This window comes from Dipodomys merriami, unplaced genomic scaffold (genome assembly GCF_024711535.1).
Source record: "Dipodomys merriami isolate MVZ:Mamm:240054 unplaced genomic scaffold, mDipMer1.0.p SCAF_2, whole genome shotgun sequence".
Lineage (NCBI taxonomy): Eukaryota > Metazoa > Chordata > Mammalia > Rodentia > Heteromyidae > Dipodomys > Dipodomys merriami.
Window position 1 is genome coordinate 50655468 of NW_027203381.1, and position 143248 is coordinate 50798715.

Genomic DNA, 143248 nt, shown 5'->3' on the forward strand with positions numbered 1-143248 from the left:
CCAGAAACAACAGTACAAACTATGAGCTCCCTGTATATAAACACAGCATTAGGATTCTTACAGATAAACTACACACAATAGTAAAACCATTTAATAATAGTAAAAAAAATTCCAGCTAACCTTGCAAACACATTTTAAGACTGAAATTCAGGATGTGCTGTTGTGTTTAGATATTTGTAGGTCTCTCCTGCCATCTAATGGATAAGTACATGCATCACAGTTCCCATAAGCTTGGTAAATTGTTTTTAATGTTTACCACAAAATTGTTCTGCCAGGAAATTACCCTGTGGTAAATCTATGTCACACACACACAGACACACTCACACACTCACACACAAAAGCTTTAAAGTTACTGGGTTGATGCCGGGCCCTGGTGGCTCACGCCTGTAATCCTAGCTATTCAGGAGGCTGAGATCTGAGGATCGCGGTTCAAAGCCAGCCGGGGCAGGAGAGACCATGAGACTCCTATCTCCAATAAACCACCAGAAAACCGGAAGTGGTGCTGTAGCTCAAGTGGTAGAGTGCTCACCTTGAGCTGAAGAGCTGAGGGACAGCGCCCAGGCCCAGAGTTCAAGCCCCACGGCCGACAAAAAAAAAAAAAAAAAAAAAAAAAAAAGTTACTGGGTTGATGGTAATGTTCAAGTCTTGTATACACTAGTGTTTTTTGTTTTTTGTTTGTTTTTTTTTTGGTCCATGTGTATATGTGTGCTGTTCCTGGAGATTGAACTCAGGGCCTAGCTCCTGTACCTGAGCTTTTTTTGCTTAAGGCTAGGGCTCGACAACTTGAGCCATACCTCCACTTCCAACTTTTTAGTGGTTAATTGGAGATGAGAGTTTCACAGACTTTTCTGCCCAGGCTGGCTTCAAACATGATTCTTATAGCTCAGCCTTCTGAGTAGCTAGCAGTAGCATAAGCATGAGCCACCAGCCCCTGATTCCTGGTGGCATTTTGATGGTGTTCTTCCACTTTTTTCATGTGTGCATGTGTGTATACATGAAGATATTTCTGATGCTCCCCCCTACCTTTTTCAGTCTGGAGTTTGAACTCAGGGTCTTACTCTTTTTTTTTGGGGGGGTCGGTCATGGGGTCTGAACTCTGGGCCTGGGCGCTGTCCCTCAGCTCTTCAGCTCAAGGCGAGCGCTCTACCACTTGAGCCACAGCGCCACTTCCGGCTTTTTTCTTTTTGCTTATGTGGTGCTGAAGAATCGAACCCAGGGCCTCATGCATGCAAGGCAAGCGCTCTACCACTGAGCCACCTTCCTAGCCCAGGGTCTTATTCTTGATAGCCAGACTCTACTACTTAAGCCAGGAACACACGCCTTTTTTGCCCCTTCAGTTTATCTTAAAAGGTCGTACGTTTTTGCATGGCTGGCACCAGCAACCTTCCTAATTATGCCTCCCACTTAGCTGAGGTTATAGAAGTGAGTCACCACATCCAGCTTATTTATTGAGATGAGGTCTTGCTAACTTCCTGCCCAAGCTGGGCTATACCACCTTTTCATCCTTTCTCAGCTTTACTTTTCCCATTCCTCTGCATTACTATTTTATCACACATACAGAGGGAGTGGATAGTGGGCTGGGATTCTAAGTCCCTTTTCTTTCCAGTTGGTCAGCAGTCCTGTATGCTAAATGGCTTTGTAGAGCGCCAGCCTTTGAGTAAAAGCATCAGACTCCCAAGTTCTAGTTTTGGAAAAAAACGAACCCTAAATAGTTTTGTGGCTTCCATAACCTGGAGGCCTCATTCTGTGAATCCTTTTTCTTTGAAGCATTTCCTAATGGCCGAATAGAGGTCATCGTCCCAACACATACATCACTAGTTGACTGCTTTGGGATGCTTTGCTTTTCCTTCCTTTAGAGCATGTTGTGGTGGTTCATGTCGGTAGTCCTAGCACTTGGGAGGCTGAGGCAGGAGGATTATGAGTCATGGGTCTGGGTTTAGCCTGGTCCACACAGCCTCGGACGAATGGATAGGGAGATGCTGCCTCAAACAAACAACAAAAATCCTGCTGCGTCCTGCCATCTGCACAGCCTGCCACCACATCCATCGGTGAAAGCGAAAAGGTGAATGAAAGACAACAGGTTTGGTCCTTTGGCCTCAAGTTTCAGGCCCCGCCCTCACCTACTCGACCCCCTCATGAGGCCCCACCCCTTCCTGGCCCTGCCCACCCCAGCACTCCATTAAGACCCTCCTGCGGGCCCGCCTTCCGCTCCGTCCAGCACGTTCTTCTTGCCCCGCCCCTCCAGTCCGGCCGAGGGCGTGGCCGGCCTCTGAGAGGGGAGCGTCGACGTCATCACGCTGGGGCCACGCCCCTTGAGAGGAGACGCACGCGTGGGGACCGTGGGCTCGCCGGTGAGCCGGGGCTCCCTGCGCCGCTGGCGCGTCGTTGTGCCTGTAACCGAGCCAGCTTCCTGGGACTGCCGGTCACCACCCACCCGTAGCCGCAGCCACGCCTGCCCGCGGAGCGCGAGCGGAGTAGGCCGCGCCGGCGGCCATGGCGCACCGCTGCCTGCTGCTGTGGGGCCGAGGCGGCTGCTGGCCCCGCGGCCTCCCGCCGCTCCTCGTGCCGGGTCCCGGGCTGGGCCCCAGCGGGCGGCCCTGCCTCCGGACGGTGAGTTCCCGGCGCCGAACCCCCTTGCCCCGGCCTGGGACCCGCTTCCGGCTTGGGGAGCGGGCGTCAAGGTCACCGGCCCCTAGCGCGCTCGCCGCGCGGCCCGAATCGCCGGCCGGCCCTTGCGGGACGAGCCTGGGCCGAGGTCGCGCTCGTGCAGGCGGGCCGGAGGTGTGAAGTGAGGCGGTCCTCGCGCCCCCGCGGCCGCCGGAACCTGAAAGGTCACACCACAGCTCGGTCCCTGCCTCCCGGTGTGTGTAAGAGTCGGTGGCGCCGACTTGATGCAGTGGGAAATTCGAACAGGGCCATTGCTGATGCTTGCAAACAGCCTTGTAATAGCTAGCAGTAAATGCTTTCATGTCCCAAATGTCACCTCTTGTGGGGAGGTTGTCACCGATGGTAGTAACTGCTTTATGTAGGCCCACACGAGGGTCTGATAACCCCCTCCCTTCCACCTCGTTAGGATGGCGTTTTTGCAGAGCCATGGCAGTAATCTCTATGGTATCAGCTATTTCCGGCCCAGTTTAACACTGTCAGCTGGAGGCCAGTCCTCCAATGGTTTTACCCAGAGGTGAGCAGCATGCTTGGTGGGTGAGGCCCTGAGATCAGTCACAGGACCCTGGCTTGATCCATAATTGGGCAGATGACCAGAAGGAAGTTAGCTCAGCCTTTCCACTTAAGTGGGTCACAGTAATAGTACAGTGGTCTCAATATCCCCAGGGGATTAGTTCCAAGACCCCCTTTGGACACCAAAATCAGGGAGAATGCTGGGAGTATTCACATATAATCTGCAATCCATTGTGTTGTGTTTTGTTCTTTGGAGGGGAGGAGAAGGGGCAGCCCTGGAATTTCAACTCAGGATTGCATGCCTGTGATGCTCTTACTTTTTGAGCCACATGCTAGCCCTTTTTGCTGGTGGGACCTGGCTTCTACTTAAACCGATCTTTTTACACAAGTGGCCTTGAACTCCATCTCCACCTCTGCTTCTTGAGTACCCAGGATTATATGTATGAACCACTAGACCTGGTGTTTTTATTTTTTGAGGCAGGGTCTCCCTATGTAGACCAGGTAGGTCTACCTGTCTTAGCTCCCTAAAGAGTAGCTCCCTAAGTTCTGGGACTATAGGCTTGTACCACCATGCTGTATATTTGAAATAATCTCTACGAAATAGTTGTTATACCATAGAATTTAGGGAATAATGGCAAGAAAGAGTTGTTCATTAGAAACAGATTTTTCCTGAGTATTGTCAGTGTTTGATGTAGTCTGAGACTTTGGAACCCATGGATAAGGAAAGTTGAAGGCATGTGCACTTAAGATTTTTACTTTGAATGTCCCTCCCCCACAGTATAACCCCTGCTTTCACTATATTTGATGTCAGTATAACTTGTGGAGGAGATGGGGAAAAACCAGTTGTTTAAGGATACAGGTGGACCTGTTGCAACAATGAGAAGTACAAGTTGTCATGTCCAAAACGAGCTTTACAACGTCGGTGGGGGGGGGGGGGGAAGGAGAACGATTGGGATGGGGGGGAGGGGGGAGGCTGGGAAGGGATGTGAAGGGTAAACAAAGGAGGAGGCTGCAATGCTTGGTAAGAAATGTACGCATTATCCTGCCCATGTAATTGTAACTCCTCTGTACAGTATGTTCACAAATAAAATAAAATTAAATAAAAAAAAAGATTTTTACTTTGAAGCTCTCTTGCCAGTTTTACATGCACTCTTTAGGTTCATGCTATGACTGGTAAGGATCAGACAGAAGCACTGTCCTCAGTTGAGGTCCCTGGGAAATAGGTTGGCTGTACTGATATACAAGGTCTCTGGTAGGATGCATAAAAACTAAGATTGATGATGTAGTGACTGAGAAGTTCCCATATTGTCAAGTATACATGCTAATCCTCTAGATGAGGTGCTGTAAGCTTTAGTGTTGTGAATTGATATCTCAGTATTCTTTGAGCATAAACTTCCAGGACTTGGACTAAATAGGAAGAAAAAGGTTTCATTAGTGACTTTTTTTAGACAGCAACCTCCATAAAAAAATGCTGTCACAGGATTATTATTGTTACTAACAGTATTCCAGGGCAACTCAGATTGAAAACAGAGCCCAAAGAAGGGTGTTTTAAGGAAACAAAATGTTGTGTATGTTGTATGTGTAGTTATGTACCAAACTGTGGTATTTTAAAGAAGTATTTATATTACCTCTATGCCACTCCTTGTCTGTATACAGTTGGCACCATATCTGTGGGTTTTCTTAGGGCAAATATTTGAAAAAAATCACATCTATGCCAAACACATTAGTTTTCCCCTAGATTGTACATATAGTAGTATAATAACTATACCTAACATTTACATTGTATTAGGTATAATCAATAGTAGAGATGACATATCGTGGAGGAGATATGCACGTTCTGTGTACATAGCTATATCATTTTATATCATGTACTTGAGTGTCTACACATTTGATACCCAGGACTCCTAGATCCAATCCCTGTAGAAATTGAGGGATTAATGTGTTGTAGTTGCTGTTAGTTATTGTAACAGATGTGTTCCAGGACTTCTTTGTCCTTCTGGATTTCTTAGAGAGAGAGAGAGAGAGAGGGTGTGTGTGTGTGTGTGTGTGTGTGTGTGTGTGTGTGTGTGTGTGTGTGTGTGTGTGTGTGTGTGTGTGTGTGTGTGTGTGTGTGTGTGTGTGTGTGTGTGTGTGTGTGTGTGTGTGTGTGTGCGCAGGTACTGGGCTTTGAACTTAGGGCATTGTATTCTCTTGTCTTTCTTGCTCATAAGCACTACTCTACCACTTGAGCCAAGTCTCCATTCCTTGGGGGAGGGAGCAATGGGCTTAGGGATTTTCTGATTCCCCTTGTTGACTTACCTAGCTTGAGTGACTTTTTTTTTTCTTTTTGTCAGTCGTGGGGCTTGAACTTTGGGCCTGGGCGCTGTCCCTCAGCTCTTCAGCTCGAGGCTAACACTTCTGGTTTTCTGGTGGTTTATTGGAGATAAGAGTCTCATGAACTTTCTGCCAGGGCTGGCTTTAAACCACAATCCTCAGATCTCAGCCTCCTGAGTAAGTAGGATTACAGGTGTGAGTCACGGACACCTAGCTATGCCTGGCTTTTTTGTTGATTTTTCTTTTTCTTTGTCTTCCTAACTTTTTGTCTGGGCTGGTCTTGAACTTGAATCTCCACTTAGTAAGAAGCTGGGATTACAAGCCTGACTGACCACCATACCTAGCTACAGAGAACCTTTTTTGGCATTACTAAGGGTTTGAACTCAGGCCCTTGGCTTGCTAGGTAAGTACCTAAGATATACCCCAGCCCTTTTTATGTTGCTGCAATCAAACCCCAGGCTTCAGGCATGCCACTAAACTATATCCCTGCCTTCAAAAAAACCTCTGTGGCAACATATGTTCTATAAAGCAGAGAGATGTGTCTTCATGGGACTTATATGTTTCTCATCAGATGACAGATCTATCAAATAGTTGTAGCACTTGTTGCTAGAATATATATCAATGATGTTTGGCCTTAACTTTGTCATTAAATTGATAAAGTTAGTATGTTTGCAAGCAGTACTGGTCTGTAATTTCAGACAAACACCTTGAAGTATTATAGACTGTAAAAATGAGTCAGCGTGAAACAGCAGCTTTTCCTGTCAAGTTAGTCTTTTGAATTCTGAAAATTAGTACAGATTGCCAAAGTGAATGTGCTGTTGGGTAATTATAATGTGGATATAATTCTAAATTCTGCTCGAGTAAAGTATTCTTATCTTCTGGGTGATAGAGTGTCTCCTGATTCTGTGGCTAATATATGTGGCATAGTGCCATCTGACCTTGGTTCTTTCTCAAAGTAGTCATCTTGTGCTAGTTTCTAATCATTTGTAGGACAGAGAAACATCTTGTTCACTTTGTGATATTAGGAAATAAAACGCTTTTTGCATCTTTTTCTCCATGTGGTCCTCATGCTTATATCTTTGTCCTGTTGCAGCTTTATCGGTATGCTACCTCTCAAGCAACAAGCAGCAGAAACTCTGTTCTGACAGATGTAATTGCTGCTTATAAAAGATTCTGTTCTCGACCTCCCAAAGGTAAGTGCTTAGGTGTGACCATAATGTCTTGTGTTCTTGTTAAAGAGATATATCCCCTGCAGGTGTTTGCTAAGTAGGCGCATGTTTTAGTTTCTGGAGATGACTCTTAAACTTGTGTCTCCCCTGTTCCCGCTCCCTGACATCCAACTACTCTTGGATTATAGTCATGAAAATACATGGAATGTTTTTATACATGATGAAATTGGTTTAGAGGAATCTTTTGTCTTTAGCACTTTCAAACTGTGAATGTATTATTTAGATTTTGATTACTTTTCTACAAGCAATTTTCTCAAACTTTCAGCTAACTGGCTTTATAGTGGCTTGTCAGTATTATAGAAAACAGCATATATACAAAACATGGTGAGGGCTGGGAAGGTGGCTCAGTGGTACAGAGCTTGCCTTGCATGCCTGAGGCCCTGAGTTCGATTCCTCAGCACCACATAAGCAAAAAGAAAAAAGCCGGAAGTGGCGCTGTGGCTCAAGTGGTAGAGCGCTAGCCTTGAGCTGAAGAGCTGAGGGACAGCGCCCAGGCCCAGAGTTCAGGCCCCATGACCGGACCCAAAAACAAAAACAAAACATGGTGAATTTTAATTTGAGGATTTTTTTTTCTCCTTAACAGGATTTGAAAAATACTTTCCTAATGGGAAAAATGGAAAAACTGCTACAGAACCCAAAGAAACTGCGGGAGACAAAAAAGGTACCCGCTAAAAAGATAGTATTAGAGTTTATTGTTTTTCCTAATAAATGATGATGACCACTAACAGTCAGCACTGACATTAGTGGTTATCCATACATAAAGTTTCATAGGTTCTAGATTTCAGTTTACTTTCATTTTCTGTACATATTTTCCCATCCTTGTGCAAATTGAAGATATTTAGACCTTAGAGTCATTAAAGACCTTAAAGAAGATTGACTAAGACTAGTAGATAAATCTGACATATACTTTAAGCTATTGAGAAGCTCTTATGTGACATGTTGTGATACTGCGTAGTGCTGTGAAAACCACATGAACCTTAACTGGGCCTTGTCTTAGGAATTCAGACAGCATTGCTTAGGCCTGGGAGGGTGGAGGTATGTGTGTGTGAGCTTTCAGCTTCCTAACCCCATCTCATAAGTGCCATACTATTTAGCACAGTGCCTGACATCTGTTGCATTCAATTGGCTTCCTTTCTGTTTAGGGAAACATAAGGAAAAATATAAATTAGCTATTGGGTATTTTTGTTCACAGTGGTAATTAATTCTGGAGATTGAACCAAGGATCTCCCAAATGCTGAGTAGATGCTCTGCCACTGAGCTACATCCTTAGCCTAGCACTTTGTTGTTTTTGTTGGTTATAGGGCCTAGGTGCTATCTCTGAGTTCTTTCCCTCAAGTTAGTGCTCTTCACTTGGAGCCACAGCTCCATTTCCAGTTTTGTGGTGGTATTTAATTGGAGATAAAGAGTCTCATGAACTTTCCTGCCTGGTTGGCTTCGAGACACGATTCTCAGATCTCTGCCTCCTGAGTATCTAGGATTACAGGTGTTAGCCACCAGCACCCAGTTTTTCTTTTTTTCTTTTCTTTTCTTTTCTTTTCTTTTTTTTTTTTTTTTAAGTTTTAACAAGGATTTGTTTTAGTGTGACAGGATTAAAGTAGGAGAAATAGAGAAAGAGAAATATTTCCTGCTCTCCATATAAGAAATGGGAGTCAAAGTCTTAATACCCCCTCATTTTTTTCTTTTCTTTTTTTACACAGATACTGAGGCTTAAACTCGGGGTCTGTCTCTTTTCCACTCAAAGCTGGCACTCTATTTCTGGCCTTTTGGTGGTTAATTGGAGATAATCCGGACTGGCTTTGAACCATGATCCTCAGTTCTTAGCCTCCTGAGTAGTTAGGATCATGGGCATGAGCCAGTGGTACCTGGCTCAAGCCTTTGCTTTAAAATGAACTTACCATCTAGTTAGAGGAACAAATGTACACTCAGAATGCAAAGAATGAGCTCAGGGCTGGCCGTTTTCATGGTGCTATAGCCAGCCAGTGGGCATATTATACTTTGAACCAAGGCCTTTGTGGACCCATGAGCCTGGAAGCCTTGCTGTCAGCTAGAAACCACTGCAATGCTGCTGTGTGTCCTCTTTGTTTCCTGATAGAGACAAAGCCAGCTGCTACCCCACGCTCTTCTGGAGGGGCAGGAGGTGGTGGAGGAAAACGCCGAGGCAAGAAAGATGATTCTCACTGGTGGTCCAGGTTCCAGAAGGTTTGATTTTAAACTATGTTGATTTTGAGCTTGCAAATGTGGCCCAGGGAAGGTTGTAAGAGACTTGTGTCTCATATTGCATAGATGATATTATGCAATTTTGTTTTATAGAAACTCTCCCTTTTTGTCTAGGGTGACTTCCCATGGGATGACAAGGATTTCAGGTTGTATTTTCTCTGGACTGCTCTGTTTTGGGGTGGAGTCACGCTCTACATCATGTTCAAGAACTCCGGAAGAGAAATCACTTGGAAGGATTTTGTCAATAACTATCTTTCTAAAGGAGTAGTAAGTATTGTATGGGGTTGATGGCTGCCATGATTCACAAGGTGATATTCAGTAGATTAGACCAAGAGTGATAAACAGTCACTGAGTTAGCTGAATTTGTTGATCATAAAGTTACTATTTTCTACTATAATCAAGAATCTGTTTGTTTTGAAACAGCAGCCACAGATTTTACTACAGGGCTCTTTCATGTCACTTCAGAATAGAGCCTGGTTTGGGAAGCAGTGTGTCTCATCAGGACCTAGTGATCCTTTATTTCTTTTGTCTTTCTCACATTGACTTCTCTTGCCTCTTCCTGTATCTTCTGCCTTTGGTGGCCTCTTGGCTCTACTTGTCCTCACTGCTTTTTTACTCCTGTGGGCTTGCTGGCCAACCAGAGCTGTGCGCACTAAGAGCAACCAGTCTTCTAGTATGGTCCACCTAGGCTATTGTTCTGTCTGTTGGGAAGCCTGTGTTGTTACCACCTGGGTCTTTGCCAAGAGTATTTAAGATGTTGCTGACTATAAGGTACATTATATGTATTACTAAGAAAAAGTTAATAAGCTTCCAGTAACAGTATGACATGCCATCAATTATAAAATGGATCCTAATTCTAAGACTTTAAAGTAGGAAACATGGACATCTTGGAAATTTCTGCATATAATGTTAGTAAGAACATGCATTAGGCCTGCTAAAGAACATTAGGGAAATTATTTAGCCTCTTGATGATAGGGTTTTTGCTAATGAGTTGGATAAGATAAAAATATTAGTGTTTACTAAGGTAGTATGAAGAATGTAACGTATGTCTACAAGTTGTACAGGAGGTGAGTATAGAAGTGAAAATAGCCATCTGCACAGATGTGTTGCAGACCCAAGATACATCGTCAAGTAATTTCTGCTGTGGATGAAACTGTTAAGATCAGATAACTAAGTAAAAGATGAGAGCTCAAGGCTAGATTGGCTATATAGGAAACCCCTGTCTTAAACAAGCAAGTAAAAAAAAAAAACCTACCTTTTGAACTACTTCAGTGTCTGAGTTCAAGAGAAAAAAAAAGGGAGGAATCAAGTAAATATATAATAAAAGGTAAATAATACTATTTTGTGTATTGGTTGGTCAGAAGTCACAAGAAGAATGGAATAATGGTTATAAATGGTGATTTGCTCTTGATTTTAAACTTACTAGCATTTCACTTTTGTGACAAGTGGCTGTCCTTCCAAATAATTAATGCTTATTATAAGTACGTTGAGGAAGTATATGTCACCTTTTTTTTTTGGTCAGTCATGGGCCTGGAACTTGGACTTGAGCTGTCCCTGAGTTTGTTTTTTTTTTTTGCTCAAGACTAGTACTTTACCTCTTTGAGCCACAGCTCCACTTCTGTTTTTTTTTTTTTTTTGTCGGTCGTGGGGCTTGAACTCTGGGCCTGGGCGCAGCTCTTCAGCTCAAGGCGAGCGCTCTACCACTTGAGCTACAGCGCCACTTCCCCACTTCTGGTTTTTAGATGGTTAATTGGATATCAAAGTCTTACAGACTTTTCTTGCCTGGGCTGGCTTTGAACTGTGATCCTCGTATCTCAGCCTCCTGAGTAGATAGGATTACAGATGTGAGCCACTAGCACTCAACTGCTTGTCACTCTTTTAAGGTGACTTGGAACAGATTTTTTTTCCTTTGTTTTACCATCTGTTGAAGTAATTTTACCTTTTTATGGGTAACATGCATAATTCATTAATAACATTCTCATTTTAAATTATTTTCACTAGTATTTTCTTAAGTGAAGTTAGAATGAAGTTAATCTTTTCATCCTTATCTTTTCTTTCTCCCCAGTTTTTCATTTGGTAAAATACAAACAACAATTTTTAAATGTATACAATTAGTTTTAAATGTATATATACAGTTATACTAAATCCATCCATAAGTACAATCATCCCTGTTATGCATCTCTAAAATGTTTATCTTAAACAAGTGAAACTACCCATTAAACAGTGGTACTCATTCTCTCCTTCTTAAGGCCCCTACCAGGCAACTATGTTCTACTTTTTCCTCTGTGATTCTGACTAGAGATACCTCATATTAATAGAGTCGTAGATATTTGTCTTTCCTGGTTGGTTGTCAGAATGTCTTCCATTTTAAAGGTGCATAATCTGTTGTGTGTGCATATGTATATATACACATGTACACCTGTACACATAAATACATTCCATGTTTTGTTTACCTGTTTATCATTGATGGACACTGTGGAGATCTTCCATATTTTAACTATTGTGAATAATGCTGCTTTGAACATTGTATATACATAGGCCTTTTTGAGATTCTGTTTTCAATTCTTTTGAATAAATACAAAGTTGCATCATAAAATTCTAGGCAGGTATACTACCAGTCATGCCCTCAGGACTCTTTTTTTTTTTTTTTAATCTAGTCTTTTCAATAAAGTCTTAGATTTTTTTTTTCTCCCTAGAGATGGACCCAGCCTGTAGTCTTTTACTTGTGCTTCTTGAGTAGTGGGGATGATAAGTGTGCATCATTATACCTGGCTTGATTGAAATGAAGTACTAGCTTTTTTTAATTAGACTGGCTTTGAACCTTGATCCTCCCAATCTTTACCTCTTGAGTAGTTGGGTGTATGCACCACCACACCCAGCCAATAGTACTTTGTTATATTCCTTTTTATTTCTTTATTCAGTGTTAATATACACACACTTTCAGTTCTGGTTTTAGTGATTTGAATCTTCTTTCTTTTTTTCTTAGTTCATCTAGCAATAAGTGTCAGTTTTGATGATCTTTTCCAATGAGCCAACTTTTGGTTTCATTGGTTTTTTGGGGGTTTTTTTTGGGTCCAGTCGTGGGGCCTGAACTCTGGGCCTGGGCACTGTCCCTCCTCAGCTCTTCAACTCAAGGCTAGCACTCTACCACTTGAGCCACAGTGCCACTTCCGGCTTTTTTTCTTTTTGCTTATGTGGTGCTGAGGAATCGAACCCAGGGCCTCATGCATGCAAGGCAAGCGCTCTACCACTGAGCCACCTTCCCAGCCCCTCATTGGTTTTTTTTCTTTTGTATTCCTTTTCATTATTGGAGTCTGAACTCTGAGCCTTGTGCTTAAAAGCAATTTACCATGTGAGTTAGACCTCTCTACCCCTCTATTTTTCCTCACTCTTTCATCTTTTCTCTATTTTAATCTTTATGTTTTATCATTTCCTTCCTTCTGCTTATTATAGGTTTAGTTTTTTCTTTCTCTGGAACTAGTTCTGCTATTGCTGTGTCCTGTAGGTTTGGATATACTGTGGATTTGTTTTCATTGATCTCTAAGTATTTTCCATTCTCTTTTGTGATTTCTTCCTTGACCTATTGATTGTCTAAGTGTGTTAGTTCTTCAGATTTGTGCATTTTTAGTTTTCATCCTGTTTTGAATTTCTAATTTCATTCTATTGTGATTAGACTGTCTTGGAAAATCTTACATTTGCTTGGAAATCAAGAATGTGTATGCTGTTGTTGGGTGGAGTATTTTGTATATAGATTAGACACAGTTGTTTTATTATGCGTATATCCTCTATTTCCTGTCGGTCTTAAATCTATTTTCTCCATTACTGAGAAGGAAGTACTGAAGTACTTCCATGGGCATAGTAGGGAGAAGGTTTCCTTTTGTACATGGACTCTCAGTCCCCCTCTCCTGTACTATCTACTGTAATAATCTCAATCCACCATAGGTAGGTCTTCCCATATAAACTCTAGGTGTTGGGCTTTGTGGTCTCTTTGTTATGGATAAATCCACTCTGATCCTCTGCCCGTTGAGCTCCTTCTCATTGGCATGTTCTTTGGTCTCTTTGGTGTCATGTATGCTTTCAAAATACAGGAAGGCTAATCCTCCGGAATGCCTGGACTGTTGGTTGTACACCATGGACACATTGGCAATGGTGGAACACTTCCCTTAGATCTCTCTCAGTGGTGTACAAAGCCTATGATACCAAGTCAACAGTGGGGTCAGGATCTTCCCGATTCCCACCATGGTGCCTCTGATAGGAAGGTGAGGGACAGTGGCTCGGACTGCACTCTGAGGTATCACCTGTAGTTCTTGCTGCCTTTTACAAGTGACCAACACAGTGAAATTAGTAGGGAAATAACTACTTTTGGTGGAGGGGAAGGGTTCTTTTCATTCTGAATTTGTGTACTATGCTTCTTGCTTTGTTCAAAGTTTAGTGTTCTCAGGAAAGTATGGTTTGCATGTTTTTTGGTGCTGTGGCTCAACTAGTAGAGCACCAGCTTTGAGCGGAAAAAGCTAAAGGAGAGCATGAGACGTGGAGTTCAAGCCCCAGAACTGGTGCAGACAAACTTAGTTTTTGGTTTTTTAATCTTAATTTTTTTTTTTTTTTTGCCAGTCCTGGGGCTTGAACTCTGGGATTGGGATTGTCCCTGAGCTTCTTTTACTCAAGGCTAGCACTCTACCATTTGAGCCATAGCACAACTTCCAGCTTTTTTTGTTTATGTGGTACTGAGGAATCAGGGCTTCATGCATGCTAGGCAAGTACCACTAAGTCACATTCCCAGCCCCCGCATATATGTGTTTAAAATATTCTCTAGCTTTTTTTTTTTTCTCTGTGACTCTGTACTGCTAGTATTGGAACTAAAAATCTTTTTGATTAAAAAAAAATACAGTGTTTTTATCTCTTGTAACCTTTCCTACTTGAAGTCAGTGTTTCTGATACATGTATACTCCTGTTCCTTTGGTTACAATTTAATGGGACTATGGGACATCATTTTCCATCCTCTCACTTCAGTCTTTTTGTTTCTTTAGACCTCCAGTGAGTCTTTAACATTATGTGGATTATATTTTTTATATTCATTCTCCTACTCTTAAGGGACTTCTGTCATTTTACTATTGTTTTGTGTGTGTGCCAGTACTGGAGCTTGAGTTTGGGCCCTGGGTGCTATCCCTGAACTTTTTGCTCAAAGCAAGCAGTTGTGGGTTTTTTTTTGTTTTTTTGTTTTTCTTTTGGTGATTAATTGGAGGTAAAAATATCACAGATTTTTCCTGCCCTGGCTGGTTTAGAACCACAATCCTCAGATCTCAGCTTCCTGAGTAGCTAGAATAATAGATGTGAACCACCTGGCTGATTTCATGTTTGTTTTAAAGTTTTTGTACCTCATTTCATACATTAGTCCTTTGTGTTTAGTTGATTGGTTTGAACTGAAACATTTAAGTGTTTTTCTTATAGTCTATAGTTACTTCCTTTGTGGTTACCATGGAGGTTATTTTCCTGTACCCTACCCTTTTTGGTTATTGGAATGTCACCAAATTATATCTTCATATTTTGTGTGCCCCAAAACACAGTGTAGCAGTTCTTTTAAGTGTACTTACACACATACCATAAATTATGTACAAAACAAAGTATGGGAGTACAAATGAAAGAAAAGTAATACCAGCTTTTATAATGTTTCTGTATTTGCCATTATGGTCTCTTTAGTTCTTCATTTGACTTTTGGTTATCATTTGTGATTTTCCTATATTTTGCTTTGCAGGAATTCCTGAAGCTCTGTGTGTGTGTCTGTGTGCCTGTGTGCCTCTCTGTGTCTGTGTATGTGTGCATGTATCTGTGTCTGTGTATGCTGATACTCTCTCTTGGCTTTTCCACTCAAGGCCAGTGCTTTACCAATTGAGCCATACCTCCACTTCTGGCTTTTTGGTGATTAATTAGTGATAAGAGTCTCAAGGATTTGTCTGCCTCAGATCTTAGTCTCCTGAGTAGCTAGGATTACAGGTATGAGCCACTGATACCTGCCTCCTTAAACATTTCTTGTAGGACAAGACCATTGGTGATCAAACCATTCAGCTTTTCATTATCTGGAAAATATCTTCAATTATCCCCTACTTTGTTTTTTATTTTATTTTATCTTGTTTTGTTTTTACCTGTAAGTAGTTTTATAAAGGATCTGCCATTCAACAAAGTAGTAATGAATGCAGTGAATCTTGATCAATGTCACTCTTTGATCATTTTCCCCCATTCTTCCCAACCCATCTCCCCTACTTTTTTTTTTTTTTGGGGGGGGGGTCTGGTTGTGGGGCCTGAACTCTGGGCCTGGACGCTGTCCCTCAGCTCTTCAGCTCAAGGCTTGTGTTCTACCACTTGAGCCACAGCGCCACTTCCGGCTTTTTTCTTTTTGCTTATGTGGTGCTGAGGAATCAAACCCAGGGCCTCATGCATTGCAAGGCAAGAGCTCTACCACTGAGCCACCTTCCCAGCCCCATCTCCCCTACTTTTGAAGAAGTGTTTTCCTAGGTATATCACTCTTGGCTGACAAATTTGTTTTTTGGTTCTTTATATTACTATTTTGATTATTGTACTACTACTTGTACCTTCTAAGTTCCTGAAAAGAAGTTATCTCATAAGCTGGGTGTCAGTTGCTCAGCTTGCAATGCTAGCTACTCAGGAAGTTGAGCTCTGAAGATCATGGTTCAAAGCCAGACTAGGCAGACAAGTCCATGAGACTCTAATCTCTAGTTAACCACCAAAAAGCCAGAAGTGGAGCTATGGCTCAAGTGGTAGAGTACTAGACTTGAGCAAAAGAGCTCAGGGACAATACCCAGGCCCTGAGTTCAAGGCTTAGGACTGGCACTAAAATTAAAAGAAAAAGAAAGTATCTCAGTCTTATTCAGGATCTCTTGTATGTGATGAAATGCTTCTCTTGCTATGCTTATTATTATTTTGTTTTTGGAAAGTTTTTTATTTTATTTTATTTGTGAACATACTATACAGAGGGGTTACAATTACATGGGCAGGATAATGCATACATTTCTTACCAAGCATTGCAGCCTCCTCCTTTGTTTACCCTTCACCTCTCTTCCCAGCCTCCCCCCTCCCCCCCACCCAATCCTTCCCCCCCTCTCCCCCACCGACATTGTAAAGCTCGTTTTTTGACATGACAATTTGTACTTCTCATTGTTGCAACAGGAAAATTTTTTTTTTTTTGGGTCCGGTCGCGGGGCCTGAACTCTGGGCCTGGGCGCTGTCCCTCAGCTCTTCAGTTCAAGACTAGCACTCTACCACTTGAGCCACAGCGCCACTTCCGGCTTTTTTCTTATGTGGTGCTGAGGAATCGAACCCAGGGCCTTGAGCATGCAAGGCAAGTGCTCTACCACTGGGCCACCTTCCCAGCCCTGTTTTTGGAAAGTTTTTTAATGAGAGTTTTCTTTTTTGAGTTCATTGAGATTGGGTGTTACTATTCTTGTTTTTCCCTAAATTTGAGAAGTTTTCAACCACTTTTAAAAAATTAATTATTTTTTATTATGAAAGTACTGTACAGAGGGGTTACAGTTACATGGGCAAGGTAATGAATACATTTCTTATCAAAAATTGTTGCCTCTTCCTTTGTTTTTCCCCTACCATCCCTTCCCTCCCATCGCCACAACTACAGTTTCCCCCTTTTCCCTTCTTCCCCCCCTCTCCCCTGCCTAAATTGTTAAGTTCATTTTTCAACATAGCGTCTTGTACATCTTGTACATCTCATTGTTGCAGTGGGTCCACCTGTATCCCTATTTAAACCATTTGTTTTTTCCCTTCCCCTCCCCAAATTATACCAACATCAAATACAGTGAAAACGGGTTATACCGTGGGGGAGAGACATACAAAGAAACAAATAAATCATCTTATAAATATGCTAGAAACAATCGCAAGAAAGAAAAAACATTTGAGTCCTTATTTTAGGCTTCATTTCGCCTAACATCAATTTGTCTGATCGTTTCTGCTTGTCTCAGATATATACTAGTTATCGCAAATAAAGGAAACCATGGGACCTATGTTTCTTTGGGCATGGCTTATTTCACTTAATATAATTTTTTCCAAATCTTTCCATTTCCTAACAAATGGGGTTCAACCATTTTTTAAAAAATACTCTTTTTTTCCTTTTCTATGACTTGTACAATGTGTAAATTGGTCCACTTGGTGGGTTCCCTTAAGTTAAATTCTCTTCATTTTTCTTTCTGTTCCTCAAATTTGTTAATTTTTCTTTTCTTTTCTTTTCTTTTTTGTTGGTCGTGGGGCTTGAACTCTGGGCCTGGGCGCTGTCCCTCAGCTCTTCAGCTCAGGGCTACTGCTCTACCACTTGAGCCACAGTACCATTTCCAAATTTGTTCTTATTGTTTCCTATTTTGAAGGGTAGTACTGGAGTTTGAATTCTGGGCTTTGTGCTGAGACTTACTTTATTTTTTAGATAGGGTTTTTTGTTGGGAGCTGGATTTATACCTCAGTCTTCCTGTTTAGAAGTAGCTGGGTAAATTATAGGTGTACCACACCACACTCAACTTTTCTGGGGTCTTGCTAACATTGCTCAGGCATCTCTAGTAGCTGGAGGTGAGAACCACAGTACCAGGAACAAACTTGGTAATGTCAGTGCAGGGAATAAAGAAAAATGAAAAGGACCAAGAGTGCTGGCCCTGTAGGTCCCTGGAAGTCCCTTCATTCTCAGGAGGAAGAGACAGTAAGGACTACTTCTGACTTTAGAACATAGAGCTACTCTTTGAGGACAGGTCCTTTTAGCCTGTCCTGGTGATTGCAATTTATATACCAGCTGTTCTAGGAGCTGCCAGCCCTGGAGCAGAGCCAGGATAGAGCTAGGATGGGTGGCTGCTAGCGGTAAGTGCTGAAATGGACTTCTTCTACAGGTTATAAGCCTTTAACAGACTCCTGAGTTCCTAGATAGTTACACCAGACACATGAGGTTGTATATATGGCTGGATAGATTTCTGATGCTTCCTACTCAACCATCTTCCCATGATTGTCTTACCTGCTCAGATTGTGTGTGTGTGTGTGTGCGCGCGCGTGCGCGTGCGCACGCGCGCACAGGTACACTCTGTCCTATGTGTGCTGTGAATTAAACCCACAGCCTTACAGCACATTGAGCCACATCTTAGCCTTTTCTTTATTCATTTGTTTTGAGAATCTTTGCTGGTTTTATACAATCCTTCAGCCTTCTTGGTGATGCTGGGGATGTAACCCAGTGTCTTGCATATAGTAGAAGTAGGCAAGTGTTTATACTGAGCCATACCTGCCTTCCTCTCAGAAGCAATTGTTGTTTACCTCTTGAAAGGGAGGCTCTCAAAGGTCTGAATCTCAACTTCAGAAGCTAAGAACTTGCTTTGTTACAGTGTAACTCTGGTGTGCAAGGATGGGCCTGCAACAGAGTTCCCAGATATGTTAGCAGTTGCTCCAAGATAGTTGCTACCTGGTCCTGATCAATTGGCCCCCACAGTCTTTCCTTTTCAACCCAAGAGCCGTGACTCCTCTGTTCTAACTTCTCTGCTACTGTTCTGGACTCTTACTTTGTCATTCAAACCTTTCAGACTTGCTGACAGGATCATGAGAAATAAGCATGTCTTAAGGAGCTCCTGCTGACAGTAACAGTCCTTAGGATGAGAAGTTTAAACATGCTGTTAAGAACTTGGTATAATTAGGGAGAAAAACACAAACAAGTTTAGCTAAGCTCAGGTGGCTTACAACCATAACCCTAGGGGGCTGAGGATTGAGGCTCAAAACCAGCCCAAGAAGAACAGTTTCTGAAACTTCATCTCTAATTAACTAGCAAAAAGCCAGGCTAATGGTGTGGCTCAAGTGGAAGAGTGCCACTGAGAGAGAACAAATAACCCTGTATTCAAGCCATGGTACTGGCACCAGAAGAAAAGGGAAAAGAAAAGTACTTGAAAACATACTGTACTTATGGAGTGGTAAAGTCTTATAATACCAAATGTGGTGGAGATTTAGACCAGTAAGAATATTAGGCTGACAGTATAATAGGAACACACTTTGGTAATAGTAAAGGTAAAGGTAAAGTATGTATACCCTCCAACCCAGCCTTAGTGTCTATAGGTTCATCACTGTGTACAGAAGTGGTCATAGGAGCAGTAAGAACAAGTTGAAATAGCCTATCTTTTAATAGGGAATGGATGCAAATTAGTGTGCTCATCAAGCAGAAGAGCCCACAGACCAAAATGCCAGCAAGTATAAAGTTGGAAGGAAAAGAAAAATGTAGAAGAACAAATACAAAGCAGTTTAAAAATAGGCCAAATTAAATGGGCATCATTTGGGATTCCTTCTAGTGTGTAGTGTCAATATAAGGGGGTGTTCTGTGGGTGGTGAGAGGTACAAATCTGTGGGATCCTTCTCTGATCTTTGTGTTTTTTTTTGTTTTGTTTTGTTTTGTTGGTCCCGTCATGGGGCCTGAACTCTGGGCCTGGGCGCTGTCCCTCAGCTCTTCAGCTCAAGGCTAGTGCTCTACCACTTGAGCCACAGTGCCACTTCCGGCTTTTTTCTTTTTGCTTATGTGGTGCTGAGGAATCGAACCCAGGGCCTCAGGCATGCAAGGCAAGCGCTCTACCACTGAGCCACCTTCCCAGCCCCTGATCTTTGTTTTTATTGGTAGGTTTGGCATGCCTTTCTGCACATTTATGCTTGAATATTTACCTTTCTACATTTTAGGTGGACAGACTGGAAGTTGTCAATAAACGTTTTGTTCGAGTGACTTTTACACCAGGGAAATCTCCAGTTGATGGGGTAAGTACATTTTATTAGTTGATACAAATTGTAATTGTAATGAAGTGAAAACAACCCTTCCATCGCAGTAGGTGTATGTATTAGAGACATCAGCATGGCCATGCAGCAGGGGGAAGAACGCTTCAGGGCCTGGGTCATCATCCCTGAGCTGGACAACTATGAAACAGTGAGCAAGATCCCACTTCAGTGTTCTACAATAGTCTGAATCTCAATACTAAGAGACAGTTGTTTGGTTAGAGAAAAACAAACAAACAACAATGTTAAAACCTGAATTGCTTATACTTCTAGAGATCTTCTTTCTTTTTCTTTTGTTTTTTTTTTTTTTTTTTGGTCGGTCATAGGGCCTGAACTCTGGGCCTGGGCACTGACCCTCAGCTCTTCAACTCAAGGCTAGCTCTCTACCACTTGAGCCACAGTGCCACTTCTGGCTTTTTCTGCTTACGTGGTGCTGAGGAATCAAACCCAGGGCCTCATACATGCAAGGCAAGCACTGTACCACTGAGCCACCTTACCAGTCTCCAGAGATCTTCTTTCAAATCAGTTTAGGACATTTAACAACTGTTTCTCTCCCAGCTCTTTTGGGATACTATTCTTTTCAAATTTCCATTTGTTTTACTAATTTTTATTGTTACTTAAAATAATTTGGAAGTGATGCTATGGCTCAAGAGGCTTGAGCTGAAGAATCGAGGGACAGTGCCTAGGCCCTGAGTTCAAGCTTCACGACCGACAATAATAATAATAATAATAATAATTAATAGATCCTGTCCAGCTAGTTTGGACTGTCCTGGAGACAAACCAGAGGCATTGAGTGCGTCGGGAGGATTGTTGGGAACTAGAGAGGATACTTGGATGTGCTGGCTGACCTGTTCTGACCCAGTCCCCGTCCCTGGTGTCCCGAGTGTCCTGAGTGTTGCAAGTGTTTCTGCCAGGCTTCTCCCTTAGGACAGCTTGGGGTTTTTACATTAAAAAAAATTGTTATTATAAAGATGATATACAGAGAGGTTACTGTGGCATAAGCAAAGTAATAAGTACATTTCTTTTTAAAAACTTTCACACACACACACACACACACACACACACATACATGTATGTATATGGTACACACGTGTACACATGACTGTACACATTTTATATAATCCAAATTATAGTTTGTCTTCCTTATTGTTTTATTTATTTATTTTTGCCATTCCTGGGGTTTGAACTCAGGGCTTGGGCACTATCCCTGAGCATCTTTGCTCAAGGCTAGCATTCTACCACTTGAGCCACAGTGCCACTTTTTTCTGTGTATGTGGTACTGAGGAATCGAACTCAGGGCTTCATGCATTCTAGGTGAGCACTCAACCACTAAGCCACATTCCTAGCCCTTCCTTATTATATTGAAAGTTATTTTTTGAGTGAGTATATCACAATTTATGTATCTAATCATTGATTGATGGGCTGTTTGGAGTATTATGATCTAATTCTGTAAATACATATTATAAACTTTCCCTGCTGAAGAACTGTCTCAATTTATATTTCTACACTTCCCTTCTCTTTTCCTGTCAGGTAGAGTATATTTCTTTTTGGACAATGTCACCCCTACCTTTGTTCTTTGCCAGTTTTTCCCTCCTGTCCTTACAAGTTGTATAGTTCATTTCAACATAGTTTCTACTGAGGACCACTGCTCCATTTGTTTACCTAATGTATCTCCATTTTTGTGCCCTGTTTACTCCACCCCCCCCCACAAGATAGGAAAGCAAACAAACAAAAGAAAAAGGGAAAAAACACACCTCTTGTGTCCATTCTTGGAGTTCATTCAATAAATATTATATTATCAGAGGCACACAGGCATTGCACCTTTGTGTAACTCCCCTAAAAGTGTTCTCCATTGGTTAGTCTGTGTAAATGCCTAGAGTCATACATATCATTCATTTAAGATCTAAGGACAGCTTGCTTTAGCCATTTTCTAGGCATCTACCTGCAAGGATGTTTAAAAGTAACATGGCCCTGGTAGGAAGGGTTTTTTTTTTTTTTGTCTTTGTTTTTCATTATGTTGGTTACCCCATTCTTTTTTACCTGGTGATATCCTGGTGCTTTGTTCACCTCAGACTTTCAGGGCCAGTAACAACTGACATTCCCTCTCAAGAGCAGTTTTGAAAGTATGCCCAGTAACTTTGTTTCTAGAAATAGAGCCTTGGGAAATAATTGAGGCTACATGGTCTCTAGCACATGGTTTATATAGCAGGTGGGTAGAACTAGACCAGTGGCTCATACCAGGCACCTGGTTGTCATCAGAGACTGTCCTTCCCTTGCTGTCAGGTCCCTTTGGAGGGGACCTTTTTTTTTTCTCTCATAGTGGCATGTATTGAAGTTCACACCATCGTGCTATACATTACTTTTTATTTCTCCATTATGTCATAGTTAAGGTTTGTATTAAGACTCTAAAGAAGATACTGAAATATAGGCACTGAGATGTTTATCTCTGTCATGGGCACTTTTTCTCTTTCTTTTTTCTTTCCTTTCTTTCTTTCTTTCTTTCTTTCTTTCTTTCTTTCTCTCTCTCTCTCTCTCTCTCTCTCTCTCTCTCTCTCTCTCTCTCTCTCTCCCCTTCCTTCCTTCCCTCCTTCCTTTGTTCGTTTGTTCGTTCCTTCCTTCCTTCTTTCCTTCCTTCCTTTCCTCCTTCCCTCCCTCCCTCCCTCCCTCCCTCCCTCCCTCTCTCCCTCCCTTTCTTTTGTCTTCCTGTGTCACCCAGGCTAAATTTGATCTTTCTGCCTTAGCCTCCCAAGTGTTAGAATTACAGGCATATACTACTATACCCAACTGGCTTGTTATTTTATTTTTTTATATATGTATATTTTCTGAATTTTGCAGAGAATGTGTGTTGCCTGTCAAATAAAGAGCATTTTGCACTTTCAGAAGCAAATACAGAATTTTCAGCATCCTCTGTGTGGAACAGCAGTATTAACTACTCTGTGTACTGTATCATACAGGCTTTGGGTTCAGTCATTCCCACTGTGAATTGTGTGGTTAGACTTCTCTATGCCTCTGTTTCTTCATCTATAAAACAAGAACCACAGTAGTACTTGTTTAAACAAAGTAGTTTAATTGGTGATTTGCTGACTTCATTGTACTGGACAATTGTTAAGATAGGACTGCCTCCCACCCCATCCCAGATTCTTACGCTTGCAACTTGCTCCTAGGTGATGCCCAAGCTGCTGGGCCTCTGTGCATAGGTCCTCTGATAAGCCAGGCCTTCGGTGTAGCACCACGGATCACGGGTGCAGTCGCGGGTTACTCATTCGCATGATGTTAATCTGTTCTGTACATAGTTGGAAGTATTACCGATTGAATTTATATTTTTGTAATAACTTATGAAGAATATGATTATATAAAAGTCAGTCTTTTAGAAATGTGGAGAGAAGAATAGAGTGATGTCCCTGCTCAGAAGTGCTAATCAGGAGGAATATGGGATGACATCTTGCTCCCTTCTGAGTTTTATATTGTAGACGTCATGTTGTTGTTTGTAAACACTATTAAAAAATGATTGCAGGTTAAAGGAATAGAGTTTTTGCTGTAACATGGGACTGATATTTGAGAAGTTGGAATGGGGTCTTGTGTCTAGCAAAGCTTCCAGATTATAAGTTGTTATATTTGCACAGAGAATCAGGGTGACATGCTTATGCCTGGACTCCCCATGTATAACCATGGATGAGATAAGTCCCTCTCACAGCTACTCATCTGTGAGGATCAAGGCTCATCTGTCCTGTAGACACCAGTGCCATATGGAATATGCTCAGCACTCTTGGATGTGGGTGCTGCACCCTTGGATCCCAAAAACTAGATTAAAAAAGAGAAGGAAAAATTGAACCTATATAGATTTTTTTTCTGTCATTTCCTAAACAATAAAGTGGAATGACCATTTATATAGCATTTGCATTATGGTTAGGCAATTTAATCTTAGAGGTAGCTTTTTTTTTTTTTTCTGTCCGTCATGGGATTTGAACTCAGGGCCTGGGTGCTGTCCCTGAACTCTTTTGCTCCAGGCTAGTGATCTACCACTTTGAGCCACAGTTAATTGGAGATAAGAGCCTCACAGACTTTCCTACCTGGGCTGGCTTTGAACCACAATCCTCAGATCTCAGCCTCCTGTGTAGCTACAGTTACAGGCATGAGCCACCAGTACCTAACTAGAGGTAGCTTTAAGGTTGCAGGAGGTATTTAAAAAATAAAAAAGTTGAAGGAAGTATATAGATTATATGCAAGTGCTGTGCCATTTTATTGAGGGACTTTGTATACTTGTAGTTTCGTATCCTTTGGGGGAATTTTGGATCCAGTTCCCTGTGAATGCTGAAGAATTGATTGTGCTGGTTGGTAGAATAGCCGTTGTTCCAAGTCCTCAGATGTCCTCAGAGTTCCACAGCTCTAAGGATGAGAAGAGTAACATCTGGTGCCTTTTTGTGCACATAGTGAATATTACCTAGATTCTATTTTTTAGGATGTTTTTCTAGACTGAATGAGTTGATGTATACCAAGGCTTGGAACATCTCTTGCTTAGTAAAGGCTCAGAAAATTTTAACTATTGTTCTGTCTTATAATTTTGATAATAGGCCACTGGGAAAACAAAAGAATGCATATTAGCTATAAATAAGATGTTCTTTTCAAATAGATTTTTCATTTTTCTTTGTGTTTATAATTTTAGAGCCACTGAGGAATCTTGGTAAAGAAATGTTTATTTGCCAAAGGATTTCCTGGTGTTTTCAGTGATTGAAAACTACCACAGCATTAAAAGCAATCTTTTTTTTTTTTCCCCCTCTTTTGATTTGTCATTCTTCAGTATTTCTGAAAAAATTCCTTAAAAGTTGAAGCCTTATAACCTGAACTTTTAGTTTCTACTTAATTGTGAAGGTATTTGTTTTTCTGATTTCATAGCAATACGTCTGGTTTAACATTGGCAGTGTAGACACCTTTGAGCGGAATTTGGAAACTCTGCAGCAAGAACTGGGCATAGAAGGGGAAAATCGAGTTCCTGTTATTTACATTGCTGAAAGTGATGGGTAAGAAGAAACTCAGTGGTCACTGTTTGCTGTGCACACTAATATGATTCACTTTCCTGTGTTACCAGGTAGAGGGTTATGCACTAGATTCTCGGGCTTTTCTTTGACCAGATGAAAAAGAAAATGACTAGTAACTTAGTTTAAATGGTGGTTATTGGGCTAGGAATAAGATGGGAAGAACAAGTTAAGAACGGGTTTTCTCTTTGTTTGTGATTCTCTTGTAATTTTTTTAAAGAAAATAAATGTTTGCAATCATATCTGAAGCAGTTATGAAATTCTTTGCTAGTCCGAGTTAGAAACATGGATTTATGCCTTGTTCCCCTAGATCCTTCCTCCTGAGCATGCTCCCGACGGTGCTCATCATCGCTTTCCTACTCTATACCTTAAGAAGAGGGCCTGCCGGCATTGGTCGAACTGGCCGAGGGATGGGTGGACTCTTCAGTGTTGGGGAAACTACAGCCAAGGTCTTAAAAGATGAGGTAGATGTGAAGTTCAAAGATGTGGCAGGCTGTGAGGAGGCCAAGCTAGAAATCATGGAATTTGTGAATTTCTTGAAAAACCCCAAGCAGTATCAAGACCTTGGAGCAAAAATCCCAAAGGTAAAATGAACTTTCAGACTAAAAAATCTTTGAAGTATTTCTTCAGCTTTGAAGTTGGCATTTTATGTTGACATTTCCTTTTTCTTAACTTGGTTTCTGCCTAATTCAAGTATCAGTGAGTTATAACACCATCCCAACTAAAAATGTTAGAAATAGTTAAGATTTTCTATAACACTTGTAGTAATTTTTACTTAATTTTATTTTGTGTGTCTGTTTTGGCCAGCTATGGGGTGTCCTGGGGCTTGAACTCATTACACCCATTCCCTGCAAATGACATTATTTTATTTCTAATGGCTGTGTAAAATTCCACTATATAGAGATACCACATTTTTTGTATCCACTCATCTATTTTGTGGCATCTGGGTTGTTTCCATATCTTGGCTATTGTGAATAATGGAGCAGTAAACAGTGAACAGTGCCTGGGCACTGTCCCTGAGCCAAGGCTCAGTTCAAGACTATTGCTCTACCAGTTGAACCATAGCTCCACTTACTACTACAAAGTTCAGATATTGAAGAAATGCTCAGTGATTTAGAAATGCTTAGTGGAATTACTATGGTTATGCAGTTTACCTTTCTGAGCTTCTGATTAATGTAATTTCTTTTTTTTTAATCTAAGGGTGCCATTCTTACTGGTCCTCCAGGTACTGGGAAGACACTGCTAGCTAAGGCCACAGCTGGAGAAGCCAACGTCCCCTTCATCACTGTTAGTGGATCTGAGTTTTTGGAGATGTTTGTTGGTGTGGGTCCAGCTAGAGTAAGTTACATTCTATATATATCTTTTTTGGAAAGTTTGCCTGGATTTTATGTATAATTTTATTTTTCTCCATTTGTCCTTTCAGAGCTTTAAACATTCTGAATACTAACTCCTTGTCAAAAGCTGATTTGTAATTATTTTCTGATTCTATAGATTGACTTTTCTTTTTTGTTGTTGTTGTTGGTTGTGGGGCCTGAACCCTGGGCCTGGGGACTGTCTCTGAGCTCTTCAGCTCAAGGCTAGTGCTCTACCACCTGAGCCACAGCTTTTTCTGCTTATATGGTAGTCAGGAATTGAACCCAGGGCCTCATGCATGCAAGGCAAGCACTCTACCACTGAGTTACCTTCCCAGCCCATTTTTCTTCTTTTAAAATTTTTTATTTTTTTTGCCAGTCCTGGGGTTTGAACTCTGGGCCTAGGCTCTGTCCCCAAGCTTCTTTTGCTCAAGGCTAGTGTTCTACTCTTTGAGCCACAACATCACTTCCGGCTTTTTCAGAGTAGTTTATTGGAAATAAGTCTCACATACTTTTCTGCCCAAGCTGGCTTTGAACCAGGACCCTCAGATCTCAGCCTCCTGAGTACAATTACAGGTGTGAGGCACTAGTGCCTGGCTTGCTCCTTTTCCCTCCCTTCCCCTCCCCTCCCTTCCCCTCCCCTTCCTTCCCCTCCCCTCCCTTTCCCTCCCCCCCCCCCTTTCTTTTCCTTCTTCCAGTATTTAGTTTTTATTCTTGTACTTGCTCAACTAGTACTCTACCAGTTGGGGTACCCTCCAGCTTGGCTTGTTGTTATTTTTCCTGGTTATTTTGGAAATGAACTTTTCTGCCCAGGCTGGCTTTGACCTGTGGTCCTTCAGATCTCAGCCTTCTGAGTTATTAGAATTACAGCTAGCAGCACCCTGGTTTTTTTTTTTTTTTAATAAAGCATAAAAATGTTTTTAGTTTAATAAAGTCATATTTATATATTCTTTTGCTGTCGGTTGTAGACCTGAACTCTGGGCCTGGGCACTGTCCTTGAGCTCTTCAGCTCAAGGCTAGTGCCCTACCACTTGAACCACAGCACCACTTCAACTTTTTTGTTCTTATGTGCTGCTCAGGAATCAAACCCAGGGTTTCATGCCTGCGAGGTAAGCACTCTACCAATGAGCCACCTTCCCAGCCCCTCTAATTTATTGTTTTGAAGATGATATATAGTGGGCTTACTTTAACATATGTCAGGTAATAAGTACATTTCCTTTCACATAGTATTATGTTTTCTCATTCTCTTCCATTCCCTACCTCCCATCTCCTCTCACAGTTCACATATCAATGTCCAACGGTCAGTGCACTACACTGCTGTACTTTTTCACCTTTTTCCTCTGATTCAGTGCCCTTCCCCCATCCTTCCACAGATGTGCACATGAATATACCATATAAGGTAAAGAATACAGAGTCATCAGAAAGAGAAAGAACAAATACAAAAACCCCTTTGTTTCCCTATCATTGGAGTTCATTTTCGTTTTAGTATGTATATTATTTTATATGCATATGAAGAGGCACTTAGGTATTATATCTTTGTGATTTTCTCCTAAGACTAACCTTCTTTGGTCTCACTGAATATCTAGAATTCTGTGTAATTTGTCATGTCCCATTGTGTTGTAGATCTAACTTCTGCATGTTAGGGAGAGCATATGCTATTTGTCTCTCTGATTTTGGCTTACCTCAGTTAACATGATTTGTTCTAGTTCCATTCATTTCCCTTCAAATGACATTATTTTATTCTTTCTAATAGCTGTGTAAAATTTCATTGTATATAGGATCCACTCATCTATTTTGTAGCATCTGGGTTGTTTCCATATCTTGGCTATTGTGAAAGTGCAGCAGTGAACATGGGGGTACAGGTGTCCATATTACATCCCGGCTCATGCTGCTTAGGGTAGATGCCTAGGAGTGGTATGGCTGGATTGTAGGGAAGGTCTATGTTTAGTTCTTTTGAGGAACCTCCAGCCTGCTTTCCAGAGTGGTTGTATTAGTTTACATTCCCACCAGCAGTGTGACAAGGTTCCTTTTTCCCCACATCCTCACCAGCATTTGTTGTCAGAATTCAAAATGATGGCTAATCTTACTGGGGTGAGATTGAGTCTCAGGGTTGTTTTGATTTGCATTTCCTTTATGACCAGGGATGATGAATGCTTCCTCATATGTTTCTTTGCCTTTTGCTTTTTTGTTTTGTTTTGTTTTTGTTTGTCCTGGGGCTTGAACTCAGGGCCTAGGCACTGTCCCTGAGCTTCTTTTGCTGACAGCTAGCACTCTACCACTTGGGCCACAGCGCCACTTCTGGCTTTTCTGTTTACATGGTACTGAGGAATCAAACCCACTGTTTCATGCATGTTAGGAAAGCACTCTATCACTATGCCACATTCCCAGCCTCTTTCTCATTCTTACCTTTTCTTCTGAGAAGACTCTTCTTAGCTCCCTTTTCAATTTAGTAATTGGTGTGTTAAGTTTGAGAGGCGTTTCTATTATATGTCTCAACTGGCTAAATAAAGCACACCACACACATCCAAGAGGGAAAAAAGGTTTAATGTCATAAAAGTGACAGGCTGCTTCCTGCACCTGCTATAAAGCTAGAGGAGTAGTTATGGGGCGAGTGTCTGTAAGAATGAGGAAGTTGGCAACTGCGTAGTCAGGGAAATTTATGGTAAGGGGGTTGGTGTTTGTGGTTGGGTCAGGTCAGGGAGACCTTGAGATGCAGACAGTCTGGAGGAACTTAAGCCACTAGGATGTCTGCCTCAGCCAGTATTCCACCTTCTTTTGTTTGTTATCAGCTGGGACATGGGGCAGACTGAATCTGTTTCCTGCTGAAAAGGGGCGATGACCCTATGGGATGATCTCCTGAAGGTCCTGCATCCACTGGACTCATGGGTGGAAAGTTGACTGCAGCCTCTGTGCCCACCTTATAAGAGAATCTGGTTAACAGTTTGGTTGGTGAAACCTCTGGCTTGTTCCAGAAGCACCTCCAGAGCCAATGGGCATCATAATCTTTTCTGGCCACTTTCTGCTGGCATGGGGTGTTAAGGAATCACTGGGGCTGGGGTCTTCAGATCTACATTGGGCAGGGCAGTTTATCTTCAGTAATAGGATGGTGTAGACTTGCTCCCAGGTGGTGTCCTGAGTAAGGGCTATTAAAGACAAACTTTTGAATAGGTGAGATCAGGCAAAAGACTGACAAGGTGGCAGGAGCAGTTGATAGGAATGACATGGGAAAGCACACCCTAGGCACAAGCAGAAAAGTTAGATTTGGAGCATAAGCCCAGTTGCGGCCCATTACAGGGAAAGAGGAATTTCCATATAACTAACTGGTCTAGGGGCAGGAAGAGAGTGTCTAGGGATTTTGGGAACTGAGTGGGGAGAGCATGATGGAGCATGTTGAGAATAACCAGTCAGAGGTTAGGGCTGGATGGGAGTGGTTAAGGGCCCAACGCCTTGGCAGATAGAGATCTGGAGTATAGAGTTGGAAGGGAGGCCCAGGAAGCTGCCAAGGCTAACTGTTCTCAGTCTAAGACTCACTATAAATACAGATAGTGGGTAACAAAGGCAAGAATGTCAGTTCCTGTCCAGTTAGAATGTAGACAGGTATGGACATTACATGGGCAAACTTATTAACTATTTCTCTTTATCTCCTGGTGATAATGAATTTTGAAAGAACAAGCGCAGAGTTGGCTCCATTTAGGATGTGACACCATTCCCTCTTACTCTTCTCTATGATTCCTCATTGTCAGGGTGGGCTTTGTCCTGAGAGTAAGCTCATTGCTGGGATGGCTTGTTCCAGTTAGCATCTTTTTTGTCAGTCATGGGGCCTGAACTCAAGGCCTAGGCACCATCCCCACCATCTTTCTCCACTCTGAGCCACAGTGCAATTTCCAGCATTTGGCTGGTTAGAGATAAGAGTCTCTCTTTTTTAAAATAAGTTTTTAATTGTGAAAATACGGTACAGAGGGGTTACAATTACATGAGCAAGGTAATGAGTACATTTCTTATCAAGCATTGTTGCCTCCTCCTTTGTTTTTCCCCTACCATCCCTTCCCTCCCATCTCCACAATACACTCCCCCCTTCCTCCCCTCCCACCTTCCCCACCCCCGCCTAAATTGTAAAAGTTCATTTTTCAACATAGCGTCTTGTACATCTGGTAATCTCATTTTTGCAATGGGTCAACCTGTATCCCTATTTAAACAATTGGTATTTTCCCTTCCCCTCCCCAAATTATACCAACATCAAATACAGTGAAAGCAGGGGTTATACCATGGGGGAGGGATATACAAAGCAACAAAAAAATCATGTGGTACCTGATAAATATGTTAGAAACAATAGTAAGAAAGGAAAAAAAATCACTTGTGTCCTTACTTTGGGGTTCATTTTGCTTAACATCTTATCTGACCTTTTCTGCTTGTCTCAGACATATACTAGTTATTGCAAATAAGGGAAACCATGGGACTTATGGTTCTTTGGGCCTGGCTTACTTCACTTATAATTTTTTCCAAATCTTTCCATTTCCTAACAAATGGGGCATTCCATTGTGTATGTATTACCACGTTTTCTTGATCCATTTATCTACTGAGGGGCATCTGGGTTGGTTCCATATCTTAGCTATGGTAAATAATGCTGCAGTAACCATAGCTGTGCTGGTAGCTTTAGTATGGTCTTGTTTGTGATCATTTGGGTAAATGCCCAAAAGTGGGATTGCTGGGTCATAGGGGAGCTCTATGTGGAGTCCTTTGAGGAACCTCCATACTGCTTTCCAAAGTGGTTGAACAAGTTTACACTCCCACCAACAATGCAGTAGGGTTCCCTTCTGTCCACATCCCCTCCAGCATCTGTTATTATTAGAGTTGTTGATTATAGCCATTCTAACTGGGTGAGGTGGTGTTTTTTGATTTGCATTTCTTTCATGACTAGAGAGATTGAGCATTTCTTCATGTGTCTGTTGGCCATTCCTATTTCCTCTTCAGAGAAGTTTCTCTTTAAGTCTTTAGCCCACTTATTTATTGAGCAGTTGTTTCTTTGAGGATTTGTTGTTGGGGGGATTTAAGTTTTTAAGTTCTAGGTATACTTTAGATATGAGACCCTTGTCCGTTGTATGGCTAGTGAAGATCTTCTCCCAATCTCTGGGCTTTCTATTGATCTTGCTAGCTATGTCCTTTGCCATGCAGAAGCTCTGCAACTTCATGCAGTCCCATTTGTCCAAAACAGACCTATAACCACCTAATCTTCGATAAAGGAGCTAAAAAAATAGAATGGAAGGAATGGTGCTGGCAAAATTGGTTAATTACTTATAGAAAACTAAAGTTAGATCCTTATATATCACCCTGCACCAGAATCAACTCCAAATGGATCAAAGACCTAGGAATGAAAAGGATCTGAAACACAGGGAGGTTGTCTGTACATCTTAGAAGGAGCATGTGACTGATGGTTGCGGCTTCTATCAACCTCCTTCCATGATGAAAGGTCCTGCTCAGCATGACAGGGGAGCAAGGAGCTGGTGGCAAGGTTGGGGGCAGGATCAGCATTGGTCAGCTGGATGGTTGTGGAGCATCTTTGCCTTTCCTTTCTGTGTGGTTGTTGTACAGACTTGTTAGGAAGACTCTGCTTCTCTGGAGATGCCCTGGAGAAGCCCCAGAGAAATCTTTTTCAAGAAATATAAAAGTTACAGCTTTACTGTGTTGTCTTGTATAAGGTAAAATGTGTAATAGCTATTTGTTAGTATGATAAAAATAGCAGTATTGTTAGAGCTCATTACATGTATAATAATTTATGGATTATACAAATGGTCACCTCAAGTCAGGTACCAAGTTACTCAACATTTGCCTCTTTTTTGCTACTTGTGATTTATTTTGTGTGCCTGTCTTGGGGCTTGGACTTAGGGCTTGGGCGCTGCCCCTGGGCTTTTTTGCTCAAGGATAATGCTCTATATCTTGAACCACAGTTCTACTTTAGACTTTTTGGTGGTTAGAGATAATGGTCTCATAATATACTTTCCTGCCCAGGCTGGCTTCAAACCATGATCCTCAGATCTCAGCCTCCTGAGTAGTAAGGATTGTAGGCATGAGTCAGGTACCCAGCTCTACTTTTACGTCTTAAAATATTAATGTACAATGTGAAACACACATCAGTTGTCTTCATGGGACAGGAGGGGTTGTTTTGTTTTGTGAGAGTTAGCTCAGGCTGACCTTGAACTTGGGAACTTTCTGCCTCAGCTTCCCTAATACTGGCATGTGCCACTGTGCCTACTCTGAGGTTTAGTTTTATTAGAAGCTAAATAGTACTCACTTGTCAAATGACTCTTGTCCTTCTCTTTTTGTTAAGGTCCGAGACTTATTTGCCCTTGCTCGGAAAAATGCCCCTTGCATTCTCTTCATTGATGAGATTGATGCTGTGGGAAGGAAGAGAGGACGAGGCAACTTCGGAGGGCAGAGCGAGCAGGAGAACACACTCAATCAGCTACTTGTGGAGATGGATGGTGAGGTGTCACTTCTAGATGTCTCTTATATTTATGTAGTGACAGTTCTTGCTATGAGATTGTTAGAAAAACTAAAACATTTTCTAAAGCCTTAAAAAAGTGCTCTTTTAGCAATAGCTTTGAGCAAAAAGCTTAGAGACAGCACCCAGGCCCTGAATTCAAACTCCAGGATGTATGTGCTTATGTGTGTGCGTGCATGGGTATGTGTGCACACACATGTGCACACACACAATACACACATTCTTTTATACCAGTACTTTGTCTACCAGCCTGTCTTATTATTTTTATTGTATTTATTTATTTATTTATTTATTTATTTATTTATTTATTTATTTATTTATTTATTGTCTGTTGTGGGGCTTGAACTCTGGGCCTGTGTGCTGTCCCTCAGCTCTTCAGCTCAAGGCTAGCAGTCTACCACTTGAGCCACAGCACCCACTTCAGGCTTTTTCTGCTTATGTGGTGCTGAGGAATTAAACCCAGGGCCTCATGCATGCAAGGCAAGCACTCTACCACTGAGCCACTTTCCCAGCCCCTATTATTTCTATTTTTGTATTGTTACTATAAAGGTGATGTATAGGGAGATTACAGTTAAATATGTCAGGTAATGAGTACATTTCTTTTTTTTTTTTTTTTTTTGGTGGGTCGTGGGTCTTGAACTCTGGGCCTGGGCGCTGTCCCTGCGCTCTTCAGCTCAGGACTAGCACTCTACTACTTGAGCCACAGCACCCCTTCTATGAGTACATTTCTTTATGGACAATGTTACTCCTTCTCTTGCTGTCTTATGGTTTCCTTCCCATCCCCATCCACAGGTCATATAGTTCATTTTCAACAAAGTGTCTAGTGAGTACCACTATATTTATTTACCCTTTGTCCCTCCCAAAGACAGATAAAAGGACAAACACACAAAAAGAAAATGAAAGCAACAAAGAAAAATCCTCGTTTCCATTTCCCATAGTTCATTTTGATACATATTATTTTATATGATCAGATGCACATAGGCATTACGCCTTTGTGTTCCTCACCTAATAGCTTGTCTTAAATTAGTGCTGATGCTAAGATGTTCGTGTTGAATAAGAGATAAATTAGGGAAGTGATTCACAAAAGAATTACAGTTTTATTCTCTTCATTTGTGGTCTGAAGCATCAGGAAAACCCAAGCTGCTTGGGAGTGTAGCTCACTGCTGTCATCCAGCATTGAAAGAGGTTCAGACTGAACAACTCACCCAGGGAAGATGGAAACTCAGAATTTAAGCATGGCTTCTACTGAATACTTAGTGTACATTTATTTGGGAAAACCAGTTCCTAGGATATGGCATCCTTCCTCCTGGAAGGAATGTGGACACAGGGCTGTGTGTGTGTGCAGAAAGGGAAATGGAAAACTCAATGTCAGGAATCACACTGGTTTAGAAAGTGAAGCCAGGCATTATATCCAAATGAGAGGGTTGAGATTCTGTTCCATTGTGTGGTTTCAGGACGCAGCATCTGTGTTTAGTCCCAATATTTGGGGACATCAGACCATCAGTTCTTCCAGTGCCAGGGTTCTTACTGTTTTTTGGGGGTTGGGGGGGGAAACTGAGCATCTTAAGTCTAGAGAAGAGATTACAGAAGAAAGTTGTCATATGTTCCCAGATACATAGTGGCTTGTGGTCCAGGAAGTCATTACTTCATTTACAAACTTAACCTGATATGTTTTAAAACATTTTTAAAGTTGAGAAGACCATCTTCTAAACTTCTAGTTAACTTGAACTACACTCCAAGCCCATTTTGCTTTCATTTTCAGATAGGACCTTGTGTTTTGGACCCATGCCTCCCAGTAGCAAGAATCATAGATGTGAACCTCCACTCCTAGCTTGCTTGTTGACATGGAGATTTCACTAACTAACTTTTTGCTTGGGCTAGCCTTGAATGACAATCTTCCTGATTTCCACCTCCTGCATAGCTGAGATTACACATCTGAACTACTATGCTTCACTAGGAATAGCTCTTTGCAGGGAGAAAATAAGATTGTGGTTTGAACTCCACTTGCTTGCGTTGTTCACTTGGCTGACACTCTACCACTTGAGCTATACTTCCAGCCTGATTTCTCCTGGTTATTTTTGGAGATGGAGTCAAGGGGACTATTTCTGCCTGAGCTGGCTTTGAACCATAATCCTTCTGCTCTCAGACTCCTGAGGAGCTAGATTACAGGCATGAGCCACCAATGCCTGGCTTTGGAATAACGTCTAATCTGTAACATGGTAGGGTAACTATGTTTAACAACAATAAGTTGCTTATTCTATTTCAAAACAGCTAGTAGGATTTTTGAATGAATGCTCCCAACACAAATATTAAGTGTGAGGAGGTGGATAATCCCTTTTTTCTAATCATGTGTCAAAATGGTAAATTTTACCCTATAAATAGCTATAATTATGTGCTAATGAAAGCAAGTATTTTTTTAAAATATAGGTAAGTATTTACAGAAACTTATATTTTGGTCACTAAGAACAAGATGAATAGTAAGAACTAATTCAAATTTTTAACTTTAGGAACCCTGGACAGCAGTAGAAAGCTGTGCTCAATGCAGCATAGCTTTCTTTATAGGCACTTTAGTTTCCTTTCTATGTCATTTAGTCCTCATTGCATGTTCATTGTGTCTTCTCAGGTTTTAATACTACAACAAATGTCGTCATTTTGGCTGGTACCAATCGGCCTGACATCCTGGATCCAGCACTGATGAGGCCAGGCCGCTTTGACAGGCAGATCTTTATTGGTAAGACAGTACTTACTGAGTTTGGTCCACCTGTGGGGATAGGAGTGACTGTCTTACAGTGATCTTTTTGCTTTGAAAATACTTTCTAAAGGACCACCAGATATAAAAGGAAGAGCCTCTATTTTCAAAGTTCACCTTCGGCCACTGAAACTGGACAATACCCTGGAAAAGGAGAAACTGGCCCGAAAGCTGGCATCCTTAACTCCAGGGTTTTCAGGTGAGTGGAAATCACCACTGTCTTTTTCTAAATTCCTGATGAGTATCTGGTACCGTTCACTCCTATACCTCTTGCCTTGGGGTTCCTACATAATTTTTACCTTCTAGTTGTGGCAGATTTCAAACATATAGAATTATAGGAAGTATGTAGTGAGCCCATCAGCACCTATCAGCTTTAGGAATGAGCAATCATTAAATCACATCCAGCCTCATTTCATCTGTGTTCTACCCTCTTCTCACTGCCTCTCAAGTGGATTATGACTTATGGTTGACAGCTTGTCTTCTTATCCATAGTGATCTTTGTTTATAATGCTGCTGAGTTGAAATTAACACACTTGTAGTCTTTACACATATAAAATGTACAATTTAGTAATTTTAGTATACTCAGAATTGTATCATTATAGTCTAATTTTGAAATATCAGCAGTCTTTCTGTGGCTGCCAAACCTGTGCAAACCTTAATCTACTTTTAGTCTTTCAGACTTTCCTGTTTTGGACATTTTATATAAATGGATTATGTTGCCTGGCTTAGTATATTCACTTGGCATATGGTTTTCAGAGTTCATTGATTTGGTAGCAGTTAGCAACATTTCATTCCCTTTTTTTTTTTGGTCATGGGGCCCGAACTCTGGGCTGGGCGTTGTCTCTCAGCTTTTCAGCTCAAAGCTAGCTAGCATTGTACCAGTTGAGCCACAGCACCACTCCCGGCTTTTTCTGCTTATGTGGTGCTGAGGAATCGAACCCAGGGCCTTATGTATACTGGGCAAGCACTCTACGACTGAGCCACCTTCCCAGCCCCTCATTCCTTTTTATGGCCAAATAATACTCAGTGTTATGGCTATTTTATATTTTATACACCTGTTTGTCAGATAAAGGATATTTGGCTGGTTCCTACCTTTTTAATAATTTTTTTATTGAGATTAAGTGATTACATAAATTTCACATGAAATAGTGATAGTTAAAGTCATAAACAGATTTTAACCTTCATGAGACAAATTATTATTATCAGGGTCTATAAAGTTTGTGAATTCTATGAGCTTTGATAATACTATTTCTTTCACATCAGGTGATATGTACATTTCTTTCCTTTTGTTTAGTGTCAGCTGTTCTGTTTTTTGTTTTTGTTTTTGTTTTTTTTTGTCGGTCATGGGGCCTGAACTCTGGGCCTGGGCGCTGTCCCTTAGCTCTTCAGCTCAAGGCTAACTCTCTACCACTTGAGCCATAGCACCACTTCTGGCTTTTTTCTGCTTATGTGGTGCTGAGGAATGGAACCCAGAGCCTCATGCATGCATGGCAAGCACTCTACCACTGAGCCACCTTCCTAGCCCTCAGCTGTTCCCTTTTGCCCTCTCATTCCCTCCCTCCCATCACTGTCCTTGAGTTGCTTAGTTCATTTTCATCAATGTCCAGTGCAGCTAATGGGACCCTCTGTTGTATGTTTTCTCACAGGGACTTTCCTGCCTGGACTGATTTTGAACCATTAATCCTCAGATCTTGACCTCTTGAGTAGCTAGGATTACAGGCAGAAGCCACTGACATCTGGCTCATCTATAGACTTTTTTTTTGTCGGCCGTGGGGCCTGAACTGTGGGCCTTGGCACTGTCCCTCTGCTCTTCAGCTCAAGGCTAGCACTCTACCACTCACAGCGCCAGTTCCAACTTTTTCTGCTTATGTAGTATTGAGGAATCAAACCCAGGGCTTCATGCATGCAAGGCAAGCACTCTACCACTGAGCCACCTTCTCAGCCCCTCATCTGCAGATTTATGTGGACATTTATCTTCATTTTTGTAAGTTTATACACCTAGGATTGGGATTGCTGAGTCGCATGATAATGTTTGGCTTTTTGAGGAACTATTTGAATGGATAAATCATTTTACTTTTCACTAGCAGTGTATGAACTTTGTGCCAGTGCCCTCACATCCTCCCCAATCCTCACTATTGTCTTTGATTAGCCATCCCAGGGCTTGAAATGGTTTTCATTGAGGTTTTGATTTGCATTTTCTAAGTAACTGGTGATACTGAATATCTTTTGGTGTGTTTAATTCCATAAGCTTTTTAAAATATAAATTAGTATCTTTCTTATTCCTTATCCTTCCTAAACTCAAAATTAAAAGTTATATTTTAGAATAGAAGGTTTTATACAATTGTATGGCTAGAATATGGTCATATTAAATGTCATAGGAGTTCTGGTGTTTTACTTAATTCTTGTGTGTGGACCATGGAATTTTCAGTGTTTTGTATTTTATTGAGCACATATACCATGGTATAGCTTAATATATTCTTAATTTGATCATGTAAAGGTGCTTATGGGTTTAAAAAGTATTTGATAAACTTTTACATATTTAAATTGAGTAATTCAGCCAGATGTATTAGATTATTTTAATGCTAGTAAAAATGTTTGTGATTTTATGTAAGCTTGTTCCCTAAAATGACTTTTGCAGAGATAGTAAAATTGAGTTAATTTGTATTTTTGATTACTGTCTTAATTTGCTGCTTAATGAGACACATGATCTGTTAAGGTACAATACTGTCTGTAATGATCTACTTACTACTAATTCTTTCATCTCAATTTAGAGGGCCAAGATTGTCTTAGACTGGTATAAAATGCTGCAGGATCTTAATATTCTCCTGGATTGAGCTAAATTATATATCCATAAGAGCTGTGCACATGCACTACTGGTTGAGATAACTTTGTTCTCTATCATGTTGGTTGGAGAGTGTTTTGGTAGCTAAGCGATTCCATGTGTTCCTTCTGTAGGAGCTGATGTTGCCAATGTCTGCAATGAAGCTGCTTTGATTGCTGCAAGACACCTCTCAGATTCTATAAATGAAAAACACTTTGAGCAAGCAATTGAACGAGTGATCGGTGGTAAGGCAGCTGAATGTAAAGGCTAATAAAAAGCATAAGCGTGGTGGTACATATCTATAATCCCAACCCTGAGATGGCTGAGACAAGATAATCTCAAGTTTGAAGCCAGCCTGGGCTACATAATGAGACTACCATCTAAATTTTTTTCTTTTAAATTGTTATTAATAAGGTGATGTACAGAGGGGTTACAGTTTTCATAAGTCAAGTAATGAATACATTTCTCTTTGTACAATATCCACCTCAAATTTTTTTAAAAACTGATCATTTGAGGCATCTGACTTCTCTGTTTGCTGAGATCTAGAAACAAAGTTTATCCTTTGAGCTGTGGGACTCACTAAGCTTGCTCAGGCCTGCTTATGCTGCTGGGTGTTCAGGCCTCCTCTCCTTGCTCTGTGGTAGGTAGGAGTGTGCCTGTCTATTAGCTGTCACTGTGTATGGAAGTCATGAATAGTTGTTTTTTAATAACGTAGCATGCTGAGAAAGGGAACCTCTCTTGGGAGAAGCTATGGGGGAATGCTTTGTTTTTTCAGATAGGCAAGAGGTGCTTATTGAGGCCAAGTAGTAGAATGTGTACTTAGTATGCCAAAGCCGTGGGTTTGATCCCCAGCACTGCAATATTTATAGAAAAGGAAGGCTTCCTAGCTCATCCTTTATAACTTTTGACCCTGGCAACTCTGTGGGACTTACTTGTTGCGGGTATATAGCTTCTGTCACAATGTAATGTAGATTAGTATGGAATGCAACATCATGGTTTGCCATCTATTGGGTGAGGTGCAAGCATAGGCCCACCTCTGCAAGCTGAGAATTTGTCTTATACTGAGGTCCTCTAGGTCTCTTGCTGATGCTGATGTCAGTACAAACTCTTCTGTGAGAGACTCTATGTCTCTAGAGTTATACATTGAATTGACTCTCATGTTCCCTTGGCTAACTGTCTGGCCTCATGCACTCTCTAGTCAGTGTGTTGGCTGCTAAGAATTAGCCTGTACAAGCTCTGAATGGGTGCTTCCACGTCTTCCACCATCAGTACTTCTCTGCCTTCTGCCTTCCATTACAAACAGAACACCAAGCACCTTTATTTTTCCAGAACTTGAGGCTGAATACCCTAGATCTTTCCAGACTTTCTGTTGCCTATGAATTTTATATTTCACATTGACCTAAGTCAAGTGAGCAGAGTGCTAAATTTTATTTTCCATTTCTGTTTATTTATCTAAACTGCATATGTGGCCTAGAGGAGTGGAAGAATTAGGATAAAAATGTGCCTGGCCGGGGCTGGGAAGGTAGCTCAGCGGTAGAATGCATGCCTTGCAAGCATGAGGCCCTGGGTTCGATTCCTCAGCATACCACATAAATAGAAAAAGCCGGAAGTGGCGCTGTGGCTCCAGTGGTAGAGCACTAGCCTTGAGCTGAAGAGCTGAGGGACAGCGCCCAGGCCCAGAGTTCAGGCCCCACGACCAGCAAAAAAAAAAAAATGTGCCTGGGATTAAGATAATGAATGCATGTTTTTGCTGGGTATATTTCAGAGTTGATTAGGAATTTTTAAATTATTGTAGGCAGCTTAGTCATTAAGATACATTTTAGTCAAGAGAGTGGATAGCATTGTATTGCTTGGTAGGTGTATATATAAGGTAAAGGGCTTTGCACTTGCTAGGCAGATGCTCTACCACTTGAGCCACATCCCAGCCATGTATAATTATTTTTTAAAGTCAGTATCACTAATACTATGATTTGGGTTTTTGTTACATTTTATTAGGCTTGGAGAAGAAAACCCAAGTTCTGCAGCCCGAGGAGAAAAAGACAGTGGCATACCATGAAGCAGGTCATGCAGTTGCCGGCTGGTACCTGGAACATGCAGACCCCCTCTTAAAGGTGAAGCAGTGTGTCAGACATAGGTGGTCAGCTCAGTGTGTGAGGTCTCACTTCAGCAGGGAGCTTCACTTCCACAAAGGATAAGCTAGCAGCCACAGTGCTTCAAATTGTAAGCATGTGGGTTTTTCATAACCTCTACACAAGTGATGGAACATTGAACATCTTGGGTAGACAAGAAGAGAGCTCAGGATTTGAATAATACTAGAATTTCAACAGACAAATCCTAGAAGCAAGAAAAGCATAGAAGGCCGAGACTCAGCCGGGTGCTGGTGGCTCACGCCTGTAATCCTAGCTACTCAGGAGGCTGAGATCTGAGGATCGGGGTTCAAAGCCAGCCCTGGCAGGAAAGTTTGTGAAACTCTTTATCTACAATAAACCACCAGAAAGCCGGAAGTGGCGCTGTAGCTCAAGTGGTAGAGTGCTAGCCTTGAGCTGAAGAGTTGAGGGACAGTGCTCAGGCCCAGAGTTTAAGCCCCACGTCCGACAAAAAAAAACAAAACAAAACCGAGACTCAGATCTGAGTAGAAACTATCCAAATCACTGGTTGATTTCATAAAACTTTATGTATACAGGGAAACCCCAGAAAGTCTGACAGGAAATAGATACCTGAGAGACAGCACATGGAGTAATTTAGAATCTGTAATTTCAACTGTATGCATTCCTTAGACCAGTACATCACAGGTGACAGAAAGCAGCCTCTTGACTGTCTACTCACTCACCTACCCTCCATGTCAGAAGCCTGAAACCTGAAGCAAGAGAGATGCAGAGGAGTATAGAGTCTACATAAACACTAAAGAATCTAGAGAGAAGCCACTAGAACTCATAAGTTGCGACGTTGCAGAATTCAGGTTCAGTATATAAAGGTCAATCGTATTCTATAGATTAGGAACAAGCAGTTGGAAAACGAAATTATGAGAATTCAATTCCATTTCAGTAACATCTGAAAACATGGAATACAGAGGGATAGATTTAAAAAGTATTTGTAGTGCTTGTACATTGAATTAAGACCTAAATAAAAACAGACGTGCTATGTTTTTTGAACATTATGTCAGTTCCTCTCAAATTGACCTATAGTTTCATTGTAGTTTTTTATCACAATTATTATCACAGTTTTTCCTGTGGTGCTGGATATCAAACCCTGGGCCTTATGCTAGGTAAATAATCTACCAGTGACCTACACATCTAGCTTCAAAAGACATTTTTGTGGGAATTGTGAAGCTGAATCTAAAATTGTATGGAAATACGGATGAGCTAAACTAAATTGAAGGTGTAAACACCACTTGGTGTTTTAAGACTGTACATAGCTGCTGTGATGAAGGCTAGTACACTGGCAGAGACCAGTGAGAGAAGCAGAGTGCAAATACCACAATTCAGTGAGAAGAAAGATTGTCTTATTAATTGATTCTGATAGCTAAGCATTCATCTGAAGAAAAAAAAGTGAACATTGACTCTTGTTTCATGTACCAAAATTAATTTGAGTTGATCATTAAAACTAAAACTTTGAGCTGGGCATTGGTAGATCACTCCTGCAATCCTAGCTACTCAGGAGGCTGAGATCTGAGGATTGTGGTTCAAAGCCAGCCTGGGCAGGGAAGTCCATGAAACTCTTATCTCTAATAAACTACTCAGAAAAAGCCAAAAGAGGTGCAATAGCTCAAGAGATAGAATGCTAGCTTTGAGCACAGAGAGGCTCAGGGATAGCACCCAGGCCCAGAGTTCAAGGCCCATGACCAGCAAAAAACAACAACAAAAAACTAAAACTTTGAGGAAAAAATATAGGTAAAAACTTTTTGTGGCCTTGTATATGCAGAAATTTCTTACAGCATAAAAAAAATCAGAAAATGTTAAATGGGATCTCACTGAAATAAAAAAACATTGACTTTAAGACTAGTTGTGATGGCTCATGCCTATAATCCTGGCTCCTCAGGAGGTAGACATCAGGAGCATTGTGATTTGGAGCTATTAACAAACCAGCAAGATATGGTGATGCATGTCTACCATCCTAGCTATGCTAGGGCTATAGAAAGCAGGATTGTGGTCTGAGACTCTGGGCCAAAACACAAAACCATATCTGAAGAATAAAGCAACAAAGGGGCTAGAGATATGTCTCAGGTGGGCAAAATACCTGCGTAGTCAAGTACAAATCCTGAGTTCATATCTTAGTACCATCAAAACAGGAAAAATATTTTAAGTCTTTGAAAGACACTATTATGAAAATGAAAAATATACTCAGATGTTTTTAATATGTATATGTGAGAGGGCTTATATCTAAAATACATAAATAACTCCTAAAACTCAAAAAGAAAATTAGCAACCCAATAAAAACAGTGGGTAAAGATTTGAGTATCTGCTTTACCATAAATGATATGGATGGGTATTAAATACATAAAGTGGTATCATTGGTCACCAGTAAGATAGCGGAATGTTAGTTGGGTGCTGATGGCTCACGTCTGTCATCCTAGCTATTCAGGAGGCTGAGCTCTGAGGATCATGGTTCAAAGCCAGCCTAGGCAGCAAAGTCCGTGAGACTCCTATTTCCACTAAACCACCAGAAAACCAGAAGTGGTGCTGTGTGGCTCAAGTGGTAGAGTGCTAGTCTTACCTTAAGCTGAAGAGCTGAGGGATAGCCCCAGGCCCACAGTTCAAGCCCCATGACCAAAAAAAAAAAAAAAAAGTGAAATGTACTAACTAGAATGGTTGAAACTTAATAAAACAGTATTGGTAAGCATGAAGAGCACTGAAGCAATTGGAACACTTACTCATTGCTGACAGGACTCTTATTAACATTTCTGTGACCATGATTCTTAATATATATCCAAGGTACACAGAAACATGTCCACACAAAGACCCCTGCTGTATCAAGCTGAAAAGAAACCTACTGTCCACCAAAAATGGCATGGATGTTAGATATGTCTGTGCTGTGTAATGAACATAACAGTAAAAATAAATGGACTAAATATACCTGGAATTGTGGACTGATACTAAAATGAGAAAGGCAGACACACTGTGTGGTTACATTTATATGCAAGTCTGGAAAGAATAAATTACCTTTCAGCAGCAATTACCTGGGACTGGAAATAAAAGACGTGTTTAAGAGAAGTTTTTGGGCATAATGACAACATTTTGTGTCTTTGGTCAGAAGTTTGAGTATTGTGCTGTTTGCTTTGCAGCCTAATATATACTTTTAAATATTTAAATTATTGTTTCTACTGTATTCATAATAGGATAGCTTGCATTTAATTTGTTTATTTTTTTATTTTTGCCAGCACCAGAGCTTAAACTGAGAGCCTCTTGCTCTCTCACTCAGATTTTTCATTTAAAACTGTCACTTTACCAGTTGAACCACACATTCAGTTGTCTAGCACTTTACTGATTAATTGCTTATCTTGTAAACTTTTCTGCCTGGTCTAGCTTTAAACTGTGGTTGAGAGATCCTCAGATCTCAACACACACACACACACCCATCTCAATCAAAAAGCTAGTTGTGCTAGTATATGCCTAACATCCCACCACACACACACATCTCTCAATCAAAAATCTAGTTGCACACACACACACACACCCATCTTAATCAAAAAGCTAGTTGTGCTAGTATATGCCTAACATCCCACCACACACACACACACATCTCTCAATCAAAAATCTAGTTGTGCTAGTATATGCCTAACATCCCACCTAGTGGAAGGCATGAACAGGAGGATAACAGTCTAGGGTGGTTGGGCAAAAAACAGACTGTATCAGAAAAATGACTAAGGGTCTGGGGTTAGTATACTCCAGTGGTAGAGTGTCTGCCTAGCAAATGTTAGGCCCTGAATTCAAACCCCAGTACTGCCAAAAACCAAAAGCAACTCATTGAGCTTTATAAAGTTAACTGCTAAAAAAAAAAAGGCCCTGTGGGCCTTAGTCTCCAGTGGGGAGGTAGGCATGACTGGAGTGATCAACCTGTGTGGTTTGCTGGTAGAATTCCAGAGATGGACCAGGGTTCATTTGGTAATGATAGAACAATTTGTGTTGGGTTTTTTGTTTTTTTTTTTTAAGTCAGGAGGCGCTTTGGAGAACTCTTAATGGAAGGTTATCCAGAAAGGAACTTGTATACCTTCAATCTGCTTGTCTAGCCAAGGCCAGTGGCTGGCCCAGCCGGTGGTATTTGTCTTCCTCTTAGCTTTACCAGTCTGTATTTGGGAGTGGGCTCTCACTGCTGTAAATGTATTTTCCTCACCAGGTATCCATCATCCCACGAGGCAAAGGATTGGGTTATGCTCAGTATTTGCCAAAGGAGCAGTACTTATATACTAAGGAGCAGCTCCTGGACAGGATGTGCATGACTCTGGGTGGCCGGGTCTCTGAGGAGATCTTCTTTGGAAGAATAACAACTGGCGCTCAAGACGACTTGAGGAAGGTCACACAGAGTGCATATGCCCAGGTGAGGCTGAGGAAAGGGGCTTCTGCCTCTTGTTCTTGTTTTGCCTGAGAAAGGAGAGTTCACATGGAACAGACAGCACAGCTGTGCTTCACTGGTTTCTACTTTTTGAGCAAGAATTAGTTCCTAAATCCATCTTAAGCCAATCAAAACTTATAGAAATGAACTTTTTTTGATGCAGCGGTATTTACAACTTACATAAATCAAGTTTCATGTTGATTCCACAATTGGACAGGCCCTGGACATGAACCTCCCCACCTGCCTGTCCCCTGTCACCGACCTCTGCCTGGCCAGTCTCTCTCCTGGCTGCTAGGATCTGTCCTTGTTTTCCTAACTTCTCCCGCTGCTGCCCGCATCCCCCAACAGGAGAGTCAGCTGCCTTTGAACTAGATAGAAACAGCTTTATTCAGGAATTTCTGTTTTTCATCTGGCTGCTCTTTGCCTGTTATCTGTGTCTGTCACTTTCGCCAGTTATTTACGGTGCCTCATTTTAAAAAAAGATTGTTATTTGTTACTAGTCATTTTTTATGTTTCATTTTCCCTTTCTTAGCTCTTTCTTAGGATTATTTGTTCTTTTCACATTCAAATTTAATCTTTAGTACTTATTCCTTCTTCATTACTAGGACTCAGGACCTTGTACCTAGGCTTTTTTGCTTCTAGCTGTTTTTTAAATTGGATATTGCTTTAGGTCTCAGCCTGCCTAAGACTTTGATTCTCCTATGTATATTTCCCACAGAGCAAGGACGATAGATGTGTTCCACCACACTTTACTAAGATGAAGTCTTGCTATCTTTTTTTCCCCAGGCTGGCCTTGAACTGTAGTTCTCCCAGTTCTCTACCATTCAAGTAGCTAATCTTTATTTTTAAAATAGTTTTTCTCGCCAGGCCCAGGTGGCTCATGCCTGTAATCCTAGCTACTCAGGAGGCTTAGATCTGAGGATTACAGTTCAAAGCCAGCCCAGGCAGGAAAGTCCATGAAACCACCAGAAAACTGGAAGTGGCACTGTAGTTCAAGTGGTAGAGCACTAGCCTTGAGCTGAAGAGCTGAGGGACAGCGCTCAGGCCCAGAATTCAAGCCCCATGACTAAATAAATAATAAATAAATAAGTTTTTCTCCTAGAAATAATTTTTTCATACATTCTAGCACCTCATGAGTCTTTGTTTTGATTCATGCCATTTTTTCATATTTTCTATCACTTTGCTGATTTCTTTAGCTGTTTCTGGAAGAGTAGCTTCCTCTGTGTAGTAGACTTGTTTGTCTGATTTTCTTGTCTATAGAGACCCAATTTTGCAGTTTCTTTTTCTCATAACTTCCTAAGGTGTTTTTTTTACTGCTACTTCTGCATGCAGTATTCTGCTGCTCTCAGGAGAGAGGAGGGTGATGGAGTCACATTAGGGTCCCTGTTGTTTGCACCCAGTGGTAAAGCACTGTTTTCTTGCTTTCCATGCTCCTCTCTCTGCTTGCTCTCCACTTCTGTCTGACCTCTTTTCTGGTCAGTTCAAAGGTTCTTCATGATGTGCTAGCTAGGTTAGGGCCACACTGTTGGCCTCAGTGCAAGGGAACATGACAAACACCTGTCCAGTGTCAACTGTTCTCAGGCTGGTGTGCACTTTCAGAGAGAGGCTGTTGCAGGTTCCTTGTCATTGTCTTGGTGCATCAGGTGCCTCCTGCTTCTCAGTTTCCATCATACAGTGAAGACCAATATATTCAGGCTACAGAGGTGTTGGGCTTGTCCCCTGCTCTTATTGAAATTGCCTGTGGCTTTCTGATTCTGTGCTACCAGTTAAGGAGTTGAAAACATGCCTCTGCTCAGTTTTACAGAGCACTGTGTCCACTTTGCCAGCCCCAGGCCACTGTATACATCTTGCCTATTAGCTGCCCTGTCTAACCACCACTGTCATGTTCTTCAGATTGTGCAGTTTGGCATGAATGAAAAGGTTGGACAGATCTCCTTTGATCTGCCGCGTCAGGGGGACATGGTATTAGAGAAGCCTTACAGCGAAGCTACCGCCAGACTCATAGATGATGAAGTACGCATACTCATTAGTGAAGCTTATAAAAGAACAGTGGCACTCCTCACAGAAAAGAAAGCTGATGTGGAGAAGGTAGGTACTACACAGTTTTGCATAAAATAAGGTTAAATTGTTTAGTTGGTGTCTGGACTTGAGAATTCCTTCGCTCTGGACTGTGGGGCAGCAGAAGCAGTGCTGTCCTGGCTCGTGGGGAGATAGGGGAGAACTCCTCTCACTGAGGTCTGGAAATGTCAAGCAAGCTGGCCTGTGCTCCTTCCAGCTTACTTCTCTAGAACTCCCAGGTGAGAAACACAGTTGCCTTGTTGGGATCTGCCATTTGGTTTTCAGCTCAGGGATAAGTCGTGAGAGATTTTTTTAAAAGGGGCAAAAACAAAACAAAAAAATAGGTAAGTAGGAAATTGGCATATGAAAATTACCTTTGGCTTGATTGTGAATTTCCATGAACAAATATGCGTTTGTGCCAGGGACTGGTGGCTCATACCTATAATCTTAGCTACTTAGGAGGCTAGAATCTGAGGATTGCAGTTTGAAGCCAGCCTGGGCAGAAAAGTCTATTAGATTCTTTATCTCCAGCAAAAAGCCAGAAGTACAGCTTTGGTTCAAGAAGTAGAGCATCAGCCTTGAGCAAAAAAGCTAATAGATAGCATCCTGACATTGTGTTTAAACCCCAATACACGCATGCATACACACACACACACACACACACACACACACACACACACACACACACACACACACACATACACACATACACACACACACACACTCTTTGCATTTTCATTTATATCTCATTTGGTAGCACCTACAAAAGTTTGGACCCTCTGAACTCAGTGGATTCCCTTAATTATTTAGAATGCATGAAGCCACAATTGATTTTTTTTTGTTCTTTCAACATGATATGTTCATGTAAAATTTAAATGAGAAGGCCTTTTATAAGATACAACTAAAATAATATTCTAAGTTGTAATGTTCAGTCAGCAATTTGAGAAGCTATGCTAGGCAAAGCCAGAGGAATCCATACTGCCTGCATTACTGGAGAGAGACCCAGCAGCCACAAAACATGGCCATGCAGCAGGAATGGTCAGAGTGGACAGAGTGGCCCAAGAAGGTTTTAGAAGCTGGGCTGGAATTGCATCTTGAAGGGTGATCTAGTCACAGTGAAGGAGAGGGCAAGAGGAGAACACATACCCAGGAGGGCTGGCCTAGGCATAATCAGGTCCTTCCACCAGAGGCATGGTGGGAAAAGCATATCACTTGGCAGAAAAGCCAAGTGACAGCCCAAGGCTCTGAGCTCAAGCTCAGAGCCTTGATGCAGAAAAAAATGAGAAAAACGGTCAAACCCAGCTCACTTGCTTTGTTTTGTTTTTTCAGTTTTTGAAGTTTTCTTTTGTGCATGAGAGACAGTCTTACTGTGTTGCCCAGGCTGGTCTTAGACTCATGATCCTCCTGCCTTAGCAGCTCAGTACTGAGATTAGAGTTATGCGCTACCATGCCCAATTTGGTCTTCTTGTTTTTTAAAGAACCTTGAACAAGTATGTTGGAAGTTCATTGTTTACAACAGAAGTATAGCTCAGTGCACGGTATTTGCTTAGAATGTGCAAGAAGCTGGGTTTGGTTGCATCTCAAGTTCATTACTGAAGGTGAGTGGCTACAGTGTGCTAGCCTAAATGGGATGGCAAAACAAGAATGCCAGCTCAAGGCAGCTGCAGGCACTCTGTAACAGTTCCTAGGTGCTTCTGATGATGGCAGCACAGACAAGATAAAGAGAGGTATAAATTAATAAGTATAGAGAACAGAAAAGAAGAAAACTCTTAAAAGCCCAAAGAAACTTCTAGTATTAGCCACCGACTGGAGACTAGTGGCAGGAGGAGAGATAATAATGAAGGGCTACAGTGGAGTTTATTTTGGGGTTTGAACTCCAGGCTTTGCACTTTCTAAGCAGGTGCTCTGTTTCTGTACCATGCCTTTTGCCCGTTTTTTGCGTTTTTTTAAAATAGGTTTTTATTTCCTACCTGGGCTGGTTTGGAACCTCTCATGAAGCTAATATTACAGACACACCCACCAGTGCCTGGCTAGAGTGTACATTTGTAAATGAATGTGGATGGGAGGTCTAGGCCAACAAACACCACTTGTTGAAAACCACAGAGGATGAGCTATAAAGGACAGCAGGAGAGCTCTCTGAGATTATAAGCTCTGTAATGTGAGGGCAGGCTGTGTCGAGTCACAGGGGAAGGAGGAAGCAGTCCATTTGCCAAGCCTAGAGATGATTGAGTAGATGTAGGAATTTAACCCAGGTATTTTATTCTTCCATACTAACAATGTGTGACACGGAAGTGCTTGTTGAAAGAAAAGCTTGTTTAATGCAGCAAGAGTCTTGAAACACCATAGGATTTTGAAGTGCCCTCTGGCCCATCAGAGAAAGTTAAACAAGCTAAGAACAATGTTGAGCCAGTTAGGCTCTGGGAACCCAGAGAGAGGAGAGGGGCTGGAGATCTGTGACAAGTGGGGCTGCCCAGGACCAACTAGCTTGTGTACCAGGTATTGCTGAGGTAGCTTTTAGGAACCTTAAAAATCCTGCAGCTTCAATGTTATCCCCACTTATAGGCAAAGAGAGATCAGATGACAGGTCAAGTGACTGGGTAAAGTTATAAGTGGCAGAGCCCTTGCCACTCACCTTCAGTCTGTGCTATCTCTATGGCAGCTACAAGTAACCACCAAGCACTTGAAATGTGGCCAGTCTGACTGAGATGTGCTAGAATTTGAAGGCTTGGGATGAAAAAAAGAATGTGATAGGTCTCAATAGTGTGTGGGATATGTGTGTGTGTGTGTGTGCACATGTGCGTGTGTGAGTGCACATGCACACATGTTTGTCTACTCACACATGCTGGTCTTGGGGCTTGAACTCAGGGCCTGGGTCCTGTCCCTTAGGGTTTTTTTGCTTGAGACTAGCTAGTGCTTTACCAGTTGAGCCACAGCTCTACTTCTGGCTTTTTGGTGGTTAATAGGAGATGAGTCTCAAGGACTTCTTAAAAAATTTTTTTTGTTGAGATTAAGTGATTACATAAATTTCACAAACTTCACAGTATTGTGGGATAGTGATACTTAGTTAAAGTCACAAACATATTTTAACCTTCACAAGGCAAATTGAGGCCCAAGGACTTTTCTGCCAGAGTTGGCTTTGCACTGCTATACTCAGGTCTTCGCCTCCTGAGTAGCTGGGATAGTAGTCAATAATAGCTTTTTATGTAACCTGTTAAAATAATGTTGGTGTATTGGGCTAAAAGACCTTATTAAAGTTTAAGTAGTGAGCCATAACTGTTTTGAGTGTGTATGTACATTTATTGAGAATTAAAAGTGGTCTAAGAAGAAATCCTAAAGCTGTTATTTCCCCCAGAACTTATTTAAAAAAATCAGCATATTCAGGGTTTTTAGAGAGTCCTTATCTCTTAGAGATAGATGGAAATATATAGAGACAAAAGCAAGCATAGTGGTGCATGTCTTCAGTCTCAGCAACTCAGGAGTCTAAGGCAGGAGGATAGCCAAGGAGTTTGAGGCAAGTCTGAGCACAGTGAGATCTCAACAGGGAAAAAAATGCAAGAAACTGAAATGCCTCCAAGTTGATGACTTTTTAAAAGTGTTATTATATTCAAGCCGGGCACTGGTGGCTCACACCTGTAATCCTAGCTACTAAGGAGGCTGAGAGCTGAGGATCGTGGTTCACAGCCAGCCTGGGCAAGAAAGTCCACGAGACTCTTATCTCCAGTTAACCACCAGAAAACCAGAAGTGGTGCTGTGGGCTCAAGTGGTAGAGCGGTAGCTGAAGAGCTGAGGGACAGCGCCCAGGCCCAGAGTTCAAGACTCACGACTGACAAAAAAAAAAAAAAAAAAAAAAAAGACCAATTTTTACTACCTATTCTCATACTGCACAATTACGTTTTAAAAATTAGAAAAGGTGATTTTTCACTATTTTATATCTTAAAAGACATTACATTCACTGGGAACTGCAGAGGGAGGAGATGAGGTGGGAGTTACTTGAGAAACTAGATGTGTTTTATGAGTTCGTTCAGTGTATAGTTTTCTTTACAAGATATGATTTGCATATGCGGTTCCCACTCTCTTGATACTGTCACCACCCACACTCAGAACTGGTCACCTGTCTCTTTTTGCATAGCCTTTAAAATGTGTGGGGTAGTGTCAAATTTGTGGTTCAGGATGTATCTTTTCTTTCTTTGGTAGTCCTGAAGATAGAACTCAGGGCCTTCTGCTTACTAGGCTGTAGTAGGTAATCCACCACTTTAAGCTACACCCCAGCAGGTACTTACTTTCATGGCTTCACTTTGTCTCTCTGCTTTTTTGTTGTCTTTGTTGTTTTTTCAACTACTTTTTCCATGCACCCCTCCTTCTTTCCAGCCTGCCCCCTCTGTAGATACACGGTATTACTTTTTTTTAATTTTTATTTTTGGTGGTGGAAGCTTCCATGTAGCACACACTGACCACAAGCTCATAATCCTGCTGCCTCTGCCAAGTGCTGGGATTACAGGCATGTTCTACCTGGTTGTATTTTTCTTTTGTATCCTTGGAGAATTTCATTATTTATCTATGAATGCTATTTAAGAGAAACTAGGAAAGGAAAAGAAACAGTTTCTTTGAGCACAAAAGCACATAGTGCTGAAGACAGCACAGAATGCTTAAAACTGGAAAAGATGTAGAGATTCAGAGAGCCAGGCTGCAGCTAGACTGCTAGCTTGCACAGGCTGAGCTAGGAAGCAGAGTACAGAACTTGCATGATTGGCAGCTGCTGCTAGGCCTTTCCAAGTTTGGGTTTGGTCTGATGAGAGGCCCCACATTGAGTAACCAGTGGGTGATTGGGTCATTCAGCTGTTTGTGAAGCTCCATTGCTGTGTAAGGGTTCCACAAGCTAATAGCCTACATGTAAGGCAAATGCAGCCCACTTTACACATTGCAGTTTTCCCTTTTTGCATAAAATAGTACATCCCAAATGGTTTCTAGAATAAAGAACATCTCCTACTTTCCCCTCCCTCTCTCCCACCTTCCCTCCCTTCTTTCCTTCCTTCCTTTTCTTTCTCTTGCTTGCTTGTTTTCTCTGTTTGTTTATTTTTGGTCTGTCCCTGAGATTTTTTTGCTCAGGGCTAGCACTCTACCACATAAAGCCACAGCTCCACTTCCAGTTTTCTGATTGTTAATTGGAAATAAGAGTCTCAAGATTTTCCTGCCTGGGCTGGCTTTGAACTTTGATCCTCAGCTCTCAGCCTACTAAATAGCTAGGATTGCAAGTGTGAGCCACCAGCACCTGGCTTCCTACCTCTTTATTACATGTATATAATCTTTAATTGTGTGGATATAAAATATGTGTGTATCCGCTTACATACAAGAAATGTTTTTCTCTAGTATTTTGCATCTCTTATTCTAAAATTATATGACCTTGTCTTAAGACACCATTTTCAGTTACCTTAGATTCTTTGTTGGGATGAAGTCAGCTGTAAGTAAAAATGTTGTTTTTGAATAGAGTTTTAATGGAAATTGTTCCTGTTTCAGGTTGCTCTTCTATTGTTAGAAAAAGAAGTATTAGATAAGAATGATATGGTAGAACTCCTGGGCCCTAGACCATTTGCAGAGAAATCTACCTATGAAGAATTTGTGGAAGGCACTGGCAGCCTTGATGAGGACACTTCTCTACCAGAGGGCCTGAAGGACTGGAACAAAGAACGTGAGAAGGAGAAAGAGGAGCCCCCCAGCGAGGAGAAAGTCGGGGAGAAAGTCCCCATCCAGATCCAAGGATGGAGGCCTTTTTAGCCTGGTCTCCTGTGGTTTTGATTTGCTCATTGTTTCAGCTCTGGCTTTCACAAGAATGGCAGCCCTGCCAGCCACTGACCCAGGGTACTGGGAATGGAGGCCTCCACCTCAGATATCAGCAGGGGTGGTGGGTAGCTTCCAGAGCCTCAGGGAGACTCCCCCATCCCTGGCCTGTCTGGCCAGTCACCTGGCAATGCCCACCTAGGCCAGTCTGTGGTGCCATCTGTGAGCTTGAGTAGATGGACAGACACACAGTGGGGATGGTTCCTCTGAAGTCTTGATGATGGGGAAGAAGGGTGTTTTCTCTTCTCACCCCTCTCCATTCCTGTTTTTCTCATTTCTCCCTGCAAATGTGCTGTGAAATTAAATTGAAATACTTATAAGAATATTTTGATTTGACCTAATATTTTAAAGATTGAACCCAGATCACTTGTTGCTGTTTTAATGGGATTGTTTTCTATAGAGAACTGTAACATATTTAAAAATATGAATGTATTCTGTAAATATGGCTCTTTACAACAGAAATAAAGGTAAACCCTGTACTTTTTCCTGAATACACAAGGCGTGTGTATGCTGGGGTTACTTTTAGAAAATAGTGACAGAACTAACAGTTCTTTCTCCCTGGAGGGTAGCTCTTGGAAATCTAGATTGCAGTCCAGGTGTACCTGGGCATAAAGTGAGACTATTTCAAAAATAACCAACCCTTGGGGCTGGGAAGGTAGCGCAGTGGTAGAGTGCTTGCCTTGCATGCATGAGGCCCTGGGTTCGATTCCTCAGCACCACATAAGCAGAAAAAAATGGAAGTGGTGCTGTGACTCAAGTGGTAGAGCGCAAGCCTTGAGTTAAAGAGCTGAGGGACAGCACCCAGGCCGAGTTCAGGCCCCACAACCGACCCAAAAAAAAAGAATCAAAAATAACCAACCCATAAAAGGACTGGTGGAGCTAGTTGCCTGGTGGCTTATGCCTGGAATCCTAGCTACTCAGTAAGCTGAAATCTAGAAGGCATCATCATCAAAGGTATAAGACCACATACTCCATCTCAAAATAACCAGCAAGCGGCTAGGCTGAAGGTATGATTCACGTCAGCAAGTCAAGATCAAGCAAACTGAGGAAACATGAGGCAAAAAAATAACTAATTTAAAAGGGACTGATGAGCCAGGTGCCAGTTGTCATGCCTAAAATCCTAGTTACTCAGGAGGCGGAGATCCGAGGATTGTGATTTGAAGCCAGCATGGGTAGGGAAGTCTGAGACTCTTGGCTTCAATTAAACGCCAAAAAGCTAGAAATGGAGCTGTGGCTCAAGTGGTACAATGCCAGCCTTGAGAGAAAAGGTTAAAGGACAATGCCCCAGTCCTGAGTTCAAGCCCTAGTAGTATACACACATAGAAAAGGCACTGAAGTGGTTCAAGTTTTAGAGCATATATACACGGGGCTGGGAAGGTGGCTCAGTGGTAGAGCGCTTGCCTTGCATGCATGAGGCCCTGGGTTCGATTCCTCAGCACCACATAAGCAAAAAAAAAAAAAGCTGGAAGTGGCACTGTGGCTCAAGTGGTAGAGTACTAGCCTTGAGCTGAAGAGCTGAGGGACAGCGCCCAGGCCCAGAGTTCAGGCCCCACGACCGGACCCAAAAAAAAAAAAAAAGCATGTATACACACATACACATATACATACGAGATTAGCTGGATTTACTGCTATCACAACACATTTCTGTAAAATTCATTTACCTCGTCATGATGCTGTGTCATGATGGCTTAAGAATCATTGAGAACTGAAGCCTTCTGCTCATGCTGTAGGCAACTTTGGCTCTAAATGACAAAGCAGAGGTCAGAGCACTCTGCTTGGTATGTCATGTAGATGGACAATGGGAGGTACTATGTTGTTCAGGATGGCAGCAAAATGCAGATCGCACTAACATGGATGCTTCCACTATAAGTGATAGGTGCAATCAGGCTCATTCTCCAATAGGAGTCATGCTAATAGCTAACTTGGCAAGGAGGCTAGGAAGAAACTAGAACTACCACTGTAAGGTTTATACCAACTACTAGTGAAACTAACATGGTCATTTCCTGTGAAATCTGACTTGAGTCACAGAAGTTGCAGCTATGGAACCTTAAATTGGGGATGACAAAAGAGCACATCAGCCTCTAGAAGCCAGGCCTGGCTTCCCACAGCAGCCTCGGTGCCCACGGAGGACCAAGGAGCCCATGCTCCTAGCTGTCTAGAAGGCTGAGTGGCACTTCTTGGGGACCTGGCCTGGAGGATTAAGTGGTGGTGCAAACCTGTACACAGGAAGGCCTAGGCATGTAGCATGTGAGGTCTAGGGTTTGGACTCCAGAGATGAATAAGCAAATGGGCTGGTCTTTTACTTGTACTACTTCCCAGCTCAGGAAAGTTTTGGCTGCCACCCTTAAAGACCTAAGAAAAGTTTTCCAGCTAGGCACCAATGGCTCATGTTTGTAATCCTAGCTACTTGGGAGGCTGAGCTCTAAGGATCATAGTTCAAAGCCAGAAAAGTCTGTGAGACTTCTCTCCAAAATTAATCTCCAAAAGTGAGAAGCAGAGCTGTGACACACACACACACACACACACACACACACACACACACACACACACACACACACACACACACACACACACACACACACACACGGTCCAGGCACTGATGGTTCATGCCTACTAATCCTAGCTATTCAGGAGGCTGGGGTCTGAGAAAGGAGGTTCAAAGCTAGCCCAGGCAGATAAATCTATGAGAATCTATCTCGAATTTACCACCAAAAAAAGCTGGAAGTGGAACTGTGGCTCAAGTGTTAAGGGTGCCAGTTTTGAGAGAGAAAACAAAAACAAAAAAAAAGGGTTAGCACTGAGGTCCTGAGTTCTAGGCCTAGTACTGGCACGAAAGCAAAAACTATTCCTTCAGAGAGCTGTAGGTGCAGCTGAGGGAGAGCCTAGCCACCAGCCTTGCCACGGTAACCATACAAATGAACTTCTTTGCCATAAGTAAGTGCACAGCTGAAGCAACAAGGAACTTGATTTAACATTTTATTATGGATAGATTGTTTTAAAGCCCATATTGCATATTCAAATAAGGCAACACAGCACTGGCTTCGGGTTTCATCCCCAAGGATGAAAACATCCTAACTCCCCAGCTGGATACTTAGTGGAAGTGGGGTTTCTTTCTTCAGCCCTTAAGGCCCCTTGGTGATTGCTTTCAAGTCCTCTAGTACAAAATGCCCCTAGTCTGAACCGATCAGGTAGGGCTGGCAATTCTTTATTCCAGAGATGGCATTTGCAGAGACCTGCACCAACAACCTTTACTTAAAAGTCCAGTGCGCCATGGTGCACAGGGGCCTATCTTCGTGACTGGACAGGGAGGCACCCCTACTCGTTGATCTCGTCGTCCTCGTAGTCTTCAAAAGCCTCCTCCCCGTCGTTGACGGTGGCGTCCTGGTACTGCTGGTACTCAGACACCAGGTCGTTCATGTTGCTCTCGGCCTCGGTGAACTCCATCTCATCCATGCCCTCGCCGGTGAACCAGTGCAGGAAGGCCTTGCGGCGGAACATGGCGGAGAACTGCTCGGAGATGCGCTTGAACAGCTCCTGGATGGCCGTGCTGTTGCCGATGAAGGTGGCGGCCATCTTGAGGCCGCGCGGGGGGATGTCGCACACGGCCACCTTGACGTTGTTGGGGATCCACTCCACGAAGTAGCTGCTGTTCTTGTTCTGGATGGCCAGCATCTGCTCGTCCACCTCCTTCATGGACATGGGCCCGCGGAAGACGGTGGCCACGGTGAGGTAGCGGCCGTGGCGCGGGTCGCACGCGGCCATCATGTTCTTGGCGTCGAACATCTGCTGGGTGAGCTCGGGCACGGTGAGCGCGCGGTACTGCTGGCTGCCCCGGGCCGTGAGCGGCGCGAAGCCGGGCATGAAGAAGTGCAGGCGCGGGAAGGGCACCATGTTCACGGCCAGCTTGCGCAGGTCGGCGTTGAGCTGGCCCGGGAAGCGCAGCGACGTGGTGACGCCGCTCATGGTGGCCGACACCAGGTGGTTGAGGTCCCCGTAGGTGGGCGTGGTCAGCTTGAGGGTGCGGAAGCAGATGTCGTACAGGGCCTCGTTGTCGATGCAGTACGTCTCGTCCGTGTTCTCCACCAGCTGGTGCACCGAGAGGGTGGCGTTGTAGGGCTCCACCACCGTGTCCGACACCTTGGGCGACGGCATGACGCTGAAGGTGTTCATGATGCGGTCGGGGTACTCCTCGCGGATCTTGCTGATGAGCAGGGTGCCCATGCCCGAGCCCGTGCCGCCGCCCAGCGAGTGCGTCAGCTGGAAGCCCTGCAGGCAGTCGCAGTGCTCGCACTCCTTGCGCACCACGTCCAGCACCGAGTCCACCAGCTCCGCGCCCTCCGTGTAGTGGCCCTTCGCCCAGTTGTTCCCGGCGCCCGTCTGCCCTGCAAGACCAGCAAGAGGCCCGGTGAGTTGGGGGGGGGGCGCTCTGGGAGCTCGCCATGGTGGCCAGGGGGTACTTCTTAAGTGGCCGTGGAAAGGACGCCACCCACACTCTAAACAGACCACACAGAGTTCTACCTGCAGGCTGGGTGAATAAGAGGCAGGAGAGACATACAAGGATTCAGGCAGACCTGCTCCTACCCCAGGCACCTCCTCATGTATTTGCAAATGGTCCCAAATCCGAATATCCTGAGATACGAAACACTTCCTGCCCCTCCTCAAGAATTTTCAGACAAGGGACCCACAACCTGATGACCTACAAATACTTTCTTTTCAAATCAGAAATACTTTACACAAGTGTGAATGGAGCCCTCCCTCCTGCATCATCCAGAATTACTCTTGCAAAATCGTTCTCTCCTTCCTTTCCTCCTTTCTTCCTTCCTCTCCTTCCTTCCTTCCCTATTTCTTTTTTTTTGGGGGGGGGCCTGAACTCTGGGCATGGGCACTGTCCCTCAGCTCTTCAGCTCAAGGCTAGCGCTCTACCACTTGAGCCACAGCGCCACTTGCGGCTTTTTTCTTTTTGCTTATGTGGTGCTGAGGAATCGAACCCAGGGCCTTGAGCATGCAAGGCAAGCGCTCTACCACTGAGCCACCTTCCCAGCCCCTTCCTTCCCTATTTCTCTGCTTTCTTCTTTCTCTTTTTCTTTCTTTTCTTTTGGGGGCAGGGACCTTACACTCTTGCTTAAGCTATTTTGCTCAAGGTGGTTACTCTATCACTTGAACCTCTACGTCTGGCATTTGCTGGTAAATTGGAGCTAAAGAGTCTGGAGAATTTATCTGCCTGGCTGGCATTGAACCATAACCATCAGATCTCTTGAGTTTATAGGTGGAATATTGGCATGTGCTGGGCCTGGTGGTACATGCCTGAAATCTTAGCTACTTGGAAGGAGAGATGTGAAGATGAAGAGTTTGAGGCCAAAACAGACAAAGGTAGCAAAACTTATCTCAAAAACAAAATTAAAAACAAAAGAGGATGTATTGGAAACAATGATGCATGCCTATAATCCCAAGTATGCAGGAGACAGAGGTAAGAGGATAGAAGTTTGAGGCCTGCACCCAGAGAAGTGGTAGAGTGGTAGAGTGGTAGACTAAGTGGTAGACTAAGTGGTAGAGTGCCTATTAAGCACAAGGCCCTGATTTCACACTCCAATACCACGTCAAAAAGTCATCATAGTTTGTTAAATGTATTCAACAGAATTGATATAAAAATCAAAGATAAATCTAGTGAGAAATTATTTTTAAATTCTTATGATTAGTATGTACTTTTTCCAATTAGTTCATTTAAACAAAGGTGAGAATTAAGTATTGTGAGATGAGACAAGATCTGGCATCAATTCTTTTCATTCTTAATTACTGGAAAACCAACCAGGCACCAGGGGCTCATGCCTATAGTTCTAGCTACTCAACAGGTTGAGATCTGAGGATCAAAGTTCAAAGCCAGTCTGAGCAGGAAAGTCCATGAGATTCTTATCTCTAACCAGCAAAAAACAAGTGGAGCTGTGGCTCAAGTGGTAGAATGTCAATCTTGAGCAAAAGTTAGTCAAGAGCACAAAGCCCTGAGCTCAAGACCCAGAACCAGCATAAAATGAAAGTAAATAAATAAAATGATTTCCCCTGGGCTCAGCAATTATACCCTAGTTTTTATAGATAGATAAATCTGCATGTGTACAAAATGACATCCATGATGGTGATTGTGCTAAGAAATTCTCTCTCTAGTAACAAGCAAAAGCAGCTCTGGCTGATGGAAAAGCTTTAAATACGCAGCTGAAGCTAGGAGACCACATACCAAACAGGGCAATACAGTGCATTCAAGGAGCCGTCCCTACACATGTGCAGAAAACAGTTTTCCAAAGAAACAGAATCTTGCAGTGGTTAACTCTGTAAAAAGCCTGGGCGTAAAAACCCAGCTTGAAGGAGAAAGGGAATCATCTTTTAACTCAGTGTCTTTTTTTCCTTTTGAATCCTGTAATGGGATCTAAGCAAAAGTTATCTTTATGGCTTTTTTCCCTTATTCTTCTTTATTTCCTTTCTCTCTCTCTCTCTCTCTCTCTCTCTCTCTCTCTCTCTCTCTCTCTCTCTCTCTCTCTCTCTCTCTCTCTCTCTCTCTCTCTCTCTCTCTCTCTCTCTCTCTCTCTCTCTCTTGTGTGCATGCACATGCTAGTCCTTGGGCCTGAACTAGGGCCTGGGCATTATCCCTCAGCTTTTTGCGCAAGGCCAGCACTCTACCACTTAAACCATAGACTCGCTTCGGGATTTTTGGTGGTTAATTACAGATGAGTCTCACAGATTGGCTGGGCTGGTTTTCCAACCATGAAACTCAGATTGTAGCCTCCTGAGTAGCAAGGGTGACAAATATGCGCCAACTGTTTGTTTTTTTGAGATGGGGTCTCACAATATAGCCCAAGTTGGCCTCAAACTCCCTCTGGGCTGCACCTCCCAAATGCTAGGATTACAGGCATAAACAATCATGCCACTTTTTTTTTTTTTCAAGCTGGAAAAATCAAGGAAGAGCTCATGGCCCCAAGTTCAAGCCTCATAACTTACAGGACAAAAATAAAAATTAAAATGCAATTTTCAAAACCTAGGCTGCAGTGAGGCAGTGACTTAAGTGGCAGAGCACCAGCCTTGAATGAAAAAGCTAAGAGATAGCACCAAAGCCCTGAATTCAAGCCTCAGTAGCAGCAACAAAACAAAACGAAAACCAGGCTCTCTCTGCAGGCTGGGATCACTTCAAATTGTGCTGTTTATAAAATTTTCACTTAACAATGATGCACTTTTATGAGAATCAAGGGAAAATTACGATACAAAAACATGCCTCTAGGGAAGTGATTAAGTGTCCTGGGTAAGTGGGAAAGGGCTATATAGGACACGTGCAGTGGGAAGGCATTTGCTGTCATAGCAAATGTGCCGTGTGCTTGTGTGGACATGTACAACCATCCCATGGGATGAGACTTCAGGGGCCATCCTTAGACGGGCCGGGCGTTCCCAGATTCTCATATATGCTTGAGTCTCACTTGGCAAGATAGCACATGTGCGTGCTCTGCTTTCACTTTATAATGAAAACATTAAGCATGTCACTGAATGTTATTACACTAAAATGTTCATTTTATTCCATTTGCAATAAAAGTGTATTAGAACGCATTTCTATAGTTAAGTTCTGGAGAGCAGAATGGTCACCTGAAGCTAACTACAGTGGCCTTCCACGCATGATCTCTGTCCCATGGGCTGTTCAATGCCCCTGTTCAAGGCCACAGGCACAGCAGCACAGAGGCTTCCGTGCCTGCTCCTGCTTCATACGCTGTGGCAGCCACCACTCCAGCCTTTCAGGGTACAGCTTCCTTAGCTCATTTTCTCACAGGACCCTGGCACACCTAGGATGTAGATAATCTCCCTTATGAACAAGGAGATTCTCAGATTCTCTGGGTTAAAATGCCCAGTGAAACCTCCCCCCTCTTCCCTCCCCCTTTTTCTCTCTATCACCCTCCCCTCTGCTGGCACTCTACCACTAGAGCCACACCACCTCTACTTCTGGCTTTTTGCTGGTTAACTGAAGATAAAGAGTCTGCCCAGGCTGGCTTTGAACCTCAATTTTGGCCTCCTGAATAGCTAGGATTATAAGTATGAGCCACCAGTGCCTGTCTGGCTGCCTTAGACTCAAAACTGGTCATTGTCCTTTCTAAGCCCCTATCAGCCCAGCAGACAGCAATTGGCCTACACCCCAACATAGAAATTGGGAAGAACAAAGCCAGGGATACTTTCATATCTGAAGCTAGCCTCAGCTCAGGGCTAGTCTTGTACTTGTCACTCAGTGGGAAACTCTTATACCTTTGCAAAAGGCTAAACAGAATTGTGAAAAGAGCCGAGGAATCATCTTAGTAAAATAGCAGAAACCATAGCAGATGGTTCAGGGCAGACACAAACCCAGAAAAATCAAACTTGCTCTACTTGTAAGTTACAGGACTCTGAAACTTGGCATTCTGCTTTCCCAGCTCATATGAGCAACTCTCCCAGCATGATTTGTTACCAAGATGTCTCTGCCCTTAACAAAAGGGGGAAGCTATGGCTTCGAAAATATTTTGCCACTGTCTCATAGCAACAGACATAAGCAGTTAAATATTTGGGGTCATAAGTTGAACATCTTCTGGCACTGGTTCGCAGTTACACTCATCAGTGACTGCTGCTTGTTAAACACCAGGCTGTGATCACTAAGCTTTTGCCCACCAGCACTGCAACAGCTCCACTCCTGAGTCTTTCCTCTGGTATCTTCCAGCTCCTCTGGGTTGAAGGATAAAGTCTTGGTCTCCACATACTCCCTGCCTCCTGGATTCTAGCCCTGAATCTTCTAGAAGGAAGCTACAAATACATGAAGCTTTGGGAATCTGTACCTCCACTTTCTTCCCCCAGTCTAATTGACATGTCTGCTAGATAACCAGTAATTCGTCTAGAAAAGAGCTGTGAAAAGCACGTTGTTGGAAACTCAAACTAAAAGCTGCTTTCACTTTAAGAATTCTGCATTGAGATGGGCACCATGGCTCACCCTGTCAGTAAACCTAGCTACTTAGGAGGCCAAAGTTCAAAGGCAACCCTGGGCAAGAAAGTCCATGAGAGTTTATCTCCAATTAACTAGCAAAAAGCCAGAAGTGGAGCTGTAACCTTCTCCACAACAAATGTGCTCTTTTAACAAAATAAATACATTCATTTTAAACAAGTCCCAAATTTTAATTTTAAAAGGTTGGGATTATTTTTTGTGGTGGTGGTTTTTGCGGGGTTTTTTTTTTCCACTTGTTTTCTCTCGGTCCTGGGGCTTGAACTGGGGGACTGAGCTTTTTTGCTCAAGGCTAGTACTCTACAACTTTGAGCCACAGCGAACACTTGCAGTTTCTTGGTGGTTAATTGGAGATGAGTCTCATGAACTTTCCTGCCCCTGCTGACTTCATACCGAAATCCTCTTATCTCAGCCTTTTGAGTAGCTAGGATTATGGGTGTGAGCCACTGTCATCTGGCATGGTGTTCATTTTTCAAAATTGTAATTATCCCCATGTCAGTATACCTCATTAAAAAATTCAAAATATCCTAGCTGGACACTGGTAGCTCATGTCCATAATCCTACTCAAGAGTCTGAGAGCTGAGGGTCATAGTACAAAGCCAGCCCAGGCAGGGTCTGTGAGACTCTTATCTCCAATTAACCAGCAAAAAAGCTGGAAGTGGAGCTGATGCTTAAAGGTAAACACTAGCCTTGGGCAAAATCCTCAGGGAAAGCACTCAGGCCCGGAGTTCAACCCCAGGAACAGCACAATAAAAAAACATTAAATATCCTACATAAAAAAATATTATGCTGGGAGTTTTTTTACAGTGCTAAAGCACTTGTGTAGGCCCTGAGTACAATTCCCAGCACAAAAGAGAAAAGAAGGAAGGAAGGAAGGAAGGAAGGAGGGAAGGAGGGAAGGAGGGAAGAAGGGAGGGAGGCAGGGAAGAAGGGTGGGAAAAGAAGAGCATAGGCAATATCTGACTAAAGCAAAGATTCAAGAAAGCAATTTTAGAGACAATTTGAATGCCAAATATAGTATCATTCTTAATATTTTGGGAGGTATATAGGGACATCTAGAAAGCCCCCTTATTTTCAGTTTTCTCCTTTTTTTGTTTCGGGTCCTGGGGCTTGAACTCAGGGCCTTGGTGCTGTCCCTGAGATTTTTTTTTTTTTGGTTGGTTGTGGGGCTTGAACTCTGGGCTTGGGAGCTATCCTTCAGCTCTTCAGCTCAAGGCAAGCACTCTATCGCTTGAGTCACAGCACTACTTCCGGTTTTCGAGTGGTTTATTGGAGATAAGAGTCTCATGGAGTTTCCTGCCCAGGCTAGCTTTGAACTGTGATCCTCAGATCTCAGCCTCCTGAGTAGCTAGGATTACAGGCATGAGCCACCGGTGCCCGGCTCCTGAGATTATTTTTTTTAAATCAAGTTTAGCAATCTACCAGTTGAGCCATACCTCCACTTCTGGCTATTTGGTAATAAACTGGAGTTTATCCCAAGAACTTTCCTACCCAGGATGGCTTCAAATTATGATCTTCAGATCTCAGCTCCTGAGTAGCTAGGATTACAGCCACCAGTACCTTGCTTCTGAGCTGTAATTTTTAATAACTACATAATGTGTAATTAATTCTTGACTTTCAATATCCAGTAATAAGGAGCAGTTTCTCTCATCAGGTAACAAATTTTGCTCTTAAAGAAAATACTATAGCTGGGCATTGGTGGCTCATGCCTACCTACTCAGGAGGCTGAGATTTGAGGATTGGCATTTGAAGCCAGCATAGGCAGGAAAGTCCATGAGACTCTTAGCTTTAATTAACCAGCAAAAAGTTGAAATAATCTGTGGTGGTATTTCAGAATGCTATAAATAGGAAACGTCTTCTGCCAATAAAGAGTCAAACTGCCTAAAAGAAAAATAAAAATTGGAAGTACAGGCTTAAATGGTAGAGAGCTAGCCTGAGCAAGAAAGGTCAGGGACAGTGCCCAAGCCCTGAATACAAGATCTAGGACTCCTTTACCTCCCATAGACAAAGAATAATGTAGGTATGGTGGCTCACACTGTTATCCTAGTTACTCAGGAGTTGGAGATTGGGAGGATCACTGTGAGGCCAGCAGACAAAGAGTTGAGACCCCATTTCAACAAACAGCTGGGTGAGGTGGTATGTATGCACATGCCATCTCAGGTAGGCAGGTGGATGAGATCAGAAAACCAGCCAGTACAGAAAAGCTCATCTCCAATTAACTGGCACAAAGCCAGACTGGAGGTATGGCTCAAGTGGTTAGAGTATCAGCCAAGCAAGTAGTTCTGTGAGGCCGAGTTCAAATATCAGTACCAGAGGAAAAACAAAATCTAATTTTTCTCAAATGATATTTTATATCATTTGAGGAAACTGAGCCTTTTAACTTAGGTAAACTTTTAGACTAACCCTCAGAGGAAGAAACTGGGATTGAACAAGATGCACATTTTATTGGAGGTGGAGGCCCTACTATGGTCCCTGTGATCTTGTGAGCTTGGAGGGCTGGGCAGCTTCATGTAATGGACAGAAAAGCTTTTCTTTCTTTTCATCATGTTGAGATGAACTCCTATATGCAGGCAAGGGCTCAACTACCAAACTCCACCCCCACCCCTCACCATAAAGATGAAGAAGCTCAAAGAAGCAACTGAAACACCAAAGGTACTGAGCTGAAGTCAGCTGCCAATGCCCCAACAGGGTGCGACAGTGAATCCTAAACAAGCCCGTCCACAAGCACTCAGGAAGTGAATATTAGCTCTGACCTTCACAGGGAGAGGCCAGCCCTTTCCCTCCTCCGAACACAGAATATGAAACTGTTATCCAAATCAGGTTTCTACCAGAGCTGAGAACAAGCCTTTGGAATAGACAAAGAATGTCACTATTTGGTGTCAGAGACAAGCAGATCAATGGTCCTCAGACACTGCTGTGGGGCCAGAAAATATTGGGCTGTAGTATGGAACTTGTTCTTTTGATATTGTATGTATGTGTGTATTTATTTATTTGTATGGGGTGGGGAGTGCTCTGGGTTTTGAACTCAGGACCTGGGTGCTGTCCCTTAGCTCTTTTGTTAAGATGTGACTCAAGTTGTAAAGCCACACAGACCTTCACTTATAGCTTTTGCATCTTTAATTGGAGACAAGAGTCTCACAGACTTTCTTGCTCAGGTTGGCTTTGAACTAAAATCCTCAGACCCCAGCCTCCTGAGTAGCTAGGATTACAGACATGTGCCACTAGCATCTGGCTGTTCTTTCCATTGTTACAGAGACTCACAGCTAAGAGATGCCTCAATTTTAAGAGGAGACATCAGACCCAGGCTCTCAAGCAATGCTGAAACTCTGAAGCCACTTGGAGATGGACTAAAGGCATTGTCCCTTGTCAGATGGACCCTGGAGAGGGGCAGCATGCTATAGTTGGATCTTGAAAGTCCTCCAAATGCCTACGTGTTGAAGGCTTGGTCCCCAGCTGTGCTGCAATCCGGAAGTAGTAAACCCTTCAGGAGAACATCCAGCCTGAAGGCCCTATATAGTAGCCCTTAAAATCATTAGCTCTGTAACCGGCCAGGCATGCTTGCTTCTCCTGTGTTTCTGATCAGCTGCCACAGCCATCTCCCTGTATTAAGCATTTTCTATGGCCCTTTTACTTTGCACTTTGTTTTTGAGATAGAAACTCACTCACTCTGCTTGGGCTGATCTCCAGTGATCCTTCTTCCTCCACCTCCTAAGTAGCAGGAATTACAGGTAAATGCCACGACACTCAGCCTAAATATTTTATTTACTTATGAGCTTTGCTTCTAACATTTTTATATGTATGTGTGCATGTGTGCCAGTCCTGGGGCTTGAACTCAGGGCCTGGGAGTGGTCCCTTAGCTCTTACATTCAAGGCTGGTGGCTCTACCACTTGAGCCATATTTCTACTTCTGCTTTTTTGGTGGTTGATTGAAGATAACAGTCTTATGGACTTTCCTGACCAGGCTGACTTTGAACCACAATCCTCCTCATCTTAGCCTCCCAAGTAGCCAGGATTATAGTCATGCGATGTTGGTGCCTGGCTGCTTCTATAATTTTCGGTGAGTTTGAACTAGAGGTTTTACATATATTCTAGAAAAGCTATTTAGCTACACAGGAAATGCTGGTAAGTTTCCCATGGTTTTCTCTCAGCAGTGGTTAAGATAACAATACTGTTTTTATTTTTATTTTTTACCTAGAATTGAACTGTCTTCCTGTGCTTTCTGAGGAAGGTGCTGGTATATAAATTCTCCATGATGGATTCTGTTTCTGTACCATCACATCTTTAGTCTAAAAATGTCCACATTGCCTCTGAAGACACTTTGCCTTTCTCAGGTACAGGTTCAACATTCCTAATCTGAAACTCCACCTAATCTTAGGCAGATACTCTAAAAATATTGAAAATGACTTTCAGGCTCTGCATGAGGTGCATGTGAAACATAAATAAATTTGTGTTTAGCATCATCCAAGTTGAAAAAAAAAGAAACACTTCAGGGCCCAAGTATTTCAGAGAAGTGATATTTAAGTTCTATGGGAGATGTATTTGTTGACTGAAGTATTTCTACTGATCATATATATATGTGTGTGTGTGTACATGTATATATTACATGTATATATAACATATGTGTGTACATGTATATACATAACATGTATATGTGTCTGTATGTGTGTATATATATTCCCTCTAAATAGTGTCTTACTCAGTAGTTACAGTGGCGTTGGATATGGTGGCATTACCTGTAATCCCAGCTACCCAGAGCGGGGACAGATAATCTTAGGGGTTGAGGCCAGCCTGAGCAAAAGCCAGTGAGACCCTATCACAAAAACATGCATGGTGGTACACACCTGCAAGCCTAGCCACTTGGAGGCAGAGACAGAAAAAAGTTTAAGATTCTATTGGAGACTCCATATTTTAAAAACATTAAAAGCAAAAAGAGTGACTCAAGTGCTCAAACTCCAATACCACACACACAAAAAAAGTTAAAGTGATCATTTTGAAACTGGCTGAAACCTGTAATCTTAGCTACTTGGGAGGCAGAGATCAGGTGATAGAGGTTTGAGACTCCATCTCAACCACTGGCTAGGTGTGGTGGTACACACCCATCATCCCCAGTGACACAGGGAAGCACTAATAGGAAGCCTGCATCCCAGGCTTGGCCAGGCATAATAAAACAAGACTCTACCTTGAAAATAACCAATGCAAAAAGGGGGGAGGAGGAGCTGGGAAGGTGGCTCAGTGGTAGAGCACTTGCCTCGCATGCATGAGGCCCTGGGTTCCATTCCTCAGCACCACATAAGCAGAAAAAGCCCAAAGTGGTGCTGTGGCTCAAGTGGTAAAGCACTAGCCTTGAGCTGAAGGACGGCGCCCAGGCCCAGAGTTCAGGCCCCACAAATGACAAAAAAAAGGCCGGGGGGGGGGGGGTAGGATTATGGCTTAAGTGGTAGAATACCACACTAGAAAGCAGGAAGCTTTGAGTTCAATTTCCAGAACCACACGTGCACACACATACACACACAGAAAGATAATCTAGAGAATAATGTGAACTACATTAAAATCAAATTTGAGCCCGATGCCAGTGGCTCATGTCTGTAGTCCTAGCTATTCAGGAGCTGAGTTCTGAGGATTGTGCTAGCCAGGCAGATAAATTAGAGCATTCTCTCCAATTAACCAGCAAAAAAAAGCTGGAAATGTAAGAGCACCAGCACTGAGCAAAAAAGCGAACAGCAGTGTTTAATAAAAAAAGGCTAACTCAGCAGGTGCTGAGTTCAAGTCCCAGTACTGGCACAAAAAAGAAGCTGTCAGGTGGGAAACTTTCAAATGTGCCGTCATCTGATAGGACCACTTCATTTGATTCTGTCATTTTCTGCAGGAGTTTGCAGACAGAGGTTTCATGGTCACTGCTTAGATGGAGGGAGGATAAAGCAAAACTCATATTGTGTCAGCCTTTAAAAAGGAAACAGTGCTTTCTCTTAAGGACAATTCAACTTGAAACAATTGAACTTCAAACCAAGAAATGTGGCTTAAAGTATGTTTTCATTTGCAGGTAGCTGGCTGTCTGCATGTCCTGGAATAGAAAATCAATTTTTTAAATAAATTTCTATTAACCACTTTGAAAAAAAAATAAATCAATAAAAATAAAAAGGAAACAGTACAACTAACCGTCTGCAGATTAGTGAAAAAGAAAGAAAAGTATAAACACAATAAAGTTAAAATGACAAACGTAAGAATCAAAACATAAAGGTGAAATAGCTTTATAATGAGGGAGGAAAAGAAAATGGCTAATGTCTAAAACTGTCTCTCAGGTTTTGTTTTTCAAGCAGAGCTGGGCACAATGGCTGAAGTCTGTAATCCTACCTACATAAGAAGCAGAGATCAGGGCATTTTGCAGGGAGGGGAGGACGAAAACAAGAAAAAGATGCCATGCAGTACTACTCTCTTCTAGAGATCTGGCTAAGCAGAAATAGGAAGGACAATCTCAGTGCAGGGTGAGACCCTATCTTGAAAATTTCCCATGCAAAAGAGCTGTTAAAAGAGCTGTTAAGAGTACAGCGTGTAGAGTAGTAGAGTTCAAACTCCAGTACCATCACAACCAAACAAACAACAAAGAACCAAGAACTATCAGTGTAACAATGTCATTTACAAATGGGGAAGTTACTTTCCAGAAGAAAAAGTCCAGCATTAAGTGCAACCTCCCTGTGTGATTAGCATGGCTGAGGGTAGGTAAATGTGACTGTTGGTTTCCATTTTATAATTTTCCCAATCTTGTGATGTTTTTAAGTGTGGCACATGAATTTTTTTTTATTTTTTATTTTTTTGTCAGTCGTGGGGCTTGAACTCTGGGCCTGTGCTCTTCAGCTCAAGGCAAGCACTCTACCACTTGAACCACAGCACCACTTCCAGTTTTCTGGTGGTTAATTGGAGATAAGAGTCTCATGGACTTTCCTGCCTGGGCTGGCTTTGAACCGTGATCCTCAGATCTCAGCCTCCTGGGTAGCTAGGATTACAAGCGTGAAAAGCAAAACATTTATTTTTTTTAAAGAAAGAAGATGGAACCTACCGAAGATGAAGTTGTCAGGCCGGAAGAGCTGCCCAAAAGGCCCAGACCTCACACTGTCCATAGTGCCTGGCTCCAAGTCCACCAGGGCAGCCCTGGGCACGTATTTCTGAGCTAGAGGAGAAAAAAAAAATCCAACCATTACTTCAAGATTTCTAGAACAACCCACAGCTAGAACTGTCTGGAAAGGGATCTGTCTTTTCAGAGAAGTACTAAGATTCACAGGATTACAGAATCTTAACTTTGGGATAAGAAATCAGCCCAGGAAGAGGTGGGATACAAACTCAGGTCTTCTGACTACTTCCTGAGTACTATATTTTCCAGTTCTCTTTTCTTTGGGCAATATTTCCTTTTTAGCTGTGTGGATATAAACTGAGTTTGTTGTCACAGATTCATGCCACATGCCACATCAAGTTGGCATGATGCTGTGACATTCTGCCTTTTGGAACCTCCCTTATGCACACACACACACACACACACACACACACACACACACACACACACACACACACACACACATGCATGGACCCCAGCTGCAGGCTGTGTATACACCTCCTGCCAGATACCACCCACTGGATACCCTCTTGTATAAAATTGAGTGTTTCTAGCTGGGCTCTGGTGGCTAACACCTGTAATCCTAGCTAATCAGGAAGCTGAGATATGAAGATTTCAGTTCAAAGTCAGTCAAGGCAGGAAAGTCCATGAGACAATCACTAATCAGCAAAAGGCTGGAAGTGGAGCTGTGGCTCAAATGGTACAGTGCCAGCTTTGAGGAGAAAAAAGCTACTGGACAGAACCCAGGATCTGAGTTCAAGCCCCAGTGGTGGCACTCATACAAAGAAGTGTTTCTGTGTAGTATTTCATGACAGCTGGGCAAGCAGCTGCCCCAGGGAGGATGGGGTAAGTAGGATCCCACATAGGAAGTGTAGCCCACACCCCCCCATGAGGAAAGGGTGTGGGTAGACTCTGTGAAGCCACAGGAAGTGCAGTATGCACTGGAATTTCCCCTGGTGCCACCTAGAAATTCCATCTGCTGTGTCCCAGTGTCTAAACCGTTGGTCACAGCTACTTAAATGAACAACTGTGATTTGTGTATACTGGGCTTCCCAGGACAGTCAGCAAGTGAAGGTGAAAGGCCTGGTGAATCCAAACCCCTGTGACCAGTGGCTATCTCTGGGCACATGTTTCAAGGTGGGGGCCAGGGCAGCACCTGTCATTTTCTGGGTGTTCTTCCAGTGTGTTGTTTTGCTGTCTTGTGAGGGACATGCCCCACATTTATTACAAAACTTGTTGTAGAGTGTATGCAGTCACTGTGCAAAGGGGTTGGGGAGAGACAGACAGATGGGACAGACAGAGTGATGCTATCTCAAGTGTGGATACAAAGCACAAAATTTAACTAAACTCCTTTACATTACCCAGGGCCACCTGGACTTTTTGCATTCTTTCCACACAGCTGAGTGTCAGGTCTATTTAGGTGTCAGCAAAGCACCAGGAAAAGTCATTTACCAGAATGTTCTTGGAAATATTAGCTAGGAATCCCCAAGAAGAGAGACAGATCTCAAGTAGGAGGAAAGATCATTGTTTGTCTTAAGGAGCCTGCTACAGATTCCATTCTGTGGTTTCGCTCCATTCTTTTAAAAAATGAACAAGAAAAATAAAGGCAGCCACCACCCAGTAACTGCATTTCTCAACCCCGCTGTGGTGTGGGGTGAAGAGCTCAGACCCTCGGGATAGGCTGCTTCCCGAAGTTTGAATTCAACCGAAGTCGATTTCCCGCCCCGGGGGGAGCGAGGGAGTGGCCGGCACCGGGCTCCAACCCCGGACGACTTTTCTCCCAGCGAATCGCCCAGAGCTCGGGGTCCGGAGCGTCCCCTACTTGCCCGGCTTTGGGCCAGGGTCCGGGAGTTCCGGGGGGGTCCTGGCGGAAGGAAGGCTGGGGGCGGGGGATGTACAGGGGGAGGCCAGATTCCCCGGGAGGACAGGCGGTGAAGGCTGGGATGTCCTCAGGGGTCCGGACTCGGTGTGCTGGGGGCGGGCGTGGGAGGACGAGGGCCCGGGCGGAGTCCATGCGGGGCACGATCGAGGTCCCGAAGGGGACAGACAGGGGTGCCGGGCTCTGGGACGGCTGGGGTGCGGGGGGGGGAGGGGTGCGGGGTCCGGGCGAGGCGCGGCCGGGCGCGGGCGGGAGAGGCCGGGCAGGCCGCTACTCACAGGATGACTCATTGTAGTAGACGCTGATCCTCTCCAGCTGCAGCGCCGAGTCGCCCACGTAGCCTCCGGCGGGGTCGATGCCGTGCTCATCGCTGATCACTTCCCAGAACTAGGAAGGGCGCGGAGGACCGACCGTCAGACCCAAGCCCAGGCCCCGTCCGCCCCGTCCGCCCCGCCCGCCCCGCTCGGCGGCGACGCCCGCTGGGACCCGCACCCCACTCCTTGGAGCGAGTGCCCAGGGTCCCGCGCGGGGGGCGCCCGGGCTCCGAGGACCGAGGGCCCCGCGTGCGGCGCGCGCGGCCCGCGAGGGTCTGCGGGGAGGCCGGGCCCGCTGCCCGCCCCGTCCCACCTTGGTGCCGATCTGGTTTCCGCACTGGCCCGCTTGGATGTGCACGATCTCCCTCATGACGGGCGCGTCTGCCACGGGCTGCTGGCTCTCCCGACGGCGGCGGCGGCGGCGACTGCGGGCCGGGCGCCCGGCGCGGGACCCCGCCCCGCCCGCCCCCGCCCGCGACCACGGCGGAGGGCGTGGCCTGCCGCCCGCCCCGCCCCGTGCCCGGCGCCCGGGAGCAGCGACCCGACAGCTGGGCGCCCCGAGCCGGGGGAGCCCGGCGGAGGCCCGGATCTCGCTCTCCCCCGTTTTGCGGGCTGGGCGCTCGCGGGCAGGGGTCGGGGGCTGTGGTACCGGTCCCTCACCCGAGGGTGGGCTCCAGCCTGGCTCCACGGGGGCAGCCGGGTCCTGGGAGCCCTGCGGAGCCGGGGCGTGGAGGAGCGTTAGGAGCGACTCAGGGTGTCTCCGGGCCGCCGCCGCCGAACCCCGCGCGCGTCTCCACGGACGACAGGGACCATCTGAACCGTGGGCCGCCGAGTGACTCCGTGGCTGTCTGAATAGGAGCCCCGGTCCACGCAGCCTCCCATCTCCCACTTTTCTTTCGTTTCTTTTTGTGGGCACGCGGGCGTGTGTGCGTGTGTGTGCGTGTGTTGTGTATTGTGTGTTGTATGTGTTGTGTATATGTGTGTGCGTGTGTTGTGTGTTGTGTGTGCGTGCTTGTGTATTGTGTTGTATGTGTTGTGTGTTGTGTATTGTGTGTTGTGTGTGCGTGTGTTGTGTATTGTGTGTTGTATGTGTTGTGTATGTGTGTGCGTGTGGTGTGTGTGTGTGGTGTGTGTGCATGTGTTGTGGTGTAGTGTGTGTGCGTGTGTTGTGCATTGTGTGTTGTATGTGTTGTGTGTGTGCATGTGTTGTGTCTTGTGTGTTGTATGTGTTGTGGGTGTGTATGTGTGTGTGTGCGTGCGTGTGTACACGCCGGCCCTTGAACTCAGGGCCTGGGCGCTGTCCGAGAGCATTTTTGCTCAAGGCTGTAGCAACTAATCGAACCACAGTTCCACTTGCAGGCTTTAGGTGGTTAATGAGAGATGTGTCCCACAGACTTTCCCGCCTAGACTGGCTTTGAACCCTTTCCTCTCGATGTCCTCTAAGGACAGTTTACCAGCCTGGTAAGCATGTTCCACTCAGACACCTGGAACTCTAGTTGGTGAGGAACTCCATCTGTCAAGGCTCCTGTCATCCACTCCTAGCACAAATGTGCCAATCTGCTGCATGAAAGCCAAGAGTCCCGAGCTAGAGTTCCTCTTCCAGACCTTTTGTTTTTTCTCATCCTTACTAGCGCTTGAACCTTTGCTTGCCCTTTTGTGCACATATCGGACTCTCTACCATTTGAGTCACAGCTCCACTTTCTGCATTCTGATGATTTATTGGAGATAGTGTCTCATAGACTTTCCTGCCCAGCTTGATTTTAAACTGCAATCCTCAGCTCTCAGCCTCTTGAAGAATACAGGTTTGAGCCACTTTGGCCCAGCACCAGGGCAATTTTGAGCACTGGATAATGGGTGAATGAGGTACCCCAGACTCCTCCTGGGAGCCCTTTGAGCTCAGGGATCTGGAAATGTCCTAATGCATTGCCCACCCCCAGTGGAAACACCTCTCATGAAGGAAGTAAGCATGCTTTGTAATCTGCCCAGGGTTTCTTTATAAACACACGAAAACATTTAGAAAATCCTAATGTCTCCTAATGGAAAAGAGGCAGAAGACTTCAAGATTTTTTCTCCTAGAGTTTTTCAAATGTTCCAAGTTTGGAGATCTTTTGGTTCACTGGTCCCTATTCTCCATCTCAGTGCTACTCTTCTGACTTCTCCCTGTCCCTAGGTCTCTCTAGCGAGACTATAATGACATACTGTGGAAACATGGTGACATCCCAGGGCAACAGCCTCACCCAGGCCTCTCACACCAGGTACCCAGCTTATGGAGTTCTTTTACTAGGTGTACAGCACCCTTATTTAGGCTGTGCATTTCCAGATTCAGTGTACTGTAATTACTAACTCACATTAAATGCTACCTTGCCCTGTCTGACAAGGTTGAGTCTAGGGTGGGAGACAGGAATGGAGGGGCCTGTGCCTCCCCGGAAGGACTTTCTCTTCAGCATGGCTTACTTGAGTTTAGGGAACAGTATCCACTTTCTAGAACCTTCTACAGTTTACTATGGCAGCCATCTCTTCCTTAGGCTGAAATTTGCATCTGGGGTTCTCAGTTGGTCTCAGGGGTAAGTTAAAGGTGGTTCCAGGACCTCTGTTGTAACCTGAACTGGTTTCACAGGGATAAGTTGACCTTTCAGAGCCTCCTAAGACCGCTTAGCCTGCCGCCTACACCATGATGAGACAGCAGCACAGGGCGGGAGAATTTTTATTCAGAATTTAAGGAATCATCTTGGGGCACACAGGCACACACTCCACACATTCCAATCCCAGGACTTGAACTCAGAACTTGCACTCTAGTGTGGCCTTTTCAATAAAGGTAGAGACTCTCGACTTGGGCCACAGCTTCACTTCTAGCTATTTGTGGTTAAATGAAGATAAGAGTCTCAGGCTATCTTCAAACCTTGATCCTCATATCTCAGCCTCTTGAGTAGCTAGGAATTACAAGTGTCAGCCAGTCTTATCTGCTAAGGAGTCATCTTAATCTGTCATCCTGGCTCTTAGAGATAAAAGTCTGGCTTAGAAGCTTGTTCTTTTCACCTTGTATACAAGTTGCAGTGAAAGGACTGTTCTGGGTCTGGAGTCTGCCTCTAACTTGAGGATCCTGGGTAAGAATTCACATCAGGCAGTCTTTAGAGACTTATGACCTTAGGGCCATAATGTATATAAGTTATAGGTCTAACTTACAGAAAGTCACCAGGAGTATTTTAAAACTTTAAAGAAATATGCTTCAGGGCTCTCTTCCCACCCCCACCCCCTCTTTCTCTCTCCTTTTTATCTGGAAAGCCCTCTCCAGCATATAATACCCAGGCTCCTTGGGGATTTGCCTCAGGGCACAGCAGTGGGGTAGGGAAAATTAGGGTCTGCCACTCTTGTTCTTTCCCCTTTTCTCCAATATCATCCCATACTAGGAAGGAGCTTGTGATACATGCCTGCAGACTCTCTGCCCAATCTCTTTCTCTCTACCCATAAATGCTTTCTGCTATTGGTTGCCCTCTGGGAGAAAGGGAATCAGAAATAGGTTTTAGAAGGAATAGTGGTGAGGACTGGGTGCTGAGACCAGTCTAGATGCAATAGGGTGGGTGGGTTTAGGTGGGTTTGTCCTAGTGTTCTGCAGAGAGGGGCAGCCCAGGAGTGGGCTCTCACTTGTTTCTAAGGTTTCTATGGGGTTTGAAGGCCCTGGCCTTGGTACTCTACATTGTCTGAGCTCCTGTCTCTCTGTCCCTACTGGTCCTTGGATCACATTCCTAGTTAGTTAGTTAGTTAGTTAATTTTTCCTGTGACTGTCCTGGGGCTTGAATTCAGGCCTTGGGTACTGTTCCTTGGCTTTTTCACTCAAGGCTAGTGCTCTACCACTTGAGCCAGCTTTTTGGGTGATTAGTTGGAAATAAGAATATCATGTCATGGTATATTGAAAATGGACTTTACGACATCAGTGGGAGGGGTGAGGGGGAGGAGTGGGGGAGGAAAGGAATAATGGGACAACACCAAGGAAAGGAAGGGGTAACAATGATCGACAAGTAATGTACTCATTGCCTTACTCATGTAACTGTAACCCCTCTGTACAGCATCTTTACAAAAAAAAAAAAAAAAAAGAGTATCATGTCATGGACTTTCCTGTCCAGACTAGCTTTGAACCTCAATCCTTGAACCTCAGCCTTTTGCGTAGCCTTTTGCAGGCATGAGTACTGGTGCCCAGCCCTGTTTCTGTTCAATGTAATCTCCTGTGCAGAAAGGACTGCAGGGTCACTGGCCAGGTTCAAACATGGTGTCTACCAATACCTAGGACAGTGGAGATGGAAGATCAGGGGTTCCTTTCTCTCCTGTCCTCTTTTTTTCTTCTTTTTTCTTTTTGGTAATGAGGATTAAACCGAGGCTCTTATCCTTACTAGACAGGTCTATCACTTGAGCCACAACCCAAACTCTTTCTGCTTTAGTTATTTTTCAGGTAGAGTCTCCAGTTCTTCACTTGAGGCCGGCCTAGATCAAGATCCTCTTACTTCGCATCTTGTCTAGATAGGATGACAGGTGTGTGCCATCGCACCTAGCTTTCTTGTTGAGATAGGGTCTTGCTCACTTTTTGCCCAAACTGTTTTCATATGCTTCTCAATCTTCACCACTCATACAGTGAAAATCACTGGAGTGAGCCACTACAACTGACCACCAGTCAAGTAGTGAGGATCACTAGAGTGAACCACTGCACCTGATCTCTCCCCCACCCTTTTCTGAGCCATAATGCCACTTCCACTTTTCTGGTGGTTTGTTGCAGATAAGAGTCTTACGGCCTTTCCTGCCCTGGCTGGCTTAGGACTGCAATCCTCAGATCTCAGCCTCCTGAGTTGCTAGAATTACAGGCATGAGCTATCAGTGGCCGGCTTGGGAACATTTTCAACTAACACTCTATACTAAAAATGAATGTCACCAGACTATTGTTTTGTTACATGATTTTACAGTTGTTAGGAAAAGGATGACATTTCTTCAGAAAGAAGAGGACATGCTAGCCACCCATGCAGGCACTGGCAGGTGCCTGGACAAAACAGTGAGTCTGGGCAGGTGCCCAGGTAGGGGGAGGAGGGCTTGTCCTCTCTCTCGGTCCTGTGGGTATTGCCAAAGACAGGAACAAACATGAGGCTCTTTGTCCTTGGCCATGGTGAGTAGGCTCTGGTCCTAAGTAGCTGGCCAGGGTTGGAGCTGGGTCTCATATGAGTTGGGTGTTAAGTTCTTCTGTTATTTGGTGCCTTCTCTGAAGCAGTGTCAAAACTTCTCTTCTGGAAAAGGGAGACCCAAGACAAAACAGGATATAGCAAGGTGCATGAATATAATGCAGCCCATCTCAGGCCTGGTGGGGTTCTAGCTACTCATTTTGGTATCAAAGTTTATATAGGCAGACAGTAGATCTGTTAACATAGAAATGTGTTCAGCTCAGGGTATAAGAATCTTTTCTTGAGTTCTGATCCTTTTGGAGAATATTTTATACATAGTAATTCAAAACACTTATTTTTGGCCAACCCAAGCACTTGCTCATGTGGGATATGAAAGCCTTGTGGGCGATGGGCCCAGCACTTCGCAAGGTACTCTGGGAAACAGTCAAACACAGGGCTTGAGAGCTGCCGCCCTGGGCAGACTGCCCAGTGAGACAGCCAGGGACGAGCATGGGCTGTTCGTCTGCTCTTTGCATTGCATGCCTCTCAACGATAACCTAGGGTCAGAGAGCACCTACCACCTAGGATGGTGTACAAGTCAAACAAGACAGCCCCTGCCAAGGGGGTGCTCTAATCTGATGCATTCTACAGCCAAGAGACTCTACAGTGACAACAAAGCCAAGAGGGATCCTGCAGGGGCCAAGGTAAGTCGACAGATAGAAACATAGCATATGACTGAATTTAGGTCATCTGCAAGCCAGGTGCCAGTAGCTCATACTTGTAATCATAGTTATTCAGGAGGCTGAGATCTGGAGGATCATGGTTCAAAGTCAGCCAGGGCAACTGTCTTTTAGATTCCATTCCCAAAATAACCAGCAAAAAGGAAGAGCTGGAGGTGTGGCTCAAGGGGTAGAACACCACCTAGCAAGTGAGAGGTCCTGAGTTCAAACCTGAGAACCAAAAACCCAGTCATCTACAGTTATATAATATTCGTGATGTGGTCTATTTTCGTGTTTGACAAGAATATATTTCATGACACGAGAAGATCAGATTTGAATTTGGAATTTTCTGATAAGGTGCCTCAAATTCACTGCAGGGTTGGGACAGAATTAGCTTAGTGGTGCCCTGGGCCTGACCTGCTTGCCTTTACTTTGATAGCCTTACTTGGTACCAGGGAGCCTAGATTGAATGCCAGGGATCTTGCACCCTACAGGTCAAGCAACAGCCTCCATGCAGCAAGTTGTTCCATTGTGGCAAGGCCCTCCCTAAGGGAAACTAGAGACTCATAGCGAGGGAGAGGACACAAAAGCTGGACTGGAAGGAGGCCACGATACAGAGGCAAACCTCCTGTGTCTTGATAATCACACAGTCATTGGGAGACATCCTGGAAGATCCTGACATGGGGGACCCCTTGAACTAAGTCAAAGGGTAACTGTGCCTCCAAGCAAACAGTGGGCTTGGGAAGGTATAAGAGGGATGAACTGAAATGCAAGTGCACCAACCTGGATGCTCATCCTGTTTGTACTCTGGCCACTGGGTCAAAACTATGGATTTCTTTCCAGTTCCTAGGCCTGCAAATCCTGAGCATGTTTCATTTCAGGCAGGGTTGAGACTGTGTATATAATTTGCTTTGAATGGGACAAGCACAGGAACATGAGCAACTTGGGACCCTTCAATCTGAGTAGTGCTCTCTGGGGTGGTATTTCATTTTCTAAGACCTTAACTTACTCAGAAGTAACCCTTCCCTCCATACTGAGTCTACAGGTGGGTAAGGCTAGCTCCAAGCAATTTTGTTATACATGCATGGTTAAGAACAATAAATTGGTTAATTCTCTTTCATGTAGCTTACACTTTTTTTTGGGAGAGGGGTCCAGTCGTGGGGCTTGGGTGCTGTCTCTCAGCTCTTCAGCTCAAGGCTAGCACTCTACCACTTAAGCCATAGCACCACTTCCAGCTGGTTTTATTTTTCTTTTTGCTTATGTGGTGCTGAGGAATCGAACCCAGGGCCTCATGCATGCAAGGCAAGTGCTCTACCACTGAGCCATCTTCCCAGCCCCGTAGCTTACATTTATTCTGTGTTCACTGCATACCATAAATTGCCGTTGGCTTCAGGAATACAAAGATGGCTGAGTCAGAGCCTGCCTTGAATACAGGTCCAAAATCATCACAATGGGGGGCACTTGAGGGTATGGGGCCTGGAAGGCCTAGAGACAGGGTACTGCCATAGAAGAATAGACCTCTCCAAGACAGAGGGATACAGGTTACATCAAGTGTGTCTGTGTGCAAGCGTGCGTGTGTGCACGTCAATACTAGGGCTGCTGGACGCCAGTGGCTCAAGCCTGTAATCCTAGATACTCAGGAGGCTGAGATCTGAGGATCAGGGTTCAAAGCCAGCCCAGGCAGGAAAGTCCATGAGACTCTTATCTCCAATAAACCACTAGAAAACTGGAAGTGGAGCTGTGGCTCAAGCAGTAGAGCGCTCGCCTGAGCTGAAGAGCACAGGGACAGTGCTCAGGCCCAGAGTTCAAGCCCCATGACCGACTGGGGAAAAAAAAAAAGTACTAGGGTTCAAACTCAGCCTTGGGCTTTCACTTGGATTTTTTTTTCTGTGTGTGTCGGTCGTGGGGCTTGAACTGTGGGCCTGGGCACTGTCCCTCAGCTCTTCAGCTCAAGGCAAGCGCTCTACCACTTGAGCTACAGCGCCACTTCTGGCTTCCTGGTGGTTTATTGGAGATAAGAGTCTCACAGACTTTCCTGCCTGGTCTGGCTTTGAGCTGTGATCCTCAGATCTCAGCCTCCTGAGTAGCTAGGATTACAGACGTGAGTCACTAGCACCTAGCTCACTTGGATTTTTCACTCAAGACTGGCAACTCTACCCCTTGAGCCACAGCTCTACTTGTGGCTTCTGGGTGGTTAACTGGAGATAAGTCTTATGAACTTTTCTGCTTAGACTGGCTTCAGCTCTCAGCCCTCAGTTCTCAGCCTCCTAGTAGCTAGAATGATAGGCGTAGGCCACCAGTTGCCCAATGCTTCTTCTTTTTTTTTTTTTTGCAGGCCCAGAAAAGTGGTAAGAATAGTGACTGAAAGGGCTGGGAAGGTGGCTCAGTGGTAGAGCACTTGCCTTGCATGCATGAGGCCCTGGGTTCGATTCCTCAGCACCACATAAGCAGAAAGAAAAAAAAGCTGGAAGTGGAGCTGTGGCTCAAGTGGTAGAGCGCTAGCCTTGAGCTGAAGAGCTGAGGGACAGCGCCCAGGCCCAGACTTCAGGCCCAAAGACTGGCAAAAAAAAAAAAAAAAAAAAAAAGGAATCATTTTAGGAGCTATGCACCAGTGGCTCAGGCCTATAATCCTAGCTACTCAGAAGGCTGAGATCCTCAGATCACAGTTTGAAGTGAGTTCCAGTGGAAATGTCTGTGAGAGTCTTATCTCCAATTAACCATCAAAAAACTAGAAGTGTGCACATGCACACATGCTTGTGTGTGCCTGTGTGTGCATGCACACACACATACACACAAATTATATTCAGAGCTGGGCATCAGTGGCTCACACCTGTAATCCTAACTAATCAAGAGGTCTGAGGATCCTGGTTCAAAGTCAGTCTGTGAAACTGTTACTCCAATTAACCAGTAAAAAAAAAAACAGAAGTGGAGCTGTGGTTTAAGGTGATAGAGCACTAGCCTTGTGCATAAAAGCTCAAGAACAGTGCCCAGGCCCTGAGTTCAGCTCCACCCGCCATTCTTCCCCCTCAAAAAAAATAAAATGCGGGGCTGGGAAGGTGGCTCAGTGGTAGAGCACTTGCCTTGCATACCAGAGGCCCTGGGTTCGATTCCTCAGCACCACATAAACAAAAAGAAAGCAGGAAGTGGCGCTGTGGCTCAAGTGGTAGAGTGCTAGCCTTGAGCTGAAGAGCTGAGGGACAGTGCCCAGGCCCAGAGTTCAGGCCCCATGACCGGACCCAAAAAAAAAAAAATAAATAAATAAAATAAAATAAAATAAAACGCCAAAGAAAATAGAAAAATCATGTTCAGTGGCTACATCTTACTACGTATTTTAATTGTTTCCAATCCAAATGTGTGGCCCTGTGGGCTAATTCTATTTCCTGTATCACCATTGTAATCCATCAGCAAACGTCCTGCGTGACAGAATTTTAATTAGAATTGAGGGCTAGCTCCTAGAAGTGCAGTTCCTGGGCAAGTGGTATGATTGGGAGGAGTTATTTATTTATTTTTGAACACAATTGTTTATTCTCACATAAAAAGCTTCTGGCAATGATTCTAATAGGTACTGTAAGTTTAACAGCATGATTTAATAAACATTATTCAATGCATCTGTAACAACTGCAGAGATATGAAAATATCAGAGCTTTGCCCTGATGACAAATCATAGGTGGTCCTAATACTGCTAGGAATTGTTATCTATACTTGTAATTCAAAAAATGCTAAATTTCTGGGCTGGGAAGGTGCTCAGTGGTAGAGTGCTTGCCTTGCATGCATGAGGCCCCGGGTTCCATTCCTCAGCACCACATAAGCAGAAAAAGCCAGAAGTGGCGCTATGGTTCAAGTGGAAGAGCGTTAGCCTTGAGCTGAAGAGCTAAGGGACAGCGCCCAGGCCCAGAGTTCAGGCCCATGACTAACAAAAAAAAAGCGCTAAATTTCTTAATTTTTTTCTGGTGTTGGGTTTTGAATTCAGAACCTTGTACTTGGTTGGCAGTCACTTTATCTCTTGAACTATGCCATATAGTTTTTGTTGTTGTTGTTGTTGTTTTTAAGATAGGATTTTGCAGATTTATAGAGTCAGCCTCAGAATGCAATCCTCCTTCCTCTGCATCCTGCATAGCCGGGATTACAAGAGTGAGTGAGCCATCATACCTAGATTGCTTTTGGAGATAAGGCCTCACTGTTTTTCCAGGGCTGGTGGCTTTAAACTGTGATCCTTCTACTGCCTCTCACATAGCTGGAGCTGCAAACATGCATCACTATACCCAACCCAAGAAGTGTTAAATTTCAGAGAGTGCTTACTTAAGTTATTAGATCTCTGGAAATCGAGATTCTATACATCTCTCTGTAAGTACGTCAGCCGATCGTGCTGGTGCAGGAGGATAGCAAGTTTGAGACTGGCCTAGGTTAATGAAACCCTGTCTCAAAAAAAGATGTCTAAAGCCAGGCACTGGTGGCTCACACCTGTAATCCTTGCTACTCAGGAGATAAGATCTGAGGAATGTGGTTCAAAGCCAGCCCAGGCAGGAACATCCATGAGACTGTTATCTCCAATTAACCACTGGAAAACCAGAAGTGGTGCTGTGGCTCAAATGGTACAGTGCTAGCCTTGAGTTCAAGAGCTAAGGGACAGCACCCAGGCCCAGAAGAGCCCAGGCCCAGAGCCCAGGCCCAGAGTTCAAGCCCCAGGATCAACAACTATAAAAGAAAAAGATGGCTAAACAATATGTAGATATCTACAAAAGCCAGACAACCAAGTTGCTTTTGGGAAAATAGTATTAGAAAAGGCTCACAACTTTTTTTCTTCATGCATTTTTTATTGCTATTATAAAGGCGATGTTCCAGAGGGGATACAGTTACACAAGTCCGAAAAAGAGTACACTTCTTTTTTAACAATTCACCCTTCCCTTGCTCTCTCTCAATTTTTTTCCTCCCGTCTCTACCCACAAGTTGTATAGTTCACTGCAGCATTGCTTACCATAGCCAAGATACAGAATCATCCCAGATGCCCTTTGGGTTGATGAATGGATTGAAAAAATGTAGTATACTTTGGAAAGCAGTATGGAGGGTCAAAAGACTCCACATGATGCTCCCCTATGACGCAGCAATCCTACTTTTGGGCATTTACCCGAATGATCACAAACCAGACCATGCTACCAGCACAACTATGTTTATTGCAGCATTATTTACCATAGCTAAGATATGGAACCAACCCAGATGTCCCTTAGTAGATGAATGGATCAAGGAAATGTGGTATACATACACAATGGAATTCTATGCCTCCATCAGAAAGAATGGCATTGCCCCATTGAAAAAAATTATATTAAGTGAAGTAAGCCAGGCCCAAAGAAACATAGGTACCATGGTTTCCCTTATTTGCAACAACTAGTATATGTCCGAGACAAGCAGAAACGGTCAGACAAGTTGATGCTAGGTGAAATGAACCCCAAGATAAGGACTCAAATAATTTTTCTTTCTTGCTATTATGTCTAATATATTTATAAGATGATTTCTTTGTGGCTTTGTATGTCCCTCCCCCACAGTGTAACCCCTGTTTTCACTGTATTTGATGTCTGTATAAAATGTGGAGGGGAAGGGAAAAAACAACTTGTTTAAATAGGGATACAGGTGGACCCATTGCAACAATGAGATGTACAAGACATTGTCGAAAAACAAACTTTACAACTTTGGCGTGGGGGGGACCGGGGGTTGGGGGGAGATGGTAAGGGATGGTAAGGGGAAACCAAGGAGGAAGCTACAATGCTTGATAAGAAACGTACTCATTACCTTGCTCATGTAATTGTAACCCCTCTGTATGGAATTTTCACAATTAAAAAATGAAAACAGTGATATATAAAAATATATAATATATTAATATATATTATATAAATATATACATAAAAATGTGATATATATATATATATATATATATATATATATATACCAATGGAATTCTATTCATTCATCAGAAAGAATGATATTGTACCATTAAGGAAATAGAAAGTCTTGGAAAAAAATACATTAAGTGAAGTAAGGAAAAACCAGAGAAACATAGGCTGCAAGGTCTCCTTCATTTGTGGTAGCTAGAATGCCTATAAATCTACAAATAAATATACTGGATGGTATTAAAAAAAAACAACAACACTGGAACATGATAAATTCCACAGGTCTTTAGGCATTCACACACAGTGAATTCACACACACAGACCAAAGGAGGATATTCTTAGGAGAGAAACACAAAGGTGCAATACTTACATGCATCTGATTATACAAAACAATATTAGTGTGCTAGCCTTGAGCAAAAGAGCTCAGGGACAGCACCCAGGCCCTGAGTCCAAGCCCTGTGACTGGAAAATTGCAACAATGATACTCACAAGACACAATGTTGGAAATGAACTTTACAACTTTGGGGAGGGGAGCCGGGATGGAGGTAGGGGGAGGGAAAGGATAGTAGGAGAAAAACGAAGGAAGGGTAACAATGCTTGGCAAGAAATGTACTCATTACCTTATTGATGTAACTATAACTTCTCTGTACAGCATCAAGAAATAAAATTTTGGGGACTGGGAAGGTGGCTCAGTGGTAGAGCGCTTGCCTTGCATGCATGAGGCCCTGGATTTGATTCCTCAGCACCCCATAAGCAGAAAACGCTGGAAGTGGTGCTGTGGCTCAAGTGGTAGAAAGCTAGCCTTGAGCTGAAGAGCTGAGGGACAGTGCCCAGGCCCAGAGTTCAGGCCCCACGACCAACAAAAAAAAGTAAAGAAAAGAAAAGAAAATTTTGGGTTAGGAAGGTGGCTTAGTGGTAGAGTTCTTGCCTTGCATGCATGAGGCCCTGGGTTCGATTCTTCAGTACCACATGAGCAGAAAAAGCTGGAAGTGGTGCTGTGGCTCAAGTTAAGAGTGCTAGCCTTGAGCTGAAGAGCTGAGGGACAGAGTCCAGACCCAGAATTCAGGCCCCACAACCAAAAAAAAATTTTTTTTAAAGAATTATGGAACTCCAGGAAATGGAAACAAGAGGGTTTTTTGTTGTTGTGAACTCTGGGCCTGGGCTCTGTTCCTGAGCTCTTCAGCTCAAGGCAAGCGCTCTACCACTTGAGCCATAGTCCAACGTCCAGTTTTCTGGTGGTTTATTGGAGATAAGAGTCTGATGCACATTCCTGCCCAGGCTGGCTTTGAACCCTGATCCTCAGATCTCAGCCTCCTGATTAGCTAGGATTACAGGCATGAGCCACTGCTGCCAAGAGGTTTTATCTTTGTTGCTGTTTTTGTTTTCTTTTCTTTTTTCTTGTTTGTTCATTTATCTGTCTTTGAGGGAGAGATAAAGGGAGGGGTACAGAAATGTTGGGACACAGGGTGAGCAGGGATGCTCACTAGCCACTATGTTGAAGGTGGGAAGATTTGGCTGATGTTAGTCTGCTTTCCAGCAAAGGAGCATCAGCTTGGCTGTGGGAGGGAGCTCAGCAGAAACTGAGGCTGACAATTAGTTGGTGACATAGGCAACCGTCCATCTTACTAGCTTTATATCTTGGAAGCCTGGAGTCCCTTGAGAAGGAGCCAGTGCCTTTCACTCCTCACTGGGAAGCAAGGCTCAGCCAGACAAGTTGCTGGGATTTTGTCTGTGTGAACCATGGTCCTTCTGGTTAAGGGGACTAGAGGACAGGCTTAGAGCCATGGAGGTGATGCCTGGGAAATCTAGGATATGACTGTGGAAGGAAACAATGTGGAAGGAGAGGTCCATACCCCACCAGCTATGCTGGGGACTTCTGTTGCTGCCCTGTGCCACAGAAACAGATGCCCCTAATAGTTTTGGGGGAGTTTTTTCTCTTTTCTCTTCTTTTTTCCCTCTCTCTCTTTTTATTTCTTTCTTCCTTCTTCCCTCCCTCCCTCCCTCCCTCCTTCCCTCCCTTCCTTCCTTCCTTCCTTCTTTCCTTCCTTCCCTCCCTCTTTCTTTCCTTCCTTCCTTCCTTCCTTCCTTCCTTCTTTTCCCATTTTTTTTTGTGCCAATACTGGGGCTTGACATATTCCCGAGCATTTTTTTTTTATTTTTGCTTAAGGCTGACTATCATTTGAGCCACAGCTCTACCTCAAGCTTTTTGGTGGTTAATTGGAGATAAGAGTGTCATTGACTTTCCTGCCCAGGCTGGCTTCAAACTTTGATCCTCAAATCTTAAGCTTCCTGAGTAGCTAGGATTATAGTCACATCTCCTTGATGCCTAGCCCTGACAGTTTTATTGGCAAAGTATCTTCTTCCCACTTCTATGTGGTTTCTGTGGTGCCTTCTACTTAGAGGTGCAAAGAGCTGATGCCAAGGGACATCTGGGATCTGGAGGTCAGCTCCTGCCATCTGGGAAAAATGGGAAATGATGGCCTTACTAGCCTGTTGTGCAGACTGTGTGCTATAAGGAATCTGTTCTCTGTCAGGCCTACACCAGACGGTCAATGGGTCTTGTACATGCCACACCCACACACCTCTCAGCCCTGAAGATGTAAGAGACCCTTGGGTTACGGAAGGCTAAGTTGACGTGAAGTGATCTAAGTCTATGTGGCTCTTGGATTAGGAAGGTGCATGGTCTGTGTTTTCTTTAGGTTTTGCATTTGTTAGCATGGCCTCTAGCTCCCAGCACACTCTCACTCTCCTCAGCTCTTCTGAGGATGAAGATGGCTTCATAGTGGCAGGCTTCTGGGGAGTCTCTCCTCCACAGAACTTGGTAGTGACTCTAGACAAACAGAGAGAAGGCAGGGCCCACATCTCTACCAGGTGGGGAAAGATGCTAGCCAATGCACGCTCTGCAGGTCCCAAAGTGAGCATGCGCTGGCCTGGGCATCAAGAAGTGCTGACTGTCCCTGCCAGGGTGTCCAAACCAATACACTGACTCAGAAGGACACCAGTTCTACAGGGTAAAAGCTGTTGGTGCTAATGGCTCATGCTTGCAATTGTGGCCACTTAAGAGACTCAAGAATTGAGGTCAGTTCAGGCAAAAAGTTCACAAAAACCTATCTTAACCAATTCCTGGGTCCAGTGGTACATGCTGATTATCCCAACTATGACAAGTGAAGTCTAAAATAGATTAGCCATAGCCCAGGTGTGCACCTAAGCAAGAAGTGATACCATATTTCAGAAATAACTGGCAATAAAAAGGGCTTGGCCAGACAGGTGCTTTAACCAGCTGAGCCATGGCACTTACTCCTGCCCCTCATAGCCTTACCATAGACTCCTGCACTCATTTTAATCACTTTTCCTTAACATTAATGGAAAAAAATACTATGGTAGTCCATGCCTGTAATCCCAGCCCCTTCATCGTTAACAGTAATGGGGGGAAATAATGTGAATGACTGCCAGGTATGGTGGTTCATGTCTGTAATCACAGCATTTGAGAGGCAGAGACAGGAGGATGTCATGTTCAAGACAACCTGGGCTACACAGTGAGACCCTGATTAAAAAGAAAAAAAAAGGGGCTGGGAAGGGGGCTCAGCGGTAGAGTGCTTGCCTAGCATGCATGAAGCCTGGAAGGACTCTCTCTCTCTCTCTCTCTCTCTCTCTCTCTCTCTCTCTCTCTCTCTCTCTCTCTCTCTCTCTCTCTCTCTCTCTCTTCCCTCCCCTCTCTGTAGTACTTTAGCTATTTTTCAGACAGACTTTCTTGGGTTTTGCCCAAAGTGGGCCTCTGACTCTGAGCCTTCTATCTCGGACTCCTCATAGCTAGGATTACAGGCATCAGCCTGGCTTGTTTCTTGAAACAAGCGTCTTGCTAACTTTTGGGGGGGGGGAGGGCTGGGCTATCTTTAAACCTCTGTCCTCTAGATCTCCACCTTCCAAGTAACCAGGATGATAGCCATGAGCCATAGTGTTCACCCTGGGAGATGAGTTTCAACAGGACTTGTCTAAAGGGAACAGGCTCTCCAGGAAAGCAAGAAGGTGCTCACTGGACACTTGTTGGAAGGCAGCATCTTCTATCCAGATGGGTAAGGTGGTGGTGAGGGTTGCTTCTCATCTGGGTAACAGAGAAGCTGCTCTCTAGGCCTATGCCTTGAGTTAGGAGAAAGACCTCATGAATCATAGTTCTACTCCTCTGGAGTGGCCTAGTAACTCCTGCTGTCCTGCCAAAAGGCACGACCCTATCTGAAAAACAAAGCAAAATGTCTCTAGTGGTAGAGTACCTGCCTAGCAAGCTTGAGGTTTTGCCTTGAATCCCCAGTACCAACAGAGGGAAAAGAACCAGAAAGTCTACCTCCTGCACTCTAGATGAGATTAGATTTTTCCCCATGGTGGTGCTGGAGATGAAATCCAGGGCCTTGTACATGCTAGGCACAAGCTCTACCACTGGGTCATACCCCTCCCATAATTCTCAACATATTACCTGAAAGGAAAGTACACTTAGCAAATGATTGAGAATGAAAGAAATGGAATGGGGAATATTATAATAAGGAATAAAGAAAAATGCAATACTCCCCGCCTACACAAAGAGGTTTCCACCAGGCTAGATTCCAGCAGCCTTTATGAGATAGGATCAGAATGGTTCACATAGATCCTGCCAGCCAGTTATTTGCCTGGACCTCACACTTAAGGCGGGGCGGGGCCTTGTGTCCAGGCACAGAGTGAGCTCTGAGTGTCTCTTTGAAGGGTGATGGAGACACTCTCCCAGCCTCTCCAAGACCAAATCTGAGACTTGGTTTCTCTCAGGCTCTAGAGAGATGGTGTACGTTCACCATACCTACTAGGTACAAAAAGGCCTTGCTCATTGGCTTTGTACTAAACAGAAGTCCTGTGACGTTCTTGTCATTCCTTTTGGAAGTTAGAGCTGTGGCTATTTGGAGACTATAACTCAGTTCTAGCTCAAGCCCACCAGCCACCAGCTGTCTCAGCTGCTCTTTGGAATTCTGTGGCAGTCACTCCCTGCTCTCAGTGGGTCCAGGGAGTCCAAAAACATCCTCGCCACCCCTCCCCGCAACCCTTGGCTCTCATCCTTCAGTCCCTTAACGCTTTCTCCCAAGTTATACGTGTGACTCACTCCAGCGAGATGCTCCACAGCCCACAGGCTGAGCAAAGGACCCACAGAGAGATGGATTAGTGGGCATCTCACTCAATGATCATCCATCCTATCCAAGGCAGGGCTATCTGTGTTGTCAGAGAGGAGGAAATTGGGTTTGGCACAGGTCAAGGGACCTGTCCTGAGTCAGGCATTTGGACCCCAAGCTTCTTTGGGGGATTTTTTTTTTATTTTTTTGCTTTTTTTGGTGCTGGTTCTGGGGGCTTGAACTCAGGGCCTGGCCACTGTCCCTTTTAGCTTTTTTGCTCAAGGCTGGTACTCTACCATTCTACCACACCTCCACTTCTGGCTTTTTGCTGGTTAACTAGAGATGAAAGTCTCATGGACTTAACTGCCTGGTCTAGCTTTGGACCACAATCTTCAGAGTTTAGCCTTCTGAATAGCTAGGATAACAGACATGAGCCACGGGTACCTGGCTTTTTTTTTTAATTCTTATTTTTTAGGGTGCTGCAGATTAAACTCAAGGCGTTGTACATGTTAAGCACATGCTCTACTTCTGAGCTATATCCTAAACTCCTGGACCCCATCTCCTTAAACAAGAAACAATGTCCCAGAGCCCTAGGCAAATCATGCCAACCCAAATTCAGCTGTCAGTGGAATGGGTTAGAACCGATGAACAGAAAGACCATTTTGTGGCAGGGATCATTCTCGAGAGGGAGCTTTCTGCCAGGGCAGAGAGCTAGGGCTCATGATGTTTTGTTTGTGGGATGAACTGTTATCCCTGGCCCTATGCTTCTGGGGGCTCTGCCTGGGTAAGCATCTCTGGGGCCCCACCCCCAGGCCCAGCCAGAGATGGTCCTTCTCCACCCTCTCACCTGCCTTTGGCTTAAAAGAACAGCTGGACAAGTGGCCCCTCAAAGGCTCTCTGGCTATTTTTATGTGACCATCTGCCATCTAAGCTGGGCCTGGCAGGCAGCAACAGGCCCAAGGAATGCCTCAGCAGGTGGTGACTCCCCAACAGCTGAGTCACCCTGCCTTGAACTGGGGGCCCTGGAAATGTGGTTGAGCACAAAGAGAGGCTGGGAAGTGGAGGCAGGAGGATCTTAAGTTCCAGAATAGCCCAAGCAAAGCTGACAAGACCCTGTGTCAAAAATAAAATACAAAATGTGGGTGGCTCATGCCTGTAAGATTCAGAGGCTAAGATCTGAGGATGGAAGTTTGAAGTGAGCCCAGGCAGGAAAGTCGGTGAGACTCTTATCTCCAATTAACCACCACAAATCCAGAAGTGGTACTGTGGCTCAAGTGGTAGAGTGCTAGCCTGGAGTGAAAAAGCAAAAGGTCAATTTTAGGCTCTGAGTGCAAACCCCACTCCTAGCAAAAAATAAAATAAAATAAAATATAAACAAAAGGGCTAGGGGTGTACCTCAGCAATAGAATAGAATGCTTTTCTAATAAACATTAAGACCTTGAGTTCCACCTCCAGTACTATGAGGGGGAAAAGAAGAGACAAGTATTGGTAGCTTAGCTCATGCCTGTAATCCTAGCTACTCGGGAAGAGGAGATCTAAGGATCATGGTTCCAAACCAGCCCAGGCAGAAAAGTTTATGAGACTCTCATCTCCAATTAGCCAGCAAGGAACAGAAGTGGAGCTGAGGCTCAAGTGGTAGAGAGCCAATCTTGAGTGAAAAAGATAAGGAAGAGTGTCCAGAGCCTGAGTTCAGGCCCCAGTACCAGCACACACAGGCACACAGGCACACACAGGGGCATATGGCAGCTTCTTGGGCCACGTCTAGAGTGCATAGTGATCTGGGTGCTAGTGACCTGGAGCATAGCATGGGCCCAATGCTGTGGCCAGCTTGTAGGGCTGACCAGCTGGCTGTGCTTCCCTTGTGACAAGCCCCTGGAGTACCTGCAGCACCCAGCTTGACAAAGCTTGGCTACTTACTAGGATAAGTGGTTTTCTTTCTTCTCACACCTGGGACATTTAGTCACACTTGGTGTTACACTTTTATGACTCGAGAGTAGGGTCTCTAAGACTGACCTGCTCGTTGATCGTTCTTTATGATGTCCTAGCTCAGATTTCAGAGCACACTAGACTCAGCAGGCAAGGTTGGATGGAGCAAAGTACTCTTTTCTTTTTCATTGTTTAATACTGCAACTTATAAAGGAGTGTAGGGGTTAAAACAGAAAAACAAATAGTGATTCTGTGTTTCTAATAGAAAAAGTACAGTGTTTGTTTCTGAAATCCTGGTTGCTGTTCACCATACCTCATTTTCCCTAATCTATCCTGTCTCACTTCATATAATAAGCATGCTGTAATTTTAAAAATATTGAAGAACCAAGCACTGGTGGCTCATGCCTGTAATCCTAGCTACTCAGGAGGTTGAGATCTGAGGATCACGGTTCAAAGCCAGCCCAGGCAGGAAAGTCCATGAGATTCTTATCTCTAATTAACCCCCAGAAAACAGGAAGTGGTACGTTGGCTCCAAATGGTAGAATGATAGACTTAAGCAAAGAAGCTCAGGGACAGCCCCCCAGACCGGAGTTCAAGTCCCAAGACTGGAAAACAAAATAAATAAAAATATTTAAGCTGTGTGCTGGTAGCTCATGCCTGTAAGCCTGAGGCCGAGATCTAAGAATTATGGTTTGAAGCCAGCCCAGGCAGAAAGTCTGTGAGACTATCTCCAATGAAATTCCAAGTAAGTGGAGCTGTGGCTTAAGTTATAGAGTGCTAACCTTGAGCACAAATGCCCAGAAACAGTGCCAAGGGCCCGAGTTCAAGCCCCAGGACCAGCGTGCGCACGCACACACACACACACACACACACACACACACACACACACACAATATTTGAAGACTTGAAGGATTTTTGAGGGGGGGAGGGCCCACTAGGATTTGAGCTCAGGGCTTGCAATGCAGATATTCTATACTTGAACCATGTCTCCAGCTGTTTTTTTCCTTAACATGAGATCTTGCTGGCATCAATTTGCTTCAAACTCCTGGGCTCAAGTAATCCTCCTGCCTCAGCTTCCTAAATAGCTGGAACTATAAGCCTGGGTCATCATACTCAATTTAAGGAGTTATTTTAAGCATGCCTGAGCCAATAGGGATCAGAAACTCTTTGGGGCCCTCAGATGGCCCAAAAGGAGAAGTTGGGGAATTAAACCTAGGGGAAGGCTCTGGATGCAAATAGCCTTCTGCTAGTCCAAGGTTTTTGGATCTACTGTGGAAACAGAATGCTTCTGTCGGCCTCTGAGCAGAGCCATGTGGTACCCAAGGTAACAGCAGCAGCAATGTTAGACCTGGGTGTGTACTAAGGGCTGCTGGGGGTGATGGTGTTGGTTATTCACTGGCTATTTTGACTCTCACCCTTCAATGATGACTTTGTGAGCATTAATTCCTGGGCTAATTGCCTTCCTGCCTTCTCTCCCTCCCTCCCTTCCTTCCTTTTCTTTCTGGTCCTGAAGTTTGAACTCAGGACCTGGGCACTGTTCTTGAGCGTTCTTGGTGACGGTTAGGACTCTACCACTTGAGCCACAGCTCGACTTCCATAGCTCCACCACTTTTGGGGTGGTTAACTGGAGATAAGATTCTCACAGTCTTTCCTGCCCAGGCTGCCTTTGGGCTACAATTCTCAGATCTCAGCCTCTAGCTGGAGATCCTAGATCTCTAGCCAGGATACACAGATGTGAGCCACCAGTTCCCAGCTGGCTAAATGCTTTTCTATTTGAGCCGTTTGCAAAGATTGTTTCTCCCACATTAAATCCTCCCAGAAGCATATACTCAAAGAATGGTAGAGGGTTACCATGATGGTTTGCCTAGGGATCGACTGAGAATAGGGCTCCTTGCCCCCTTCTTAATGTTTCTAGCTTTGGTATATGTGGTAGTCTCATTCTCTTCAGTTTCATGCAGCCGAGGTATGGGTGGTGCTTGGATCTTCTTAGGTTTTGGTTATATGGCACCCAGGTGGTATTACCTAAACAGCTGGCAAAGCGTCTAGCTGCTTCTCAAAGAAGGGAGCACTGGCTCACTCAAAGAACTGAAAAGATGCTTTTCAGGGACAAGTGACGTGCTGCTCTGGAAATTTTCTAAATGGCTTCTAGTCATGACAACTAGAATAAGTATTGGGCAAAGTTTGGGCAGGTAAATTGTTACTGCTGAACGATCCAGTGTAGCAGTGCAGCCCTAAACACAGTGGCATGAGTGTCTTCTTGTTCCTGACCCACTGCTCTGCAGCAGCTCTGCTTGGAGCTGCATATATTCTGCACACAGTTGCAGGCTATAGGCATTTGGGCCCTGACTTAACCATCTTAGAAGAACTGAAGGCAATTATAGCAAGAAGCAGGGCCGGGCACTGGTGGCTCACGCCTGTAATCCTAGCTACTCAGGAGGCTGAGATCTGAGGATCCCGGTTCAAAGCCAGCCCAGGCAGGAAAGACCGTGAGACTCCTATCTCCAATAAACCACCAGAAAACCAGAAGTGGCGCTGTAGCTCAAGTGGTAGAGCGCTCGCCTTGAGCTGAAGAGCTGAGGGACAGCTCCCAGGCCCAGAGTTTAAGACCCATGGCCAACAAAAAAAAAAAAAAGAAGAAGAAGAAGAAGCAGGAAGCCAAAAGGAGGTAGCAGAAAAGAGAGGGAAACTACTCAAAACTTTCCTTCAATGTGATTTGCTTACAAGAGGAAACAGAAGACATAGAGTGGGCACAGTCCCCCTTAGTAAGGTAGGCTGGGCACTGGTGGATCACACCTGCAATCCTAGCTACACAGGAAGATGAGTTCTGAGGATCACAATTTGAAGCCAGCTCAGGCAGGAAACTCCATGACACTCTTATCTACAATTAATCACTAAAGAGATCTGTGGCTCAAGTGGTAGAGCACTAGCCTTGAATACAAAAGCTCAGTGACAGCACCCAGGCTCCGGGTTCAAGTCCCAGGACCAACACAAAAAGAAAGATAGAAAAAAGGAAGGAAGGAAGGAAGGAAGGAAGGAAGGAAGGAAGGAAGGAAGGAAGAGAGAGAGAAAGAAAGAAAGAAAGAAAGAAAGAAAGAAAGAAAGAAAGAAAGAAAGAAAGAAAGAAAGAAAGAAAGAAAGAAAGAAAGAGAGAGAGAAAGAAAGAAAAAAAGAAAGAAAGGAGGGAAGGAGGGAAGGGGGAAGGAAGAAAGGAGGGAAGGAGGGAAGGAGGGAAGGAGGGAGGGGCAGGCAGACAGGCAGAACACCATCTGTGGCTTCTTCCTGGGCTGAGTATGTGGGCTCACCCTTCTCAAGAACAGCCACATTCTCATAGGCTGGAGGCATTATAAAGGAACATTAAAAAGGTAACATAGGGGACACAGGCCTGGAAAGTCCATCTCAGGATAGTGGACATGCTGCCTTGGTTCTTGACACAGAAAGAAAAGCATAAAGCTGGGCTTGGGTAGGGCTTAGTGGTAGAACTCTTGTCTAGTGTGTGAGAAGCCCTAATTTAATCCCAGCAGGCATGAAGCAGGTGACATAAGGTACTAGCTCAAAAGGAGAAGAACTTTCGGGAAATGAGGAGATCCCAGATTTAGGATCTTTGTACTGAAAAGGCCTTATAATCTCATTGATGAGTCCTGTGGACTCAGCAGGAAATCAGTAACTTTTACAGAGTGGACAAGAAAGTAGAACTATGGACAATGGAAAAGCAGTAGCTGACCAAAGGTGCTGTGATACTTTATGCCAGGCAAACATGTCTGGGAATGAAATTCCCAGAACACGGAAGCCAGATCCTATTTTTCCCCCCATTTTGGGGGCTTAAACTTAGGTCTTCGCACTTCCTTTGCTTGTTTACTTAGATGGAGCTCTACCACTTGAGCCCATTCCTCTAGCCTGGCTTTTTTGCTGGTTATTTTGGAAATGAAATCACAGAGTTTTCTGCTTGGGCTGCCTTTGTACCTGGATCTTCCAGGTCTCAGCCTCCTGAGTAGCTAGGATTTCTGGTGTGAACCCCTGGCACCCCACTGATTCTAACTTTACAGATAAGTAGAGACTTGAGGCAGGGATGTTTGATGACAGCAGTGTAAGTTTAACCGCTGTTTGGCTCTTCGCATGAGATAAGGGCTTCTAGTATTTATGTATTTTGTATCTTATGGCATGCTGACCCTTGCAGCAGCAGAAAGTCTTGAATGCCTACATGACCATGATGTACCTATGAGGTGCACTGTGGTGGATGTATAGTACCTGTTTTTCGTGTTTCTGAAAAAGGGAGCAAGCCCTGCTGGCTCATGCCTGTAATCCTAGCTCCTTAGGAGGATGAGATTTGAGGAACATGGTTGGAAGCCAGCCTGGGCAGACAAATCCAAGAGACTCATCTCCAATTAACCAAGAAAAAGCCAGAAGTGAGACTGGCGGCATTGAAAAGGAGCAGTAAGTGAAAGTACAAAGGACTTGAGTTTGAGCCCCAGTAATAGCACAAAAAAGAGTCCACAGAACAACAAATTCTGAGTTCATGAGTCCCTTTTCTTCCTTTCTTTCTTTCTTTCTTTCTTTCTTTTCTTTCTTTCTTTCTTTCTTTCTTTCTTTCTTTCTTTCTTTCTTTCTTTCTTTCTTTCTTTCTTTCTTTCTCCTTCCTTCCTTCCTTCCTTCCTTCCTTCCTTCCTTCCTTTCTTCTTCTGTTTTTGAGCTATGGTTCTGGACATGAATAAACTGGTGCTCTTGGGCTTGGCCTCATTCAGAACACACAGAGGACACTGGAATGGGCTTGACAGGGTCTTCGTTATTATTGGTGGTACCCACCACCTTGCTGAATCCCTGGAGCCAGTCCAACCTGCTCCTTCCTCTTTCTGAGCTAGTATTTTTTCTGCTAGTAGCTAAATGTGAGCTACAGAGTAACTTGGATCAGATGGAGAAATTTCATTTGAAATTCATCAAGAGAGTCCCAACTGCTAAGAACCACCCATAAATGGGGTGGGTATTAATTCTGCCCTTTTTTCCACCTTTATTTTTGTGCTAGTACTGGGGCTTGAACTCAGGACCTGGGTGCTGTCCCTTAGCTATTTTGTTTCAAGGCTAGCATTCTACCACCAGATTCACAGCTCCGCTTCTGGCTTTTTGTTGGTTAATTGGAGATAAGAGTCTCACGGATTTTTCTGTCCAGGCTGGCTCTGAGTAGTTAGGATTACAGGCAGGAGCCATCTGCACTGGCAATTCAGCCACTACTTTCCCAGGATCAAAGCCTTGTCATACAGAGAGTCCTCTGATGATCGCATACCCAACTTTCTGGCCTCCTCCCTGCAGGCTCCAGCCACCCTTGCGAATTCTGTGAAGAAGCAACTCTATGCAGGATTACTCACAAATTACAGGCAGAGGAGATGAGAGAAGACAATCCCCCCACCTTCCCAACCCATCCCCAAGCACCAGAGCGCCTCCTCCTTAATCCACCCCTTCACGTGTCCCACACTCCTCTCAGCACACAGGCCAGGCCCGTTTCCTGCTTCCTGCCTTCACCGAGGGACAGGACTCAGCCTCCTTAACTGGGGACAGCCAAGTCAGGGCAGCGCTGACTCAACAGGATCGGGTACTGGAGTGAAAATTCCTTTTTTGGAAGCCAGGCAGTGGCTTCCTGGAGAGCAGGATCCTTGGGAAATGACTCAAGCCCAAGGGCTGGAAAGGCGAGAGCACTCTCCCCCATCCCTCCTCCTACTCCCCCACCCTCACCCCGGTGGATGCCAACGCTGGGAGGGCCCTGTGGCAGAGACCCCAGAATCCCTCTCTGCAGTGACTGTGGACTTGGACAGGCTCAGGCCAGCTCCTCTCATAGATCTGAAGCGGGTAGCACTGGTTGTTGCATCTGTCACACTGTAACTCCCTCCCACCCCCAGCCACTCTTCAACCAAAACAGTGCCTGAGTTTTCACTAGGAAAATCCATTCTGAGGGAAGGCAGAGTTTTAAGGATTCCTAGATCTTCCCCATTGACTTTCTGGCCACAGGTTGTGTGCATTCCTGGCCTGGCTGAGAGAGAACTGGCCTGAGCTGACAGTGAACTCTGACCTGTACCTGTGAAGGGAGGACCTCTAGGCCCCTGGGGAGAGCAAAGATGGTGGGGTATGGGAATTGTTGTTCTTTTGGTTCAGGGTACCCTGTCATGTCTTCACTATGCAAGAGCTGGCAGCTAGGGAAGGCAAAAGACCTTGTAAATATAGATGGATGGGCAGATAGGTAGGTAGCTAGATAAGATAGATAGGTGACAGATAGTAGACAGATACCTATACTTATCAATCTATTTATCAATATACCTATCTATATTAATGCCAGTACTGGGACTTGAACTCAGGGCCTGGGTGCCATCCCTTAGCTTTTTATTGCTCAAGGTTAGCACTCTATCACTTGAGCCACATCTCCATTTCCTGCTTTTGGGGGACAGCTAATTGGGGATAAGACTCTCACAGACTTTCTTGCCCAGGTTGGCTTCAAACCATAATGTTCAGATCTCAGCCTCTTGAGTAGCCAGGATTATAGGTATGAGCACCTGGCTAAGGTGCAGTATTTCTTAATAGGACAATCACAAATGACAATAGGCTAGAATTTGTTCCCCTTTATTCTAGGAAGAGCACCCTGTTTCCTTCTGGAAAGCCCATTCCCTGCTGTGATTGCAGGGCACAGGAAGAGATGCAGCTCCAAACCTCCTTGACTAGGGGATGAAGTTGTTATCTAGCTCTCCTGAGGAGGGGGGGTGGGACAGTGACAAAGCCAGCTCCAGGGAAGGGAGAACCATGAGACTGAAAGACAGACCCCAGACAAGGTCCTGCATCCAGCTGTGCCACATCTGGAGCCCCTGTGGCATCTGCAGCCTGGGAGATTGCCCCTGGCTATCTAGTCCCCTCCAGGTCCCAGGGCTGAAGTCACTATGCCAGACTCCCACCCAGTTTTCAAACAGTTTGTTTTTAAAAGAAAAGGCTGAACATACTGCTAGAAGGCACCACAAATTATCAGGTTCTTAGGTTTTGGGCCCATTGGGCTCATTAAAGGGCTACCTTTAGAAGGGCCCCCATGTAACATTTGATAACACAGTAATTAGAGACTTAAGTTGGGTGTTGGTGGCTCACACAACTAGCTATTCAGGAAGCTGAGATCTGAGAATTGAAGTTCAAAGCTACCTCGGACAGGAAAGTCTAAGAGACTCTTATCTCCAATTTAGCACCATAAAAGCCAGAAGTGGAGCTGTGGCTCAAGTGATAGATTGCTAGCCTTGAGCACAAAAGATCAGGGACAGCATCTAGCCCCTGAGTTCAAGCCCCAGGATCAGAAAAAGAAGCCAGGACTAAAGGTATGAACCACATATCCACTTCCTACTTTATGGGGGTAGTTAATTGGAGATGAGAGTCTCACAGACTTTCTTGCCCAGGCTGGCTTCAAACCATAATGGATTCACTCCTATAATCCTGGCTACTTAGGAGGCTGAGCTCCTAGGATCCAGTCCAAAGCCAGGCCAGGCAGGAAAGTCTATGAGACTCTTATTTTCAATTAACCACCAAAAAGCTGGAAGTGGAGCTGAGGTTCAAGTAGTGTAGAGCTAGCCTTGAGCAAAAAAAGCCAAGAGAGAGTGCTGAGAGCCTGAGCTCAAGACCCAGCACCAGCCAACATTTGGGGCTGAGTTTTGTTTCTATGTGATGGGTTTTTGTTGCATTTGGAGAGATGACAGAGATATGACACGTCTTACTGTGATTCTTGTGATGGTTTTATTGGAGCATGTGAGATCCTCAGAGGGTCTGATACATGTAGCCCTCAAAACCCCTCCATGTCTTCTTCCCCCTCCTGGGCAACCTGCTGCACAGCTCTCCTAATGCACCACCAAGCCCCCTTTTCATCTCCTGGAGCCCTTCCCAGGAAAGGGAACCAGCCATCTACATGCATTTGTGGTAAATAACACAGCAGCATCCTAGAAATTCATGAATGGGCTCCCTGTGAGGAGAGGGCCAGCCCAGCCCTCAGCTGGTCCCTCAGCTGGGTCCCGCTATCTGTACATGAACCAGCGCTGGGCCTGAGACTGAGGCGGAGGCTGCTGCTCCGTGTCCCCCAGCACTCGAAGCATGTATGTGCCTGTGTAGATGAGAAACTGTCCTATCACCTGGGACGCATAGGACATGAAGCGCAGCAGACTCCTGCAACAGAAAGAGAAAGGAGGCGCGTCAGTGAGACCTGGAGCCTCAGAGCTCAGAGAGGCAGTGTTACACTTGACAGCAGGACATCTGAGCAATGCCACCTGCAGGACTGAGAGTGCTAGTGTGGTCCCAGGGGACCTGAGGCTGCCCAAGGCCACCCCAAGATGCAGATGTACAGTGTCCCCTTCCACCACCACCCCCCGCCCCCCGCCAGTCACCCGAGAGCTGAGCCCATCCATGCCTTAGAGAGATCAGGCTGCAAACTCTGGATGATTATGATCCTATGATCGAATGATTTATGAAGACTGCTGGAAGATTCTAGCTTGTTCTTGAAGGTACAGGGAAGGAATAATTTGTCCTGGGCTTGCCTCTTAAGCCCACAAACTGAGCCAGGAACTTTAAACTGAAAATTTTTAAAGCCTCATTTTTCTTATTCTTGAGCTCAGATTTCCCCCATTATCCCCATTTCCCCCATTCACCAGATGGCAGTGGGCCATGTAGCTGTGCCTGAAGCCCCCCCACACACACACACAGAGGAAAGGGACATCCTCCCCAACAGCCCTCCACCCTGAGCCCCCCACAGGACCCTAGGGAACAATGTCTCTGTTGTGGTTAAGGAAACCATGGGACCCCTTGGAAAACAGTGACACAAAGGCTTTTGTTGACGTGGGATTTGAGGTAGGGCTTATTTCCTGCATTTTACTTTTCTAAGCTGTAACTCTCCAGCCTCGCTTGAAGAACTAAATCAAAGAGCTGCTCTCTCCCATCTCAGCACAAAAATAAAGCTCTCCCAGACATCAGGTGTTTGCCACTCTAGCAATGGCCATCATGACAAGCCCAGGTGGGAAATGATACCATGCAAGAAGCCATGCGTGAGCCCGTTTGTGCAGAACCAAGCCTGGGGGAGAGGAGGAGGGCACTTCTCATGGCATTGTGTCCACAAAGAGCAGGGTAATACTTACAGGGCCAGTGGAGAGGGGAATAGGGTCCTCAGAGAAACAAACAGGCCCTGCCCCACCCTGGGTATACACACAGTACTTGAAGACAAGTGTTGCAAGTATTTTTTTAAGACAGTGTCTGAGTCTGTAGTCTAGGCTGGCCTCAAACTCAGAATCTTCCTGCCTCAGCCTCCCATGTGCTTGGAGTATAAGGATATACTACCATACCACACCTGACAGTACTCTTCAGACTAGCTTCAAAATCCTGCCTGCCGCTGTCATCCTCTCTCTTCTCTACTTCCACCAAAGGAATTAATGCTTCAGAGATTCAGTGGGAATTTCCTGGAGGAGTACAAGGGTTCATTTGGAGCCTGCACAAACATGAAGAATTCATTTTAAGCCAGGCACTGGAGGATCACATATGTAATCCTAGTCACTTAGGAGGCTGAGATATTTCCAGCCCAGGCAAGAAAGTCTAACCTCCAGTTAGCTAGCAAAATGATGGAAGTAGAGCTCAAATGGTAGGATGCCAGCCTTGAGCAAAAAAGCTAAGGAATGGTGCCCAGACCCTAAATTCAAGCCCTTGTCTGTCTGTCTATCTGTCTGTCTGTCTGTCTGTCTCTCTCTCTCTCTCTCTCTCTCTCTCTCTCTCTCTCTCTCTCTCTCTCTCACACACACACACACACACACACACACACACACACACACACACACACACACACACACACACACACACACACACACACACTGGTTCTAAAAACAATAAGATTCAGACCTGAGAGGTAAGTCAACTGTGAAAGATCACACAGTTACTCAAAGGAAGGATTTCAAGTGACCCTCCCAGGCCAGGACTTCCTGGCACTGACACAACTCTGGTTATGAAGCAGGGGCACCCAGAGAGGGACCCATGCAACATAAACAGCTCTGCTATAGTTTGGACAAGTGTCCCTCAAAAGCTGTGCTAAGGGGTTAGCCTTGTCCAGGTACTGTTGGGAGGTAGGGCCTAGTTGGAAACCTTCCAGTCTTATGGGAGTGCACCCTTGAAGGGGACAGTGGGACGGTAGCCCCTTCCTGTAACTCACTCTCTGTCACCACAAGATGAGCAGCTCCTCAGCCATGGGTTCCAACTATGGTGGACTAACTCATCTCAGGCCAGAAGCAGCAGAGACAGCTCATCCTAGACTGAAAGCTCCACACTGTGAGCCTAAAAACGCCTTTCCTGTTTTTAAGATGATTTGTCTCAGGCATATTGTCACAGCAACAGAAAGCTAGCTATTACCAAATTGGAGGCAGGGATTGTGACACTGGCTTTTCAAAGCTATCTCTTCTGGGATGTTTTCCTAGCATGTGAGATGATGCTATCCTGGCACTATGTGGAGAAGGAATGGGCCACATAACCAGCAAGGTGTCATCACTTAACAGGAAGAGAAGACACATGTAGAAAAGTATTCATGAAGTTTTGGTGGCTAATGTAGCAAGCCACGCCAGAATCTCCATGGCTTATATTTTAGGTATTCAATCTTAGAATTAAGATTGTGTGTGTGTGTGTGTGGTTGTGTGTGTGTGTGTGTGTGCGTGCACGCATGAGCATGCACATGCCAGTACTGGGGCTTAAACTCAGGGCCTTGTGCTCTTGCTTGGCTTTTTTACTCAAGGCTCTACTAGTTGAGTCTCACCTTTACTTCAGGGTTTTTACTGGTTAACTGGAGATAAAAGTCACTCCGATTTGTCTGTCCAGGCTGATTTCAAACAGTGATCCTCAAAGCTCAACCTCCAGAGTAGCTAGCTAGGGTTACAGATGTGAGCCACTCAAGCCCAGTTTAGAATTCAGATTTTTACATCTGTAGCTCTAGCTCTTATAAGTGAAATTTGGATCTTCTTTGTAGTTGTGATGTAGCATAGAGTCCATTTAGAATTTAATTGTCTTTAAAAAATTGTTTGCCCTTGACTTTGTGTTTTCTGTGGCATAGCATTAAGTGGCTAAGACCATGTGGATTGCAGTGCTTGGAACAGCATTGGCACCTTCCCAAGATGGACCAGGCCCTGGTCCAGGTGGTTCCTGGGCCTGGTACTGGGGGCTCCAGGCCCCCAAAGAGAACCCTTAGAGTTTGTTACCTCAGCATGGCCTTGAGCCCATTGCACCGGATGTCGTAAGACACTGAATACATCTCATACATGGTGGCCTTGACATTGAGACAGCCCAGGAAGTCCTTGGGATTCAGCCTGTACAGATCGAAGGTGACTCTGGCTATTCCTGCTTTCTTTGGCTGCTTGCAGACTGGAGCATACTTGCTACCCTAGAACAATGAATTAAGGAACAAACTTTAGAAACACTGCAAGTAGGGAGCCTCAGACTTCATGATTCTGCTATTAGACTCTTCTGAATATCAGCTTAAAATGTGTTAACAACTAAGCTGTGCTAATTGAATAGTGTGTGTGTGTGTGTGTGTGTGTGTGTGTGTGCATGCACGTGCGCGTGTGCCTGTACTGTGGCTTGAATTCAGGGCCTGTATCTTAGCTTTTTCATTTAAGGCTGGAACACTATCACTTGAGCTACAGCTCTACTTCCAGCTTTTCAGTGGTTAATTGGAGATAAGAGTCTCAGGTACTTTCTAATTCAGGGGTAGCTTCAAACCATGATCCTCAGATCTCAGCTTCCTGAGCTACTAGGATTACAGGCGTGAGCTACCAGTACCAAAACTGTGTCAGGGTTTTATCAGGCCAACATGTTTACACTTGGACGAAGTCCAAATACCTAACTCTGAATCCTCCTCAAATCTACTTCCTGTTTAGTGATTCAGGGTGAGTCTGACCTGACTTTGGGTACTGCATTTGAGGACCCAGGTTTCTGTAAGCATTTGTTGTTCCCAGTGTGTCAGCTTTTGTCCCCTGATATTACTGGAAAATAGGGTCCACAACAAATGCCTATAGAATCCACTTTTTGACAACTCAGGACTCCAGTTGGCCTTCTAGGTTGGGAAAAAGCAGATGAAGACATCATGGCCAGGTTTTCTCTTTTCTTTTCTTTTTCTCTCTGTCTCTGTCTCTCTCTTTCTTTTTTTGGTGGCACTACAGTTTGAGTTCAGGTCCTTGCACTTGCTAGGTAGGCACTCACCCTTTATGCTTTGGTTATTTATTTTTATTTTTGCTGGTCCTAGGTCTTGAACTGTGGATTTGAGTGCTATCACTAAGCTCCTTTTGTTCAAGGCTAGTACTTCACAACTTGAGATACAGCACCACTTCTGGCTTTTTCTGTTACTAACTGGAAATAAGCGTCTCCCAGACTTTCCTGCCCTGGCTGTCTTTGAACTGGAATCCTCAGATCTCAGCTTCCTGAGTAGCTAGGATTACAGGGGTGAGCCACTGGTGCCCAACTTGCTTTGGTTATTTTTGAGATGCAGACTTATATTTATGCCTTGGGCAATGTGGACCATGATCCTCCTATTTATGCTTCCTGTATAACTGGAAAGACATGACAAATATATTAAAACAAAAAGGACTACCTAGCAAGTGGGAGGTCCAGAGTTTCAAGCCCTAGTACTGCAAAACAAAGAAAAAAAACTATGTTAAGACTACAAAGTCGTAAACGTTTTTAGCTACTATTCTGCCACAGTTCTTTATCATTTGCCTCACATTCCTTTCTGACTCTCCCTCAATGTCTTTCTTTAGTCTTGGTCCTCATAAAGCTAACATGCAAGTGACCTACCATCATCTGGGCACTACAGCTAGCTGATTCCCTGCCCTGCTTCTTCCTTAAAGGGTCACAGTCTCTGCTCCTGCAGGGTTCAATGGTGTGAGACTGAGGAGGGAGACCTCTGCTGGCTATTTCTTGGTTGAAGTTCTTGTCCAAGTCAAAATAGGCCTCAAGATAGATCAGGCTGCAGATAGAGTGGGCAATCAGTGTGGAGGTGACCTGTTCCACCCTACGGAGTGATGGCTGGGAAGGGCAAATCAAGAAAAGACTTCAGAGCCAGTGGGTGGAGCTCAGTGATAGAGCAGGAGCTCAGAAGACCCCAACCTGAGTTCCTGGTGGAGACAAGGCCTCAAATTCCTTGGACTCACCACTTTACCATCTTTGCATCAACTATAGCTCCAGTCCTGAACCCTGTCCCATTTTCCAGGCCACACTCCTCTGGGCTGGGAAGGTGGCTTAGTGGTTGAGTGCTTGCCTCACACTCATGAAGCCCTGGGTTTGATTCCTCAGCATCACATATACAGAAAAAGCTGGAAGTGGCGCTGTGGCTCAAGTGGTAGAGGGCTAGCCTTGTGCCCAGGCCATGAGTTCAAGCCCAAAACTGGCAAAAAAAAAAATTTGATTTGGGTACCCTGCATCTTGTATATACATTTTTCTTTTTCTTTCTTTCTTTCTTTCTTTCTTTCTTTCTTTCTTTCTTTCTTTCTTTCTTTCTTTCTTTCTTTCTTTCTTTCTTTCTTTCTTTCTTTCTTTCTTTCTTTCTTTCTTTCTTTCTTTTTTTTTTGGATCCAGTCGTGGGCCTGAACTCTGGGCCTGGGCACTGTCCCTCAGCTCTTCAGCTCAAGGCTAGCGCTCTACCACTTGAGCCACAGAGCCACTTCCAGCTTTTTTTCTGCTTATGTGGTGCTGAGGAATCGAACCCAGGGCTTCTTGCATGCAAGGCTACCACTGAGCCACCTTCCCAGCCCACATTTTTCTAATTTAGGGAGGGGAAGGGAAATAACAAAATGCTGAAACAAGGATACAGGCTGACCCATTGTAACAATGAGACCTACAAGACACTATGTTGAAAACAAACTCTAGCACTTTGTTATTTTGTTATTTCCCTTCCCCTCCCCAAATTAGAAAAATGTATATACAAGATGCAGAGCACCTACTCAAATACAGTGAAAACAGGGGTTATACCATAGGGGAAGAACATACAAGAGAAACAAAAAAAAAAAATCACACAGTACATTTTAGATACATTAAAAAAATAGCAAGAAAGAAAAAACAAGTTGTTGAAACAAGGATACAAGTTGACCTATTGCAACAATGACATATACAAGACACTATGTTGAAAATGAACTTTACAACTTGGGGAGGGGGGAGGGAAGAGGGGAGGGAAGGGATGGTAGGGGAAAAACAAAGGAAGAGGTAACAATTCTCGATAGGAAATGTACTCATTACCTTACTCATGTAACTGTAACCCCTCTGCATATTATTTTTACAATAAAAAACATTTTTTAAAAACCCTACATCTTCGGTGGGAGGGAGGAGGAGGTGGGGAAGGAAGGGCTGGCTGGGGAAAAAACGAGGGGGTAACAATGCTGAAGAGGAAATGTACTCATTACCTTACTCATGTAACTGTAACCCCTCTGGTTGATAAATAGTTATTGGTTGTATCGATGTAGGACTTGAACTCTGGACCTTGTGTTCTCAGTGTTTTCACTCATAGTTGGTGCTATATTACTTAAGCTACACTTTCAGTCTGGCTTTTTTGCTGATTATTTGGAAATAAAATCTTGTGGATTTTTCTACCTGATCTGGCTTTGAACAGTGATCCTCAGCCTCCTGAATAGCTAGGATGTGAGTCACCGGTGCTTGATCTTCATTAGGGTTTTTGTTGTGTTGTTGTTTTGTTTTGATGCCAGTCCTAGGGCTTGAACTTAGGACCTGAATGTTCTCCCTGAGCTTTGTTATTCAGGGTTAGCACTCTACCACTTGAGCCACAGTTCCACATCTATCTTTTTAGTGGTTAAGAGGAGATAAGAGTCTCAAAATCTTTCCTGCTTGGGCTGGCTTTGAACCATGATCCTCAGAGCTCAGTCTTCTGAGTAGCTAGGATTATCCCAGCCCTCATTTGTGTGTGTGTGTGTGTGTGTGTGTGTGTGTGTGTGTGTGTGTGTGTGTGTGTGTGTGTGTGTGTGTGTGTGTGTGTTTTGTCGGTCGTGGGGCTTGAACTCTGGGTCTGGGCACTGTCCTCAGCTCTTTAGCTCAAGGCTAGTGCTCTACCACTTAAGCCATAGCACTATTTCCCCTCATTAGTTTTAAGTATATAAAGGATCCTGTGATGAAAAGGTTTGAGGCCCACTTGTTCAGCATCCAACTTGTGCTCAACTCTTTTGGCACAGGGGATTAGATGGACTGTAAGGGGCCTGCAACTGGACTCCACTCCTGTTTATACTTGAGTGTTTCATTGATAAATACATAAAAGCTTATGTATCTATGTACATCTACAGAGATGTTCACTGGTGAGGGTATGTGTGTGTATATGTCTCCATTCTCTGGTGAGAGATGTATAACCAGAGTGACAGCACTACTGTCACTCACACTGGTGACATGAGTGCTTTTATACATGTCTTTTGAGGTACAGGTGCCTGAGTTTTTCAGGAGACATATCTAGAAGTAGAGTTCCTAGGTTAGAGGTTGTGCTCCAGCTCTATTGTTTTAAAGATCTGTTGACCAGAGAATAAGACAGCTTACTACTTTATATCCCCAAAATGGCACAAAGGAAATTGGGGATCCCGTTTCTTCCACTCTTGTTTTGCTCCCTAGCCCATGATATAAGCAGGTTTGCCCTGCCATTTTCTTCCACCAGGGTGTGCTGCTTCACCACAGACCCCCAAAAAACAAAACCAAAGACCATGATCTGGAATCTCTGTAAGCCAAAAACCACTTCCTTCTTCTTAATTTGGGCAACTATTTTGTTATAGTGAAGAACACTAATGCACACATAAATGCATGCATACACACAGACATAGACATAGACACACACACACACACACACACACACACACACACACACACACACACACACACACAGAGTTGGCTATGTCAACCTGTCTAGTCTCCTGAGAAGTACAGTGACTAGTCACCATTTGTTGCTAACAGAATCTACAGTTACTGGTTGAACCTGTTCCTCAAAATTATTTGTTTTCAATTATAGAGCCTAAATCTACAGAAGCAGCAAGTTTTCTAGAAATAAAAGAATCATTTGCTTATTTGGTGAGTGTACAAAGTATAGAACGAAGAAGTACCCGTCAGTTCCCAACGAGATAGTGTATCCTCGCAGGCACAATCTTTCCAGTACTGTTTGGATAAGGAAGTTGTTGCTTACCGGCATCCACTTCTGCCCCTTCTCCAAGATCATGAAATGGGTGTTATCCTCTAAGGTCTGAAAGTACTCCTCTGTGTCCACCACAGTGCCGTCCTCCTCCAGCACCAGAGTAACCAGGCCAGCCGTGATGACCAGGGCATCCAACGTCTAGGTGTTCAATGCAAGGAAGTTGGAATGAAGTGAGATATTCCCACTTGAAACAGTTGTTAAGTTAAAGTTTGCAGACATGTTGGCTGATGGGGCAAAAGTTTAATGCTGAAGATATTTATTGATTGGGACCTACAAGGCAGTCTTTGAAAGAGAGATTTTTTTTTTTAGTTTTTTAACTCCCATTTCCTACAGAGGAAGCAGGAAATATTTCTCTTTCTCCTTCCTTTAACCTATTATATTGAAATAAGCTTTTGCTGAAACTTAAAAAAAAGAATTTTTTTTTGGTCAAACTAGGGTTTGAACTCGGGGTCTGATGCTCGATAGAGAGGTGCTCTACTCCTGAGCTGTGCCTTCAGCTATTTTTTTTATTTTTGTGCCAGTACTAGGGCTTGAATTCAGTGTGTGGGAGCTGCCCCTTAGCTTTCTCATTAAGGCTGGTACTCTACCACTTGAGCCACAACTCCACTCCTGGCTTTTTGGTGGTTAATTGGAGATAAGAGTCTCATAGACTTTCTGTCCAGCTTGGCTTCAAACTGTGATCCTTAGAGCTCAGCCTCCTGTATAGCTAGGATTACAGGCGTGAGCCACCACGCTTACACTAGTTTTTTTTTTTTATTTTATTTAGGGTATTACTTTCTTCTGGTATGTACACCTGGTAGGCAAACTGCCTATTTTTTTGCTTCCAATCATATCTGGGATCAAAGGCTCATACCACCATGCCCAACTTCTCTCACTTGAAATAGTCTCGTGGGCTTTTTTGCCCTGGCTGGCCTAGAATCATGATCCTCCTAATTTCAACCTCCCACATAGCTAGCATGACAGGTGTGTGCCACCTGGATCCTAGCTGTGATCTTTACTGGACTTATTTTCCTAAGAAACAGAGATAAGGGATTTTTTTCTCCAGTCCTGGGGCTTGAATTCAGGGTCTAGGCACTGTCCCTGAGCTTCTTTTGCTCAAAACCAGCACCCTACCACTTGAGCCACAGCATCATTTCTGGCTTTTTCTGTTTATGTGGTAGTAAGGAATCAAACCCAGGGCTTCATGCTTGCAAGGTGAGCACTCTACCACTAAGCCACATTCCCAGGCTGAGATTAGGTATTCTAGAAAATATTCATAATGTCTATGATTGCCTACATACTTAGATGAATAAACAGAACAACTCTGCATGCACCATACTTTAAGAACTGTAGCCTTGCTGGGTGCTGGTAGTTCACACCTGTAATCCTAGCTGCTCAGGAGGCTGAGATCTGAGAATGGAGGTTCAAAGCCAGCCCAGGCAGGAAAGCCTGTAAGACTCTTATCTCCAATCAACTACCAGAAAGCCAGAAGCAGTAGAGTGCTCCCCTTGAGCTGAAGACCTCAGGGATAGCACCTAGGCCTAGTAGGCACATAGTCTCTGGCTTCAGAGGTTGTGCTGGGTGCTCATTTCTCATTTTCACAGGCATCTCTGAGATATCCTTCTCTGACACTCTAAGAGATTCTTCCTTATTTGGTGGTCAAGGACACTGTTATAGATTAAGGACTATTTTGTCTTAGCATTTATAATCATAAACAGTCTTCCCAAGTCCTTATAATTCTCCCTCCTCAAAGAAACAAAGCTATTCTTTTCAACTGATCACTGCTTTGAAAGTGTTTTGTGTATGAATGCCAATCTTTTATGGTACTGAGACCCAGTAATGTTTCCTAACAACTTAGGCCTACCCTTCACCCACTTAGAAATGGTTCCCTGGGCTGGGAAAATGGCTCAGTGGTAGAGTGCTTGCCTTGCATGCCTGAGGCCCTGGGTTCGATTCCTCAGCACCACATAAGCAAAATGAAAAAAGCCAGAAGTGGCGCTGTGGCTCAAGTGGTAGAGCGCTAGCCTTGAGCTGAAGAGCTGAAGGACAGCGCCCAGAGAAGCCAAGAGAGGGACTGATGAGGCTGATCTGTTGCCTTCTTTGACTTTGCTGTCTTGACACTGGCTGGGTCCCCTGACCTCAGCATGAACTAGTTGAGGGTGGCTCTGTGGGCTGGCAGGAAGGCTGTATATGTGGTACCTTATTGATGAGTTCCTGCAGGCTGCTGGCCATTACTCCACGCCGGCTGCTTCGGTCGTGGTTGGAGACCCGGAATGGGCGAGCTGCATGTGTGATAGGTGTTAGCAGCACTTTCTTAGTCTGTGAACCCATAAATGCCAGGGGCCTGCAGAGGGAGGCAGAGAGGAAATCATCATTGATGTTAGTTTGTTGCTGTTGTTGTTGTTTTTAAGAGGTTTGAACTGCACAGAAATAACATCATGTGTGTCCACTTTGGCAACACATATACTAAAATTGGAACGATACAGAGATTAGCATGGCCCCTGCGCAAGGATGACACACAAATTTGTGAAGCGTTCCATATTTTTTAGATAAGAAATGTACTCATTACCTTGCCCATGTAATTGTAACCCCTCTGTATGTTATGTTAATATCTACATTTAAAATAAAGAGACAGCATGGTAGGGAATTACTGGAAGTTATTCATAGAGAAGCAGGGCATCAGCAGCTCATGCTACTCAGAAAGCTGAGATTTGAGGGTCTCAGTTCGAAGCCAAACTGGGCAGAGAAGTTAGTGAGATTTTTCACTCCAATAAGCAGCAAAAAGCCAGAAGTGGAGCTGTGGCTCAAATGGTAGCGTGCTAGCCTTGAGCAAAAAAACTAAGGGACAGCATCGGGACCCTGAGTTCAAGCCCCATTATGGGCACACACAAAAATTATACATACACATATTTCCAGGCAGCTCATCAAACTAAAAGGCACACCCACTCCTATCCCTATTGTGACAGACTATTTCAAGTCTCTGCTGAAGTGGTTTGAGAAGGTATATTAAGAGCATCAAATTCAAAACAAGAAACAAGAGGGCTTTGGAGTGCAGCTAAGTGAGAGGTGCATGCTTAGTATGCTTAGACTCTGGATTTGATCCCTAGCACCTCCAAAAGACTGTGTTTTGCTAATGTGGGTGGACTGATTTGCTAAAAGCCCAAGAAAATAATTTCTAGAGCCAGGAGGTAGAGTTAGAGTTAGGAACAAACACAAGTACACAGTACACATGCATATATACTCGCAATTGCATACTGCACCTACACGTACATGCATGAGGACATACATGCACACCACTTACAAATATATATACTCTTACAACTACATATACACTCTTACAAATATATATACAATGAATACTCATGTACACATGAGCATGAACACACATTTACATACACATGTACACATGTATGTACACATGTATATATTTATATATATTATAGCTCAGAAATTAGATTAAAAGCCAGCTTTTGGCCACTGTAGCAACAAACCTTGCTTTTCATTTTGATGCTGGAGATGGAGACCAGGGCCTTGTGCATGCCAAACAGGCACTCTGCTCTTGAGCTGCACCTCCAGCTACACTCTTCAACTAGTTTTTGAACTGAGGATAAACTAGGTAAACTAAGGACAAAGGAACCATTCATGTAACAGTTTCTGGGAAAATGGAGGAAGGGTTTCAGGCCTATGTCACAAGACACTTAGAAGCAAGTTCCAGGCTTCCCAAAGAATTGAAAATTCTTAGCTACCACTAAGCCAGGCTAAATCTCTTAAAATATTCACAGATGCTTATTCTTTGTTATGTCTAAATAAGTGGATAATGTTATAAACTGTAAATATCATTTAATATAATCTTTTCTGTATTTCTTAGGAAGACAAGTCCATAAAAAGTCTTAACTTTCCTCTTTCTGGGCAAAGACTAGTCTCTGACTGAGTCAGAGACACTGATTGTGGTGGATCTTTACCATTAAATGATTTGAAAAAGGCACCATTGCTGGGCACAGTGACTCACACCTGTCATCCTGGCTATGACAGGAAGCATAAAAGGATGAAAGGTCTGTCCGGGCATAAATGCAAGACTCTGTTTTTAAAGGGCTGGAGAGTGTGGCTCAAGTGGTACAGCACTTGCCTAACAAGCACAGTGTCCTGAGGTCAAACCATAGTAGTGCCACCAAAAAAGAAAGCTAGATGCCAGTGGCTAGCTACTCAGAGGCTGCAATCCAAGGATCACAGTTCATAAGACTCATCTCCAATTAACCACACACACACACACACACACACACACACACACACACACACACAGTCAGTCAAAAGTTTAGCTATGGCTCACACCAGCCTTGATCAAAAAAGCTAAGAGACAGCACCCAGGCCCAGAATTCAAGCTCTAGAACTGACATATTGAAAAGGTGATGAGCAGAGGAGTTACAGTTACTTAAGTAAGGTAATGAGTACATTTGTTTTTCATCATTGTTACCCCTACCCCTCATTATCTCCTGGTTACCCTTTCCTATTCCCTCCCCCTGCAAGTTGTATGGTTCACATCCAACATAATGTCAAGTGAGTATCAATGTTGCATTGGTTCATCCTTTGTCTTGCTGTTTCTGTGACTACCTTTCCTTTCCACATATCAAATAATCTCATATACCAGACAGAGGTACAGAAAACTAAGAGGTGAAAAAAAAACTACATACAGGACATAATAAAAACCTCTTGTTTCCATATGTTGGAGTTCATATTGATATACTTCATTATATATGCTCCTATGCACTAAGCTATTGGGTTATTGAGATGCCTTGTTAAGAATATCATAGACATATTCTAGTTCTTACAAATGAGGGAAATCATACAACCTACTTTTCTTTGGGTCTGGCTTACTTAATATAATTTTTTCTAAGTCTTTCCTTACAAATGGGGTAATGTCATTCTTTCTGATGGAAGTATAGAACTCCATTGTGTATATATGGCATATCTGCTTGATCGATTCATCTACTGAGGGGCATCTGGATTGGTTCGATATCTTATCTATGATAAAAAATGCTTCAATGAACATGTTTGTGGTGGTAGCTTTAGTATGGCCTTGTTTGTGGTCATTTGGGTCAATGCCCAGGAGAGGGATTACTGGATCATAGGGGAGTCTTGTAGCTGCTGTAAAGAGAGATCCAGGGCTGCTTTAACACAAATTTACCACATCTACTCTGATAGATAGAAGTCCTAGGAAATTCCTGGGTTGATGGCCAGTACTTGTGGCCTATGATACAGCAACACACACACACACACACACACACACACACACACACACACACACACACACACAAACACACACACACCCCTCTATGCTTTATTTTCCAATCAGCTTGAAAAATACTTATGAGAAAGGGCTCCTTTGTTTGTTTTTGATCAGTTATGGGACTTGAACTCTGAGTCTGGGCACTGTCCCTCAGCTCTTCAGCTCAAGGCTAGCACTCTACCACTTGAGCCACAGTGCCACTTCTGGTTTTCTGGTAGTTTATTGGAGATAAGAGCCTCACAGACTTTCCTGCCCAGGCTGGCTTTGAACTGTGATAATTAGATCTCAGCCTCTTCACCTGTGCCTGGCTACACATAAGATTTAAATAGTATGTTGCTTCACTTGGAGCTCCACAAATAGATTCAATTAAAAAATTCAATGATTTACAAATAATCTGCTAGCTAAAAAACTGATAAAAAATGTCAAGTTCAACCAGGCCCCAGCCATTGAGAGCTAGAGGATCACAGTTCAAGATGAGCCTAGCATACAAACAAGACCCATTCTCAACCTTTAGCTGAGACACAGCTGTCATCAGCCACATGGGTGGCTAACTTTAGGAAGACTGTGATTCCAGGCTGGCCCTCAACAGAAAGTCTTTGATTCCATGTCAACAGATATAAAATTTGGTGTGGAAGCATGTGCCTGTCACCACAGCTACAATTAAGTACTTCATTTCCCATAATACATGCATGCATGTGCACACACACACACACACACACACACACACACACACACACACACACACACACACACACACACACACACACACACACACACACACACACACACACACCCCAATTGGGCATCTTAGAATCAGACCTAGATTGTCAGCAAGAATGTATCTGAAGTGTATCTGGTCAGCATCATAACAGTGCCTTGTAACTGTTTGCCCCTGAGCACTTGCCATGGTCAGTGATGTGATGAACTCATTAAATATGCTAATCACCATCACACTCTCAAAAGGAAAAATACTTTCCCACATCTCAGATGGCAAAACTGTGACCCAGAGTGGTTTCTCAAGGTCACACAAGGTCATATGGGAATAAGGCAAGATATATAATGCCAACATTTCCTCTTTTTGCTGGGAGTAAAGTTTGTTTTTCTGTTCACTCTCTGTACTCTGTCTCAAGCAATCACTGTCCATCTAAAGCAACAGGAAGAATTGCTGTAGGTTGATGGTACAGAGTGTTTGGAGTTCACACCACAGTTCCTTTCCCGTTTAGACTGACAAAGTCACTGCTCAACTTATTTCCATTGGGGCAAGACCAAGGAAAATGTGCTAGGGGAAGGCTAACTGACTTGGGCCACCAACAAAAACCACCTTGGAGCCTTGACCCATCAAGAAACCAGAGTCCCTGGCACACAGCTTCTGAACTTTTGCCTTGGTTCAGAAGATTGCACCAGATTTCTATTACACAACCTGATAAGCTGTGCACGCACTGCTGAGCTGCTACCCAGCACAATTCACACACACAGTCCTGTCTCTGCAAACCTGGTGGGGAGAGAAGGGAGCCGTGTTACCCTTACTTTCCATATAGAACCTCAGCTTTGCTCTCAACCAAATAATACTATGGGATTGTAACTAGCTCATGAGGTCTCCATGAAAGACAGAAAGACAGTTCACATTACCCAGACACTTTTGTGCAATAGTACATCACCTAGGAACTTACAAGTCTCATGACCTACATCTGGGAAATACAGTCAAATAGGTCAGAGTTAACAAGTGCTAGAATGGATGTCCAAATCCAGCCCAACTTTCTCAGGCATGCATGAATGTGTGTGTGTGTGTGTGTGTGTTTTAAGGCACAGTCTTCTAATACAACCACTTTGGAAAGCAGTCTGGAGGTACCTCAGAAAGCTAAATATAGACCTCCCCTGTGACCCAGCCACACCACTCCTAGGCATCTGTCCTGAGCAACAGGAACCAGGATAGAAGGACACATGCACCTCCATGTTCGTTGCAGCACTGTTCACAATAGCCAAGATATGGAAACAACTCAGATGCCCCACTACAGATGAATGGATCAAAAAATTGTGGTACCTATATACAATGGAATATTAGGCAGCCATTAGAAAGGACAAAATAAGGGCATTTGCAGGGAAATGGATGGAACTAGAGCAGATTATTTTGAGTGAAGTAAGCCAAGAACAAAGAGACAAATGGCACATGGTCTCCCTGATATGTGGATGCTAAAGCCAAAATACAAGAAGATATGACAAAGTAACCGGACTCAAGAAACAAAGGACAGCCACCCATTTTGTCATATCATTGCTAAATGACTCCATGTTCTTCACCATATATATGGTAAATATATGCATGCAACAGAGGGAAGCAGGAGGAGGAACAGAATAAGTGGGAACAGCCCACACTAAGCAAAAGGAAAGAAATGTAAACAGCACCTGATGTGGAAAAAATAATTTGTATTGTTAAAACTCTTAGAATTCACAAACTGTATAGACCATGATAATGACAATTTGCCTTGTGGAGGTTAAAATGTGTTTGTGACTTTAACTAAGTATCACTATTCCACATTACTGTGAAATATGTGAAATTTATGTAATCTCCTAATCTCATGTAAAGAAAAAAAATGAGAGAAGGGATGGGTTAAGAGAGATGGGTGACCATGTTGTCAGACACTTTGTACTCATATACTGTTTTACAAAATGGGAACTTCTTTGTACAACTACTTAAAGATAATAATAAAAAGAAAAGAAAAAGAAAAAACAGTCTTGCTATGTAAAGCTCAGACTGACCTCAAACTTACAATCCTCCTGTATCAGCTTCTAAGTGCTAGGATTACACATGTATACCACCATGCTCAGCTTTCCAACTCTGATTTTTTTACCTCAGTGCCTGTTATATCAGATGAAATCTTTCCCACAGAACAGGAAGCACTGGACCTTACTACTGAGAATCTATCTTCCCCCTACTCCCTAGAGCAAAAAGCCACACTAGCTGGCACTAGTGGCTCATCCTTGTAATCCTAGCTTCTTAGGAGACTCAGACCTTAGGATCAAGGATCAAAGCAAGTCTGGACAGAAAAGTCCATGAGACTCTTACCTCTATTTCACCAGTAAAAATCTAGAAGTGGAGGTGTGTCTCAAGTGGTAGAGTGCCAACCTTGAGTGAAAAAGCTAAGGGTGAGTGTACAGGCCCTGAGTTCAAGCTCCAGTACAGTGTACACACACACACACACACACACACACACACACACACACACACACACATACACACACACACACACTGCTATTACTCATGAGGACTTCTAGAACCTGCTCACTGAGTCCCACACTATCTGGCCCACCTATGTATATGCCTGGATGAAGACAGAGATGTCAGGTCTAGCCCCTAGTGACCAGAGACACATATCTGGCCTGGTTATCCCTGTTAACCTGGCTGATCTCCTGCGCTGGCAAACATCAACAGACCTGTGAATGAGCAGAATTCTGGGAGTTCAGAGTTCCCACTGTCCTTGCCCATCTGACAAGACTAAAGGGCTGGCAACCAATTCTGGTTCTCCCTGTCTCCACCTGTCCTCAAGACAGCTTAGTCACATAGAAAGGCCATACAACCCACTGTCACTTGTAATATTTCCTAACCCAGACATGGCACATTGTGGAGAAAGACCCATACAGGACTCAAGAAATCACTGAGAGCACGAATGATGTCCACCACCATTTTTTTAATGTGTGTGTGTGTGTGTGTGTGTGTGTGTGTGTGTGTGTGCACGCGCACGCGTGCCAGTACGTGGATTAAACTCAGAACCTAGATGCTGTCCCTTAGCTTTTTCCACTCAAGGCTACCAATCTACCACTTGAGTCACAAGCTCCACTTCCAGCTTTTTGATGGTTACTTGGAACCTCACAGACTTTTCTGACTGGGCTGACTTCAAACCGCTATCCTCAAATCTCAGCCTCCTGCGTAGCTAGATCACAAGTGTGAGCCACCAGTGCCCAGTTCCCCCATCGTTTGTAACTAGCATGAGCACAGTGGTTTAAAATGTTAAATTATATAAAACCAAGACTCTTTAAGGTTGGAACACATAAAGGACTTAAATGAACATTTACATGCACTGAGCTTATTTACGAAATACAAGCAAAGTAACTCTGGTCCAGCTAACTGAACAAGTCACCCAACAAAGGCACAAATCAACATGTTCATCCCACTTCCTTCCTACCTAGGGCAAAGAGAGAAAGCTTTGTGTCCTTGGTGATAAGCATACTGCTTAAAGCAGAGTTGCTAATTCCACTCCCCAACCCACCCAATATTTTGTCAAAGTTAAAATAATATCTCCTGAAGGATAGAGGGTGAAGCTTAGTGGTAGAACATGAAGAGCAGGGTTCAATTCCCCAGGACTGCCAAAAACAAATTCAAACAACAGGACCACTAAGGAGCCTCAGGATTCTTCTTTTGAACAGTGAATCTCGAATTCCTGGGAGAGAGGGTACAGATGATACTCTGGAACGGGAAGGAAAGTTACTCATTACATGGAAAACTATAAGGAAACAGGCTGTTTAAGGAAGTAGGTTATTTGCACAGGGGGAAATCCAGGGGATAACAGAAACTGGATTTCACAGAATGTTCTTAAATATTGAGAGATAGCTTGTCTGCCAGCATGTGGGGGAAACAGTAAAGTCTTTGTATTCTTCCCTGGGGAAGCAGGGAGTTTGCCAACTTAGCTAAGTCATGAAGTAGCAAGCCAGCGAGGTGCTGGTGGCTTGTGCCTATAATCCTAACTACTCAGGAGGCTGAGCACCAAGGCCATCAGTTTGAAGCCAGCATGGGTAGGAAAGTTCTTGAGACTCTTATTTCCAAAGCTGAAGTGGAGCTGTGGCTCAAGTGATAGAGCACCAGCCTTGAACATAAAAGGTAAGGGACAGAGTCTAGACCCTGAATTCAAGCCCCAGGACAAGAACAAAAAAAAAAATTGTATCTATACAGACTTCGTCATTACTCCTAAACAACCCAGTGTAGCCACTATTCACATACCATTTACATTGTGTTCCGTATGATAAATAATCTAGAGGAAAGCATTCAACAGAATCTATGGATTATGTGGAAATGATACATCATTTTATATAAGGGTCGTTAGCATTTATGGATTTCTCTCATGGGGATCCTGATTCCATCTCCTGAATGTACTGGGGGCAACTGTATTGCTTTTCAGTCCAGACCTGGTTCCTGAATCTGTCATTCCCCACAATTTCAGGATTAGCCTCAGTTCAATGGGTGACATGAAGCAAGCTCATTTATGGGCCCTGGGAATAGGTTAGTCTTATTGGAGAAAAGTTCACATCTACTATTAGTTTATGGCTTGTGTATTATGCATGTGTGCACGCACAGGCACACACACACACACACACACACACACACACACACACACACACACACACACACACACACACACACACACACACACACACACACACACACACCCCACAGCTCCACTTCCAGCTTTTTTGGTGCCTAGTTGGAGATAAGAATCTCATGGACTTTCCTGTCCGGGATGGCATTGAACCACAATCCTCAAATCTCTGTTTCCTGGGATTACAGGAGTGAGCCACCCAGTGCCAAGCTGCAATTTTTTTGCGGGGGAGGTCAGTTGTAGGCTTGAACTCTGGGCCTGGGCGCTGTCCCTCAGCTCTTCAGCTCAAGGCTAGCACTCTACCACTTGAGCCACAGCACCACTTCTGAGTTTCTGGTGGTTTATTGGAGATAAGAGTTTCATGGACTTTTCTGCCCAGGCTGGCTTTGAACTGTGGTCCTCAGATCTCAGCCTCCTCAGTAGCTAGGATTACAGGCGTGAGCCACTGGTGCCCCACTCCAGCTGCAATTTTATTTTCTGCCAGGCACCAGTGGCTCACATTCAGCCTACTTGGGAGGGTCAGAATTTGATGCCAGCCTGTGCAGCTCCTGAAACCCCCTTCTCAATCTATACTGAGCACAGTGATGCCCATCTATCTTCTGAAGCTACATGGTTAGGCTGAGATTAGGAGGATCAAGACTCCAGACTAGCAAGAGCAGTAAAATCTGCAAGACTGCATCTCAGTTAAAAAAAAATGCTGGGTGTGATGTCATGTACCTGACAGCAATGGTAGGAAGCCTAGAATAGGCAGATTGCAGTGCAACACACATCCTGATGAGGAGCAATACTATCTTTTTTTTAAAAAAGGCAAAACAGGGCTCGAGGCATGGCTCAGTGTTAGAGGACCAGCCTAACCAGTGCAAGGTCCCGAGTTCAAATCCTCGTACTGTCCAAAACCCTACAAGTAACCACGTTTTCTGTAGTTGGTAGAATCCATGAGGAGGAAGTGGAGAGCACTTTGGTGCCATCAGGGATGCAGTATTCATCTAAGGAATATTCGGGGAGAGGTGGTGACAGAAAAAAACACCCAGATTTCATTTTTCCTTAGAAAAGGAGGAACCCTGAAGAGGAATAAAGAGTGAGAGCTAAGACAAGCAAACAGCAGGAGGACCAAGGACCAAGGACCAAGGTGGGCAGTGGTGAGGTCAACTATGGTCATGAAGGGGAAGACAAACCTTGAGAAATACTTGTTAGTCCTGGAAAAGGCCTGTGGGCCCAGAGACTGTGCTCAAGAAGGGTGCCCAATGGTAGGTTCAGCCTGGTGGGCTTCCTGCTGCACACATGCCAGAGCATGTCTGTCCTGTAATCTGGACAAGAGCTGTAATCTGTGTCATGACTTCATTCTTACCCAAATCCTCAAGAGTTTGCTGTACAAAGGGAAGTTAATCCATGACGATGAAGAACACTTGGAAACATTATTAAAGCAGGAATTCAGGCTCAAGAGGGAGAAAACTGGGAGCTTTGCTCATCATAAATGGAATTCTTAATCAAATGTCACTAGCAAGACTGCACTGGAGTAAAATGCATAAAATCAAGTTTTTTGTTAAAAGAAAAAAAAAGTTCACTGGTGCTGGTAAATTATGCCTATAATCCCAACTACTCAGGTTGCTGAGATCTGAGGATCATAGTTCAAAGCCAGTCCAGGTAGGAAAAGTTCATCAGATTCTTAGCTCCAATTAACCATCCAAAAGCTGGAAGTAGAGCTGTGGTTCAAGTGGTAGAATTCCAGCCTTGAGTGAAAAAGTTAAGAAATAGTCCCCAGGCTCCAAGTTCAAGCCCCAGTACTGGCACACAACCAGAAAAATTCCATTGTTTTATCCTTTTTTTTTTATCCTCTTGTGATGCTGGAGATGGAACCCTGGACCTCATGCATGCTAAGCAAACACTCTACCACTGAGCTCCATCCTCTAGCTCCAGAAGATGTCCTAAATAATTACAAAAGTAGCCATTCTGGGCAAAGTATAAAATGTTTCAACTTTTATACTAACTTCAGGATTTAGCATGAATGGATGGTAGATGGGACACAAGGACAAAGCAGATGTTGTCTGTGACAATAAACACCTGTGTGAACATCACTGGTACCCCCTCCCCACCCAGAGCTTTGCTAAGAGACTTCAGACTGCTTTCCTCAAGACCAAGGTCTCCAGTGATTATAGCTCATCAACAAACCAATGCCTGTTTAACGCTTTGAAATTGTTTATACCTACCTGGGTATGAAGCCCAAGGCCTCTAGTATGCTAGCAATCCCTCTACCACTAAGAAACATTTCTAGAATATAAGCATCTCATTTTAATTCACTTATTTTTGTGCATCTGTACCAGGGCTTGAATTTAGGAACTTCCATTCTCTTTTAGCTTTTACACTCATGACTGGTGCTCTACCACTTGAGCCATACTTCCACTTTCTGTCTTTTTGGTAGTTAACTGGAGATGAGATTCTCTCACACATGTCTGCTCCTGCTGGCTTCAAACCGTGATCCTCAAATCTCAGTCTCCGAAGTAGCTAGGATTACAAGTGAAAGCCACTAGTGCCCAGTTAAGTATCTGATTTTTTACTGTGTGTATTGTCACTTCCCTGGCAAAATGCAGCTGTTTATTAATAATAATGCAGGCAGTTTAAGGCTCACCAAAGGAGGCAAAAACCCAGTCATAACAGGATTAACAGAAATGTTAGCAACTTGCGAAATTTGGCTCCTTAGTCTGGTCAGGACTTTAAAGAAGAGTAAGGGAGGAAAAAAAACCCTTGCGCAAGTATTACAATTTATTTTCTTATAGTTTTGATAGCAGCTCAATCTAGAAGCAGGTAGATTTTGAGAAAACTGCAATAGTTTGTCCCTAACTAAAAGACATTCACATGGAGGACCTGCTAAGCTGAAAGGAATGTCTTAAGAAATCAGATGTGTCATGTGTTTTGATCTCATAAGCAAGTCACTTCCACCTTCTTTGTGACCCCATGAGGACTTCACCCAGATACACGCTGGATCTTGGTAAAGTGTTGCAATATTCAGATACACAAACAGGTTTAGTTTTAATTCTTCTTTCCTCCTACTCAGATGTAAACCAGTGATGGCCTTGCATGCTCTGACTGTCCTTAAATCTCAACCCAGCCACTTCCTCGATGTTCCAGAGGCCCCTGAAGGGTGGGTGTGTTTAAATATTCCTTGGAAGAAGACTTAGAAGGATGCACTCCAAAGCCAGGCGCTGGTGGCTCACGCCTGTAATCCTAGCTACTCAGGAGGCTGAGATCTGAGGATCACCATTCAAAGCCAGCCCAGGCAGGAAACTCTGTGAGACTCCTATTTCCAATAAACCACTAGAAAACTGGAAGTGGTGCTGTGGCTCAAGCGGTAGAGTGCTAGCCTTGAGCTGAAGAGCTGAGGGATAGTGCCCAAGCCCAGAGTTCAAGCCCCACGACCAACAAAAAAAAAAAAAAAAAAAAAAAAAGAAGAAGAATTATGCACTCCAAGCTGATGCAGTCCTTACCTTCTGGAAATGAGTGGGTAGATGCTATTTGAAGAAATGGAAGAAAAATACAAAAGAATCAAGGACTTTGGCCTTGAGCTTAAATATGTTTGTGAAGGTAGCCCCTGAAATAATTCAAGAGGCAGGTCAAGAAGATGGGTAAGGAAGATATATATATATATATATATATATATATATATAATTTATTTATTTATTTATTGTTAGTAGTGAGGCTTGAATTTTGGGCCTAGCCTCTCTTCAGCTCAAGGGGAGCACTCTACCACTTAAACCACAGCGCCATTTCTGGTTTTCTGGTGGTTTATTGGAGATAAGTGTCTCATGGACTTTCCTGCCCTAGCTGGCTTTAAACCAAGATCCTCAGCCTCCTGAGTAGCAGGATTAGAGGCCTGAGCCACCAGTGCCTGGCAAAGATAAGATTTTTAAGAAGAAAGCCAGACTCCTGTAGCTCATAATTGTTAATCCTAACTCATTAGGCTGAGATCTGAGGATTAAGGTTTGAAGCCAACTCAGACAAAAAACGGAATGACAGTGAGACTCTTGTCTCCAATTAACCACCAAAAAAGCTGGAAATGGAGCTGTGGCTCAACTGATAGAGCACCAGTTTTGGGTGAAAAAGCTAAGGACAGTGCAAGGCCCTGAGTTCAAGCCCCAGTATTGGTGTCCCCCCAAACTCCCCCACCAAAAAAAAAAAATTAAGCCGAAATAAAAACAGGAGCAAATGGGAGGAGCTAAAAGTCAAAGTGTTGGTAAGGTCTTCTGGATGTTCAAGGTGCTGATTGAATTAAGAAATACAGACAAAAACAAGCTGTTCCTTGTGTGTGTGATGAAGCTAACACTTAATTCCGTTGCTATAGAAACATCAGGATTTCAGTCTTTTGCCACCTACAGCTGTAATGAAGTATACTGTAGCTATTGTGTGTTTACTAAACTTGTACAGAAGGTCAAAAATTCTGTTTATGGCCTTTCCCTTTGACAAGTATTTGCATATTTTACATTCTGCTCCCTTTAGACCACTAACTGGTAATCCCCGCAGGTCTTGTGATCAGAGTGTCTCTCCCTCTTCTCCATGAAGACCCTCGGAGGGTTACACATCAGGCTCACCACTAAAGAAAACCTGCCTTTTAAAGCGCTCGAGGATTTCATCCTTTCTGAATTACTTTCATGCTCTTTAGAGAAACTAAATCTTCCCTCTTAAGTCTTTTTTTTTTTAAAGTTACCACCATACAATGTCAGGATTCTACCAAGAGTCGGACTGGACTACCTGGGTGTGAAAATAAAGCCACGTCTAACAGAAGTAAGGCCCCACTCGCCCGCAGGAGCCCTACGAGGCTCAAAGTTATAATTCTAGCTACTGAGAAGGTGGAAACTTGAGGATTGTGGTTCTAAGACAGCCTGGACAGGAAAAAAAAATCTATGACAGTCTTATCTCCAATTAAGCATCAAAAAGTTGGAAATGCAGCACAGCTGTGGCGCAAGTGGGGGAGCATTATCATTGAGAGGAAAAAAGCAAAATGAGACCTCGAGGTCCTTAGTTTAGGTCCCAGTACCGGCGGAAGGAAGGAAGGAAGGAAGGGAGGGAGGAAGGGAGGGAGGGAGGGAGGGTCCCAATCTAGCCCTGGCTCCCAGGAAGTCAGAGCCTGGACCACCCAACTCGGACTCAAATCTGATCGGGACGCGGGAGCCAGAGAAGCCCAGGCCCCGCGTGGCGTGGATCCGTTGCCAGTTGCCGGTTACCAGCGTTTGCAGGACCCGGCCTCGCCCTCGGGGAGCAGGGGATGCAGCCACTCCGCACTCCCCCGCCGTCACTGTTCCCGGGACACCCGTGTGAGGACACCTGGCACCTGTGAGCCTCCGAGGCGGAGCGGCGGGGCGCGCTCGCTCGGGGCGCTGGCGGGCTGCGCGCGGGGCCCGGGGCCGGGGCGCGGGGCCCGGGGCGAAGGGCGCCTCCGAGCGCGGGCGTGCGACTCGCCTGATGAGAGCTCCCGCGTAGTCCCAGGCGGTCTCCATGGCTCTGGTCCGCGGTCTGTGCGGGCTCCCCGCCTTCGCACCTCCTCTTAAAGCTCCGCGGGCGCCGGCCCCGCCCCGCGCCGACGAGACCGAGATCCCCACACAGCCTGGCGCTCCCCCCACCCCACCCACCCCGTGATGGCTGCCCCGCGCGGTGGAGAACACTACCTGTCCTCCACGGCCCTTGAACTGCCCGGCTGCCCTGCAGCACCTCTGAAGCTTGGGGCAACCGGGGACATCAGCCATGCAAGGAACGTGGTTTGCTCTGCGGAAAAGCAAGTATTTTATGTTGTAATAACAATATAATAATAATTATTATTATTAGTGGTAGTGGTGGGGCGATATTGGGGCTTGAACTCAGGGCCTGGGTGCTGTCCCTGAGCTTTTGTACTCAAGGCTAGCGCTCTACCACTTGAACCACAGCTCCACCCCCCAGCTTTTTGCTGGTTAATTGGACCTTCCAGTCTCACTGATTTTCTTGCCTTGGCTAGCTTCCAATCACGATCTTCAGCTCTCAGCCTCCTCAATTGCTAGGATTACAGACATGAGCTAAGGACACCTAGCCTTCTTTTTATTATCTCTAACAGCCCCAAACTTAGGAAAACACTTATTTCTGTTCTGTTCCTGTAATACAGTGGTAACAATTTTCCAGAACTCCTCGGAGGACAAAGACTGAGGTAAGTGTCAACCAGACCATGCCTGGGACTTGGGACTGCTTTAACTCCACATACCTTTCTCCTTCCCTGTTGTCCAATTGTCCATACTTAACCTGAAGCCAATGTCTGTACCGCATAAGATGTTTGAAGATGAACTGAAGTGTTGTACCTTGGCTGTCTTGTAATAAAACTTCTTTCTCTGCCCTCCACCATGTCTCTTTATCTGGCATGTGGGGGCAGGTGGCCAGACCTAATTTGGGACTCCTGGACTTTAGGCCTGGATATAAAAACCCAGGTTCAGGTCCAACCAACTCAATTCATCTTTTTAAAAAAATTATTACTGTGGGAACAATCCAAATAGACCAGAAGCTTGAGTGTCCCTATCCCAGTCCCTGGGTTCAACTGCTATTAACCTTTTCCCCCTCATGTATTTTTCTAAAAGTGATTTGGAGCGGGGTGGGCAGTATGGGGAACTCAGAACTTTGAGCTTGTTAGGCAGATGCTCTACCACTTGAGCCACACCTTCAGCCCCTTTTCTCACTGGTGACTGTCTAGGCCCGGCCAGCCTGGGTTGTGATTCTCCCCTGGAGCTGGGATAACAGGTGCACACAACAGGGCCCAACCACTGGTTAAGATGAAGTCTCTAGAATGTTTATGCTCTAGTCTGGTCCCACACCTCAAATGCCCAACCTCTGTCTCCCAAGTAACTAAGATTACAGGTTTGAGCTATGTTTCCTGCTTCTCTTTCTACTTACTATAAACCCCTTCAAATTGAATGCTTTGGTTTGCATTTCTGAAAAGAAAAACAGCTAGGTAAGATGATTTCTTTGTTGCTTTGTAGGTCCCTCCCCAACAGTATAACCCCTGCTTTCACTGTATTTGATGCCAGTATAATTTGTGGAGGGGAAGGGAAAAAACAAATCGTTTAAATAGGGATACAGGTGGACCCATTGCAACAATGAGACGTACAAGTCGTTATGTCGAAAACGAACTTTACAACTTTGGTAGGGGAGGACTGGGAGGGTGGGGGGGAGGATGGGAAGGGATGGGAAGGGGAAACAAAGGAGGAGGCTACAATGCTTGATAGGAAATGTACTCATTATCTTGCCCATGTAATTGTAACCCCTCTGTACAGTATTTTCACAATAAAAAAAAAGAAAAACAGCTATGTTCTGATAATCACAGCAACACATTCACTATTAACATTGTCTTAGTATCTAATACTCAGTCAGGTCTCTCAACCTTTCATATTAGGGTTTTTTTCCTTGTTTTAAATCATTCTGGGTTTGAACTCAGGGCCTTGTGCTTGCCAGGCAGGCTGTCTACTATTTGAGCCATGCTTCCAGTACTTTTTTGCTTTATTTTTCCAGTAAGATCTTGAATTTTTACCTAGGTTGAACTTAAAACAAGATCCTCCTATCTACACCCTGCCACAAAGCGGGGATCTTGGGTGAGTACCACTATGCTAGCTTATTGATTGGGATGGGGTTGCACAACCCAGCTGTGATCCTAGTCCCATATCCCAGGCATGAACCTGGGGTGAGGCTGTGGAGCAGTGAAAATTAGGATCCCAGAGGTTTGTCATACCAGTAACTAGTTAGGCACCGGTGCCATTTGTGCATTAATTCCCAAGATCTAGAGAGCTCACTGAATGAAGGCATAGATATAGGCTTATAAGTGAATGAATGAATGAGTGAATGAATAAGGTGTTGTCTTAGTAGTAATGTATGAATGCAGATTGCAAAAGGAACAAAGGGAGGATTTGTGTCCAAAGAGGTCAAAGAAGCTGAGTCTGGAAGCGTATATCCTGAGTAGGTAGCCAGATTGTTTGGCACTGCTTTTAGGAAGAGCAGAGGCTCAAGGGACATCAGTGAAGTAGGAAGTCATCCTGGAGATCGGCATGGTTCCTGGAGAATGGAAACAGTTGGATAGGGCAGTGGGTATGGTTCCTGGAAAGAATGGTAGGAGCCAGTGGGTATTTAGAGGAGAGTATACAGTATGGGAAGTCTGCCTGGCTTTGCTCTCTCACTGGAGCATCAGCTGAAGTGAGGAGTGATTGGTCAGATCTGGATTTGAGAAGGCCACTCAGAATGGCAGAGAGGCTGGAGTAGCCAGGGGTTCCTGTAGGTGATCCAGATAAAGGATACCAAGGATCACCCTTGTGCTAACAGCAGGTATGGACAAAGGGAGAGCTAGAACCCACTTCAAGGACATAGTGATGGCACAGGTGAGGCGTTGAAGAGGCCCCTGATATTTTTAGTTTGAGTGACTAGAGAGACAGCCACATCCTGGTTGAAAACAGGGGCATGGGGAACAAGTTTGGGGTTGGAGTGGAGATTATGCTGAAATTCCTAGACTACCCCACATGGAGAGAAAGATGGGGCAGGGGATGCATTGGGCTGCAGAGGGCCTAGCTGCAAGCCCTAGACACCTCTCTCTCTCTCTCTCTCTCTCTCTCTCTCTCTGCCTCTCCCTCCCTCCCTCTCTCCCTGTCTCCCTCCCCCTTCTTTCTCCCCCCTCTCCCTCTTCCCTCTCTCTCTCCTGGGGCTTGAAGTCAGTCACAGACTTTCCTGCCCTGCTGGCTTTGAATCATGATCCTCAGATCTCAGCCTCCAGAGTAGCTAGGATTACAGACTTGAACCACCAGTGCCAGTAAGTTTCTTTCTCTTGTCTCTGACAGCCTTCTTTCTGGCTCCACATTGTGATCTGGTTTGTGTTCAGCACCTGCATCCAACACAGTAAAGACTAAGACACCTAGCATTTTGTACTCATTTCAAGGAAGTTTGTGGACTCACTTCCTGGAAAGCCTCTGGACTGCATGTGCCACACATCCCATCATAGAAGAACCATGGCTCTGGGCCATGGCTATGGGGTTGTTCACAGGGGCCTTGGTTCCTTTTCCCCTCTGCTGAGACCTGGCATCTGAGTAGCACTGAATGGGTGTGTTCCTGAGCACAGAAACCACATGGTAGCCTGGTTTCACTTCATCTAACCCAGTGTCCTAAGGCAGATCTTTTTTTTTTTTTTTTTTGTCAGTTGTGGGGCCTGAACTCTGGGCTTGGGCGCTGTCCCTCAGCTCTTCAGCTCAAGGCTAGCACTCTACCACTTGAGCCACAGTGCCACTTCTGGCTTTTTCTGCTTATTTGGTATTGAGGAATTGAACCCAGGGCCTCATGCATGTAAGGCAAGCACTCTACCACTGAGCCACTTTCCCAGCCCCCTAAGACAGATCTTTAAGGTGCTCACACCCCAGATCCCTCTCTGTGAAAAGTTATCAGAGTATCTTTGTATGTCTCAGATCCTGGAAGTAGAAGTTTGGCCTGGCCCCTGGCAGGCCCAAAGCTCCCTATCATATGAGCAACAAAAACCATGGCAAGGCAGTGCTAGCGCCCAGCTCCTCCTTCCAGCTGACAGCCAGCACCGGAGGGTGATGCTTAGAGTTCAAAGAAGCTTTAGCAACCATTTAGTCTACTTTATGTAACTTTCCTGTTTCATAAAAGTTGAATAAAACTGGGTGCCGGTGGCTCACGCCTGTAATCCTAGCTACTCAGGAGTCTGAGATCTGAGGATCACAGTTCAAAGCCAGGCCGGGCAGGAAAGTTGGTGAGACTCTTATCTCCATTAAACCACCAGAAAACCAGATGTGGTACTGTGGCTCAAGTGGTAGAGCGCTCCCCTTGACCTGAAGAGCACAGGGACAGCGCCCAAGCCCAGAGTTCAAGCCCCATGACTGACCAAAAAAAAAAAAAAAAGTTGAATAAAACAGTGAATTTTTAGTCTGAACTTTGGCCTGCCTTTTCTTCTTTTAAATAAGCTTCTTTTTTAAAATTTTTTATGCCAGTGCCAGGGCTTGAATGCAGGGCCTGGACTCTGTCCCATAGATTTTTCACTCAGGGATAGCACTCTGCCATTTGAACCACAGCTCCACTCCTGGCTTTTGGGTGCTTAATTGAGATAAGAGTCTCCTAGGCTTTCCTGGCTGGCTTTGAACTACAATTCAGATCTCAGCCTCCTGAGTAGCTAGAAGTACGGTGTGAGCCACCAGTGCACAGCTTTCATTCTTTACTTCCAGTAATTCCCAATGAGGGGTGAATATGACCAAACTATGGTATATACACATACAAAAAATGTCACAATGACCTGAAACCCTACCTAAAAAGTAAATAAAACAAAAAGGGCTGGGATATTGCTCAAGTGGTAGAGTGTATGCATTCTAGCAAGCATGAGTCCTAACCCCAGTACAGCCCATAAAGAAGAGAATTTCACCATGAAACCTATTCTTTTATACAGTTAGTATATGATAATACAAAGTAAATTTGTAGTTGGGTGCCAGTGGCTCATGCCGGTAATCCTAACTATTCGGGAGGCTGAGATCTGAAAATTATTGTTTGAAGTCAGCCTAGGCAGTAAAATCTGTGAGATTCTTAGCACCAAAATAGAACCAGAAGTGGAGCTATGGCTCAAGTGGTAGAGCATCAGCCTTGAACACTAAAGCTCAGAGACAGCACCCAGGACCTGAGTTCAAAGCCCAGGACATACACACACACACACACACACACACACAAAGTGAACTTGTGAAAGTACTAATTTCTGAAGACATGTACTATTCCTTGGCAGTTACATGTTGGTTGGAAGGATTAAGTGATAAAGTTCTTCTGAAGCTGGTGGTGGGCTGTGAGTATTAGCAAACCATAGGTGCTATTTCAGTGTAGATAGGGAATGGAAGCCCTGGAAGAGGTTTTCCCAGATGCTTCCTCTTTCACAGTATCAGCAGTAAGGCAAAGATTTTCTTTCAGTTTACCCTGCTATTTGCCATAGCCAAGTATTCTCATTCTATATTGCCCACCAGCAAAGCTTGCTATTTGGAAAAAGTTCTTTGTAATTATTCAGACTGAAATGTAGGCGATGGCTAGACCACTGAGCATTTACTGAACATTGCACTGGTTATGCCCCACCCTGCCGCATTCTCTGTGAAGCCCCGTGCCTCAGGAAGCTGCAGCAGACAAGCAGTAGAAACCTCTGCCCTTGGCTTTCAGTTGGTTAGTTCATGGGAGGCACTCAGGAGCATTTTTTTTGCCAGTCCTGGGGCTTGAATACAGGGCCTGGGCACTGACCCTGAGCTTCTTTTACTCAAGGCTAGCACTCTACTACCTGAGTCACAGTGCCACTTCCAGCTTTTTCTGGTACTAGGAATTGAACCCAGGGCTTTATGCATGCTAGGCAAGCACTCTACCACTAAGCCACATTCCCAGCCAGACATTTTTTTTTTAATTTACAAGCAATTATATTACAGAGCAATGTGCATGTGTTAAAGAGTGTGGCTCTTTAGTGTACAACCCATAGATTTTTTTAAATAAACTGATCAAGAAAAACATTTGCAAGCCCACCAGGCTCCTCTTGTCCCCTCCAGACAAGACTCCTGTTCTTCCCAGGAGCCAATACTATTCGTCAACCTTATTTGTATTTTTTAAAAGAATTTCCTTATATTTTCTAGGATGGTTTTGAACTCCTGGGCTCCAGTGATCCTCCTGCCTGTGTCTCCCAAGTAGTTGGGATTGAGATTACAGGTGTATTCCAATATGCCTGGATACTTGCATTTGTGTATGTGTTTGTGTTTCTGTGTGCTAGTACTGGGGCTTAAACTCGGGGCTAGTACCGGGGCTTAAACTCAGGGCCTGGGTGCTGTCCCTTAGCTTTTGTGCTCCAGACTAGCACTGTACCACTTGAGCCACAGCTCTCCTTCTGGCTTTTTGGTGATCAAAGATAAGAGTCTCATAGATTTCCTGCCCAGTGGATTTGAAGTGTAATCCTTAGTTCTCAACTTCCTGAATGGCATGAGCCACCAGCTCCCAGCTTTGCATATTCTTTGTCTTCATAGAAATCAAACCACAGAGTGTGTTTTATTTTGTGCCTGGATTTATTTGTTCCTCACTGTGAAATTCATACATGCACCACACACACACACACACACACACACACACACACACACACACACACACACACACACACACACATTTATACACACCCCACATATATTACGTATTAATATATTATTAACCTGCTCATTATGTATTAATATATCATTAACCTGCAAATGTATCTACTACCTAGTTGATGGCTCTCTGGCCATAGGAATAAGCCAAGGTTGCAAAGAACATCTTGACCAGCCAGAAGCTGGTGGCTCACACCTGTAATCCTAACTATTCAGGAGGCTGAGATCTGAGGATCTTGATTTGAAGCTAGCCAAGGCAGGAAATTATGCAAGACTCTTTTCTCCTATAAACTACAATGTAACTAGAAGTAAACTTCTGGTTCAAGTGGTAGATTGCTAGCCTTGAGCAAAAGAAGCAAAAGAAGCTCAAGGACAGTGCTCAGGCCCTGAATGTAAGCCCCATGACTAGTACGCACACACACACACACTGAACATCTTGATCATATCTTTGGGGGCATGCATGTTCCACATTTTTTTTCTTGGACTGAGGAGCCATGGGAGAAGGTACATATATTTTTGGAATATCCAGCCCTCTGCATGAGGACAAGACCTAAGGTACCATGAGACCTGATGGAGGGGGCAGGGGCGGGAGAGGGGAAGCAGACAGAAGTAGGAGATCCCAGAGTAGACTTTATTGGGGATCTCACTGACAGAAGCATTGGCCACAGGTAGCAGCAACACCAGTTGGATCCCATCAATTTAGGTCAGAATTACAGGCATAAACATGGCTACCATCTAAGTGACTTCATCTTGGCTGCAGGGTCCCTGGGCTATCTAAAGACATTAGTGAAGAATCAGGTGCATCCTGGAGCCAGGGTCTGTTTTAAAGCTCCATGGGTATCTCTAATGCCTGTTTACTGGGATAATGTCATCTAGGGACGGGTTTTTAAAGAATTATAAGGCAGAGCTGGGTGCCAGTGGCTCATGCCTGTAATCCTAGCTATTCAGGAGGCTGAGATCTGAGGATCATGGTTCAAAGCCAGCCCAGGCAGGAAAGTCCGTGAGACTATGATCTCCAATAAACCTAGAAAACCTGGAAGTGGTGCTGTAGCTCAAGCGGTAGAGGGCTCGCCTTGGGCTGAAGAGCACAGGAACAGCGCCCAGGCCCCGAGTTCAAAGCCCCACGACCAACAAAGGAAAGTGTTTACGGTAAATCTGGGAAGTTTATTTGAAAGTAAAAGGAAAGCCATGAGGGCTGGGAAGGTGGCTCAGTGGTAGAGCTCTTGCATTGCATGCATGAGGCCCTGGGTTCGATTCCTCAGCACTACATAAGCAAAAAGAAAAAAGCCGGAAGTGGCACTGTAGCTCAAGTGGTAGAGTGCTAGCCTTGAGCTGAAGAGCTGAGGGACAGCACCCAGGCCCAGAGTTCAGGCCCCACAACCGGACCCCCCCAAAAAAAGAGAAAAAAAAAGAAGGAAAGCCATGAAAGAAAGTAGAGAAACTCTGCATCAGGAGAGTCCTCTCAGAGAGAGGTTTTCTAGTACAAGGTTCCAGGGTTCCTCCCATGTTTCTTTCCCTTGGCTTTGTGATTTCTTTTTTAAAAAAAATGTAATTATAAAGGTGATATACAGAGGGGTTCCAGTTACATGAGTCACGTAATGAGTACATTCCTTTTTTAACAATATCATCCCTTCCCTTGCTCTCTCTTAGTTTTTCCCTCCCATCTCCACCCACAAGTGTTATAGTTCATTTTCAACACAGAGTCCAGTGGCACTATGCAGCATTGGTTCACCCTTTTGTCCTCCATATCTCTTCCCCACCCCCACCCCCACTACTACCCTCCCAAAGACGGATACATGAACAAACAAAGCAAAAGGAAAAGAAAACAAAAAACAGCAATGAATGAAAAACCTCTTGTTTCCATTTCCTGGAGTTCATTTCAGTTGTGATGATTTCTTGATGGCTTGTACATGTGCCACTCTGGTGCTTTTCATTGGTTAATGGGCACCCAGGGCATTATGGGAAGTATTTGATCAGGAAGAAGCCTTTGAACAGGAACCTGAGGCACTGTGAACAAGAAACGTCTTAACACATGTTATTGGCCATGTGTTATGTGGGCCACTTTTTATTCCTATCTATCTTATCTAACAGTTCCCCTTTCTTTCATAGGAAGACTGTAGGAGAAGCCTAGAGATTATGACTTAAGTCAGCTGCAGTCATGTCAAAGTGTTATGCCAAGGTTGCAGGACCCCCCGCAAGAAGACCACCGAGAGTCAGACTCTACAGCTGTTTTATTTAAACGGGCTGCAGCTCCGGCCTTGTCCTACACTCCGACACAGCGGAGCCTAGGAAGAGAGCCCCGAGCTAAGGATTTGCAGGTCTTATAAAGGCACACAATCAGGTGGTTTAGCACCACGTGTTGCTCTGCTCTGAAACAAGCAACAAATGGTCACTGCCTCAAATACTCTAACCTTTCAAAGGCAAATACACAGACATATGTATCTCTGGGGCAAGACAGCAAGTCTCAGGAATGTGGGAGCAGGATTAGGGCCTGGGTATCACCCCTGCAGTGGGCCTGGTTTAGATTCTCAAGCCTCTAAAAGCCAGTCAACAGTGTATACATAATGTGCTTGTTCACAGATGGAGAACAGTAAAAACTTGAAGTGAATTCTCACAAACCTGAAGAGTACCATCTATGGCTTAAAATGTCTTTTTTACTCAGGTGCTGGTAGCACATACCTGTAATGCTAGCTACTTAGGAAGCTGAGATGTAAGTATCCTGATTTGAAACCATTTCTGGACAAAAATGTTTGTGAGACTCTTATCTCCAATTAGCCAGCAAAAAGCTGGAAGTAAAGCTGTGGCTTAAGTGATAAAGGGCCAGTGGATAAAAGCCAAGTGAGAGCTCAAGGTCCTGAGTTCAAGCTGTAGTACTGGTACACACGCAAAAGAAATAAAGTCCCATCTGTTAACAAATGAGATCAGGTATGACAGGAGAGAGAAAATTGTGGGGAGAGGAGGTCCTAGTGGAAACCTTAGTAAGCAGTAAGGCCAGGGTGTGGATGGGGCCAATTACTCTTCAAGTCCCGTTCTGGGATTGTAAGCCTGGGCTATGGAAGGGTGGTTTTGAGAAGTCAGGGCCCAGTCTTTCTGGGGATTCCAGTTGCAAACTTCAGTACCACCACAGAACAAGCAAAAACTTTAAGAATGGAGGCCTCGCTGTTTTAAGGTGGGAGAGCTGGGAAGAATGGCTGGACAAGACTCTCATCCGCCTGAGATTAGACACTTGGGAGGAATGTGTGTGTGGTGCATTCCAAACAGGAGGGGCTGAGAAGTGACAGGTCTTCTTGTGGTCCAGCCTGTAGTATGAGCACTGAGGCTGAGAGGCAAGGCTGGCAGGTGCTGGGAGCCCTGGGTCTACACAATTGTTTCTCCAGCTAGGTTAAAGCGGAAAGTGACTTTAAATGGCAAAATGCATAATTTCTTTTGTATGATCCATATTAAAAAACTGAATATTATGCCAGGCAGCAGTGGCTCATGCCTGTAATCCTAGCTCCTCAGGAGGCTGAGATTGGAGGAGTGAAATTCAAAGCCCGCTTGGGCAGAAAAGTCTGAGCACGTCCATCTCTAACTAACACAAACATGAGCTCGAGGCATAGCTCAAGTGGTAGAACACTATCTGGGAACAAAAATGCTGAGTGAGTGTGAAGCCCCCTGTGTTTAAACCCTGGAATGAATGAATGAATGGTGAGTAAAATTCTCAATATTGGCTGGAGACATAGTTCAAAGGTAGACAGCTTGCCTAGAATATGTGAAGCTCTGGTTCTACCTTCACACTGCAAAAATACAAAAGAATTTGTTTTGTAAACATAAAACCAAAGTACATCTTGAACTATTACCAGTCCGATGATTTTTATTAAGTAGTTATATGAAGGTTTCCATTCAACATGTCTGCTTATGTACAATGCATCTTGATCCATATCACCCCTTCTATTACCTCCCCACCCCCATCTCTCTCAATCCCACCCATCCCTTCAGGTTACCGGGTTCCATTTTCTCATATGGCACTGAGTATGACAGTATTTGCCCGCCATTCCTCTAGCCATTCATTCCCCGCCCTTCTCTTTAACTTCACCCCCCCCCACACACACACAAGTTCCACACACGAGTTCCAGCTTCCTAGTGTTCCTTTTGTTAAACTGTAAGTTAGTTGTTCAAAAGAGTTATTTTAATAGGCCTTCCATGAGGGCCTGTAACCTTTTTGTTTAATTGTGAAAATACCGTACAGAGGGGTTACAATTACATGAGCAAGGTAATGAGTACATTTCTTATCAAGCATCGTTGCCTCCTCCTTGGTTTCCCCTTACCATTCCTTACCATCTCCCCTGCCCGCGCCAAAGTTGTAAAGTTTGTTTTTCTTTTTTTTTTTTTTTTTTGGTTCCGGTCGTGGGGCCTGGACTCTGGGCCTGGGCACTGTCCCTCAGCTCTTCAGCTCAAGGCTAGCGCTCTACCACTTGAGTCACAGCGCCACTTCCGGCTTTTTTCTTTTTGCTTATGTGGTGCTGAGGAATCGAACCCAGGGCCTCAGGCATGCAAGGCAAGCGCTCTACCACTGAGCCACCTTCCCAGCCCCTAAAGTTTGTTTTTCTACATAACATCTTGTACATCTCATTGTTGCAGTGGGTCCACCTGTATCCCTATTTAAACAATTTGTTTTTTCCCTACCTCTGCACAAAGGGTACCAACATCAAATACAGTGAAAAACAGGGCTTACACTGTGGGGGAGGGACATACAAAGCCACAAAGAAATCATCGTATAAATATGTTAGAAACAATCGCAAGAAAGAAAAAACATTTGAATCCTTATCTTGGGGTTCATTCGCCTAACATCAACTTATCTGACCTTTTCTGCATATACTAGTTATTGCAAATTAGGGAAACCATGGGACCTGTTTGTTTGGGCCTGGCTTACTTCACTTAATATAATTTTTTCCAAGTCTTTCCATTTCCTAACAAATGGGGCAATGTCATTCTTTCTGATGGAGGCATAGAATTCCATTGTGTATATATACCAGAGGTTCAAGATAACTTATTAGCTAATGAAGTCTGCACCCCCTCTTTCCAACCACCCACAACATTGTTGCTGACACTTGAGGGGTCCCCCAGGATGGGATAGGAAGCCTGGTCTGCCTAGGGGCCTCTGGCCAGCCTCAGCCACACTCTGCTATTAATAACCCTGGCCATGGCCCTGTTTTTGCCTGGCACCAATGTTAGTTGTTGCTGTTGCTGGGCCTGGTGTTTATTTTCCTTTCAAATTCAAGAACAAAGGTGATGTTCTTCTCTGCTGACTTTAATTTGAGATTTGTTTTTCCCCCCTCCAAAGAAAGCACCCAAAGAAGACTGCATTTGGGAGCTGCTTCCAGGCTTTTCCTAACTGGGCAGAAGGGCAGAGCAATGGGCCAGGCCAACACTGATCAGCACCAACTGGCCTTAACCAGCATGGGCTGGTACCAGTTTGTACCAGCCGGTACCAGCCAGCACAGCCAGTATCAGCATCAGTTAGCTTCAGCCAGCACCAGGAGTTTCACATATGAGGTATCTTTTAGAAGCACTTCACAAAATGTTTATTATGTAAGAAACGCATAAATACCAGACATTACTCCCCACCGTTAACAGAACATTGTGGAGAAAACCAGGTCACCAGGCCCTCTTCCTCAGCTCATCTGAATCCTGCCTTTATTTTCCCTGGGCAGAGGGGTATGGTATATATCTCCTTGACTGTTATCCTGGGCCCTTGAAATTCAGTAGAGCCCTCCCCCCCCACCCCCCCCCCCCGCCACTTTCCCAGTCTTTCCTGCTGGAGCCGCCAGGACTGGCTGACCTGAAGCAGGCTGCAAAAGGGGCAGCGCCTCTCATCTCCCTTTCTATAAACTCTCATAACATCCAGGATAATGTAACCGCTGTCATTTGTGCTTTCCTTCAAAATGTATTTTAAAGCTGGGCGCCACTGGCTCACACCTGTCATCCTAGCTACTCAGGGAGCTGAGATCTGAAGATTGTGGTTCAAAGCCAGCCCAGGCAAGAAAGTCCATGAGACTTTTATCTCCAATTAACCACCAGAAAACTGGAAGTGGCAAATATCCTTAAAATGTCCAGGTTCAATAATAATCATAGGAAAATAAAGTAGAACAGGAACTGCATGCCACCTTCCCCCTTCCCCCAGTGCTGGGGCTTGCCTGAGTTCAAGCTCAAGAAAAAAGTTCTCCCTGAATTTGTTTCTTTCAAAGCTGGTCCTCTACCACTTGAACCACAGCCCACTTCTGCCTTTTGGCTGGTTATTTGGAGATAAGAGCCTCATGAACTTTCCTGCCCAGGCTGGCATTGAATTGTGATCCTCAGAGCTTAGCCTCTTGAAAAGCTAGGATAACAAGCATGAGCCACTGTCACCCGGCTTGGAAAGTCATCTTTCGCCAATTCTTTAGTAAAGACTTTCAAGCCAGCCTATCCTTCTGGCCAGGGCGCAGTGGGTTGGTACTAGTGGTGCCGCCCAGGGGCAGCAGTGACATTCTACCTCTTTGGAAAGCAATCTGGGAAGAGATGTCACCACATGAGAAACAATCACCCACATGAGAAACAATCACCTGCTGTTCTTCATTCCTCTTTGGACAATCTCAATCGGCTCTCGCAGCTGAAGGCACCCTTGACAGGTGCTGCTCTTCCCCACGGATCCAAGCACTGAGGCTTTTACAGAATGGGAAGAGGGCGGAACCAGTGAGGACCTAGAACTGCTGCTCTGTGCACGTGTCCCCATGCAGCCGGCACAGCAGGCATGAACAGGCCTGGTGGGGCTTTGCACCTAATCCTTGAGGTCTTGGCTGCCTTCTGTCTTGGCTGGTGCATCTCTCCTTTTGCTCTGGAGGGATGTCTCTTCTTTGACCCTGTTGGGGTAGATTGGCGGGTAGCAGGTGCAACCAATGCCTGGGCTTTTGCCTGTTCCAGCGCTTCCCAGGAGTCAGGGTTCTCCCCTCCCCCACAAACACTCCCTGGAATGAGCCTCTCCCTGTCTAGGCCCTGGGCAGTGAGGCTGTGGCTGAGGATGTGTTCAGGCTACCCTTTCTTAGTTGTGTTAGACCCAGCTCTGGGAGTAGCTCTTGGGTCAGAACAAGAACAAAGAGAATTTGTATGGAGAAGGTGAGGTTGTTGCAAAAGCAATAAATGTAGTATGTGTTCCTTCTACTACACTTTATAACTTAGTGAGCATACTTATCATGGGATATATCGGGACTCCATGGGTAGAATTCAGTAAAAGGGGGCTTTCATTAAAAAAGAAATCCTGAACTAGCAAGGTGGTTCATGCCTGTAATCCTAGCTACTTGTGAGGTTGTGGTTTGAGACCAGGCCAGGCCTAAGAAAAAGTTTATGAGACACCTCCCCAAGCCCCATCTCAACAGAATAAACTGTGTGTTGTGGTATGCACCCATCAGCCTACCTTTGGCTGGAAGTGTAAATAGGAGGATTACTATTGAGACCAGCTGGGCAAAAAGCAAACCCCAGAGCATAAAGGTCTGGAGAAGTATGTGGGCTCAAGTAGTAGAGTGCCTGCCTAGCAAGTGGGAAGTTCTGAGTTCAGAATCCCTCAGAAGAAAGAAAGAAAGAAGGAAAGAAAGAAAGAAGGAAAGAAAGAAAGAAAGAAAGAAAGAAAGAAAGAAAGAAAGAAAGAAAGAAAGAAAGAAAGAAAGAAAGAAAAGAAAGAAAGAAAGAAAGAAAGGAAGGAAGGAAGGAGGGAGGGAGGGAGGGAGGGAGGGAGGGAAAGAAGGAAGGAAGGAAAGAAGGAAGGAAGGAAAGAAGGAAGAGATTATTGTGTTGTGAGCTGGGCAAGTTGGTAGACACGGTAATACTAGTACTTGGGAGGCTAAGGCAGGAGGATCTCAAGTTCAAGGCTACCTTGGGCTCCATAGTCTCAAAAGTAAAAATTGAAAAAGAGAAAATAAACTATGCTGGGTTTGGAGGTGCTCTAGAGGGCTTTCCCAGCATGATGATGCCCTGGGTTTCATCTCCAGCACTGCAAAGAAAAAGAGGAGGAGGAGGGAGAGGAGGCTGTGAGAGTGTGTCTGTGATGTATGCGTGCATTGATGTAGCCCCACTGTGTTATTATATAACACTCAGGATCAGACAGGTATTTCTACAGTTATACTTTATAAGGGGATAATCCCAAGGATCAGAGGGTAGGGGGAGAAAGAGAGAGGGGGGGAAGAAGAAGGAGGAGGAGGAGGAAGAGGTGGAGGAGGAGGAGGAGGAGAAAGAGGAAGAGAGGAGAAGGAAGGAAGGAAAGAGGAAAAGAGGGACCTTAATCATATAATATTTGTCTTTATCTATTGAATTTAAGTGGAAGGATTAAACAAGAACTACAGTACAAATCTTGAGCACCACTTCTAATATTTCAGCTACATCTCTCAGAACAAGGGGAATCACTTGCAATGCCTCGAGCATGTGTGTCCCTTTCACCTACAAGGCATGTGTCACGTGGACACACACAGGTCTCCTCTGGGAGCCTCTTCCTAAGTTGCTCAGGAAACTCAACAGTGTGGTAATGGATGTGAGGGAGTGTCAGGGAGACAAAGACAGAAAGGAAATGGATTTTTTTCTGTCTTCCTTGGAGCTGGAACTCAGAGTCTGGGTTCTGAGTTTTGTGCTCAGGGCTACTGCTCTACTTGAGCCATAGATCCACTTCCAGCTATTTAATAGCTAGAATTATAGATGTGAACCATGAGCAGCCAGCACAAGAATACTTAAAAGAAATTTAGTATGGATTGAGGGTGTCAGGTCAGTCCCATGGGAGAAAGGATCTTTTGAATAAGCTGGGCTAGAAGAACTGACTCTCCCTACAGGAAATGATGATCTGGCCATAAAAATGAACTCCAGTTGCATGAGAGAGCCAGCCTGGTTGCCTATGCCTATTCTCACAGAAAGAATGGAAAGAGCTGTGCTAAAGAACTTTTTTGATTTCTGTATTAAAACTGAGGTGGCTGTTGGGGTGCGGAGGCAAGGAGCCCAACCCATAATGGTGGGGGTCTAGGTGTTGGGACAGGTAAGCAACCAGTGCAAATGAAGGTCCTATTAGTTGACCCAAAACACCCAGTGCAAAAGCCTTGATTTTTAGTTACATACAGGAAGAACGGGTGTGAAAGATCCGGCAGCCTGAGGGCCAGGGGCCTGTAACAAGGGCTGCTGAAGTCTCCTAAAAGGAGAAACGAGAGGAAGGGGATAAAAGGGAATCTTCAGGCGACCCTTTAGCTCCTAGGCGGGCTAGGAGGGAGTAGTTAGAGATCCAGAACCTGAGGTAATCGTTCAAACCCAAAGAGGAGAGAAGCTCAGACTTAGTGCAGGATAATAAGTGTTTCTTGGGAGGTAGTAACAGCCTTGCGAGTGGGAGCAAGTTGAACTCACAGATAAGTCACAGACTACTGGATGGCCAGCACCTCATTGGGTGAGACTTGACATCCCCAGGAGGCAAGAGTATTAAGAAGTGCCACGGTATGAGTATGAAGCAACAGCCCGGTGGGACTGCAAAGGAGAATGTTGTCCTTATACTGGATAAGTGTGGTCAGTTTTAAATTTAAATCCTATAAGTCCCGTGGCCAAGGCCTGGCGACTGTTCTGGAAGCCCTGCAGTAACACAGTCCAAGTGAGTTGCGTTGAGGGTCAGTCCACATAAAGGCAAAGATGTCCTGGGAGGAAGGAGACAAAGCAAGAGTGAAAAGGGCATTTTTGAAACCAACACTGAGTAAAAGGCAACTGTTGCAGCAATTGTGGAAAGCAACGTAGAAGGATTGGGCACAATGGGGTGCCAGGGAATAACGGTTGCCTTTGTAAGGTGAAGGGCCTGCACCAGACGAAACAAACCATGCTTGGCCACCAGTGCTGTAAGGGGAGTCAGTGTGGTGTCACAGCCCTTTTCTTAGCAGATCTTGAAGAATTGGCTGTAGTCCTAAAAGACTGCAGCAGGGGAGGGGCACTGAGGTGAGGGAGGGCTGTGAGGGAAGTGTTGGGGTCCCTCGGGGAGATATGAATGGGGCATGATGTTTAACAATGGAAGGGTTGGGAGTGTTCCACACCCAGGAGTCAACTTCAAAAGGTGGAAAAGGGAAACCCAAGGAGTCTCCAGGCAGGTTCACTAAAGCCATCAACAAAGAAAACACAGGGGAGGCCCAATTGTTGTCACACCCCAACAGTTGGGAGGGACATAAAGTGATGGAGGCACCAAACTTAGCAAAAAGGTCTCTGCCCAGCAGCAGGACAGGACAGCAGGATATGACAAGAAAAGAGTGACAAAAGGGCACCATGGAAAAAAGGCAAATAACAGGGAGGGGGGAGGGTGTTTGTTGGGGCCTGTAAGATTTACCCTCCACCCCGAATTATGGATATCTCAGCTAGGTAGGTCTGGCCCCAGAACTCAGTATGTATAGAATACGTAGCATCTGTATCCACCAATAATGGAAGTGGCCTACCTACAACCACAATTGTTACTCTAGGCTCCTATTGGATGATCCAGGTGGTAGAGTTTGGGAGTTCAGGGCCTCCTCAGTCTTCATCTTCAGCAGCCAGTCCCAGAAGGTCAAAAGAAGGTGAGGAGCCACTGTCTCTGAGAGAATGATGGACCGGCACCTGGGGAACAGCCCACTTGGTTTCTGCAGCTTTGGACAGGCTGCGCATTGATGGCAGCATGTATTGACAGGAAGTATTAAGGGTGTGGAGAAAGAGGAACCCATTATATATTCTTAGCAACAGTAGGAATGAAAAAAATTATGCAGGCAATTTGAAAACTCAGCCTGGCAGTCTCTCAGAAAGAACTTTGAGCCAATGGCTCATGTCTGTATAATCCTAGTTACTGAGGAGGCTGAGATTTGAGGATCATGGTTCAAAGCCAGGCTAGAGAAAAAAAGTTTGTGAGACTCATCTTTAGCTAACCACCAAAAATCAGAAATAGAGATGTAGCTCAAGTGATAGAACACTAGCCTTGAGCAAAAAGGCTCAGGGACAGTACCAGGCCCTGAGTTCATACTCCAGTACAAGCACACATACACAAAAGTTAAACTTGGAATTATCTTAAGTTCCATGACCCCACCCTCACTATATGCTCAAAATAGCAATCACATATATGTGCTCACACAAAAATCTACCTGGCAAAGCTCACAGCAGCATTGTTCACAATGGAAAAAGGCAGAAATATCCAAATGTCCATCAGTGGATGATTGGGTACACAGAATGGTTTAATCTGATTTTCTACCCTTTTAATGTTTCACAATGAGGGTGAAGTTTCAACACATGAACCCATGGGATACTCAAAACTATAGCCAAATGTCATATTATTTGAAAGCACCAGCTCAGAAAATCATGCGGACACCAAGTCACATACAGCAAAGTTTAATGTCAGCAAGCCATTAAGTCTGTGCCTGTTGGGTAGGGTGCTGCAGCTTGTCTGTGTGAAGGGAAGTGTCTTTTCAGACCAGGGGCCTGGGAGTGGGGAGTTTTCTGCCATTGCAGCTGGACACTGAAGACAGCATGTGGATGTGGCAGGTCAGAAGGTGTGGTCAGGCCTGGGTGGACAGCATTCCACTGATGCAGTTGGAGGCTAGAGATATATGTAGTTTCAGCACTGCGGGGGAGAGGGGGCAGGGATTGTGGCCAGGCCTGGCCTGGTCACCTGATTTCGGGGAAAAGTCAGAGGACCTAAGATGGAGACAGTCAAACCAAAATGGGGGAGGACAGGCTAACATTATTCACCCATCAAAAGGAAGTTAGTTAGTGAGACATGATACAAGATTAATGGCCTGGAAGCCAGGCCTGGTAACTCATGCCTGTAATCCTAGCTACTCAAGAGGCTATATCCGAGAAGTCTGTGAAACTCTTATCTCCAATCAACTACACAAAAAAACTGGAAGTGGAGCTGTGGCTCAAGTGGTAGAGTGCCAGCCTTGAGCAAAGAAACTAAGGGAGAATGACCTAGCCTTGAGTTTAAGCCTCAGGAAGCACGCGCACACACACACACACACACACACACACACACACACACACACATGTGCACACATGTACAAGATGAATCTACCTGGAAACATGCTAAGTGGAAGTTCCAGTATGTGGGGACCAGGAGGAGGGGGTAGGGAGTAACTGCTCATGCCAACAAGATTTCTTTGTGGAACCATGAATAGGTCCTGGATTGGCTGTGGAGTTGGTATGATCACGAGTAAGCACATAAGACAATACCTCACAGAATGGGAGAAAAACATTAGTAAATCAGATGTCTGGTAAAAGATTAATATCCACGATATATAAAGAACACAACTCAAGAAAAAAATTCTGACTCAAAATGAATATGTGCAGAGGTTGGAATCCATTCTGCATTGTTGATAGGGATGCAAAATGGTATAACTGTTGTAGAAAATGGTTTTGTGGTTTCTCAAATCTGTATGATTGGATGGAATATGATGGCTCAAGCCTGTAATCCCAGCAATTTGGGAGGTAGAGATCAGAGGATCATGATTAGAGGCCAGCCTGGGCAAAAAGAAGTTCCTGAGATTCCATGTCAACCAATAGCTTGTGGCTGTCACCGCAGCAGCTAGGAACAGAACCAGCAGGAGGATTGCCCGTTCAAGCCAACCTGGGCATAAAGTAAGACCTTATACTGAATCTTACTAATGCAAAGGAGCTAAAGACAAGGATCTAGCCAGGTAGGGCACTTGCCTAGTAAGTGCTAGGGATGCATCCCCAGCACCACAAACAACAACAAACAGCTCATATCATCTGGCAAGTTCACTGTTAGGCATAGACCCAGAATGACTCTACTGAAAGTGGAGCTCAAACAAATACTTGTACACCACTGTGTTTGTAGCATGATTAATAATTAACCAAGAAGTAGAAGAAACTCAAATGTCTACCAGCAGAAGAATGGAGAAGCAAGGTGTGGGGGCATATATGCAATAAAATCTTATTGGAGGGATGAAACTGATGCATGCCTCAATATGCATGAGCTCGGCAAAGCAAGCCAGTCACAAAGGACAAATGCTGTGTCATTTCACTTCCATGAGGCACCCAGAGGAGTCAGATTTGTAGAGGCAGAAGTAGAGTCACAGTTCTTGGACCCAGGGGAAGGAAGAACGGGGTGGGTGTTGATCGTTAATGGACAGAGTTGTTGTTTGGAATCATGACATGATAATGCATGGTGGTGGTGACTGCATAACTTCATAAACCATTGACACCTAGACCTAGTGTCTATACTTTTTTTTGTCAGTCATGGGACTTGAACTCTGGGCCTGAGCACTGTCCCTGAGCTCTTCAGCTCAAGGCTAGCACTCTACCACTTGAGCTACAGCACCACTTCTGGTTTTCTGGTGGTTTATTGAGGATAAGAGTTTGATGGACTTTCCTGCCCTGGCTGGCTTTGAACCATGATCCTCAGATCTCAGCCTCCTGAGTAGCTAGGATTACAGGTATGAGCCACCAGTACTTAGCTGTGTCTATATTTTTATATATAAACACTGGTAAATTTGCTGGGTACCAATGCCTCATGCCTATAATCCCAGCTACTCAGGAGGCTGAGATCTGAGGTTTGAAGCCAGCCCAGGCTTGATAGCCCATGAGACTCTTATCTCCAATTAACCACCAAAAGAAGTAGAAGTGGAGCTGTGGCTCAAATGGTAGAGTGCTAGCCTTGAATGGAAAAAGCCAAATGAAAGTGTGAGGCCCTGAGTTCAAGCCCCAATACCAACACATACACACACACACACACACACACACACACACACACAACTAGAGTGAGGGAAGAAGTAAATACTGACACCATGTTTGGACACCAGGTTCAGTGTTACAGAATATCATGAAGATGCCAATCTTGCCAGGTGCTAGTGGCTCACACCTGTAATCCTAGCTACTCAGGAGGCTGAGATCTGAGTATCGCAGTTCAAAGCCAGCCTGGGCAGGAAAGTCCATGAAAGTCTTATCTCCACTTAACCACTAGAAAACAGAAGTGGTGCTGTGGCTCATGTGACAGAGTACTCACCTTCAACTGAAGAGTTTAGGGACAGCGCCCAGGCCCGAAGTTCAAGCCCAATGACCAACAAAAAGAAAAAGAAAAAAAAAAAAAGACACTCTACCACTTGAGCCACACCTCTACTTTCAGCTTTTTTGCTAGTTAATTGAAGGTGCGAATTTCTCTGATTTGTCTGTCCCAGCTGGCTTTGAACTGGGATCCTCAAGTCTCAACCTCTTGAGTGGCTAGGATCACAGGCATGAGCCAGCAGCACTTGGCTAACCTTTCATATTCTCAATCTGAATCTGTTCTCCTACTCAGCTCCCTACTTCCCTCCCACAGCCCTGGCAGCCCTGCTTCTACTTTCTGTCTTCCTTACAGTGGAGTGGTCCTTTGGTGACTGACTAGCTTATTGCACTAAGAACAATGCCTTTGAGACTCACCCCGGTTGTATGTGTCAGAGTCTCCTTCCTTTGTAAGGCTGTATCACATCCCCTGCCTCCACCACCTCCTATGACTGAGCAAATATGACAGCCTACTCTTTTTCCAAATAATAAAGCACATGCATGCTTATAATCCTAGTTACTCAGGAGGCTGAAATCTGAGGATCAGGATTTGAAGCCAGCCCATGC

The 143248-nt window shown here is 44.3% G+C and overlaps 3 protein-coding genes and 1 non-coding gene across 5 annotated transcripts; 2 read left to right on the forward strand and 2 right to left on the reverse strand.

Annotated features, from left to right (window-relative positions):
- The first annotated feature begins 2319 nt into the window (after positions 1-2319).
- On the forward strand, positions 2320-53114 carry Afg3l2 (AFG3 like matrix AAA peptidase subunit 2). Of its 2 annotated transcripts, XM_070029612.1 has the most exons (17): positions 2320-2610; positions 6584-6683; positions 7303-7380; positions 8812-8918; positions 9051-9203; positions 19638-19712; positions 24621-24745; positions 25071-25344; positions 25961-26098; positions 32438-32591; positions 35235-35342; positions 35434-35559; positions 38316-38426; positions 40177-40292; positions 44515-44715; positions 46624-46818; positions 52303-53114. In XM_070029612.1, the coding sequence occupies exons 1-17, from the start codon at positions 2494-2496 to the stop codon at positions 52558-52560; spliced, it is 2436 nt and encodes an 811-aa protein (XP_069885713.1). In that variant the 5' UTR covers positions 2320-2493; the 3' UTR covers positions 52561-53114. The 2 variants fall into 2 exon arrangements, with proteins under 2 accessions (XP_069885713.1, XP_069885714.1); XM_070029613.1 differs by lacking the exons at positions 2320-2610; positions 6584-6683 and having other exon boundaries at positions 7307-7379; positions 8810-8918.
- Positions 53115-55586: 2472 nt separating this feature from the next.
- On the reverse strand, positions 55587-71328 carry Tubb6 (tubulin beta 6 class V). Its single transcript, XM_070029614.1, has 4 exons — positions 71221-71328; positions 70872-70980; positions 68664-68774; positions 55587-57005 (listed from the first exon to the last, which is right to left on the reverse strand). Exons 1-4 carry the CDS (start codon positions 71275-71277, stop codon positions 55939-55941), a joined length of 1344 nt encoding a protein of 447 aa, XP_069885715.1. The 5' UTR covers positions 71278-71328; the 3' UTR covers positions 55587-55938.
- A 26090-nt stretch (positions 71329-97418) lies between these two features.
- Cidea (cell death inducing DFFA like effector a) lies at positions 97419-122046 on the reverse strand. Its single transcript, XM_070028674.1, has 5 exons — positions 121965-122046; positions 108063-108207; positions 105876-106022; positions 100918-101099; positions 97419-97864 (listed from the first exon to the last, which is right to left on the reverse strand). The coding sequence occupies exons 1-5, from the start codon at positions 122000-122002 to the stop codon at positions 97717-97719; spliced, it is 660 nt and encodes a 219-aa protein (XP_069884775.1). The 5' UTR covers positions 122003-122046; the 3' UTR covers positions 97419-97716.
- Positions 108306-108409, forward strand: LOC138832757 (U6 spliceosomal RNA). The gene has a single exon (XR_011373685.1). It is a non-coding gene; the product is annotated as a U6 spliceosomal RNA (small nuclear RNA).
- Positions 122047-143248: the final 21202 nt, after the last annotated feature.

Coding starts and splice junctions, on each gene's coding strand:
- Cidea (XM_070028674.1), bottom strand. CDS start 122,002: ATGGAGACCGCCTGGGACTACGCGGGAGCTCTCATCAG. Junction 108,208..121,964: donor TACGCGGGAGCTCTCATCAG/GCGAGTCGCACG, acceptor CTCCCTCTGCAG/GCCCCTGGCATTTATGGGTT. Junction 101,100..105,875: donor AGGGGCAGAAGTGGATGCCG/GTAAGCAACAAC, acceptor TCATTGTTCTAG/GGTAGCAAGTATGCTCCAGT.
- Tubb6 (XM_070029614.1), bottom strand. CDS start 71,277: ATGAGGGAGATCGTGCACATCCAAGCGGGCCAGTGCGGAAACCAGATC. Junction 70,981..71,220: donor GAAACCAGATCGGCACCAAG/GTGGGACGGGGC, acceptor CGCCCTTCCTAG/TTCTGGGAAGTGATCAGCGA. Junction 68,775..70,871: donor CTACTACAATGAGTCATCCT/GTGAGTAGCGGC, acceptor TTTCTCCTCTAG/CTCAGAAATACGTGCCCAGG.
- Afg3l2 (XM_070029612.1), top strand. CDS start 2,494: ATGGCGCACCGCTGCCTGCTGCTGTGGGGCCGAGGCGGCTGCTGGCCC. Junction 8,919..9,050: donor GGTGGTCCAGGTTCCAGAAG/GTTTGATTTTAA, acceptor CTTTTTGTCTAG/GGTGACTTCCCATGGGATGA. Junction 38,427..40,176: donor AATTGAACGAGTGATCGGTG/GTAAGGCAGCTG, acceptor ACATTTTATTAG/GCTTGGAGAAGAAAACCCAA.